Genomic DNA, 101806 nt, shown 5'->3' with positions numbered 1-101806 from the left:
TTCAAAAAAAAAAAAAAAAATTAAAAAAAAAAAAAAAAAAAAAAAAAGAATGTGTAGGAAAGGGTGAAACACATTCACCATAAATTCTATCCCCAGCAGGGTGTCATACAATTGGGAGGGAACTGCCAACTCCCAGCTTCTCCATGAGGAGCAAAGGATTTGGACTTCACATTTAGTACCCCAACTTTTAAGATTCCTACCTAAGGAATGGGTTCCCAAAACACCTAGCTCTGAGAGCCAATGAGGCTTGCATCCGCAAGACCCACAAGAGTACAGCAAACAAAGAAGCAGTTGTTAACAGGCATTCTCACCAAATGGCTATCCCCCAGGCTCAGAGCAGAGAGAGTAGGCAGAAATGTTTATATATCAGTCTTTCCCTGAACAGGGTCCATTTGTGTACTTTGAAAGCTGCTTCCTGAGGGTCAGGCTTCTAATTTGGCACACATTTAGGGGCTGGCTGCGACCTCCCTAGAGACCAAGGAAACTGGTGGACACCTCCCCCACTATCTCCCTCGAGACTACTCCAGTATCTCCCTTGAGTGACTGTGTACACACTGTGCTCCAGCTTTTGCAGCTGTTGCCCAAAGGACAGGTTTCTGGATCACCTGTCTCTCTTAGCCAATGGGACTTCCATTCATGAGTCCCATGAGACTACAACAAACAAGAAGTAGTTCTTAATGGGTATAAGAGCACCTCCTTGTAACTTTAGACCTGGGCCCAGTGCAGAAGAAGCAAACAAGAATGTCTGTCTCCTAGTTTCTCCCTGGAAGGGGATTAACTGCATACTTTTCTAACTGTTGCCTGAGGGTCTGGCTTCCAATAAGCCCTTATTTAGGTGCTGAATGAGATCCTCCCTTTGGGACACTGATGGGTCTTGGCACACTCTCAACTACTGGGAGCCACTTATTTTTTTTTATAATAATTTTTTATTATGTTATGTTAGTCACCATACAGTATATCCTTAGTTTTTGATGTAATGTTCCATGATTCATTATTTGGGTATAACACCCAGTGCACCATGCAATATGTTGGAAGCCACTTAGAACAAAGAAGGTTGTTTGGATAATCACAAAGGTTTGAGAGACAACCAGATGCGCAGGCTGGGCTGATTGACAAGTTTGATGTCTTACATGGGACCATTCTGTCAAAACTGGAAGAGGTGGCTGCTTTATCTAATATGCAGAAACCAACACAGAGAGTCAAGGAAAATGAAGAAACAGAGAAATATGTTTTAAAAAAGAGACAAATTTCCAGAAACATATATAAATGACACAGAGATAAGTGATTTATCTGGTTGAGAGTTCAAAATAATGGCCATAAAGATGCTCACCAAGGTCAGGAGAAAATGCATGATCAAAGTGAGAATTTTAACAGAGTTTGAAAATATTAAAAAGTACCAAACAGGGACGCCTGGCTGGCTTAGTCGGAAAAGCACGTGATTCTTGATCTTGCGGTCATGAGTTCAAGCCCCATGATGGGTGTAAAGATTACTAAATAAACTTAAAAAAAAGTACCAAACAAAAAATATAGAGCTGAAGATTACAATAACTGAACTGAAAATTTCAATAGAGGGGTTTGACAGAAGACTACATCAAACAGAAGAAAAGGATCAGCAAACTAGAAAGCAGGGCAGTGGAATTCATCCAATAAGAGAAGCAAAAAGAAAAAGGAATGAAAGAAAGTAAAGATTCTTTAAAGAACCTATGAGATAGAATCAAGCAGACCAATATATACATTATAGGGGTCCCAGGAGAAGAGACACAGAAAAAGGCAGAAAGCTTATTCAAAGAAATAATGGCTAAAAACTTCTTTAATCTGGAGAAAGACACAGATATCCAGATACAGGAAGCCTAGAGCATCCCAAAAAGATAAACCAAAGAGACCCATACCAACTGACATTATAATGAAACTGTCTAAAATTCAAGACAAGGAGAGAATCTTAAAATCAGCAAGAGAAAAGCAAGTTTTTAGGAACAATGGAGCCACCACTCATGGTGGCTCAGATTTTTCAGCAGAAACTTTGCAAGTCAGAAGGCAGTGGCATGATATATTCAAAGTGCTGAAAGAAAAAAAACTGCCAACCCAAAATACTTTACCTAGCAGTTGTCCTTCAGAATCAAAGTAGTTATAAAGTTTTCCAGACAAACAAAAGCTGAAGGAGTTCATCACTACTAGGCCAGCCTTATAAGAAATGTTAAAAGGAGCTCTATAAGGTGAATTAAAGGATCCTAATTAGTAACAGGAAAACATATGGAAGTATAACACTCACTGGTAAAAGTAAATATACAGTTGACCCTTGAATGACATGGGTTTGAATTGCACAAATCCACTTATAAGTGGATTTTTTCAATAAATACAGTACAGTATCATAAATGTATTTTCTGTTCCTCATGATTTTCTTAATAACATTTCCTTTCTCCAGCTTACTTATTGTAAGTATAGAGTATATAATACATATAACACACAAATCCATGTGTTAATTAACTGTTTATGTTATTGGAAAGGCTTCCAGTTAGTAGTTCATTTGTTGGAGAGTCAAAAATTATACATGGATATTTGCCTGCATGAGGACTTGGTGTCTCTAACTCCTATGTTGTTCAAAGGTCAATGATATAGTTAAATTCAGAATACTCTAATGTTATAATTGTTGTGGATAAATCTCTTATACTCTAGTAGGATTATTAAAAGACAAAGTATTAAAAATAACTATTCTACAATAATTTGTAAATGGATACACAATGTAAAAAGATGTAAATTGTGAAACAGCAAGGGTTTCATAAAATAGGGGAAGTGTAATAATGTAGAGCTTTTGCATGTGTTTGAAGTTAAATTGTTATCAGCTCTAAACAGACTTTTATAAGGGTAAGAGTTTTATGTAAGCCACATGATAACCACAAAGCAAAAACCCATAGTAAATACACAAAAGATAGAGAAATGACTCAAAGAATACCACCATAGAAAATAATTATACCACATGTACACCTGAAAACTCATGTAACATTGTGTGTCAACTATACTTCAATAAAAAAAGAAAAAAGAAAAATCATTAAAACATGAAGGAAGGGACAAACAAAATAAAATAATTACAAAACAACCAGAAAACAATGAACAAAATGGCAATAGTGAGTTCATATCTTTCAATAGTTACTTTAAATGTAAATGGACTGGATTCTCTAACCAAAAGACGGAGTGGCTGAATGGATAAAAACAAGACCCAGCTATGTGCTGCTTACAAGAGACTCATTTCAACCTTTTCCCCCTAGAGTTTATCTATCTATCATCTACCATCTATCTATCTATCTATCTATCTATCTATCTATCTATCTATCATCTATCTATCTATTTGAAAGAGAGAGAGAGCATGAGCAGGAGGAGGAGCAGAGGGAGAAGGAGAGAGAGAATCTCAAGCAGACACCCTGATGAGAGCAGAGCCAAACTCAGGGCTCCATCTCAGGACCTTGAGATCATGACCTGAGCAGAAATCAAGAGTTGGATGCTCAATCAACTGAGCCACCCAAATGCCCCTCATTTCAGCTTTAAAGACACAAGTGAAGAGATGGAAAAAGATTGTCCATGCAAATGAAAACCTAAAGAAAGCAGAGTTAACTATACTTATAACAGAAAACAGACTTTAAGCCAAAGACAGTAACAAGAGACAAAAGCCATTATATAATAGGGTTAATTCATCAAGATGATATAACATAAGTAAATATTTATGCTCTCAACATAGGATAACTTAAATACATAAAGCAAATGTTAACAGATTGATAGGGAAAAATAGACAGCGATACAATAATAGTAGGGAACTTCAATACCCTATTTTTAACAATGGATAGAGCATCCAGACAGAATATCAACATGGAAACATTGGATTTAAACTACATATTTGATCAGATGAATCTAACAGGGATTTTACAGAACATTCCATTGAACAGTGCAGAATACACAGTCTTCCCTAGCACACATGGAACATTCTCCAGGATAGATTTTATTTTAGGCCACAAAACAAATCTTAATAACTTCAAGAAGATTTAAATCATGTCAAGCATCTTTTCTGACAATAATAGTATAAAACTACAAATCAATTACAAGAAGAAAATTGAATAATTAACCCAATACGTGGAGATTAAACAACACCCTACTGAAAAATCCATGGTCAAATAAATCAAAAGAGAAATGAAAAAATATCTTGAGACAAATGAAAATGGAAATAAATATACTAAAACTTATGGGATGCAGCAAAAGCAGTTCTTTTTTTTTTTTTTAAGATTTTATTTATTTATTTGACAGAGAGAGGGACAGCCAGCGAGAGAGGGAACACAAGCAGGGGGAGGGGGAGAGGAAGAAGCAGGTTCCCAGTGGAGGAGCCCAATGCAAGGCTCGATCCCAGGACCCTGGGATCACACCCTGAGCAGAAGGCAGAGGCTTAACGACTGGGCCACCCAGGCACCCCTCTATCAAAAAATTTTTTAAGATTTTATTTATTTATTTGAGAGAGAGAGAGGGCGGGGGGAGAGGCAGAGGGAGAAGCAGAGGGACAAACAGGCTCCCCAATGAGCAGGGAGCCCGACATGGGGCTCAAATTCAGGACGCTGGGATCATGACCTGAGCTGAAGGCAGATGCTTAATCGACTGAGCCACCTGGGTGCCGCTCTATCAAATTTTCAATGGCATTTTTCACAGAAATAGAAAAACAATCCCAAAGTTTGTATGGAATTACAAAAGACACTGAATAGCCAAACAATCTTGAGAAAGAAGAACAAAGCTGGAGGGATCATGCTTCCTGATTCCAAACTATGTTATAAAGCTATATAGTATTGTATAGTTTTGGCATAAAAAGAGACACAATAATCAATAGAACAGAATAGAAAACAGAGAAAAAAAACCTCATGTGTACATGGTAAATTAATTTTTGACAAAGAAACCAAGAATATACAATGAGAAAAGGATAGTCTCTTTAATAAATGGTGTTGGAAAAACTGGATATCAATATGCCAAAGAATGAAATTGGACCATTATCTCACATGATGTACAAAAATCAACTCCAAATGTATTAAAGACTTGACCATAAGACCTAAAGTCATAGAACTCCAAGAAGAAAACATAGAGAATAAGCTCCTTGACTTTGGTCTTGGCAACGAATGTTTGGGTTTGACACCAAAAGCAAAGGCAATGAAAGCAAAAATAAGTAAGCAGGACTACCTTAAATTAAAAAGCTTCTGCTCAGCAAATGAAACCATCAACAACAAAATGAAAAGGCAACTTATGAAATGGTATAAAATATTGGAAACCACATATCTGATAAGTGGCTAATATCCAAAATATAGAAGGAACTCCTACAAACCAATAGCAAAAAAATAAAAAAATTAAAAAAAACCCAATTTCAAAACGGCCAAAGGACCTGAATATACATTTTTCCAAAGAAAATATACAAATTGCCAACAAATACATAAAAATCTCAACATCACTAATTTTCAGGGAAATGTAAATAAAAACTATAAGATATAACCTCACACCTGTTAAAATGGTTATTATAAAAAATACCGGAGCTAACAAATCCTATCAAGAATGTGGAGAAAAGGGGGGCACCTGGGTGGCTCAGTTGGTTAAGAGTCAGACTTGATCCCAGCTTGGGTCTTGATCTCAAGGTCGTGAGTTCAAGCCCTGTGTTGGGCTCCACAATGGGCATTGGGCTCCATGCTAAAAAAAAAAAGAGCGAGAATGTGGAGAAAAGGGAACCCTTATATGCTGCTGGTTGTATGCTGCTGGTAGCAATATAAATCAGTGTAGAGGTTTATCAAGGAATTAAAAGTAGAACCACTGGGGCACCTGGCTGGCCTAGTTGGTAGAGCACACAACTCTTAATCTCAGGATCATGAGTTTTAGCCCCACATTGGATGTAGAGTTTACTTAAAAAAAAAAAAAAGTAGGACTACCATATGATCCAGCTATCCCACTTCTAGATATCTATCCACAGGAAATAAAACCATTGTCTTGAAGAGATATTTACACTCCTGTGTTCATTGCAGAATTATTCACAATAGCCAAGGTATAGAAACAACTTAAGTGTCCATCAATGCCTGAATGGATCAAGGAAATGTGTTATATATATATAATGGAATATTATTGCTTTAAAAAGAAGAAAATCTTGGGATGCCTGGGTGGCTCAGTCAGTTAAGCATCTGCCTTCGACTCGGGTCATGATCCTGGGTCCTGGGACCAAGTCCCACATCTGGCTTCCTGCTCAGTGAGGAGCTTGCTTCTCCCTCTGCTTGCTGCTCCCCATGCTTATACTCTCGCTCTCTGACAAATGAATAAAAATATCTTTAAGAAAAGAAGAAAACCCTGTCATTTACTACAACATGGATGAAGCTGGAGTTCATTATGCTAAATGAAATAAGGTAGACAGACAAACACAAATACTACTGCATGAAAAAAAAGTTGAACTTGTAGAATCATAGAGTGGAAAAGAGTTGCCAGGGACTGCAGGATAGGGGAAATAGGGAGAGGTTGGTAAAAGCATACAAACTTTCAGTTATATGATGAGTAAGTTCTGAGGATCTAAGTTATAAAATGGTGACCGTGTTTGATAACATCGTATTTTATCACTGAAACTTGCTAAGAGCGTAGAACTTAAATGTTTTCACCAACACACAGAAAAGTAAATATGTAAGTAAGTAACTATGAGGTTATGCATATGTTAATTAACTCGTTGGTGGGGGGATCCTTTCACAATGTACATGTATATCAAATCATCATGTAAACTTTAAATGTCTTACAATTTTATTTGTTCGTTATACCTCAATAAAGCTGAGAAAAACGTATTATTTGAACTGTGCACAAAAAATCGTGCGTTTTATTGTATGTAAAGTGTACTTCAATGAAGTTGATTTTTACAAACTGCAAAAAAATGTTTAGAGAAGGGGCACCTCAGTGGCTCAGTCGGTTAAGCACCTGATTCTTGATTTTGACTCAGGTCAGGATCCTGAGATGGAGCCCTGCATCAGGCTCTGTGCTGGGCTGGAGCCTGATTAAGATTCTTTCTCTCCGGGGCACCTGGGTGGTGTAGTCGTTAAGCGTCTGCCTTTGGCTCAGGGCGTGATCCCAGCATTCTGGGATCAAGCCCCACATCAGGCTCCTCTGCTAGGAGCCTGCTTCTTCCTCTCCCACTCCCCCTGCTTGTGTTCCCTCTCTCGGTGGCTGTCTCTGTCAAATAAATAAAATAAAATCTTAAAAAAAAAAAAGAAAAAAAAAGATTCTTTCTCTCCCTCTGCCCTTCCCTGCCCCATCCCCTGTCTAAAGAAATAATAAAATAAAATACTTCCTATTCAAAAGTGTGTTGAAAAAAATGTTTGAAGAAGACTCTAACACACATCCATGTACACATCACTCAGGATTAATAAATGTTAAACATTTGTCCTTTGCTTTATCTGTTTTCATATAGTGGAAATGAACTATTACCAATGAAGGCGAATTCTTAGTTCCCAGACCTATTTTCCACCCCTTCCCACCACCGAGCACATTTATTATGTTATGTGTTTCTTTTCTCTGTCCTTTAAAAAAAATGTATTAATAGACATCTTCATTTCATTGATGAAGATACCAAAGCTTAACAGGCACTGCACATATGTCACAGGTAAACAGTGAGTACTTAGCAGCACAGCCAGGAGTAATGTTCTCCATCTTCTGCTCATCCCCCAGGGCTATGTTACTTAACCTGGGTTTGTGGGGTTGGTATTATAATTTATGTAATTATGAGAATGTTTATACTGTTCTTTATCCTCAGTTTTATTTATTTATTTATTTATTTTTCAAAGATTCCATCCATTTATTTGAGAGAGAGAGAGACGGAGATAGCAAGAGAGAGCTGGAGCAGGGAGGAGAGGGAGAAGCAGGCTCCCCTCTGAGCAGGGAGCCCACCTGGATCATGACCCGTGCCGGAGGCAGATGCTTAACCGACTGAGCCACCCAGGTGCCCCATCCTCAGTTTTAAACATTGCTAAAATGTGACCTAAATGGAAATTTAGTGTGTCATGATGTTGCTCTAAGTGTTTAAAATGGCCTCCTTGAAAACTTTCAAATCTAAGACTAATGTTATATTTATCAATATATATTTGATATCATGGTAATTGCAATTAAGCCAGAATACAGGTATTTATGTTTTTCACTCTAATTTTGCTGTATAGATTACTAGATTATTTTTAAAGCAACTAATACCTTTGAATCCCAATGCTTCAAAGTCCAATTAGCTGGTTGCATTTGACTGTTTTACACTGAAGGGGTTTGGAACGTGCCACCCCCAAACACCACACTTCAGCATATTGATCATTTTGAGCTGACAACATTTGAGAAACAGCAGATGAATGGAGGGCTCTCTACCCTTCCCCTTTATACCTAAAAACAGGTCATAAATTTTCCCATGAGAAAGGTACACTTTCTGTACCAGGAAGAGAACATTCTTTTTTTTTCCCTCCCAGTTTTATTGCAATATAATTGACATTTAACATTGTATGAGTTTAAGGTATGCAACGTATGATGAGATACATGCATACATTGCAAAATGATCACCACAACAAGTTTAGTTGACATCCATCCCTTGAGAGGAACATTCATATCATCAGAGATTGGGATTTGATGCTAAAATGGACATGTACAAACAAACCTACTAGAGTAACCCTTAGTTTCCCCAGGATAGGTCCTAGTCATTGTCCCACAATTAACTATTCTTAGCGGAAGTCCCTTTGTCTTGTCACATCCCTATAGTTTCTCATTTTTTGTGTAAAAAGTCTATAAGCTTTTGTGTCTGAAGTCTACCTCAGGGACACCTGGGTGGCTCAGTTGGTTAAGCATCTGACTTCGGCTCAGGTCATGATCCCAGGATCCTCCGATTGAGTCCACGTTGGGCTCCTTGCTCAGCGGGGAGTCTGCTTCTCCCTCTGCCTGCTGCTCCCCCTGTTTGTGCTCTCTCACAGATAAATAAATAAATAAATAAATAAATAAATAAATATAAATAAAATCTTTAAAAAACAATTAAGTCTTCCTCAGGTCTTCATTTTCTTTCTGAAGATACCTGTGTACACGTAAAAATATTAAATACATTTGCATGCTTTTCTCCTCTTAATCTGTCTTATATCAGTTTAATTCATAGGCCAGCCATGGAACATAAGAGGATAGAAGAGTTTCTCCTCTCCTACAGCATATATATGAGATAGTCACAGGGACTGATTTGACATTCTTTCCTCTTTCTTTTGGTTTATCTTTTTTTACGGTCCGACCTCTATATTGTCCAGACTTTTCCTTCAGTTTTAATGTTTATATGTCAAAGCTTATAGATACTAGCAGAGAAAAGAAGAGTTTAGAGGACTTTAAGTATTTTGTAATAATGAAGCTGATTTCCCTTTGTAATCTTTTGGGGGAAAGTCATAGAAACAATTCACTCAAAGAAGACTACTAATTTTGGTTTTCTCTAGCAGATAATTTGGCTTTTTTCTTCTTCTTGAAAATAGCAATTGTTCTGATTAGAAACAATGAATGGAATAATTTCTCTTCTCTTTATAAAAGTAACAAAAACCAGTTGTGAGCTCAAGTTTAAGTTCACAATGGAGTCCAAGAGTGCCTTTTCTTTTCCCTTTAGAATTTGAAAGCTGAACCTTCATTTGCTTGTCGTTTTAGATACATCTTCAACTCCCATTGGCTATTAACTTGCATATCACAATGGAAGCAAGTCTGTTCTTAGAGCAAGTCCAATATCACCATTTTAGCAACATATTGTAATGTCACTGGAGCCTCATTCTGGGATGGCCACAGCTAGATTATGAATGTTACTCACCCAGTGATGCGTTCTCCTTGTCAACAACATCGGATAATGGTAGAGATGACTACATCAGACTAGTTGTGCCACCGGGCACTGTTGTGTCACTGGTGACTAGTATGGGGCGTGGGGGTGGAAGGGACTCTTTCCTTGGTGCTGCAGGAGATGAAGAACTACACTCCCCTGTGGGGAAGTGTGACACAAGAAGAATGGAGAGAGCAGAGATTCTAGAGGTCCACAGCTGACACTGGAGGATACAGAATTTTAGTGAATTCTCCTTGGTTTTTGGACAGCTAATCATAAGATAATATATATAAGGATTGGTAACTGAAGTACAGCCTGTGAGAGAGGCCTGCGAAATCTGCTTTGGAACATTTAATGGTGACATTTAGGTAAGGGACATGGGTGTAGCCCCCACAGACTTAGGACATGTATGGGAAGTATGGTGGCAACATCCTCATCAGCGGAGAAGGTGTGAGCATTTTGAGAAAATAATGTGGTGTTTTTTTTTATTATCAAAAGCATCAGGAATTGGCAATAGTGATCTGGGAATGGGATCAAGGTGACAGAATGAGAGGTAAAATCTTGGCGGGAAAATGAGAACAATCTTTCTCACATATTTTAGCACACAATGGACTGTTCCAGAGGAAGTTTCTTAGAGTAAAGCACTTTATCAAAGCAAATCATTAAGAGAGAAGGATGATTTGAGAAAAGATTTGAGATCTTGGAACAATCTCTTTTTAAATTATCTTTCTTATTTAGCTCTGTCCCCTTTAGCAGACCTTTTATAAGCCTGGGGCTCTTGTTCTTCTCATCCTTTCCTTAAGTGAGTGGGTATACTGGGTCGAATTTGCTATCCAAAGGAGCCTGTGTTTTGTTTCTGATGTGCTACTTGAAGTGTATGAATGCCTTCCTTGATTTCAATCTCAAAGCTTTATGTCTTTATGTCTGGAAAAACAGAAGTCATTACTGCTATATCTTTACAAATTATGCAAACTTAAAAAGAGGTAATTTATATTTTCAATGTAAATTACTCCCTGAAGGGAATTTTGTCCTTTAAATTTAATTTCTATAATTTGTATTCATTTTATCTCTTGCAAGCTTAACTGGGTGGCTTAAAATACTAGTATTAAGATCATCTTATTCATGCTTTTTGTGATTTTAGTGACTTTAATCACTTCTAGAATTTACATTTCCAGGGTTGAAGAGTTCCCTATTTTCTAGGGGTGGGGGGTTCCCTCATACATTAGACTCTAGGCCTTTTTTAAAAAAATATTTTACTTATTCATTTGAGAGAGAGGGAGAGCACAAGCAGGGGGAGAGGCAGAGAAAGAGGGAGAAGCAGACTCCCCGTTGAGCAGGGAGACCCGACGTGGGGCTCGATTCCAGGACCTGAAGATCGTGACCTAAGGCCAAGGCAGACGCTTAACTGTCTCAGCCACCCAGGGGTCCTGACTCTAGGCCTTTTGATAGGAGATCTGTGCAGCTTTTTCCAGAATTCTCTGTTTTCTCTTGCTGTAGATCAAGGGAAGGACAAATGGTATGCGCATAAGCGTTCTTGAAAGCTTATGGATTTTATCTAATCATTAACAAGAGTTTTACAGTTAAGGCAATAACCTGTTCAGAGTGTGATAAATTCATCTTAGAGCTGAACGTGAGGAAAACATATTTATATGCCAACCAATTTCTATCCAGGTTTCACGTGGCTTTCCGAAAATACAGCACGTTCTTATGAAGCCTTTTCCAAGATCGGGCGAAAGGCAAAGAAACAATTACCATCTTGGAAAGGCGAACCCTCTTTGTAATTCTTTCGGTTAGTGAAAAACGGAACTTTCGGATGGGGGGTGGAGGGCTTGTACTTCCTTTTCTTATAGAAAAAGTATGTAACCAATCCATTCTTTGATTTCTAACAAGTTAGAGCTCAGTTGGAAACGCACATGTAGAAAATCACTCACTCTGGGAAATGGACACAGTATTTAATGCTGAATTAGTTTCTGATCTGCTATTACATTAAAAACATTTTTACAAATCATTCTGAATTATATGTATTCTAGGAGTGAGTGGGTTCACATTTGTTTTTGAGGAGTAGAGCATAAATCATAATACCTTAACAAGGTAATAAAAGGCAAACGGTATTGTTTTGCACAAGACTTGGCTAATGCTTTTGGATTTATTTCAGAAGCTTTCACAGACGACGCCTAGCAATATATTGGCGGTTGGGAGAAACACGATCCAGCCTAAATCCCTAAATTTTGGCTTCCGCCCAAGGTGTGTAGCCCGTATCCATAGAGACCGGAAAAAGCGTCCCCGAGCTGGGGCGGGCCCCTGCCTCTTCTGATCAGAACTGCTTCCGCTTTTGGTGGGAAGAAAAAAAAACGAAGGGGATTTGTGTGCGCGCCCGTGGAGCGCTCTTTCTCTCGGTCCCCTGATGCTCAGTACTGTTTTCCTTGAGTTCCTGACCGAACCACAACTCCCAGGATGCATCCACACTCTAGATCGTTCAGAAGAGCAGTTTCCGGTTTGGGCCAGTGCGGCTGCGCACAAGCTGTGGCCTTATTGGTTCGAACCGCCTCGTGCGATGAGCGTCACGGCGACGTGCAGTCGTGGGGGCGGGAAGACGCGGCGGCGGCTGTCGCGGCGGCGCGAGCAAGATCTTAGACGCGGTATCGCGGCGGCGGCAGCGGCGCGGCTCCACCGGGTCCCCTCCCTCCTCCGCTCCCCCTTCCTCCCCCTCCCCTCAACCGTGGTTCCCGAGGAGTCCGAGACTCGCGGCGAGGCAGCGACAAGCTCTGGGTGAGGGTCTCTGGAGTGTGAGCGCCGTTTCTCGGGCGAAGGGAGAGAGCCCGGGGTCGAGGAGGAGGTGAGGGGTCTGAGGCGGAAAGTGTTCCCGGCGCGGGCCGGGGAGCGAGCTCTCGTCCCAGCCTTCAACTTGGCCTCCTTACCTGACCCGCCGTGGGGCACAGCGTGCAGTGCAGTGGCCGCAGGGGCCGACCGTGAGGGGCCTGGATCCGCCCTCCTTTCAACCGCTGTCTGTAGCGCCTGGTGTCCCCCACCCGTCTCGCCCCTCCCGGCACGGGGTCCGGAGCCCTCTCTCAGCTCTTCTCCCTTCGCGTGCAGTGCCCCTTCCTTACAGCCCACCGAGAGACTCTGCCCTCCCTTTCTTCATTTTTGTCTCTTTTATTAGTTCTAGGAATTTCTTTGGTGACAGGCTTCGAATGGGTTCTGCTTGGTATTACTTTTATAGTCCCTGGGGTAGGAAGATTTTCCTTACCTTTTCTTTGGTGGCGCTCCAGGCAGCCTACTTGGGATAGTACCTTGGGCGCTTGTTTCCCAAGCCCCGTTTGGCTTTCGTCTGTCACTGTTTGCTGCTTTTAGAACTGATGGTAACAGGGTTTAAATCAATTCTGTGGGGTCTGTGAGAGAGTTCGGATTGGAAACTAATAGGTAACTTCTTTTCTCCCATTGGCTTTTGACAGTAAATACAAATAGGTTTGCCTCCGGAATTTGACAACTTCATGAGACGGCCCAACTGTGACTTTTGGTAGAAAGATTTAAATGTCCGACCGGAATTTTACTGGGTATGGTGACTTCAGTGCAGGTTTTTGGCATTTTTTTTTTTTAATAGGACGGCCTTTTAATATTTTATTTTTAGATTCTGGATTTCTCAGCCTTCTGTTAATCCCATTAGATCTCTTCCAAAAACAGTTCCCTCACCCCCAAGAAACTGTTTAAAACCAGAAGAAATCTGTTGTAACATTTAAAATCATTTGATCACAAAACTTCTCAGTGAAGTGTTACAAACAATCCTTCAACCAAAGGTTTAATTTTGGAGGGGAGATCTTAAAACTATCATTTCTGAAGTTTGAAGTGTTCTTTTAACAAAGGCCACGCATTGTCTCCTTTTATCACCCTCTCACTCTCATTCTTTTAGAATTTGATTTTTCACTCCTAGTTTTTCATTTCCTAAAAATGAAGATTTTTATTTGCTGACTGACAGTTTGTAACTAAAATAATTTCATCAGTAGTTGGGACTTCCACACATGTGGTAGCAGCTGCTTGGTGGTGAATTATTATGAACTTTGAAAAAATGTCAGATTTAAATATGAAAGACATTTCTTTTAGCTTCTATTTGTAACTGCATATCCACCAGTATATGTTCATATCTGTACTTTATAGGCTACTTAGTAGCAAATTTTCTCATATCTGAACGCTAAGGATGAGAAGAGGATTTCCAGAGCCTAAAAAAAGAGTTTGTGTTTTTCTGTCCCTAGACTAGTGCGAATAAATAAATGGATGAATCTTTTTCTACTGGTAGTATCAATTTAGCCGATGTACTTTCTATAATATAAATCACATCTTGTGTTCCAAAATGAAAATAATTTTATTCTTCATCTCAGGGGGTGGCAAACTTTATAGTTTGTGGGGCAAGTTTTGCTAGCTGTCTGCTTTTATAAGTTAAGTTTTTATTGGGATATAGCCATCTATATTCATTTTGATGTTGTTTGTGGTTGCTTTTGCAGTGCAGGGGTAGAATTGAGTAGTCAGGCAGAGACTCATGGGCTGCAAAGCCTAAAACATTTATTGTCTGGCCCAAATAGAAAAAGCTTGCTGACTCCTACTTTATTACAATCATGCACATGCAATGTAGAAAATTAAAATGAGTCAGAAAAGTATAAGAAGAAAGTAAAAATTGTCCAGAATCACACCACTCAGAGGTGTTTGTTTTTGTGATTATTACAGNATTTTTTTTTTTTTTTTTTTTTTTAAAAACCCTCATATTATTGTGATTTGGCTATTGAATACATTTGTATTTCCTGCATCGACTAGCTTACTAGAAAGGAACTTGATGAGCCAAGTTTTCCTGATTTGTCTTACCAGTTAAGATTAAAAAAAAAAAATCAGGAATAATGGATGCTTGATGGTGGTGGTGATGGTGAACATTTATTGAACATTTCCTCTGTGCAAGGTAGTTTTTCAATACTTTACATGTATTAAGTTATTTAATACTTGCAGCAGCTCTGTGGATACATTTACTAGTATCCATATTTAAAGATGAGGAAACTGAGGCACAGCGGAATTAACTACACAAGTTCATCAGCTGGTTAATAATGGTGCAGTTGGGATTTGAATCCATGCAGTCTGGCTTCAGGACCCAGGCTCCCAATACGCCACAGAGCCTCTCATTAAAGCACTGCTCAGCGTACGAGAGTTGAGACAGGCCAGAGGTATATGATGTAAAAATTCGTCCTTATGCCCTTCTTTCCAGTTTCACCCTCTGTAGAAATCCACTGCAGTTTGGTATAGAGATTTCCAGCTCTTTGTCTGCTTATACAAATGTTTATTCACAAATCTGTCTACATGCAGGTTTTAAAAAAGTTAATAGACTTTTTTAGAGCAGTTTTAGGTTTACAGAAATTTGTGCAGATAGTATAGAAAGTTCCTGTATTACCTATTCTTTATTTTCTGTTATTAATAACGTGCATTAATGTGGTATATTTGTTACAGTTGATGAACCAGTGTTGTTACATAGTCATTAATTAAAATCTGTGTTTTATTATAGGGCTCCTTTTTATGTTGCAGAGTTGTTTTTAAAAAGGGATCCAAACAATCATTGTTCTGTGGTGGGCTTTTTTGGGTGGTTTTTAAAAACATAGTGCTTCTGGACTTTTTAATGAAAAAAAATCATTAATTCACTAATTTTCAGATTAATAACAAATTCAACAGTCTTTGGAGTAGAAAAGTTACGAGGACGTTATTTGATTCTTTTTTATGTTTTAGTGCCAGTTTCTTTTTTTGGAAAGAATGCTTATTTTTTTTACTGGACATTCTGGCTCCTTGAAGTTACTTAGCTTCTTGGAGATTTTCTTGCTTTTCTTAATTGGAACAGTGATGCACATCAACCTGCTTACCATTAACATCCTCATTGAGACAGATACTTCCCTACCCATCTTTTTTGTTCTTAGCATTCTCTTCGTCTTTCTCAATTTCCAGCACTTCTGTTCCTAGAATGTAAACTTCATCTAATTCTCCATATTTTTGTACTCTTGATTTTATCTCTTCTTAACCCTGGAATTTCTTCATCTGAGAGATTTCGTGTTTGGAAGAACTGAGTCAAAGTTCTAGCAGTCATCGTCACTTTCTTAATGTTGTGTGTTTTATACTGGGCCAGGCCTTGAGGAAGTTAAGTCATTGAGCTGTTATCTCTTTCATAGAATCTCTTTCATTGATTCCTACTGTCATGATTTCCCCAGAGTTCTTGTCCGTAACGAAATGGGTGGCCACAATCATGAGTGACTGAATGATTACTGGAACTACACCAGGCGATGAGATGCTTGTGTGTTTTTGCACCAAACAGAAAAATCTTACTAATTCTCTTTGGTGCTGCTGTAGAAACTTTTGCACAAAGGGATAGAAGTTAGAAAAAGCTCATAAATTCCCAGCAATCTGGAGATAAGTTTCTAGAGCATCATATTCACTTCAGACAGCTCTTTAGAGCTCTTCAGCTGCAGTAGTAGTTTTTCTGCACAATCTTGGAGAATCATGAATCAGATGGATAACTGAGAAGTTAAAGACTTCTGGGTTTTTTGTTGTTGTTGTTGTTGTTTGTTTGTAAGCACTTTCATAACCTTTTCAACCTTTACTTGTGTTTGGAGCCTGTTTTTCCCGTGGCATTCTGCACTAGCATTATTAGTTGCCGTCCTGTTTCTCTTGTTCATTTTTTCCTAGGAAGAAGGTCAGGGCAGCAGCTAATACTTTGGTGACCTCAGAGAGGCATGAATTGTGATAACATTGATAGTCTTGGCATCGTTTCAGATGTTTCTTCTGAAGAGTTCAGTCATCACTTTCAAAGATATCTTGGCTGCAGTTGCATTGTTCTCTCTTCATGTGCACATGAAATTCTGTAATACTTTATTCATTTTATTATTGTATTCTGCACTTTTATTCTAATCCGTCACAAAATGAGTGTATTAAATCTTAAAAACTTATATGGCGATGTTCAAAGAAGAGCAATAGCAAACTTGATGGATTGATGAGATTCTTCTCCAGAGATCAAAGCGTTGCAAAATGTTATTGGAAGATCTACATTCAAGACAGTGTAATTGTAGGAGAGTGGATCTTTCAGCTCTTGAGGAAAGTCATCTAGATGTTTTGGGTAGCAGTGACCAACCAGTGCCATAAACATCACCAGCTTTGCCAGTTCTTTGCTAGGTTTATTTGGTTGCAATTTGAAAATCTCCACTTGGATTTGTAGTGAATATTCTAATGCTGTAGAAACTCTCAGCATAGGCAGAGGGTCCACTTTATTAATTCTGTAACTGCTGCAGGTTGCTGGGCAGCCAGTGTTTGTTTCTGCTGGACATGATGGGTGCACATTGGCTGGCAATAAGCAGCTCTCAGAAAACCTACATACACCTGACATCAGCCAACCCTTCTCAGCTGTGGCTTGGAATCACGCTTCTGGGTGTGACTAGAAATAGCCTTGGAACTTGGCCGGTGGCGCCATCTTGGCTCATAGTAGTGTGCTTTAAAAATTAATATTCACACTGGCTTCCCACATCAGTACATCTGCATCTACTCTGTTCTTTTAAGTAGTTCTTTAGTATTTTATTAAATGGGTGAGTCATAATTTAATAGTGTTCCTATTACTGGATATTTAGACTGTTTAAATTTATTGTATTATGTACATATGCATTATATGTATAATTGTTCATGCTAATGACTGTAGGATAACTTTCCAAGAGTCTAGTTACTGAGTTGAAGGAAGTCCATGGTTTTTGTTATTTTTTTTACATTTTTATTTAAATTTTAGTTAGTTAACATACAGTGCAACATGGGTTTCATTTTGATACGTGTTACCAGAATGCCATCCAGAAAGGTCACAGCAATGTAAACGCTCACCACAAATGTGGGTGAAGTCTAGTTTCTCTATGCCATTGCCAGCATTAAAAAGAAAAAATCTATATCTAATTGTCACTTAAATGTTCCTTGCAGCATATTATGTCTCTCTCACTGGGAGATGTGTTTTGTTGTGATGGCATTCTTTTGAAGTTGATTTAGAATTATTTTAGATGGAGCTTACATTCTGTAGTTGTTCTTCCTAGTACTTTTAAGATCTGCTCACCTATTTAGATTCCATATCCAGCTCTTGAAAGCAGTATGATTTTGCCACCCCTGTTAAAAGAGTTTGAGGGATGGCCCAGTAGACTATATATTTCTAGAGGGTAAGGAGAGAGTAGTTTTCTTTATATCAAACAGCAGTCCTGGTGTATAGCAAGTGGGGAGTAAATGGTCTTTTTAAAACCTAAATTGGATTGTGCTCTTGTGCTGAGTGAAGTGCTTTAATTTTGTTAAAAATAACCTTTTCAAAGTCTTTGTGAAATATAAACTTGAAAAATTATAGCATAAAATTGTCATCTTGGGATATGTTCTCTGTTTCATCCTTTAATTCTAAAAAGAGATAAATAAGGCTGATGAATATCCGAGGACCTATGTGTTAGGAATAATTAATCTATTTAATACGTAACATTTGGTATTCAGTTTTGGAAGTTAAGGAATGGATTAAATAGGGGATTTGTTTCGTGTAACCCATGGTTTTGATTTTTCTGTATTGGAATATACCATGTGTTAAAGGGGATGTATGCTGGCTAAATGATTTTATAGCCTGGCTTAGTTAGACATCATAAGTGTCCAGAGAGAAGGAAAAGTGAAGCTAAATTCTGGAAACTGCCAGAATATCTTCAGGCATGGGGGAAATACCTGTTGGAAAGGACGCTTGAAGTTTTTTAATGGAAGAGCGCAGAAAAATAGAATTTTTTTATAGCTGATTTATAGTATTACATATTCTTATTGGTTTCTGCAGTATCCATGTGCTAGAAAACAAAACATAGGGTCTTAAAGAGATAAACTTACCTTATTAAATTTGGCCATTTGTATGCATTCCTTTTGTTAGTATATTAGCTAATTATTTTTCACTGGCAGCATATTCACTTTAATCCTGTATGCCCTGAAATGTTAGTTTAGTGAGCATATTATGCATAATTGTATTTATACACTTATTCCTTTGGTCATGGGAGAAAGTGGTGTGGTGAAAACTCTTTAGCATGGTGGAACAGGCAGGTTACTTTTAATTTGCTTGGAATTTATTTATATCCTATGTCATCCAGAAGTGTAATAAAATATAAGGAGGAAAGGAGGAAAAGAAAGCAGCATAATTCAATGACTAAGAATAAAATTTGGATTTGAGTTTTCTTGGCAACAAAGGTAAAGATGGAAATATGGTAAAATACATAGCACTAAACTGGGAGAAGAAACAAGACCCAGTTTTCCAGGGGTAAATCTTTCTTGACAGATTTTAAAGAACTATTTAAGTTGGGAAGTACATAAAAGCTGTTTGTTTGCTTGCTTGTTTTTGTAGAGCCTCTAGTTAAAGGGTGAGGACTAAGCATTAACATTTCAAGCCAATGAAAGAAATTTTGCATGGGGTTTGGTTTGAATTTAGGTTGCAGATGTGTTTTATTTGGGTAATAGATTTTTTCCCTTAAAATATTTCAGACATTCAGGAGACTACAGAGACCGATATAATTAACATTCATATATCCACCATACAGCTGTATCAGATCTTAACATTTTCTCATACTTTCCTTTATTTTTAAGGAAAAAATTGCACATACACTTCAGGCACCTTCTTGGATTGCATTTCACTTTGTTTCCAGAACCGACTATCGTGAATTTGGTGTTGATCATTCCTAATGCCTGCTTTATGTAATTACTACATAGAAATACATTCATAAGCAAATCATAATATTTTGTGTAATTTCAAACTTGGTGTAAACTATATTTTACCTATTCCTTAACTTGTTTTTCTTGAAACACGTATTTTCGATTCATATGAAATTCCTGATACATTACCATTTTTGACCTACAGAAATGACAGTTTTATATGTTTCAACCTAATTATAGTCATCACTTTTATCTGGGGTACAGTTACATTATTTTATTAAATGAATACAGCCATTTTTAATTTATCATCATCTTGATAGGTATTTAGGTTGTTTCCAATTTTTTCTCTTTTAAAAACAAGCTACATTGAACATTCCTTATTAGGAATCCTTGTGCACATATTTAAGATCTTTGGCAAGTTTTTAAAACTGCATGTTGGAAGCTGTTAATGGGTTGTGAAATCAGTTCAGGAATTAAAATAGGATAGAAAGTATCAGTTTGTGTTGTAGGCAGTATGGATAAAATGTTTTGTGAAATTTTTGTTTCTTTTTGTGTATGTGTACATATGTGGTTTACTAAGTTTGTTTTTTGTAAATTTATTTATTTTTAAGTAATCTCTGCACCCAGTTTGGGGCTTGAACTCATGATCCCAAGATCTGGAGTCACATGCTGTTCTGACTGAGTCAGCTAGAGGCCTCCTATGATTGATTACTAAGTTTGAATTGAAATTCTATAGTGAAAATTACCCAGAAGTGAAGTTGTTGGGTTGGAGGTTATAGATATTATGGGAACTTTAAACTCTGTCAGATATTGCCAGATTACTCTCCAAAATTGTGTCACTTTGTTTTAGCATGAGAATATGAGAATTTGCTGTTTCCAACTCCTGTGATCCATGGCATTGTCAGATTTTTTTACATGTTTGCAAATCAGATGAGATTTTTATAGACAAGATGATATCACATCATCTTAATTTTTAATTAAGATTTTTCTCGAGTAATTATGAAATTGAGCATTTTTCAAATATTGACTCTTCAGGTTTCCATTTCTTGAATTTGACTATCTGCTACAGTGCCCCCCCCCCATGCCTATTGCTTTGTGGTTTTATTTTTTGAGAGAGAGGTGTAGAGTGTGCAGACAGAGTGTGCACGTTTGCGCCACCAGCAGGGCAGGGGTGAGGGTGTGGGAGTTTGTGGGGAGAGGGGAGAGAGGGAGAATCCCGAGCAGGCTCCACACCCAGTGCAGAGCCCCACATGGGGCTGATCTCATAACCCTGAGATCATGACCTGAACCCAAATCAAGAGTTGGATACCTAACCAACTGAGCCACCTAGGCACCCTTGCTTTGCCTTTTTAAATTGATTTTAGGAGTTTATTACCTATTTTGGTAATGTCTGTTAAGTGAATTGCAGATATTTTCTTCTAGTGTATGTGGTTTATTGGTTAACTTTTTATATGGTTTTGTTGAATAGAAGTGATTATTAAATCTATCACTATTTCCCTTAATCATTTGTGTCTTTTGTGTCTTAAGAAATCTACTCCATACCCCAAGGTCATTAAGAGTCTCCCATATTTTTTTCTAAAAGTTTTTGAAGGGGCACCTGGGTGGCTCATTTGGTTAAGCATTTGACTATTGGTTTCTGCTCAGGTCATGATCTTGAGGCTGTGGGATAGAGCCCTGTCTTGGGCTCTGTGCTCAGTGCAGGGTCTGCCTCAGATTCTCTCTTTCATAAGTAAATAAAATCTTTAAGAAAAAAAAAATTTTTTTTTTAAAATTTAACATTTAGGTCTTGATTCTGCCTGGAAGAAAAGTTTTTATTGTGTATGATGTGAGGCAGGGATCTAATTTAATTTTTTATATGCATAGCCAGTTAGTACAGCACTGTTTAACAGAGTGTGTTTTTAAAATTTGAATTGTTAATCTTTTAAGCAGTTTTTGGCTCAACACAGTAACAGCCTTTTTGTCTTTCCTCAGGCTGCTTCACATGTTCTAGTTTGTGACTTCTGGGCAAGAGTAATGTGATTGGGTGATTACTTGATTCAGAAGTATAACTTAGAAGAGTAGATGGATACAGAGCACATTTTGTAGATCTCACCCAGATGTCATTTCTCTCAACCACTTTTGTAATAGAAGCTGGGTTACAGATAGTTTGAGGCTACACTTTGGTGAGGAAACAGATTGCTGGTTTTTTTGCATTGCTGGTTGGCATCCGACGACCTTGGAAACTAGATAAGCAGGTGTTCGATAGATACCTTTTTTTAAAAGATTTTATTTATTTATTTGCAAGAGAGCAGAGAGAGCGACAGAGAGCATGAGCAGGGAGGAGAAGGAGAAGCAGGCTGCCTCCTGAGCAGGGAGCCCAACATGGGGCTTGATCTCGGGATCATGACCTGAGTCGAAGGCAGACGCTTAACCAGCTGAGCCACCCAGGTGCCTTTCGATTGACATCTTGATGCTTGAACCTTCAGAATACAGTTGACCCTTAAACAACACGGATTCGAACTGTGTAGGTCTACTTACACGTGGATTTTTTTATGGTACAGTACTTTAAGTGTATTTTCTCTTACGATTTTCTTAAAAAGCTTTTCTCTAGCTTAATTTTGTATGATAATACAGTATATATAGGGTGCCTGGGTGGCTCAGTCAGTTAAGCACCGGCCTTTGGCTCAGGTCATGATCTCTGGGTCCTGGGATAGAGTCCCACATTGGACTCCCTGCCCAGCAAGGGGTTCTCCTTCTCCTTCTCTCTGCCCCTCCTCCCTGCTTGTGTCCCCCCACACCTCAAATAAATAAATAAATCTTTAAAAAAAATTCAGTATGTATAATACATATAGGTTCAGTGTCTTCCCTCCAGCTCTTTGTTTTTTAAATCCTGAGAACTTGACTTTATATTTCAGGGATTTGACAAAATAAATTCAGATAATTTTTACTGAGGAGTAAAAACATTTTTTTGGTCATGTTTATGGTATTTATCAGCTTTTTACAAAGTCAAATTTATTGAGTATAGTTTATACTCAGTAAAATTCACCCTCTTTTAGATGTCCAGTTCTGTGAATTTTACAAACATTACTGAACCATCTTTAAATGGCCAAAGTGGACTTGATAACTATTGGAAAGGCCTAACGTAGCAGCTCAGTGCACAACAGTTGGCATCTGTTTATCACTTTGGAAATCTTTATAGGATTTGCATTATGCATAACAAGAGACCAGTTGTGTAGTCAGCTCCACTGGCTTTTCCTCCAACTCTGCTTCATGTGATTATATTTGTCTGTTTTTTTCGTCAGGAAAGTTGGTCAGTGGGATGTGGCAGTTAGACCAGGTTCCATGTGATTTTACTGAAAGTTGGCCTACATGCTAGGGGGAAAAAGTAGTGTAAATTGTACAAAGTGTTGCCTGTGTTTGTATATCCAAAATAATTTTTTTAAAAACAAACTGATTTGACGTGTTTTTTGTGTTTATAGCAGTTAAGACGCTATGAACATGAAGGCTTGAGAATGCCTGTCTTAAAAATTGAGGTGTTGCCTCTTCTCAGTTATCAGCTGTATCATTTTCTTAAGGGCTGTATCAGTAACATATGTTGGGAAGTTTTCCCATTTTATCACTTTTTTTTTTTTCACTTACCAGTTTTGTTTTATTGACATTTTTCTACTCAGAAATGTTCTGAGTGTTTGGGGAAGAATTCCAATTTTAATCAATTTGCTTTATTGCTTCCAGTATGTAGCAAGGCTCTATGTTCTTGCCCATTTTTTGACTCTTTCATAATATTTTCAACATTGTTGTTAAGTACAATGTGTTATCAGTTTTGAAACTCCTGGTTTTGGCATTTGAGTACAGCTTATGGTTCATGGAAACAGGGTTGTGGATAAGAGCACTGACTTGGGTGTCAGGCAGAGTAGGTTGATTAGGTAGATTAGTTTGCCACTTTTAAATATAGTTAACTCCGGCACGTTATTTATAACTTCCCTGGGTGTTTTGCCATTTCCAAAATGTAGGAAATAATTTAACTGTCTCCCAGGATTATTGTAAAGATTAAAGAGATAATTCACAGGAAATGTTCTTTGCATGTAGTAGGTACTCAGTGCATGTTAGCTGTTCTCCTCCTCCACATCCAGCAAAGGTTTTTGAGCTCCTACTTTGCATCCAAACCGTGCTTGGTGTTGTGATCCAAAAATGGATTCTAAAGGCTTCCTGACCCTAAGAAGTCTCACTGTTCAAGAGGGGAAGGCAGACATGTAAACAGATAAATGCAATAAATTGTGACAGGTACTGTAATAAAAACATTAATAAGTGAGAAGAATGAAGGAGTTAGTGTCAGGAGTCTGGGGAGGTCAGGGAAGTTAATTTCTGCCTCTGAACTTCTTATGAAGTGTGAGTAGTAATTCCCCATTCATTTTTTTGGCTAATACTTTATTGAATACAGCTACTGTGTGCCAGTTGCTATTTTAGGTGCTAGGAATATAGGAGTAAAGAAGGCAATGTCTCTGCTCTCAGAAGCTTTCATTCTAGTGGGAAAAGACCAGTAGTAAACAAAGAAAAAAAATCATGGACAAGTGCTGTAAAATGTGATAAGGAGTGAGTTGAGTTAGGAGATGCTTTAGATTGTGTGGGCAGAGAAGGATTCTTTGAGTAGGTGACCTTGAAGTTGAGGATCAGCCTGTGAAGAGGGAGCCTGTAGTGGGTGATTATCAGAGGGATGAGCATTCCAGGCTTTGGGAAACCAGGTGACATAAAGCCATTTGAGCTTTTGGAGCGTTAGGAGGAGCAGATAGGTGGAATGTAGTGTGCGAGGGGGGAGCGTGGTATAAGATGAGGCCAGAGGTAGGGGCTAAGTCATTTAAGGTTTTGTAAGCCAGAGTAAGGGTTTCCTAGTTAGAAAGTTATTGGAGGGCTCAAAGCAGGGGAGTACCTTTCGATAAAGATCACTGTGGCTGCTGTGTGGGGAATGGATTCTGGATTCTGAGGATAAGGAGTGGGGTAGTTGGGTAACAGACAGAATCAAGGAGACCTTTGTAGGCTATTGTATTTAGGACAGGTGAGAGAGATTTTATTTTCTGGCTTGAACCAGGAAGTAATATAGGAGAGAAATGGGTAGATTTGGACCGTGTTTTGAAGACTGAATGAGTAGGACTTGCTGACTGAATTATGACCAGTGAGAGAAATCCTAGGACGTAAGCAATTAGAAGATTGATAGTGCAGTTTACTGAAATGGGTAAGTCTGGAGGGGAGAAGAGGTTTTGTGGGAAATCATGAGTTCTGTTTTGTTAAGTTTGAAGTGCCAATTAGACATCTGTGTAGAGACTTTATATTTGGTGATAGGTTATAGTAATTATAGGTTATGGAGTTAAGTGAGAGAGAAATATTTGGCAATTACTAACTTGTATCTGCTAGATTTGGTGAGAAAGATTTCAGTGATGGCCTTGTTGAGTGTGGCCTCAGTGGGAATAGAAGATAGGTTGTAGAGATGTATCAGTTGAGGGATGGAGTGAGAATGTGAGGTTGGCGAATGGAGACGGCAACCATAGACTCCTCTTTGAGAAATTTTCCAGTGGAAGGGAAGCAGTAGAATAGTTGTATCTACAAGTAAGACCTAGATTTTAGTCTTGTTTTTGTATTTGCCTGGATGCGTTATTATGAGTGTAATATTTATGTACTTTACCCATTCATCTCTACAGTATTGAGGTAAATATTTTTTCTCTTGTGACATGAGAGATTTTAGTCTAGGAAAGTTAAATGACAGTTGAGGAATTTACAAGATGGTGGAACCTGTATTTGTACTCACTAACTTTGATATCCCATACAGGGTACTTTTCGATATACCAAAATGCCCTTTAAACTTTAAGTCTCATCTACCTTAGAGTTTTTGAAAAGATTACAAGATGAGAGTTGTGAAAATTCTTTTAAAGCTGTAAATTGCCACGGAATCCTTGGGAGAATCTTTACTTTTCCTGATTTCCTTTTTTGTAAAATGAGAAACTTCAGAAGGTAACAGAATACAAATCATGTAGCTAATTGTTATTTAAAACAAAAAACTGATTTATTATGGTTGTTAATAAAATTATACAAACAATTCAGAAATGTAGCAGAAACCTTATTATAGGAATGCTCTTTGATGCTTAAACAATAATGTTTTATAGGCATATGTTACATATCACCTGGTAGTAATTGTAAGTATTATGTAAATACTTTATTAGTATTGTATCTAATTTTGAGCTTCTTATGCTAGATAGGATATGAAAAAATTGTGTGGACTCTAGTAAAGTCTCCACAAAATGATCAGAAATTAGAAAATGTGTCCTTTATGGAAAAGTTTAATGAATAAGAATTATTTTTTTTAAAGATCTTATTTTTAAGCAACCTGTAAAGCCAGTGTGGGGCTCAAACTTAAAACCCCAAGATCAACCAACTGAGCCAGCCAGGCACCCCTGAATAAGAATTATTTAACCTGGATTAGTCAGAGTTGAATTAATAAGGATTTGCAGCAAAGTGTTGGATATTACCATTGTGGAGAACAAAAATAGATGATGTCTTTTGACATTCCGTAAATAAAATTGATTTCTAGACCTTAAGGACTGTTAAACATTTAAAGAAACCCTTGTAGGAGATCTTCATCTTTGGAGACCTTTAAGAATGTATTAAATTATTTTTATTTGGTAATATAAAGAATTGAACCCATCATATATTTTGAAATCTTGTATTTGGTTTGATTCTTTATATTGCTTAGTGAAAGAAGATTAGGTATTGGTTATTTATTGTATTTGCATACTTTTCCAGTTCATCATATGATTGTGAGCCAGGGCTTCTGCCATTTATTTTAAAAGTTAAATTTATACTTAGCTAATTCTTTTTTATACTGAGGGTACCCCGTCTTCCAAATAAAAAAATGGCAAAGGGAAATGCAGAAATTTGAGGATGAAATAATATTAAAGTGGCTTTTTAATGCTTCTTGTTAGTGTTTGTTGTGATCAGAAACTTCAGAATCTTCAAGTATGACTACCACTACTGGGTGTGTGGTATCTGGCTAAGCTTTCTAACTAGTGATCCTAGTCTATCACCAGCCTTACAGGGCATGATTTAAATAAATTCTTGGTGGTTTGTCTCTCTTACTTAGCCTATTCAGCTCTCACAACCACATATGAAGTGTAGAGATTGTTAACCCTTTTCAGATTAACTTCGTATCTGCTATGGACCTTTGAGGTGGTTAAAAATTAGAATATAAGTTTTCACATTCTGAGGGCCACGGGGAGTAGGGTGTAATAGTTGAAATCTAGGGGCATCACTTTCTAGTTCTTTTTGGGGGGGTGCAAGAGGGTGGTTTTATTAAAGCATAGGGACAGGACCCGTGAGGAGAAAAAGCTGCTGCCCATCACTTTCTAGTTCTGTGATTAGATTATTCAGTGATAGAGGACGGGCTGCAAAATATGTTCCAGGGTTTTGTTGGCTTTCTCTAAGGTGAAAGTAGCCAATTTCACAGTAACTTGGAACTTGTATATGGAAACTATTCTAGTATGGTCTATCATTCTGTACTGAGGTATGCCTTTGAAGTTGCTGCATGGTTAATGAGATTTTTGATATCAGGTTCATGCTTTTCCTTCATTGGAAACCTGAGTGGTACAAAATGTTCTACATGGAAGTAGTGGTATGGTGTATCCCTCATTACCTCTTTCTGACTTCAGTGTGAAGTGAAATATAGTGGATACAAATCTGAACAACTAGTGGAATGGGATTATTTTTTTAGAATGGAATAGTTTATTTCATCAGTGGGACCCCATTGGGACCCCATCCTCCCAGCGAGGATAGTAAAGGTACCAGATTTTCTTTTGAATATTAGCTTTTTTTTTTCTTTTTTAATCACTATCAAAATACTAGATGTATGTTCCATGACTGGCTTAAGTCCTTACAGAATTCGGATGGGAGGTTTCTCTCATATTAACTGGCAAGGAAAGTGGTTTATCTCTTAATATTAATATTTAAAAAATGCAGTAATGGGGGAAAGGGGTCATCTGGATACTAGAATGTTGTTTCTTGCTGGTTACACGGCATTTATACTTTGTGTTCTTTGTGAACTTCGCTTGCTTGAGTATATTTTTTACATCAAGGTTTAGACAAAGAGGTAGTGTGGTATTGTAGTATAATTTTCCTGAATTGTTGCCTTGATTATCATACTTCACAGTTCTTAGAACTTTAATTTGGTACCTTTTTATTTTGTAAGCTGTGAACTTTATGGGCTCTAAACTGAGCATATTTTTCGAAATATATTTCTATTTTCTTTATTCATCCAATTTTAAATGGTAATTTGACTTTAAAAAATTTTTTACTTCTTTTCATTTATTCCCCAAATAAGGATCAATGAATTGAGCTTTTCTTTGCTGATATTAATCATTTATTAAGTTGTAGAAGTAGTATAGGTTAAGAATACCAGGAGTGAGACTGACTAAATTCAAATTCTAGCTCACCAGTTACTAGTTGTATATAGTTATGTAGACTGTCTTGCTTTATTTTGTCACCTATGAAGTGGGAATAGTACCCATCTAACAGGGTTTTAACTGAGTTAATTCTTATAATTTAAAAGACACAGTGCCTGGCATACAGTAAAGCACTAAATAAGTTATAGCTGATATTAACATTTTTCTTATGACAAAATATACATATGAAGCTTACCATTTTGATCATTTTAAGTTTACACTGCAGTAGCGTTAAATACAGTGTTTTGTAACCATCACCAGTATCCCAAAACTTCTGTATCACTGAAAACAAAATTAACCATTAGCAATATCCTTTACTCCCTCCCACTAGCCCTGATAACCTGTGTTTTACCTGTGATTATTCTGTAGCATGAATCTGAACTTCATTCTCTTTTGTTATTATTAATAGCTTAATATGTCATTGTATGTTCATACCACATTTTGTTTATCAATTCATCTATCTGTGGTTGCTAGTAGAGTTTCCATGTTTTGGTTATTGGGAGTGTTGGTGTACAAGTATCTGTTTGAATCCCTGCATTCAATTATTTTGGCTATATATTTAGGAGTGGAATTGCTGAATCACTGTAACTCTGTGTTTGACTTTCTGAGGAACTTGTTACTGTAGTTTTTATTATCATTATCATCATTTGGTGTAGGGATGAGCTTTTTTTTTTTTTTTAGAAATTATGTTTATTACTGAGGTGCTATTAGTGCTGTGGTATGCATGTTTATTGGAAGCTATGTTTATAATTTTCCACTCCTTGGATTGAAATTTCTGGTGTGGAGTATTACATTTAAAACTGTGGAGCTGGGCTTGCCTGCTCTGTCTCTCTCTTTTTTTTAAGTAGGCTTCACGCCTAGCGTGGAGTCCAATGAGGGGTTCGAACTCATGACCCCGAGACCAAAACCTGAGCTAAGATCAAGAGTCAGATGCTGAACCAGCTGAGCCACCCAGGTACACTTCCCTCTCATTTTCTTAATTAAACTTTTCATTTGGAGATAATTGTAGTTTCATGTGCAGTTGTAAGAAATGATACCAAGAGATTCCCCATACACTTCCCTAGTTTCTCCCAGTGGTAAAATCTTGCAAAATTATATATAGTGCAATATTTATAATCACGGTACTGGCATTGTCAAGATACAGAACAATTCTTTTACGCCAAGTATCTTCTTTTATGGTACTCTTTTATGGCCACACCCGCTTTCTTGTTTTTCTTTCTCTTCCCTTCTCTTCTTTTTTTTTCTTTAATGGAGCCCAGTGCGGGGTTTGAACTCATGACCGTGAGATCAAGCCCTGAGCTGAGATCAAGAATCAGATGCTTGACTGAGCCATCCAGGCGCCCCATACCCACTTCATTCTCACGCCTTCCTTAACTTCTGACAACCACTAGTCTGTTCTCCATTTCTTTATTTTTGTTGTTTCAAGGATTTTTTTTTTTTTTTTTTTTTTACAGAGAGACAGCCAGCGAGAGAGGGAACACAAGCAGGGGGAGTGGGAGAGGAAGAAGCAGGCTCCTAGCGGAGGAGCCTGATGTGGGGCTCGATCCCAGGACTCCGGGATCACGCCCTGAGCCAAAGGCAGATGCCCAACGACTGAGCCACCCAGGCGCCCCATCAAGGATGTTATAAAAATGGAATCATACAGTGTGTAACTTTTTAGGATTGACTTTTTCCCCCTATTAAAAAAATTGTAAAATACATATAAAATTTACTCTTTTTTATTATACATTTTTAAAGTGTGCAGTCATGTACATTCATGTTATGCAACCATCACCACCATTCATCTTTTCATCTTGTAAAATGAAAACTCTATACCCATTAAACAATAACTCCCTGTTCTCTCCCACCCCCAAACCCTGGCAGCCATCATTCTCCTTTCTGTCTCTATGATTTTGACTACTTAAGTTATTTCATACAAGGAGAATCATACAGTATTTGTTTTGTTGTGATTGGCTTATTTCACTTAGCGTAATATCAAGGTTCATCCAGGTTGTAACTTGTGTCAGAATTTCCTTCCTTCCTTTTCTATTTTAGAAAGAGAGTTGCGTGTGCACGAGTGAGGGGAGGGGCAGAGAGAGAGAGAAGGAGAGGGGGAGAATCCCAAGCCGACTCTGTGTGTTGAGTGTGCAGCCCGACGCAAGGCTTGATCCCACGACTCTGAGATCACAAACTGAGCTGAAAGCAAGAGTTAGTCACTGAACCAACTGAGCCGCCCAGGCGCCCTAGACATTCCTTCTTTTTTTGAGGCTAAGTAGTATTTTATTTTATGTGTGGATTACATTATTGACTCATCCACTGATAGAAGCTTGGGTTGTTTCCATATATTAGCTGTTGTAAATAATGCTGTTATGCACATGAGTGTATAAATGTCTCTTCCAGGCCCTGTTTTCAGTTCTTTTGCATTTATACCCAGAAAGAGAATTGCTAGATCATATAGTCATTCTATTTTTAATTTTTTTGTGGAACTACCATACTGTTTTCCACATCTTGTCTGCTCTTTAAAATCAAAATTAGAAAATAGGTGAAATAATACGTTGCACTAATATGATCTATCTTGACAAGCCCAGTTGTATGATTACATATAAATAATTTTAATTCCTTTTCTTCTTTCCTTTTGTCCCCTTAGAGAATGGGACATGCATGCATTCAATTATTCATTCATTCATTCATTCATTCATTCATTCATTCATTCAAGCAACCTATATTGAAGGTTGGCTGTATATCTGTTGCAATTTGGGTTTCAACAGTGAACGAAACAAATCCTTGCCCTCATGGAACATAAGAACTATTGGTTTCTTAAAAGTACTTCTTAGAATAGAGTTATATTATTAGAGCTGAAGTGTCTTAACAATTAAGTTAGCAATTTCTTCAGGTAAAAAAATTGCTTTTGAGGTACATTTAAGTAACTGTGGTGCTTTTAAGCAATGTAATAACTTTATGGAGTATTTTTTGAAGGGAAAGTGATGTCTAAGAGGTGGGAATTTAAAATTTTCCATTGCTTTCCCATTAGGAAGGCAACGTGGTATTAGTACATTTGACGGGGAGTCAGGAGATCTAGGTTCTAGTTCTGACTTTATCATATAATATTTGGTGTTTTCCTGGAGTCTTCACTTTCATTTTTGTTCCTCCTCACTTCTTTACATAACTTTTTTTTTTTTTTTAAAGTTCTGCGCCCAGCATGGAGCCCAGGGTGGGGCTTGAACTTAACAATCATGAGATCAAGACCTGAACTGAGATTAAGAGTCGGATGCTTAACAGACTGAGCCACCTAGGTGCTCCATAACTTTCTCCTTTTTAAAGGATTTTGACTAGTTAGGCTAGTAACTATTTCAGTATCACTTTTTATACTGGTAATATCCAGTACTATTTTCAAGCTTTTTCTCTTAATTTGTGTTTCCTGATGTCAACTGAATATTTGTTTCTTCAAACTTCATTTCCAAAAACAAATTCATTCTTTTTGTTTTTTTGAGAATTTTATTTATTCGGGGTGGGGGAAGCATGAACAAGCAGGGGGAGTTGTAGAGGGAGAGGGAGATGTAGGCTCCCCGCTGAGCAGGGAGCCAGATGCGGGGCTGGATCCCAAGACCCTGGGATCATGACCTGAGCCTAAGGCAGACACTTAATGGACTGAGCCACCCAGGCACCCAAGAATGTATTTCCTAAAGAGAAAAGTAGTAGGATGTATGCTTGAACGATTTTATGCAGAAAATAAGTCTCTTTTCCAACAGACATTGTGGGCATAATAATTCACTCAGAGGATATTTAATCTAGATATTGGGAAAGAGGGGCCTTGCAGTTTTAGGAGGATGTAGGTGTAGGATTTGAAAAATTTAGCGGTATTTTTTTTCTCTCCTCATCATCACTTCCTGGCCACCCAGAAGTTTTAAAAGACCCTATATCTGCTCTACTTGCTGAAAATTTGTATAGGATTTCTGCACCTATTCATAGACTCAGAGTACCTCTTAGTTACTTGTTTCTTCCTACCAGCTGTATTCTGTCGTTTTTTTTTTTTTTTTTAAGCTTTTTGTAATACAGCACGGTATTCACAGAATCTTGATCAGTGAANTTGTAATACAGCACGGTATTCACAGAATCTTGATCAGTGAAAATTTTCGGTGTAAGTAGAATAAAGATTGACTCTTCTGATTGACAGATACTCAGAAGTCTTACTTTCCATCTCCCGTATTACTCCCTTTTACTGTTAAGACTCTTAGAGCAAATTAAAGCCTAGTTTCAAATACTTTTCCTATTTTTTACTTTTCCTCACTAGACAATCATTTGTTTAAAGCGGGACAGTTCATTGTTTTAATACTTTTGTTCTCTGTGCCTTACCTAAATCTTTTTTCTCCTCCACCCATAATTTCTTTTTGAAACTTGCAGTAGATCATTGTAATAGATAATAATATTACACCTCAGGACTATTTGTCTTTCCCATTATCCCTAGAATGTGCTGGAGGTTATGGGGCTGAGGTTAGTTTTTTGAATCCTAATACTATAATAAATATTTGAACACTGGGTTTTGTATATTGTTTGAGTATTATTTAGTTTTTGGAGAAAGTATAAAAGTTCCAGATTTTTTTGATTTGGAATATTTTTCCTTTATTAATAGCTTAAAAATCATTAGGCAATCTTTTTTTTTTCTTTAGAATGACAAGCATAGGAAAGGGATATATATTACCATATGCTTTTTTGTTTTTTTGAGTAATGTTTGCTTTTAATAGCTTCTAATTTTTTTCTTATCCTACCCTGAATAGTTGGCCTCTAAATTTAGTATCCATTCCCCCCCCAAAACCTGCGTTTATTTTCTGTTATTTTCTTATGTATTCTTTCTACTTTTTTCTTAGGAGAAAGAAATGTCATTTATATAACTAGTTCTTGCCTTGTAGTAAAACTGTAGTAAGAAAGCAGGGAAAAGCGCAAAACTTGGCATATAGTAAATTTTGTTTGACAAAATGGGCGAGTGAATGAATGAATAGGAAATAAAGCTGAACTCATACGATAGGAATGCAGCCTTGTTTAGTGGTACTGTTTATCCTAGGATCCTTAGCTAAGAACTAAGGCACATTGGAAAGGAACAAACAAAAAAATATGGAGGAAAAAGTATTATATATCGCTTAAGCAACTGCCTTATGCCACTATACAGTACGTCCCCATTTCTGAAAGTGCATTGTGATTCTCATTTACATTTTAAGCTAATTTCGTTAGTTGTTTGGGTGAATTCTGAGGCATCTCTAGAGACAACTGGATATACCTCTGGGACCTTACATAATCATAATTACTGTAGGTATGGGTATTAAAGTTTTCTTACCAGAGCTTAGGAAGAAAAAGTTATGCTTAGGTCTTTACCCTTAGTAGTGAATTTTACTCAAAATCCTAGGAGACAAATGTTTTGTCTAATCAATACTGTTTTAGCAGAAACACTTGAAGAGCCCATTATATTGTTTATAGCTAACATTTGATTACCTGGGTTTTAGATTATCTAAATTCTTAGCATTTTGTTTCATTACAAAATTTCCTGGTCAATTTGCTGATCATTAGCACCTCTACAAGGAGACAAGCACAGAGTGGAAGAGTGTAAATTATAACTTTTTAAAGAATTTTATTTTATTTTAATTTATTTTTATTTTTTTAAAGATTTTATTTTTTTTGACAGAGAGAGACAGCCAGTGAGAGAGGGAACACAAGCAGGGGGAGTGGGAGAGGAAGAAGCAGGCTCCTAGGGGAGGAGCCTGATGTGGGGCTCCATCCCAGAACGCTGGGATCACGCCCTGAGCCAGAGGCAGACGCTTAACGACTGCACCACCCAGGTGCCCCTAAAGAATTTTATTTGACCTTAATTAAAGGTTTGGGGGAGAAGCAAGTTAAAAGTGTGGCTAATTATTTAGAAATTTCAATGATCTGTCCCTCTTATTACTATATATGATACAATAGATTTTAAGTTTTTTTTGGCTACTGTGACAAGTAAATTATGCTTACCTTATTAAAAATTGGTTTATACCACATATATTTGAAAGAATTGTACCTTTTGATACATAAAGATACATACATACAGATTTGATAAAAAATTTGTACTTTTTGATATATACAGAATTGGTAAAGCTAGCAGTAAAGCATTACACATTTTAATATTCTAGATTTCTTTTTAAAAATTGTGGAAAAATTAACTTTTTTTCCTTTAAAGCAGTCTCAGCACCTAGCTGGTCATGGAGTGGGGTTTCAACTCACAACTCTGAGATAGAGACCTGAGCTAAGAGTCGACAAATAACCGACTGAACCACCCAGTGCCCCAAAATTCACCATTTTAAAGCATACAATTCATTGACATTAAGTACATTCACAGTGTTGTACACCCATCACCACAGCCCAGTTGCAGAACTTTTTTTAATCACCCCAAAGGAAACCCCTATACCTATCAAGCAGTTACTCCCATTTTCCTCTCTATCCAGCTCCTAGCAGCCAGTAATCTTGCTTTCTGTTCGTATGGATTTACCTATTCTGGATATTTCATATAGATGGAATCATAAGATAATGCTGCCTTTTGTATTTGATGTCTTTCACTTAGCAGATGTTTTTAAGATTCATCCATGTTGTAGGATGTATCAGTACTTCATTCCTTTTTTTTTATTGTGAAATATGTATCATAAAATTTACATCTTATCCATTTTTAAGTGTACAATTCATTGGTATTAAGTACATTTGCAGTGTTGTGTAACCATCACTGCTACTTCCTGAACTTTTTCATCATTCCAAAAAGGAAATACGTACCATTAAGCAATAACTTCCCCCACTCCCTCCTTCCCCCTCCTGGTTACCTCTGTTTTACTTTCAGTCTATGAATTTGCCTATTTCTAGTAACCTCATGTAAGTGGAATCATACAGTTTTTCTCTTTTTGTGTCTGGTTTAATATATAACATATGACATAATGTTTATGGCATTCTTTCATGTTGTAGCATGAATTAGAATTTCTTTCTATGGCTGAAGAATATTATGATTATAACACATTTTGTTTATCCATTCATCTGTTCTTTAAGCTTTTGGCCATTGTGAATAGTGCTGCTATGTAGATTCCTTCCCTGCTCCTTCTAGCTTTACTGAGGTTTAAATGACAAATAAAAAATTATATATAATTTAGGAGAATAGGATGATTTGGTTGATATACATATATATACACACGTATGTATATGCACATGTATATATATATAGTGAAGTGGGTACCACAGTCAAATAATTAACATATCCATTACCTCACATGACATATCCTCAACTCCCTTTTTATTTGGTCCTGAAAACAAACACTTAAGATTTTTCCTCTTAGTAGTAGCAAGTATACAATACGGCATTATTAACTGTAGTCACCGTGCTGTATATTAGATCTCCAGAACTTATCCTGTATAAACGTTGCATGCTTTTATTAATGTCTCTCCGTGTCCTGCATTACCCAGCCCTACTTTCCGTTTTTATGAGTTTGACTTTTTTAGATTCCGCATATAAGTGAGTTCATGCGATATTTGTCAGTCTGTGTCTGGCTCATTATACTTCGCATAATATCCTCCAGTTTCATCCACGTTGTTGCAAATGGCAGGATTTCCTTCGTTTTCAGTTTCTTTCATCAATATCATAAGAGTTTTCAGTGTATAGATCTTTCACCTCCTCAGTTAAATTTATTCCTAAGTATTTCATCCTTTTTAAAGCTATTCTAATGAGGTTGTTTTCTAATATATTTTTTGATTGTTTAGTGTAATAAATTGATTTTTGTATATTGGTTTTGTATCCTGCAAATTTACTGAATTTGTTTATTCTAACACTTTTTGGTGGAGTCTTCATTTTTTCTTTTTTTTTTTTTTAAGATTTTATTTATTTATGTGGGCTAGAGAGAGAGCACCATCAGAGGGAGGGGCAGAGGGAGAGGGAGAAGCAGACTCCCAGCTAGCAGGGAGCCTGACATGGGGCTCAATCCCAGGACCCCAGGATCACGACCTGAGCCAAAGTCTTAACTGACTGAGCCACCCAGGCACCCGTTTGGTGTTTTCTGTATATAAGGTAATGTCATCTACAGATAGAGATTTTACTTCTTTTCCAACTTGGCTGCCTTTTATATCTTTTTCTTGCCTAAGTGCTCTGGCTACAACTTCCAATGCCGTATTGAATAGAAGGGGTGAGAATGGGCATCTTGATCTTGTTCCTGATCTTAGATGTAAAGCTTTTCAGCTTTTTACCATTGAATATGATGTCAGCTTGTCATTGGCTATTGAGATGTTAGCTATTGAGATAATCATATGAACTGTGATCATATTGATCCTGTTAATGTGGTATAATACATTTGTTGATTTGCGTATGTTGAAGCATCCCTTGAATCCCAGGGATAAATTTGACTTGATCATGGTACATGAGTGTTTAAATGTGCTGTTGAATTAGGTTTCCTAGTATTTTGCTGAGGATTTTTGCATCTGTGTTCATCAGGGATATTAGCCTGTGATTCTTTTATCTTGTAGTATCCTTGTGTGGCTTTGGTATTGGGGTAATGCTGGCTTTGTAAAGTGAATTTGGAAGTGCTCCTTTCTCTTCAGCTTTTTGGAAGAGTTTGATAGGAATTGGCATTAATTATTCTTTAAATTATTGATAGAATTTACCAGTGAAGGTCATGGGCTTTTCTTTGTTCAAAGATGTTTGATTACTGTTTCAGTCTTCTTACTTTTTTGTTACTGGTTTGTTCAGATTTTTTAGTTCTTCATGATTAAGTCTGTGTTGTATGATTGTAGGAGTTTATCCATTTCTTCCAGATTATTCAATTTGTCGGAGTGTAATTGTTCATAGTAGTATTTTATGATCTTTTCCATTTCTTCAGTATCAGTTGCAGTATCTCTTACATCATTATTTTATTTATTTGAATCTTTTTGCTTGATTAGCCTAGTCAAAGTTTTGTCAGTTTTGTTTATTGTAAAAACAAAACAGAACAAAACCCCACATCCTAGTGTCATTGGTTTTTAAAATTGTTTTTCTAGTCTGTATTTTCTTTCTGTTCTAATCTTATTATTTCCTTCCTTCTGCTAACTTTGGGCTTAGTTCTTTTTCTGGCTCCTTGAAGTATTAAGTGAGATTGTTTATTTGAGATTTTTCTTTTTCCTCAGTGTAGGTATTTATTGGTTTAAACTTTCCTCTTAGAAACCCTTTTGCTGCATCCCAGAAGTTTTGACATTTCCCCCCCATCTTTGTCTCAATGTATTTTTTTTTTTATCTTTTCACTTTTGCTTTGACCCATTGGTTGTTCAAGAGCATGTCATTTAATTTCCACATTTTTGTGAGTGTTCCCGTTTTCCTCCTGATACTGATTTCTAATTTCATACCATTGTGGTTGGAAAAGATACTGGGTATACTTTTGTCTTCTTAAATTAGTTAAGGCTTATTTTGAGGCCTAACATGTGATTCAGCCTAGAGAATGTTTTGTATGTGCTTGAGAAGAATGTTTATTTTCCTGCTGTTGGATGGCATGTTCTATATATCTCTTAGGTCTATTTGGTCTAAAGTGTTATTCAAGATCAGTGTTTCCTTACTGCTTTTGTGTTGGGATGATTTATCCATTTTTGAAAGTGGGTATTGCTGTCTCTCTTTTCAGTTTAGTTAGTAATTATTTTATATAGATTCCGTGGTGTTGGTTGCATGTATATTTACAATTATTATATGCTTTTGATGAGTTAACCCCTTTATTATTAAATAATGTCTACCTTTTGTCATAGTTTTTAACTGAAAGTCTATTTTTGTCTGGTATAATAAGTATAGCTACTTCTGCTCTTTCTTTTCTTTTTAAAATTTTTTTTTAAATTTCAGGTTTTTATTTAAATTCTAGTTAGTTGGGGCGTCAGGGTGGCTCAGTGGTTTAAGTGTCTGACTTCCACTCAGGTCATGATCTCGGGGTTGTGAGATTGAACCCTGAATTGGGCTTTGCACTCAGCATGAAGTCTGATTGAGATTCTCTCTCTCACTCTGCCCCTCCCCCTGCTTGTGTGCGCAGTCTCTCAAAATAAATTCTAGTTCGTTAACATATATGGTAAAATTGGTTTCAGGTGTAGAATTTAATGATTCATCACTTATTATCACCCAGTGCTCATCACAGGTGCCCTCCTTAATACCCATCACCCATCTAGCCCATCCCCCACTTACCTCCCTCCGTCAGCCCTCAGTTTGTTCTCTGTAGTTAAGAGTCTCCTAAGGTTTCCTTTCCTCTCTCTCTTCCCCCCCATGTTTATCCGTTTTGTTTCTTAAATTCCATAGAAGAATGAAATGATGTGTATTTATCTTTCTCTGGCTGACTTATTTTGCTTAGCATAACAACACTCTAGCTCCATCCACATCATTGCAAATGGCAAGATTTCATTCTTTTTGATGGCTGAATAATATCCTGCTCTCTTTCATTTACTATTTGCATGGAATACCTTTTTCCATCTCTTGTTTTTGGCTTATGTGCGTCCTTGTAGCTAAAGTGAATCTCTTGTAGTGAGCATACTGTTGGATCTTGTTTTTTTTTTTTTTTTTTTAAAGATTTTATTTATTCGACAGAGATAGAGACAGCCAGCGAGAGAGGGAACACAAGCAGGGGGAGTGGGAGAGGAAGAAGCAGGCTCTCAGCGGAGGAGCCTGATGTGGGGCTCGATCCCACAACGCCGGGATCACGCCCTGAGCCGAAGGCAGACGCTTAACCGCTGTGCCACCCAGGCGCCCCTGGATCTTGTTTTTTAATCCACTCACATACTCTTATGTCTTTCATTGGAGAATCAGATCCACTAACATTTAAATGATTATTGCTGTGTAAGGACTTATGTTGCCATTTTACTGTTTTCTGACTTTTTTATTTCCCTTGTTCCATTCTTTCTCTCTTGCTGTCTTCATGATTTAATGATTTTTTAAATATTGGTATGCATTGAATCTTTATCTTTTATGTGTCTACTGGAGCTATCTTCTTTTTGGTTGCCATCAGGCTTACATAAAAACATAACAGCTTATTTTAAGCTGATAACAACATATTCAGCACTTTCACCCAATCCCATGTTTTATATTATTGATGTTACAATTTACATATTTTTATATTGTGTATTCATTAGCAAAATATTGTAGCTATAGGTATTTTTTTATTTTTTAAAGATTTTATTTATTCATTTGAGAGAGAACGTGTATGCAAGAGTGGGGAGAGTGGTAGAGGGAGAGTGAGAAGCAGACCCCCCACTGAGCAGGGAGCCCGATGTGAGGCTCGATCCCAGGACCCTGAGATCATGACCTGAGCCGAAGGCAGATTAGTTTGACTGAGTCACCTAGGCACCCCAATACTTTGTTGTTGTTGTTTTTTTTTTTTTAAGATTTTATTTATTTATTCGACAGAGATAGAGACAGCCAGTGAGAGAGGGAACACAAGCAGGGGGAGTGGGAGAGGAAGAAGCAGGCTTATAGCGGAGCAGCCCGCTGTGGGGCCTCGATCCCGTAACGCCGGGATCACGCCCTGAGCCGAAGGCAGACACTTAACCGCTGTGCCACCCAGGTGCCCCAATACTTTGTTTTTTTGAGCAATTTTAAGTTGTTAGAAAAATCGAGTGGAAAGTGCAGAGTTCCCGTATATCCTCTCTCATTCCCTCCAGTTTTCTCTAGTATTGATATCTTTCATTAGGGTGGTATACTTGTTACGGTTGCTATGCCGATATTGATATATTATTATTAACTAAATTCCATAGTTTACAATAGGGTTTATTCTTTGTGTGGGTTGTGAGAAACATATAATTATACATATCCACCATTACAGTATCATACAGAATAGTTTTCACTGCTCTAAAAATATCCTGTGCTCCACCTATTCATCTCTCTCTCCCCCCTGAACTCCTGTTAATCACTCATCTTTTTACTGTCTCCCTAATTTTGCCTTTTCCAGAATGTCATATAGTTGAAATCATAACAGTATGTAGCCTTTCAGATTGGCATCTTTCCATTAGCAATACTCATGTAAGTTTCCTCTGTGTAAGTTTCTTTGCATGGTTTGATGGCTTGTTTCTGTTTATTACTGAACAGTATTTTGTTGTGTCGATGTATCACAGTTTATCCATTTATCTATCGAAGAATATCTTGCTTGCTTCCAACTTTTGGCAGTCATAAATAAAGCAACTTTTTGTGTGGACCTAAGTTTTCAACTCATTTAGGTCAGTTGCCTTTTTAACTTTTGTATTTAGGCACACGCATTTTTATATAGCTGTAAATCTTTTTTTTTTTTTATCTAATTGTAATAAGCATTTTGTCTTGCTCTTTAATTTTAAGATACCATAAACAAGCCATTTGTATATTTTGTAAATGTTCTTAATATTCTAATGAAAAAAATGAACATAGTTTACCATTTTTTTGTTACTGCTTCCCCCCTCCCTAAAATAAAATGCTTTTGTGCATATAGATTTTCCCTTTTATATTGCTGTAGTATAAATTTCAAGGAGAAATTCCAAAGAGTTGGGTTATTAGGTCAAGGAGTCCAGGCCATTTTTTTAGGTAGTTCTTTATGTACTGGTCTGCATATCCTGTTCTGTGTACGCTGGAGATTTACTACAGTTTATATTGCTATCCAGAAAAGAGTAATACCAGTTATATGTGTAATTGTAAGGTCTAATTTTTTTGTTTTTAAGCTTCTCAGTGGTTTCACTTAAGAAAGTGGTGGTATTGTGTTTTTTTGTTCAGAAATTAATGTTTGTTGTCTGAATCTTCTGTTCTTGATTACTTCAGAACTTTTATGTAATAGTTTATTGAAAGTCTTAGATATAGTTTTAATACATGCTTAACTTTCTCTTGTTATGGTATAGTTTGTGCATTTAGTGTAGTTAAATAAAATTCTTTCACAAATACTTCTTTTTATAGGCAGGGAAACAGGCTTTCCTTGAAACATCATGGTCTTGGATATAGCCCTAAGAGTCATAATTGAACTCTTGAGACCTGCAGTAACTTCTTTTTTTGCAAGTTAAATATCAATAGAATTACTTGATCAAGTTTTTTTTTCTTTTTTTATAGATCATTAAATTGGATTTTTTGAAGGTACATTTCAAATATAGAAATTTAAGAAAGTATATTTCTAGCTAAACCATGTACCCTTATTTTTGGAACAAAAAATTTGGTCATAATTATTGTGCATATTTTTGGCCTATTTTCATTTCTACTTAGGGCATCATGGCTGAGTGGAGAAAGTGTAAAGGACCTGAGTTTGAATTCTGTTCTTCTGCTTGCCAGCTGCGAGACTTTGAGTTACCTGCTCAGCCTCAGGTTCCTCAGCTGTAGAAGGGAAGTATTGAATCCTTACAGTTATTGTGAAGAATAAATGAAATAATGGGTACTTGACAGCGTGTGTTTATATTAAATAACATGTATTTATTTCTGTTTGAAATTGTAGTCTCCTTTTGTTAGATATTCAGTGTCTGAATATTTGCTCTTTAGACAAATTGTTTAGATATATTTCAGTGTACTTTTTTTTTTTTAAGATTTTATTTACTTATTTGACAGAGAGCGACAGCGAGAGAGGGAACACAAGCAGGGGGAGTGGGAGAGGAAGAAGCAGGCTCCCAGCAGAGGAGCCTGATGTGGGGCTCGATCCCAGAACGCTGGGATCATGCCCTGAGCCGAAGGCAGACACTTAATGACTGAGCCATCCAGGTGCCCCCTCAGTGTACTTTTCATAGTTGAAGTTGTTTTTTTCCTCCCAAAAGAGTGTTATTAATCCGTCATGTAGAAAATACATGTTTGCTACAGGCTTTAGGTTTTCTACTGAATTGTTTCAAAATCAGTCAGTTCCTTCTAGAGTTGGTATCTAGTTGCCTTCATTGTGTTATTTATAATTTCCAAGTTTACCAAATAGAAAGATGGGTTCTTAAAGTTGGAAAGGAGTACACCAGTGAGTTATTTGTCTTCCAGTAATGCAGGTTTGTTATACAAACTGACTTCCCTTCCCTTCTTTTCTCCCTTCCTTTCCCTCCCTCCCTCTCTCCCTCCAGTTCCTTTTTATTATTTATTTATTTGCCAGAGAGAGAGAGAGAGAGAGAGAGAGCGCGCGCGCGCACGCGCACAAACGGGGAGAGGCAGGCAGAGTGAGAAGCAGGCTCCCTGCTGAGCAAGGAGCACGGTGCAGGACTTGATCCCAGGACCCTGGGATCATGACCTGAGCTAAAGGCAGATGCTTAACGACTGAGCCACCCAGGAGTCCCAGACTTTTATTTGTTTCATTTTATTTTATTTTTTTTAGAGAGAAAGAGAGCACATGGGGGGAGGGAGGGGTAGAGGGGAGAGGGAGAGAGAACTTTAAGCAGACCCCAGGAGATCATGACCTGAGCCAAAATCAAGAGTCAAGATGCTTTAATTGACTGACACAGGTGCCCCTACAGACTGACTTTTAAAGATTTTTTATTTTTATTTTATTTTTTTATTTATTGGACAGAGATAGAGACAGCCAGCGAGAGAGGGAACACAAGCAGGGGGAGTGGGAGAGGAAGAAGCAGGCTCATAGCGGAGGAGCCTGACGTGGAGCTCGATCCGGCAACGCCGGGATCACGCCCTGAGCCGAAGGCAGACGCTTAACCGCTGTGCCACCCAGGCGCCCCCAGACTGACTTTTAAAGACAGCTTACCCCCACCCTTTCCATATTCTTACATGGAATTTAGGATTTGGTCAGTGTCTTCTTAGATTTGCTATATGTCGGATTCACTTTTTTAGATAATTTATTTTTTCTATTCAGGGGTAGAAGTAAATGTTGGAATATTATCAATACTTGATTTTAATGTGTTATTCCCTTATGGTCACACCTTAATAAGTTTTATTATTTTCTTTATAAATTGAATTTAATTTTTCATGTTGAGCCAAAAAAAGCTCTTAATTCTGTCATTTCTTGTTTTAGAGAAAACTAAAACAACTCCTCCTTTTTCCCTCACCAGGGAGTTCGTATTTTTGTTCCCTCTTTTTTCTTTAAAGAGTGTCTGGGAGAATTCCAGAGCCTAAGGGAATAAAATACTGAATAAGTAATTAAGTGAATTCTCCAGCCTGCAGAAATCATCTTATCTCAAATTGGTAGTTATGCTGGTCTCTCCTTTCTCCCCAGGTGATGACCTTTTAAAGGGGGTGAATGAACTCTGCTACTCAAAACTATCTGGCAGCTTCATAAGCATGTTTATTAATGAAGTGGGACAGTTAAGAGAGAGATTCTCTTCTGTGTTGAATGATGAAGCCATTTTCATGGGTATTTTTCTCTATTTTGATCTGGGACTAAATTTTTATATTCATATTCTTTTGAAGAGCAATGGAATACTTTTCTTAAAAATGGAAATTAATAGTTGTATTAATATCAAAAAGTCCTTTGTTAAGTATATTTGGGGACAGGTCACTTTAAAAAAAGAATAACAGTTTTTGAGCGAGGTAATTCTTTTCAACGCAAGATTTTTTTAATTCTGTACTGCCATAAAAATTCTTTTTTTTTTTTTTCTTGGTGAGGGGAAATAACTTACATATAGGCTTTTGGGGGGGACAGTAATAGAGTTGAAAGGAAAAAAAAATTTTTTTTTAAGATTTTATTTATTAGAGAGAGAGAGACAGTACAAGTTGGGGGAGGGGCAGAGGGTGAGGCCCACTCCCTGCTGAGCAGGGAGCCCAGACATAGGGCTCCATCCCAGGAGCCTGGGATCATGACCTGAGCCAAAGGGAGACACTTAACTGACTGAGTCACCCAGGCGCCCTGGTGTTGAAAGGAAAATCTTTTTTTTTTTTTTTTAAGATTTTATTATTTATTTGACAGAGATAGAGACAGCTAGCGAGAGAGGAAACACAAGCAGGGGGAGTGGGAGGAAGAAGCAGGCTCACAGCAGAGGAGCCTGATGTGGGGCTCGATCCCATAACGCTGGGATCACGCCCTGAGCCTAAGGCAGACGCTTAACCGCTGTGCCACCCAGGAGCCCCTGAAAGGAAAATCTTAAGTTAGAGAACATGAATTCCTTCAGAAGGCGTTTGAAAATTTACTGTGTGCCAGGAGGTGTACTTGGCTGTGGATTTTAAAGATTATTGAAGTACTGCTCTCTGTTCTTTTTTTTTTTTTTTTTTTTTTTTTTTTTTTTTTTTTTTTTTTTTTATTTATTTATTTGACAGAGACAGAGACAGCCAGTGAGAGAGGGAACACATGCAGGGGGAACGGGAGAGGAAGAAGCAGGCTCATTGCAAAGGAGCCTGAATGTGGGGCTCGATCCCAGAACGCCGGGATCACGCCCTGAGCTGAAGGCAGACGCGCTTAACCGCTGTGCCACCCAGGCGCCCCAAAGTACTGCTCTCTGTTCTTATACTTTTGCTTGTACTCTAGTGGGAGCAATAGGTAAGTAAGGAAAACAGTTGGTGCAGACGAAACCATGATAACACACAGAGGTAATTACCCTACCTTAGAATGCTTCCTGGAGGAGATGGGAATACCTGATGGGAGTTCTGAAAAAGGAGAAAGTTGGGTAAAGGAGAGTAGAGGTGGTTCCAGACCTAGCGCAACATGGAGGACACGTGGAGAGAAGAGGGAGCTGAGTACATTGGGTAGTCTAGAATTTAGTGTATCTGAAGTGGTTTTCTGGTAAGGAGAAGATTGGATGCCTTCTGTGCTGCACTGAGGAGATTTTACTTTATTCTGCAAGCTGTGAACAGTCATTTAAAGATTTTAAGTTGGGGTGAGACATTACCTTGTTTTAATTTGAGCTAAATTAAATGGTTTTAAAAATTACAAATATAAAAATATAGATTTGTCTTGACGTGGTGAAAGACTAGATGAAAATTTAAAGAACCAAAATCACACTCCACTATCTCAGTTCATTTCTTGTCTGCTGTTGGCTTTTAGCGTAGGGGTTAGCAAACTTTTTTGGTCTCAGGGCTCCTTTTTTTTTTTTTTTTTTTTGGTTAAAGATTTTATTTATTTATTTGACAGAGATAGACAGCCAGCGAGAGAGGGAGCACAAGCAGGGGGAGTGGGAGAGGGAGAAGCAGGCTCCTAGTGGAGGAGCCTGATGTGGGGCTCGATCCCATAACGCTGGGATTACGCCCTGAGCCGAAGGCAGACGCTTAACGAATGCGCCACCCGGGCTCCTTTATACTCTTAAACTTGAGGACTTAATTCCATGTACAACCTTAATTCTCTTTTGACATGTTTCATAATATATTCACAGGTTCCAGGGATTAAGATGTAGACATCTTTGGTGGTGGAGGACATTATTCTCCTTTACTGAAATTTATTTACCTCTTTTTAAAAGAAAATCTTTTTCATTCATTCATTCATTTATGTATTTATAGAACGAGGCAGAGGGAGACAGAATCCCAAGCAGACTCCACACTGAGCATGGAGCCTCATGAGGGAGGGGCTCGATCCCACACTCTGAGATCATGACCTGAGCTGAAGTCAAGAGTTGGACACTTAACCCGACTGAGCCACCCAGGCACCCCTGCTTACCTTATCTTTTAAAAAGGAAGGAATTTTTAGGCATAAGTTTCAGGTCTGACTTAGTTGCCAGATTTAATTCTTACCTCTAGGTTGAAAATTTTGTTTTGAGAAAATACCATTCTGTTTAATTTTTTAAAAAGAAGATAATTTAAGCCACCCTTTTTTGGTATCCCAATGGCCATTTTCTTACTGGCGAGGATTCTTCTCGGTGCCTTTTGTGTTTTCCATTTACCTAAGCTTGAAAAGAGGCAAAAAAAATAATTTTTTTTAAAGAGTTAAAAAATAAAGCTTACTATGTTGTGGTCATTGTTTAATGCAAAGAAAGAAGGCACCTGGAAACAGTTACAGAATTGTGACCTTGGGTGGTTTTACAAATTTTGTTATGGGTCACTCGTTCCATTTTAGAAAATCTTTATTAAACCCGAATCTAATGGTCTTATGTTTTTCTATATCTTGTTTCTGGTATTTACTAGCCACTGTCAGGTTAATAGGGGGACATGTCATTTGATCTGTCAATTTACATAATTTTTTCCCCCAATTCCTTCATGGTGTGAGAAGAAATGTGACTTAAGGAAGAATAATGATTTTTTTAGGTTTAGTAAAGACAGAGTTCTTCAGGATAGAATAAACCTGAATTGTGAGACCTTCTTCTGTTATTTGCATAGTTTTGTAGACAGAAATAGATGAACATACTTGTAGCCTAGGCATTGAGATGCTATGTTAATCATTGCTCTGTAGGGAAACCTGGAGATTTCCTAATCTGTAAAACAGAGGTGATAAAGTAAACTACTGTTTAAGGGTAGGGTTGGTGAAATGTAGCCTCCAGGCTTTTGCCTTTTTTGTATGGCTTATGAGCTAAGAATGATTTTTACATTTTTTAAAAAAGATTTTATTTATTTATTTGACAGAGAGAGACAGCCAGCAAGAGAGGGAACACAAGCAGGGGGAGTGGGAGAGAAAGAAGCGGGTTCCCAGCAGAGCAGGGAGCCCGATGTGGGGCTCCCTGAGATCACGCCCTGAGCCGAAGGCAGACGCTTAACGACTGAGCCACAGTTTTGAAAGTTGTTTTGTGACATACAAATGTAAATGATAATGACATGTAAATTTCGGTGTCCAAAAATAAAACTTCATTGGTATACAGCCACAGCCATTCACTATGTATTGTCTAAGGCCAATTTTACACTACAGTGTCAGAGTTAAGTAGCTGGACCAGATGCCTTTTATGGCCTGCAAAGTCTAAAATGTTTATTATCAGGACTTTTACAGAAAAAGTTTGTTGATCCTGCCTGGGTGTCGTGAAAACTGACTAGTTATTGTGTGCTCTTGAAGCTGTTTCCTCAAAATGCTTATTAAGTGGTTAAAAATTAAATGGTAAATGACTGTCTAAAGAGCCATGATGATGTCTGCTACTAGAAATAAACATTGAGATGTAATTAATTTTCATTTATTTCTGAAGAAACACGCTACTCTTGAAAGGCAGATGTATTTGTTTGCTAGGGCTTCCATAAAATACCACAGACTGGGTGGCTTAAACAACAGAAATTTATTTTCCCACAATTGTGGAGGCTAAAGGCTCAACATCAAGATGTTGGCAATTTTGGTTTCTCCTGAGGTCTCTCTTCTTGGCTTGCAGACAGTTGCCTTCTTGCTGTGTCCTCACGTGGCCTTTTTTCTATGCATGTGCATCTCTGGTGTCTTCCTCTTTTTATAAGAATACCAGTCATATTTGATAAGGCCCCTACCATTATGAATTTGATTACCTCATTAATAGCCCTATCATCAAATATAGTCACATTCTAAAGTACTTGGAGTTGGGGCTTTAACATGAATTTTGGGGGACAGAGTTGAATCCATAACACCAAGGGATTTCTTTTTTTTTTTTTAAGATTTTTTTTTTTTTTAATTTGGGGCACCTGGGTGTGGCTCAGTCGTTAAGCAGCTGCCTTAGGCTCATCATGATCCCAGGGTCCTGGGATTGAGCCCCGCATCTCCCTCTGACTGCTTCTCCCGCTGCTTGTGTTCTCTCTCTCACCTTCTCTCTCTCTGTCTAATAAATAAAATCTTTTAAAAAAAAACGTTTTTTTAAAAATTTATTTGGGAAGGTGTGCGTGCATGATTGGGGGTGGTGGTGGTGGTGGGGTTGGGAGTGGAGGGAGAGGGAGAAGCAGGCTTCCCGCTGAGCAGGGAGCCCAATGCGGGGCTTGATCCCAGGACTCTGGGATCATGACCTGAGCCGAAGGCAGCCACTTAATGACTGAGCCACCCAGGCGCCCCAATACCAAGGACTTTCTAATGGAAGCTTCATTTAATCATTAGGTAAAATTTGAGGGTGTACTATGTGAGAGACACTGTTAGAGATATGTGTGGTGAACAGGACAGACAAGGTTTGCACTTTTGGAACTGATGGTTTAGTTGGGGAAGATAGATGATAAAAAAGGAAACAACTAAAAATACGATTTTAGAGAGTGGGAAGTGCTATGAAGGAAATTAAACAGTGTAAAGTGCTATCAGTGACTGGTATGGAGGGTGGGGTAATGCTGTGTTAGGTAAGGATGGTCATGTAAGTGTTTTTGGAAAAGGTGATCTTAGGGACCAGGTCTTTTCCCAGGTCTTGGTGACGATCACGATTGGTATAGACGGGGATCAGAAGAATAACTGAACAGGTTAGGGAGCTTTATGAGTTAAATTGGAGAGGCTGACAAAGACCAAATCATGAAGGGCCTTGTGGAGATTATGGAAAGGTTTTGGTTTTCTTTTGCGCAAGGAATAAAATGTACTGGAGGTATTTAGCAGGGTAATTGGTATGATTTTTCTGTTTGGAAGAACACTGTGGGCGTTGTATGGACTGCAGGTTTGAGAATAGAGACAAGGAGACCCATTAGGGGATTATCAAAAGTATTCTTGGTCAGAGATATTGATAACCTGGTCTAAGAAGTGATAGAGGAAAGGAAAAGAAATGGAAAGAATTTGAGAGGTATTTTGGAGGTAAAAACTGTAGCATTTGCTAATGGATTGGATATAGGAATTTGGGATAAGAGAGGAATATCTTTAGCAATAACGTTCTGTAATACTGTCCACTAAGGCAAGTAAATCTGTATTATTACCAAATTGATTGCTATATCAGTAAGTTGGAGAATATAACTTGGAAAGGTAAAGCCTTAAATCATCAAGTAGGAAAACATAAGGCAAATAAACAGTGGTTTGGTTTAATTCAGTGTCCAACTGACAGGCTTATAACTATTAGAAAACATGTAGGGAATTCATAGTTTGCCAGAAAGTGTGGCTTTGGGACAAATAACCTGTCTGGAACTAAAAAGCCTTGGAGACTCTTATAAAATAATAAATGTCAGGTTTGATGGAATGACTGTGAATGCCATTAAGTGATTTTCTTTAGAACTAAAGCTCTTTATTCCAAGGTAAATGTTTTTAAAGTGGAGCAGCCCTTAGGTGAAAGTAGATATGATATATAACTTAATGATAGGTAAAGATGAACTTTAATAGGTTAAGACTGTCTTTTTGGGAATTTAAACATTCTGTACCAAGAATTTGAACTCAGTGGGGAGTCAGAGTTGTGAGATTCAGATCTGATTTTTGCTACATATTTTTGTAGTTAGATCTCCACCTCTGAGGCTCACGTCCTCTGTCCATAAGACAGGCACCTAATAGAAGAAAGCATTCAGGGACACAGTAATTCAGGGTTTTGAAAAATGGAATGTACAAAAGTAAGGCTGATATAATAGCAACCTTCTTTATTTGAAGATCACCAAATTTTGTTTTTCCTGTGAAGAGTTGGAAATTAAAGGGTCTAGTAGTGTTACTTTCTTTGGGCGATTATAGCAATTCTAAAGGCATTTGCAAAGTACAGCTCTTTGAGAAGTACTTAAAAAATTGCTTTTGGAAAGAAATTTTATTACATTTTATTTTATTTTTAGAAGATTTTATTTGAGAGAGAGATAGCAAGAGAGAGTACAAGCAAAAGGGGGGGCGACTGGGAAGAGGGAGAAGCAGGCTCCCTGCTGATCTGGGAGCCTGACACAGGACTCGATCCCAGGATGCTGGGATCATGACCCAAGCCGAAGGCAGACACTTAACCGACTGAGCCACCCAGGTGTCTTGGAAAGAGATTTTATGACAGTCCAAAATTTATCAAGTGACATTGGCAAACAATAGCTCATATTCTATGAGACATGTAACTCCAATATCCACATACTGTTGCTTTGAGTTACTTTGAATTGTTAAAACTAAAAATCATTTTTGGTGATTTCTGTCTGTATAAAGGTCTGGCTTAAGAGAGCTGTATGTGATAAACAGGCTATACTGTATACAAAAATTATGTATATAAAATAATTTAACTCCTTTATTACATTAAAAATGTGACATTTTGGAGTTGTCATTTCATAATCAGTCTTTTAATTTTTTTCAGGCTGTCATTGTGTATATATGAGGGATGAGACCACTACTCATGTTACTTAAATTAATGTTAGGAGGTTATAGGACACTACATTAAAATGCAAAAAGGAATGCATAATTTCCTGTTGTATTCCAAATTCTTGGAAAATTTTAGTTATTAATTTTTTTATTAAGATTTTATTTATTTGCCCGAGAGAGAGCGAGCGAGCACAAGCATGGGGAACAGCAGAGGGAGAGGGAGAAGCAGGCTTTCTGCTGAACAGGGAGCCTGATGCGGGACTCAATCCCAGGACCCTGGGATCATGACCCAAGCCGAAGGTAGCTGCTTAACCAACTGAGCCACCCAGGTGCCCTGGAAATTTTTAAAAGGTGGTTATACTTAATGATTTTGGTAATAAAACACTATATTCAGTGCTTGAGATTAATTTCATTATTTGTTAATCTTTAGATTTATTAAATTTATCTTGGAATAAATATATGAAGTACAAAATTCTGATATTAGAGGAAAAGTTTTCAGTCTTTACTGTTGAGTATGATGTTTGCCGTGGTTTTTTCACATATGACTTCTGTGAAGGTTTCCTTCTATTCCTATTTTACTGAGTTTCTTTTTTTTTTTTTAAAGATTTTATTTATTTATTTATTTGACAGAGATAGAGACAGCCAGTGAGAGAGGGAACACAAGCAGAGGGAGTGGGAGAGGAAGAAGCAGGCTCATAGCGGAGGAGCCTGACGTGGGGCTCGATCCCACAATGCTGGGATCATGCCCTGAGCCAACGGCAGACGCTTAACGACTGCGACACCCAGGCGCCCCTTTACTGAGTTTTTATCATGAGAGGGTGTTGAATTTTGTCAGATGCTTTTTCTGCATCATTTGTGATGTGCATGTTTTTTTTCTTCATTTTGTTGATGTATATTACATTGATCGATTTTTCTGTGTTGAACTATCCTTGCATGCCAGGGATAAATCAAATTGTCATGGTGTATGTTCTTCTTAATATGCCGCTGAATTTTTGGTAGTATTTTGTTGTGGATTTTTGGGTCAGTGTTCACAGGGAGATTGGTCTGTAGTTTTCTTGTAGTGTTTTTGTCTGGCTTTGTAATCAGGGTTATGCTGGCTTCGTAGAAAGTTAGGAAGTGTTCAGTTTTTTGGAAAAGTTTGAGAATTGGTATTAGTTCTTTAAATGTTTGGTAGAATTCAAGAGTGAAGTCATTAGGTCTGGTGCTTTTCTTTGTTGGAAGATTTTTTTTATTACTGATTCAGTTTCCTTGTCAGTTACAGGACTAAAGATCAGATTTTCTATTTTTTCATGATTTTAGCCTTGGTGGGTTTTGTTTTTTAGGAGTTTGTTCATTTCATCTAGGTTATCTCATTTTTTGGTATACAGTTATTCATAGTGTTCTTTTATAATCCTTTTAATTTCTGTAAGATTGGTAGTAATATTCTCAGGTTCATTTCTAATGTTAGTAATTTGAGTCTTCCCTTTTTCTTAGTACATCGAGTGAAAGGTTTGTGTCAATTTTGTTGATCTTTTTGGAGAACCATTTTTTAGTTTCATTGATTTTTCTTTCCTCTTTTCCCTTTGTCCCTGCTCTAATCTTCATTATTTCCCTCCTCCTAGCTTTAGGGTTAGTTCTTTTTTTTCCCCCTAGTTCTTTAAGTTGTAAAGTTAAGTTGTTGATTTGAGATCTGTCTTGCCTTTTTAATGTAAACATTTATTCCCCTCCCCTCCCCCCTTAGCACCATTTGCGTTGTCTTGTAAGTTTTGCTATGTTATTTTCATTCATCTGTGATTTCATCTTTGATCCATCAGTTGCTTCAGAGTATGTTGTTTAATTTATATTAAATTGTCAATTTTCAGTTTTCTTTGAAGTTATTGATTTCTAAGTTTATTCTGTTGTGGTGAGATTTTTAATGTATTGAGATTTAGTTTGTGGCCTAACATATGGTCTGTTCCATATGTGCCTGAGAATATGTGTATTTTGAGTAAAGTGGTTCTGTATATGTCTGTTAGATCTGGTTGGTTTATTGTGTTAAGTCCTGTTTCCTTACTTCTATCTGGTTGTTCTCTCCTTTATTGTGAGCCGGGTGTTGATGCCTTCAGCTGTTGTTGTAGAATTATTATTTTCCCCATTAATTCCATCAGTTTTTGCTTCATATACTTTGATGGTCTGTTATTAGGTGCCTAAATGTTTCTAATTGTTGTATCTTTTTTGAAACTTTTATTAGTATAAAAGCGTCCTTCTTTATCACTCCCCCACCTTTTTTTTTTTTAAAGACTTTATTTATTTATTTATTCATGAGAGAGAGAGACAGAGAGAGAGAGGCAGAGGGAAAAACAAGCTCCCCATGGAGCAAGGAGCCCAATGTGGGACTCGATCCCAGGACCATGGGATCACGACCTGAGCCACAGGCAGATAGATGCTCAACCGACTGAGCCACCTAGGTGCCCCATCCTTCTTTATCTCTTAAAATGTTTTTTTGATGTAAAGTCTGTTCTGTCTAATACCATTACAACCATTTCTGCACTCTTTTGGTTACTATCTGAATAGAATATCTTTTCCCATCCTTTCACTTTCAACCTGTTTGTGCTATTTTCTGTATGCCCAATAGCTTTTTCCCCTCCCTTCCTGCATTCCTGTTTGTGGTTGTTAATTAACAACAAAAAAAAAATACAGTGCTTTGGAGTACGTTGTTTAAATTCCTTAATGTCCTTTTTTGTATATTCTATAGCTATTTTGTGTGTGTGTGTGTGTGTGTGTGTGTGTGTATGTGTGTGTGTGTGTGTATGTATGTATGTGTGTGGTTTTCATGGGGTTGGTTGCCTTTAACATTTTAAAGTTATAGTACTGTAATTTGAATTTATAGCAGGTAAACTTCAAGAATGTGCAAAATCTGCTCTTTTACAGCTCTGTTCCCACTTATTGTTGTCACAAAATTACACCTTTATATGTTGTTTGCCCTCAAACATAAAGTAATAATTCTTTTAAATGCATCAGTCTCATACATTGTGTAGAAAACACAGTGGAGTTACAAAGTTACAGTAGTACTAGCTGTGACACTAATAATTGTTTTTTCCTTTAAATGTATTATTTTCTTGGGGCACCTGGGTAGCTTTCGGTTGGGCATCTGGCTCTTGATTTTTGGCTCAGGTCATAATCCTTGGGGTCCTGGGACGGAGCCCCGCATTAGGCTCCATGCTCAGTGGGGAGTCTGCTTAGGGATTCTTTCCCTCTCCCTTTGTCCCTCCTCCTGCTTGCAAGTGCAGTGTCTCCCTCTCTAAAATAATCTTAAAAAAAATAAATGTATTAGTCTCTTAAATCACTTAGAAAATGAATACAGCTTTAAACCATTGTTACAGTAATACTAGCTTTTATAATTATTTATAATTCTTTATTTCTGTGTGTGGTTTCAGGGTATTGTCTAGTTCCTTTTCATTTCACCTTGTAGAATTCCCTTCAGCATTTCTTGCAGGGCAAGTCTAGTGGTCACAAACCACTTCAGCTTTTATCTGTAAGTGTCTTGATTTCTCCCTCACTTTTGAAGGGTGGTTTCACTGGATGTAGGATTCTTGGTTGACAATTTTTAGGAGGTAATTAAGAGGACATGACCAGTGGTTGACCTGTAAGCTGAACCCGGACATTTGGAGATTTCTCACACCCTCTCCTATCCTTACACTCTTCATGGTTTTTTGGAATACATCTGAGGGTCTTTTCATTTTACTACTCTTTTTTCTTTCTTTTGGTTTGCATAAGATCTTATCTATGTCTAAGTTTGTTTTTTTTTTCTTCTTCAGTTCTGTTGAGCCCATCTGATGACTTTTAAGTTTGTTATTGTACTTTTTAATGCCATAATTTCTGTTGAGTTCTTTTTTGTAATTTGTCTCTATTGATATTTTCTATCTGATGTGACATTGTTGTTGTTTTTTTTTTTTTTTAAAGATTTTATTTATTTATTTGACAGAGATAGAGACAGCCAGTGAGAGAGGGAACACAAGCAGGGGGAATGGGAGAGAAGAAGCAGGCTCATAGTAGAGGAGCCTGATGTGGGGCTCGATCCCGTAACGCCGGGATCACGCCCTGAGCCGAAGGCAGACGCTTAACCGCTGTGCCACCCAGGCGCCCCTGTTGTTGTTAAGTTTTTATTTACTTGTTTAAGTAATCTCTGTACCCGGTGTCAGGCTCAGACTCCTGGCCCCTGAGATCAAGAGTCACATGCTCCTCCAGCTGAGCTCTCTGATGTGATATTGTTATTGTGCCTTCCTTCACTTCTTTAGCCATAGTTTCCTTTAGTTGTGTGAACATATTTATAATGGCTACACATTAGTCTTTATTTGATAAATCTGACATTTGGTGTCTTTCACAGGCTTTTTTTTTTTTTTAAGATTTTATTTATTTGACAGAGAGACAGCGAGAGAGGGAACTTCCGCAAGCAAGCGCAGGGAGTGAGAGAGGGAGAAGCAGGCTTCCTGCTGAGCAGGGAGCCTGATGCAGGCTCCATCCCAGGACTCTGGGATCTCGACCTGAGCCAAAGGCAGCCACTTAATGATTGAGCCATCCAGCTGCCCCTCACAGGTATTTTCTGTTGCCTGTTTTTTTTTTCCCCCCACATAGTGGTGATGAGAACTTTTTCCTTGTGGTGAGAACTTTGAAGATTTATTCTTTTACCTTTTCCTTGTGTTGAGAACTTTGAAGATTTACCCTTTAGCAACTTTTAAATATATAATACAGTATTAACTATAGTCACCATCTGTACATTACATCCCCAGGACTCACTTTGTAAGTGGAAGTCTGTACATTTTGACCCTCTTTATACTTTCTGTTTTTCTTTTTTCTTTCTTCCCAGTGTATGAATATACTTTGCTGTTTCTTTGCATGCCTCCTAACTTTTTATTGGATACTGGACCTTTTAGATAATGTAGCAACACTAGGTACTGGGCCCCCTCTTCCAGTGTTTGTTATTTGCTTGTTAACTTGCATAGTGACTGACTGGGTTGTTTTAGTTGAGTCTTTTTCCCCATTAGTGTTCAGCTTCTGATACTGTTTCTCAGGGAGGTGTTAATTTTGGATATGATCAGTTACCCAGGGTGATGAAAGTTTGGGTTCAGCTCTCTTTTTTTCTGTTTCACTGACCACACTCAGCTTTTAAAAACTTTGTTAATTGCCAGCTGATTGCCCTAATGATTTTAAGAATGCCCTGGACTATAATTGTTCTGCAGACTAATCCCATCAAATTCTAGCTCCTTTGAAGGAATGGTTTCTGAGTTTAGTGTTTAATTTTTGTTGGGCACTAGGAGAACTCCTACCAATTTACCTTATTCCCTGGCACTCTTCTGCAAATTAACCTGCCTAGAGTTTAGCCTGTGTCTTTTTTACTTTTTTTATTTTTGGAGGCAGGGAGGGGCAAAGGGAGAGGAGAGAGAGAATCTTAGGCAGGCTCCATACCCAGTGTGGAGTCTGAGATGGGGCTCAGTCTCACAACCCTGAGATCATTACCTGAGCTGAAACCAAGAATCCGATGCTTAGGGATGTGTGGGTGGCTCAGTCAGTTAAGCATCTGCCTTCAGCTCAGGTCATGATTCCAGGGTCCTGAGATCGTGTCCCACATTGGGCTCCTTGCTCAGCAGGGATCCTGCTTCTCCCACTGCCTGCCATTGCCCCTGCTTGTGCGCCCCCCCCCAACAAATAAATAAATAAAATCTTCAGTCAATGCTTAACTGGCTGAGCCACCCAGATACCCCTAGTTTAGTCTGCATCTTGATTCTGCTCCCATTACTTCCACTGTTCTTTAGAATGCCTTTAGACTTCTTCACCCTGTGTTGCAAATAAAGTTAAGCCTTTTGGGAAGAGATTAGGCCTCCTTGCCCACCCCCTACCTGCTTCTTCCCCCCAGGCAAAATCTCTTAACTGGGGCTCTAGAGATACAGGGATGGGGACAATGACAAGTTTCTCTTTGAGTAATAGCCACATTCTAAGAGATGAGTACGTGGTGGGCATTGGTCTCGGGTCCTCTCAGCTTGCTTCTCCTGGTGTAGAACCCCCACCTCATGAGCTGGGTCAAGAGTGATCAGTGCCCTGGTATTCTCAGCATACCATGGTCAAGTAGCAGTTGCCTTAATTCCACAAGTAGGGCTGGTAGGAGGAAGAGAGCCCCTACTTGTAAACTGTTTATCTGGGATTAGCCTTGGCAATAGTACCTGAGGCAGAATGAGAAATACTGATGTCCTCCTGTTCCTCCCGACTCCATCTAGGTTCTGGAGGCCGAGGGACCCTGTGTTTTTGACTGCAGGAGTCTGGAGTAGATTCTCTGCCCCTCTGAGTTGGGAGGGGAAGGAAGAGAGACATCATAGTTCAGATATCACAGACTTTTTGCTTTTCTTACTGATTTTTCTTAGGTAATCTTGAATGTTTCTTTATTTGCTGTTTACCTTTAGGACTATTTCCAGAGGCTTTTAATATTTTTAGTTTTTGTCATTTTCATTGGGGAGCAGGTCAGTAGAGCTCCTCACACTGTCATGCCAGAAGTCATTCTCCTGTTCTTACGGTTTTTTATTTTAACCATCTGATTAGGTTTGTGGTGATAGCTCATTTTGGTTTTAATTTGCATTTCCCTGATGGCTAATGACATTGAACATCTTTTCTGTGATTATTTGCCTTTTGTATATCCTCTTTGGTGAAATGCCTGTTCCTGTCATTTGTCCATTTTCTAGTTGGAGAGTTTTTTTGTACTGTTGAATTTTTGAGTTCTTTATATAGTTTAGATAATAGTTGTTGGATATAGGATTTACAAATATTTTCTCTCAGTCTACAACTTTTCAACTTCTTAGTAGAGTGCTTCACAGAAAAGTTAATTTTGATGAAGTCCAGTTTATCGTTTTTTCCCCTATTATGGATCTTTTGGTGTCAGGTCTCAATACTCTGTGCATAGCTCTAGATTATGAAGCTTTCTCCTGTATTTTTTATAAAAGTTTTATACTTCTGTATTTTACATTTAAGTCCATGATCCATTTTGAGTTAACTTTGTATAATATGTGAGGTTTAGGTTGAAGTTCTCTCTCTTTTTTTTTCTTTTTTGGCTATCACCATTTGTTGAAAAGCCTATTCCTCCATTAAATTGCTTTTGAGGGATACCTGGGTGGCTTAGTTGATTAAGCATCTGCCTTCAGCTCAGGTCATGATTCCAGGGTCCTGGGATTGAGTCCCACATTGGGCTCCCTGCTCAGTGGGGATCCTGCTTCTCCCTCTGCCTGCCTGCTTGTGTGTGCTTATGCTCTCTCTCTCTCTGACAAGTAAATAAGTAAAAACAATTATAAAAAAAATAAATTGCTTTTGCATATCTTTAAAATATGGGCATATTTGTGTGTCTACATTTTGGATCTCTGTTTTGTTCCATCAGTTTGTGTGTCTTTTCCTCTACTGTTATCACACTCTTGATAGCTGTAGCTGTATAATGGGGCTTCATATTAGATAGAGGGCTTTTTCCCATTTATTTTTTTTCAAGATTGTTTTTGGTAGGCGCCGTGTCTTCCATATAAGTTTTAGAGTAAGCTTGCCATTATCTTGTTTTTATGCTAAGATCTTGATAGGAGTTGCATTTAAACCTATAGAAAATTTGGGGAAAATTGACATCTTTACTTTATTGAGTCTTCCAATCCATGAATATGGTAGGTTGCTATTTTTGTTCATCAGCATTTTATAATTTTTGGCAAACAGATCCTGTACATACTTTATTAAGTGTGTACTTAAGTATTTAATTTTCTTGGGAGTAATTTTAAATGGTATTTTTCTCAGTTTACAGTTTCCACATGTCTGTTTTTAGTATATAAAAAAGTGATAGATATTTGAGTGTTGATATTCTGTCAGCGTTGCTGAACTCATTTATTAGTCCCGGTTTTTGTAGCTCTTCATTAGCATTTTAAGGTTTGCTTTGAAGCATTTTATCCATTTTTCCCTATTGTGATGTTTTAGTTTCTTTCATAGTAACCAATATTATGGGCTTTTAGGATGCAGACTGTTGATATCCATATGTTAATTTTACATCCAGTCATTTGATAAAATTTTTTATTATGATTTTTTTCTAGTTGATTCTTTTGGGTTTTTAGCTAAAGCATCATATAATCTGTAAATAATTATAGTTTTTTAACCTTCCTTTTCACCTCTTATTTAATTGTCTAAAATCTCCAGGACAGAGTTAAATAATGGTGGTGATAAAGGACACCTTTACCTTAACTATAATTTTACCTTAGACTCGTAGTGCTTTTGATTTCAAAGCATTGCATCCAGGAGCAATTCATTTTATCATTAGGTAGAATGCAAATAAACTAAAATGTATAGTACATTACAGTTGTTAAGTGTTTTAGGATTGGGATGTTTTGTTAAATCTTTAGGAACCTGAGGGGTGACATAAATGCTTTTTCCTTCAATAATTTTATTGTTGAAACTAAAATATTGTGGTAGGCCTTCTGCTTTGTATATATAAAGTAGTGAATAGAATTAAAAATTTTTGATTGAAGTTTTTACAGTGCCTTATTTTCCTCATTCTTTTATTTTTACTTGTAAATTTAGAAAACCTTGTTGATAGGAACGTATATTTTTTTCTTTTTATTTTAGATGAATCCTTTACAAATTCTTTGGGAAAACTTATTTCTTGTTATTTGCTTTCTTTTTCTGAGTTGTGGATTACAAAACAATTCTAACTAATTGAATATTCCATTAATATTCTCATTAATGAGCAGGACTCCTCCATATATATAGCTCCTACTTATGAGAAGTTTGCGGTGGTCATGTTTCAAGACTGCTTTGCAGAAAGCTTTATTTTACTTGCTATAACTTGTAAATAAGGATTCTGATTCTGTAGATTACTTGCCACGTAAGCCAAATGACTTTAGGGTTCAAATTTTTATCTTTTTTTTCCCCACTCTTAATCTTTTGGGTAGTAGAAGGAACATGACATCATGAGGGCCAGAAAGACCTGAGTGTAAATCCCAGCTGCTCCTCTTTATTTATATTGAGTAATGGCCTTGAATAAATTAATCTCCCAAGTTTCAGTTTCCACATCTATAAAATGGGGGATAAACCACCTCAGGGGGGTGCTATATTAGGATTATGTGAGATACCACATGTAAATTCTCTGGTACAGAATTTAACTTTGTGGAGTTATTGATCCACAATAAATGTTAGCTTCCTTTTCTCTTCAGAATGAAATATAATAAAAATGAAATAGTGAGTGTGAAATAGTTTTGTGAGCTGTACATAAATAAGTGTAAGTCATTAGCATTGCTTTCTCTTTTAGAATTGGGCATTAATAGCATAGTTTATAATCTCAGTATTATTAATTTGCTTGCTGAGGCCCTTATGTGAGAGGCACATGCTAAGGTTTGGTGATCCTTAAATATTGGTGTTTGTTCTTGCTCCAGAAACTTTGAAAGCCCTTAGAGAAATCCTGTAGCAAACTCACATGATTGTATGAAACAAACAGTTGGCTAATTTTTAGTCTAATTAGAATTCTAGGGCTGATTCTTAGTCCTAGTACCCAAATGTATATGAAAACCAAATACCCATTTTACCTTCTTTTTATGCTATCCAGGCCCTCTCACTTTATCCTACTCCTCCTTTCCCCCAGGAAGAACTTAGAATCTCATGGGATTTTATGAGCATGACACATACCCTGGCCTCTTCTGTTCTGATGTTTCTAGTTGGATTGGCTGTGATAATGACCTTATTAGTATATGTAACTACATGTCTAAATTAAGCTTTTATACTGAGTTTAAGAGGTAGAGGGCCAAGGACATGAAATAATTGAACTCCAAGGATTTACTATAGTCTAATTTAGAGAGATAGTGATGATTTCTGAAAGATTTTACCACTCAAGAACATTTAAATGTTATCTGTCAAATATTCATTAAACATTTGTGTGCATAGCACTTCCTGGGAAATCAAGGGATGTAAAAGAAGTATGTTCCAGTCCTGAGTTTCTTGCCTTCCAGGTTAGTCTAGTTAGAATTCAGAACAACTCAAATATTGAAATGTCAGACATTTAAGGAACTTAAATGCAAAATATTAGCAATAAAATATGCTATGAAAGTCAGAGACTTTGTCCTATTTATTTTATGCGAAGTATAGTGAATTTTGGTTTCCTCACCTGAAAAGTAGATACACAAATATACCCTATGAGGTCATTGTGATGTTTAAATGAGACTGGATAAAATCCACATATTTCTGCAGTTTGGTCTGGTTTTAATTGAAAAAGCGATACATTATAAAATGGTATATTTGAAATAGTAATGGCATATTGTAAAATGATATAGTGTAAAAAATTGCAGGCAGAACAAAATGAAAAGACCTTAGATTCTTCCCTGTGTACTTCAGTACCAAGAGCACAGTTTTGAATATTTTCTAGTAATCATTATGTGTATGTATACAATTATACTTTTATAACTTCTAGGAACATTATACATGTTTTCTTGTATCCTGATTTTTTAAAAAATTGATTTTGATGATCTTTCCTGTTAGCAAATATAGATATTTTATACATTATTTTATTGTTATTTTTTTTCTTTTAAGAATTTTATTTATTTGAGAGAGAGAGAAAGAGCCTGTGCACGCACATGAGCTGGGGGAAGGGCATTATGAGAGGGAGAAGCAGGCTCCTCTGCTGAGCAGGGAGTCCCAGGACTCTGGGATCGTGTCTTGAGCTGAAGGCAGACGCTTAACCTACTGAGCCACCCAGACTCCCTGTTTTATTATTTTTAATGATTGCTGGGTATTCTGTTGTTTGAGTGTATAACAACATAGCCTATGTCTTCCCCCAGCAGTCATTTAATGTACTTATTTAAAATATGTTAATTCACAACTTTCCTCTCCTTAGGGTCAACTCACTATCCAGAAAGTCCATCCTCCCCAGAAGGGATAGAAAGAAAGACGTCTTTGTAAGAAAGGCTTGGGTATCCCATGAACCAGACAGCAGAAAACCGATTGGGGTGCAGCAGGACTCCAGAGCCAGATATAAGGCTCAGAAAAGGGCACCAACTGGATGGTACAAGGAGAGGTGATAATGACAGCCACCAAGGAAATTTGGAACCTGTTTTAGAGGCATCTGTTCTTTCTTCCCATCATAAAAAAGTAAGTTAAAGGGAAAGGATGGTAAGTAAAATAATGTTTATGGGAATGTGGTTGGAGGGAAGATATTTAGGGAAAAAAAAATTATGGGGACATTGCTGAAGAGGATGGGGTTTTGAGAAGGAATATTGAGCACATTTGTAAGTTTTTGTTCGGGATAAACTAAAATCTCATTTTTAAATTAGCTAGGTAGGTATTATTTGATTTTATAGTTAATCCTTTTCTGCTACCCCTAAAATCATACTTAATCTGCTTTATCTTGTTTGAGAAAGGAAATGGGTTTTTGTAGTTACTATTTAATCTTTATAATTCGGTCATTTTTTAGTTTTGACGTTATCATTGATATTTTTGGAGAAATTCTAACTGTGCTGGAACTACTTCTCCAAATATGGTTTATCTCCAGTGTATACCTTGGGAGTCACTAGAATTCTGGGAACAGAAGGCAGATTTTAATCTTTCCACTGTAGAATTTAAAAAGCACCTATTTGCCTACAGTAAGTATAATATTATTTTGTCTTTAAGCCAGCATTATTACTGTTTAAAAAGAAGTTTAACAGATATCTGGGACAACAACTTCCATCCACACTTAAGATCTTGCTTTCTTGCTGCCATTTTGCAGTAATGTGTGCTAGTAGCTAAGACTTCCCCATATAAGCTGAGCAGGCTGTTTCCCTCATTTGCTACTAAGGCCTAAACAGTTGTTATTTGACTAATGAGAACTATCACTAAGCTTGGGTGAGTGACTGGGGGTGTTTTTTTTTTTTTTTCCTTTTTATTGCATAAGCACATTATTGCTAACTATATGCCCATTAGATCTCTAGAACTTTTACAGCTTACATGACTGAAAATTCTGTAGCCGTTGGGTAGCACCTCCCGTTTTCTCTGCTCCTGCTAGCCCTTGGCAGCTACCGTTGTGCTTTCCGCTTTTGTGAGTCTGACTGCTTTAGATGTCTCATGTAAGTGGAATCATGCAGTATCTCTCCTTCTATTACTGGCTTATTTCACTTAGTATAATATTCTCAAGGTTTGTATGTGTTGTGGCATATGATAAGACTTCTTTTTAAGGCTTAATACTACTCCATTGTGGGTATATACTGCATTGTCTTTATCCATTCATCCACTGATGGACATTTAGGTTGTTTGTACCTCTTGGCCGTTGTGAATAATTCTACCAATACTGTTTTCAGTTCTTTTTGTATACCCAGACATAGGATTACTGGATCATATGACAGTTCTATTTTTAGTTTTTTTTGGGGGAACCTCCATACTGTTTTCTGTAGGAGCTGTATCATTTTACATTCCCATCAGTAGTGCACAATGGTTCTCATTTCTCCACATCCTCGCCAACACTTACAATTTTCTTTTTTGATAATGGCTATCCTAATAGATATGATGTGCTACCTCATTGTAGTTTTGCTTTGCATTTCTTTGATGATTAGTGATGTTGAGTATCCTTTTCACATACTTGTATACTTGGAGAAATGTCTGTTCACATCTTTTGCCCATTTTTTAATCCATTTATAAACCAATTGAGTTTTTTTTTCTGTTGAGTTTTAGGAGTTCCTTATATATTTTGGATATTAACTCCTTATCAGATATATAGTTTGCAAGTATTTTCTCCTGTTCCATAGGTTACCTTTTCATTCGGTTGATTGTTTTCTTTGCTGTGCAGGAGCTTTTTAGGTGACATAGTCCCACTTGTCTAATTTTGCTTTTATGGTTTGTGCTTTTGGTGTCATATCCAAGAAATCATTGCCAAAACCAATGTTATAAAACTTAACTTTTCCTCTGTATTTTCTTCTAGGAGATTTATAGTTTCAGGTTTTATATTTAGGTTTTTTTGAGTTAAGTCATTTTGAGTTGATTTTTGTGTATTGTGTAAGGGTCCAGTTTTACCCTTCTGCATGTGGGTATCCAGTTTTCTAGTACTGTTTATTGAAGAGACTCTTGTTTCTTTCCCATTATATAGTCTTGCCGTTCTTGCCAAAGATCATTTGACTATATATGCATGAGTTTATTTCTGGGCTCTTGATTCTGTTCCATTGGTCTATATGTCTTTTGCCAGTACCATACTATTTTGATTACTGTACTTTTGTAACACGTTTTGAAGGAAGTGGGATATTTCCAGCTTTGTTCTTTCTCCAGATGATTTTGATTAGGGGCGCCTGGGTGACTCACTCGGTTAAATGTCTGCCTTCATTTGCCCTACTTAGGTCATGATCTCAGGGTCCTGGGATCGAGCTTCATGTCGGGCTCCCTACTCAGTGGGGAGTCTGCTTCTCCCTCTCCCTCTGCCCTTCCCACCCCCCACTTGTGCTCTCTCTCAAATAAATAAATCTTAAAAAAATACTATTTTGACTATTCGAGGCTCTTTGTCATTCTGTATGAATTTAGGGATTTTTTTTCCTAATGATTTTAAGGAAAATGGAGATGTAGTAAATGGAATTGGAAGAGGGTTGACCAAGTTATTGAACAACAGGATCAGGAGACCTATCATCTACCCTTGTAAAATAGAAAAAGTTACTTAATTATCCTTGATTTATATTTGTCATAGATGATATCTGTGTTCCTTTCCAGTTATAATAGGATTTTACATTTTTTTTTTAAAGATTTTATTTATTTGACAGAGAGAGACACAGAGAGGGAACACAAGCAGGGAGAGTGGGAGAGGGAGAAGCAGGCCTTCCGCTGAGCAGGGAGTCCGACGCAGGGCTCAATCCCAGCACCCTGGGATCATGACCCGAGCCAAAGGCAGACGCCTAATGACTGAGCCACCCAGGCACCCCTCAACATTTTTTTAAAAGATTTTATTTATTTATTTGAGAGAGAGAGCACAAGTCGGGGGTGGGGGGTGCAGAGGGAGAGGGAGAAGCAGACTCTCCACTGAGCAGAGAGCCCAATGCAAGGCTTAATCCCAGGACCCTGAGATCACGACCTGAGCCTAAGGCAGATGCTTAACTGACTGAGCAACCCAGGTACCCCAGGATTCAACATTTTTATCAATTTTTTGATACTAAGATATGTTCTCAAGGGTTTCCAGAATGTACACATTGAACTACTTTTTTTTTCTTTTTTAAGATTTTGTTTTTAATCTCTTCACCCAGTGTGGGGCTCGAACTCACAACCCCAAGATCAAGAGTTGCATGCTCTATGGACTGAGCCAGCCAGGTGCCTCACATTGAACTATTCTGAAATATACCAGTGTCCAATTTAAAGAACTGATCATGATTATTAGTACCTCTGGCAGTTTCTAGAAGTGATTTTGTAACTGAATGCTTAGTAAAGACTGATGGAAAGTGGGGGAAGAGGAAAGGAGGAAGTGTGTGCAGGGCATTTCAGTTAATAGTAGTGCATGCAAGGTCCTGAATCTGAAAATAACTTGGCATATTTAAGAAGCGTGGTCAGTAGATAGGGGAAGATAGTAAGAAATGAGGAAAAAAAATTTAGGTAAGGACCTTTGTAGACCATGATATGGAAAAAGTATATTGGAGGTTATTAGAAAGTTTTAAGCGAGGGAGTGGCAAGATTTTATTTACATTCTAGAAAGATCATTTTGGGCTCTTACGTGAAGACAGCATGTTTTGGGGGCTGTTCGTCAGGAGGGAAACTTGGAGATGAGTCAGAAGGCTGCTACAGAAATTCATGAGAGTAGCTTATTCTGGGTTGTTGGTGATAGTTGAGTTGGCAAGAAGTGGATACATTTGAGCTGTGCTTTGGAGGTAGAGTTCACAGAATTTGCTGGTAGATTGGATATGATGGGTTAAAGGAGAAGGGAAGGAAATGACAAGAATGAATCTGAGGTATGATGTGAATGCTTGGGTTGCTGGGTATGATTCTGTGTTCTGAGATGGGGAAAAGCTAGAGGATAAGTTTGGAGGTGAAGTAGGTTTAGGTGAGAGGATCAGGAGCTTGCTTTTGGCTGTGTTTAATATAAAATGCACATGAGACATCTTAGTGGATGCATCTAGAAGATAGTTGGGTAAGAGTGTGGCATTCCTAAGAGTTGCCTGGGCTGGAAGTAACTGTTTAGGAACTAGCTGCAATGTAGATGATGCTGAAAACCATTGAAATGGTTAAGGTTATTTAAGAGGGGAAGAAACAAGAGAGGGAAAGGAGAAGGGCCCTGGGATCCAGCCTGAAGGACACCAGCATTCACAGGGTGTTTCAAGGAGAGAGAGCAAGTAGAAGAAGCTAAGAAAGAGACTCTTGTAAGGTAGGAGGAAAACCCAGGAAAATCTTTCAAGGAGGAAGGGAGGGAGCAGTGACTGGTTTGTTTCTAGAGCTGCTAAAGAGATCATGGACAAAAAGGGTAGACTAGTTACCATTGGTTCTGGAAATGTGGTGTTCAGAGGTGAACTTAACAAGAGCTACTTTGGTGGAGGAGTGGGAACAGAAGCCAGACCTTGGATCAAATCATGAATAGCAGGTGATAAATATTCATGGCATGTGTAATAAGCAGTCCTTTCTCTGTCATATAAAAAGATGTTTCGAACAAACAAGTGAACTTTTTTCTAAGTGCGTTTCCTATGCGCTGAAATTATTTTAAACTTTCTGGTTTCCCACAAAGAATAAATAATAAAATTAGAATTACATAAAGCCTTTAATTTTTTGCTTATTCCTTTTATAAATGAGTACATTTTGCATTCTGTGGACAGTAAACGTGTGATATAAGTACTTATTTTTTAGGTGTTTTTGGACTATAAAAGAAAACTAAGACTAAATTGGAAGACATCAAGGCCTACTATATTCTTTTTTTTTTTTTTTAAGATTTTATTTATTTGTCAGAGAGCACCTGTGTGCATAAGTGGGGAGCCGCAGGCAGAGGGAGAAGCAGGCTCCCTGCTGAGCAAGGAGCCCAATGCAGGACTTGGTCCCAGGACTCTGAGATCATGGCCTGAGCCAAAGGCTTTACTGACTGAGCCATCCAGGCACCCCAGGCTTACTGTATTCTAACTCTAGATTTGTGGAGAATCTTTCCTGGATTCTTTGAACCTATACTTGGAATCTGTACTTTGCTTATTTTTGTGGTATTTGAATATCAAAACGTGAATTGAGAATTGTAACACAGCTATCTTCAGTGCAGAGAGATGTTCTGGTAATTTTTTAATCTCTAACAATGCTCATAATATGCGTATTGAATATTAAAGAAAAGCAGAAGATTGTGTGTGTGTGAAGAGAAAGAGAGCAAGAGAGAAAGAACAACTTAGAAAGTCATACACACTGAAATTTAGAGTTATGTAAGTATTTTAATATTAGTTCACCAAAAAATACATCCCTGTGTTAGCTTTTATTGCAGGAACTAAATACTCCAAAAGTTCAATGACGTAGAATGATAGAAACATACATAAGGGCTGTAGGTCAAGTGTGACTGCTCTAGGTTGCCATTCTGTTGTGGGTCAGCTCCATGAGTATTCTTATTCTGGGACCCAGGCTGAAGGAGGCTGTCTGGAACATGTTCTTGTGGCAGATTGCAAAAGTCCCAGAGAAAAATCAAATCACACATTTACATTCAAATTTCTGCTTATATGTGATATATGTTACATTTGCTTATGTTCCATTGGCCAAAGCAGTTATGTGGCCAGGTCCAAAGATAATGGGATGGGGATTCTATTTCTCTGTGGGAAAGGAGTGAGTGAATAATTGAGAACTTTATTTATTTTAAAGATTTTATTTATTTTTTTGACAGAGTCAGCCAGTGAGAGAGGGAACACAAGCAGGGGGAGTGGGAGAGGAAGAAGCAGGCTCCTAGCGGAGGAGCCTGATGTGGGGTTCGATCCCAGAACGCTGGGATCACGCCCTGAGCCAAAGGCAGATGCTTAACGACTGCGCCACCCAGGCACCCCAATTGAGAACTCTAATATGTAATCTGCCACAATTTGTAAGGAAAAAGCCATTCCCTATCCCAGTATCTTTATATGGGTTATTTTACTTCATAAAATAAATTTTCAGAGCCAGGGGCACTTGGGTGCCTCAGTTGGTTAAGCGTCCAACTCTTGATTTGGGCTCAGGTCATGATCTTAGGGTCATGGGATCAAGCCCCACATCGGGCTCTGTGCTTAGCATGGAGTCTGCTTGTCCTCCATCTGCTCTCCCAATAAATAAATAAAATCTTTAAAAAAACACAGATTTTCAGTGCTGCATCAGATGCTGGAAAGAATTTTCTTATACCACAGAATACTGGATGACAGTTGGAAGATGTAGGTTCTTCTGTTTCTCTAACTCCTGTTTATAACTTTGTAGAACTTTTCAGTGCATCAGTTTCTCTGAAAGAGAGCAACAATAACATTGTGTGTATCTTTTATATGCATATTATATGAATAATATGAGAATATGTGAAAATTCTTTTAGTTTTTAGATTTGATGTTGCTTTTCTGTTCTGGACTGTTGCCCTGAATTCTAATAATGAGTAATAATTTTTTTTTATTAAAAAAACAAAAGCAAACTTAGTGTAAATATCCAGAGGTTTCCTAAGATGATGTAAACTCGTGTGTGCAGTTGAACTGAGTATTCTGTGATATGTTGAGTCCTATGTGTTATAGATAGAAAACTTAGACAGTAAAAGCCTAAGTGACTGTTAGAGTGGTTTACCGTTTGGGGCAATTCTGACTCCCACGAAATACTTTCCAGTGTCTGGAGACATTTTTGGTTGTCAAAACTAGGGAAGTTGTGCCACTAGCATCTTGTGGGTAGAGGCCAAGGATGCTGCTAAACATCCTATAATGGACAGACAGCCCCCACAACAAAGAAGTACCTAGCCAAGTATGTCAGCCCAGGTCGAGAAAGCTAGTATATGTTCTGCTTACATCAGAAGCGCATTGTCACAACAATGTATCTAGAACTATTATGCTTTCTATTAATGGAAGTATTGTAGGAATGTATTATTTCAGATCCAGGTCTGTCATTTTGCAGATCTCCAAGAGATTTCATCAAATCATAATCTGTGTAAATGATCCATCTGAAATTGTGCTGTGCACAGCCTACAGGGTGGAACATAGCGACCCCGTTTGCCTGCTGTGGGCTGGGTGCTTTTCTAAGTGCTAGCAATATGGTGATGGGTAAGAGCCACGAGTTTTGCCTGCATTGTGTAAGTGCAGAGGTGAAGACACAGGCGATAAACCCCTGAAACACATAAATGATAAGCGAATTACAAATGGTGATAATTGCTATGAGAAGAAAAGTATACTAAGGTAATGAGGTGAGAGAATTTTGAAAACATTTTGTTTCTTACTGTTTTTTTTTTTTAAGAGCAGTTCTTAGGTTCAAAGAGAAATGGAGGGGAAAATACAGAGATTCCTGCCTAGTTCATGTCCTCACACATGCATAGCCTCCCCCACTGTCAGCATCCCCCACCAGAATGCTATCTTTGTTACAGTTGATGAGCCTATATTGACACAGTGTAATTACCCAAAGTTCGTAGTTTACATTACAGTTTACTCTTGATGTTGTGTAGACTGGGTTTGGACAAATGCATGACATATATCCATCATTATAGTATTATGCAGAGTACTTTCAGTGCCCTAAAAACCCTCTGTGCTCCATCACCACCACCGCCACCCCCCCCCCCAAGTTNCAAGTTCTTCAGCTATAGTTAAGGAAAGCATGTTTGAGGTGAGGCCTGAGTGATAAGGAACCAGCAAAGAGCTAGGGAAAGAGTATTTTCAGGTAGAGGAAACAAGCTAGTATAGGGGGCTAGAGGTGGAATAAGCCTTTTCCCCTCTGCCGCTTCTGTCTCCTCCTGTCTCTTTCTCCCGGCCCCTTTTCTTCCCCCCTGAGGACTGAAAGAAGGCCAGTGCAATTAGAGCATGAGGAGCAAGAAGAAAGAGTGAAACGAGATGAGGTCAGTAGGCCAGGGAGGGACCAGATCATATAGGTGTATAGAAGGAGTTTAGATTTTATTTTAATAAAATCCGCTAGAAAGTGGATAGCCTTTGGGGTGTTTAAACAGGAGGGAGGGATTGTGATTTTTAAAAGATCACTTTGGATGTGGATAACGAACTGTGAGAAGACAGAATGGAAGGACAGGAGTCTGTAGAATATTGTAGGTGAGAGAAGATGTTGGCTTGAAACAGGGTGGCGGTAGCAGCACAAATGGAGGGAATTGGAGGTATTCCCAGTATATCTTGGAAGTAAAGCCAGCAGTACTTCCTGATGGATTTGATGTGGAGAGTAAGGAAAAGAAGGTAATCAAGGATGATTATTTGATATTTTAACTGCATAAAAACTGGGATTGGTAAGGTGGGGTGGAGGAAGGCTTAAGAAGGGGAAATCAAGAGTTTTGTTTTAAAATGTGAATTTTGAGATTCTCTTTAATCATCTTAAAAGAGATAATTGAATAGGTAGTAACTATATCACTAAATGATTTTTTTTTTGAAAGATTTTATTTATTTATTTGACAGAGACAGAGACAGCCAGCGAGAGAGGGAACACAAGCAGGGGGAGTGGGAGAGGAAGAAGCAGGCTCATAGCGGAGGAGCCTGATGTGGAGCTCGATCCCATAACGCCGGGATCATGCCCTGAGATGAAGGCAGACGCTTAACCGCTGTGCCACCCAGGCGCCCCACTAAATGATTTTTTATGTACCACTTTTTTTAAACTATATTCAAAACTGACACATGTGTTTATTGAAGCTAAAGACTTTTATTAAAGCTAGTAGGAATTTCAGACTAGTCGGTTTGAGATTAAAAATGACAACGAAGTTATGTTTATAATATTAGTTACGAGACAGTAAAAGGTTTTTAGAATTTAGAATTTATCCATCCAGTCCCTTTTGTGTCAGATTCACAGTGGTTATCTGTTTCTTTTTATACTATGTATTTTTATTTATCATTTTCACTTGAGAGAGTAGTATTTTCTAAATACGATGTTTGTGCTCTGTTTCACTGACAAATAATCGAGCGAATGTGATTTTTTTCATCCTTATGAATGAACTCATTTATATTGCCTTGAAAACCTGTATTTGATTTTCCTTTAATCTTAGAATTAACCCAGAAGCCAAAAGCCTGAACAAAAGAACCATTTCTCTCTTCACATCTGTTTTAACATTTTCTATGAGGAATCATGGAGTGAGAGAATCAGATCCTTAGGTTGTGGAATGTTAGAAGATTGAAAAGACTCTCTGAAACCATCTTGTTTACTTTTCTCAATTTACTAAAGAGGAAATTATGTGTTTTTGTTCCTAATGAAGATTTGTCCTTTCTGTATTGTTTCTCTTTGGAGTGGAAGTTCTTTGCTAAAAATGAGAAGGTGGTTTATGGTGAGACCACTGCATCTGTATGTACTACCTACCTGGGAGGTAGTTTCAGTAGAAAACTTATTGGATCATTTAAGCAGTGAAAACTTTTCTACTGCTCTAGTTTTCCTTTGCCCCTCCTCTTCATTCATCGCAACTTCTGTCCTATATTTAATCTGTATACAGTACTGTCCCTTGCTGTTAATTTCAGAGCTGTTAGTATAGAATAATCATGGGAGCTAGAAAAGAAGGAAGGTAGAGTTACAGAAAACTGTGATTTTGAGACTGAAATTAAAGACAAAATATTAATATCTTCCAGGGGCTTAATGAGTTCCATACACTGATTTTTTTGTTTGTTTTTGGAGGAAGGAATAATTTCTTGAAATTTCCAGTTTTAAAGTGAAAATATGTGAACTTTTAGCAAATAGAGTGTATCCATTTAAATAATTCTAATAGTGGCCTTAAATTTATATGTAGCACTCTCACAGACATGATCTCATTTGCTTCTCAAAATTGCACTCTGAAATAGGAAGACCAGATATGATCGGTTTTTAAAAGTGGATGAAAGTGAGATTTAGAAAGCTTAGAGTAATTTGCCCAAGGTCACATGGCTAAATGAGAGCGTGTGCTAGGTCTTCTGACTGTGCTTTCTGCGGAACAACGCTGCCTTTATGAAAATTGGCAACAGGCTGACTTCATGTTTCTCAATTCCAAACTCTGCCTCTGAGTGTTTATGTTGAGCCCAGAGGTTAGATTCAACCATTGGTACTTGTTTTTTGACAGAATTGTTGTGAGCACCTCATTTTCTCTTAGGCCAGGATAATTTTGCTTCTCAGATGCATTCTAACCTTTCAATGGATTTTTTGTTTATTTTGAAAGTAAGTAAACCAAATGTTATCATGGTGCGTTCTTTCACATTTCTAATGATTTTGCATCATTTTCTTTGAGTGTTTGTTTATTTTATTTATTTATTTAAGGTTTTCTTTATTTGAGAGAGAACAAGCGAGCTTGCACAAGTCAGGGAGGGGCAGAGGGAGAAGCAGACTCTCCACTGAGCAGGGACCCCAACGTGGGACTCGGTCCCAGGACCCCAGGATCATGACCTGAGCCGAAGGCAGATGCTTAACCTACTGAACCACCCAGGCACCCGTGTTCCCCTCTTTTTAAAATATAGAACTTAAGTAGATTGCATAGGCTTTAAGAAAATGTGGTCGTTTCCTTTAGATTATTTAGGTACGTTAAATGCCAGTCATGCATAAGGATAAAAATGTAATAGGAAAGGTAAGAGGGGTGTCATTTTTTTAAAATAAAAAACAAGTTAAGTGAAATTTTGAATTTATAAAAATATGGTTTAAAGGTAGTTATACCCATTACAGAGTGATATGTCTTTTTGTGCAGGTGTTTATCACCAGATTCCTTTAAATCAGTGAATCTATTTTAGAATGCTTATCTGATCACCTATTGCCCTTTAAGGAAAATAAACACAGATGCCAGGATTTAATCCCAATGTATTAAATCAGAATCTTTTGGTCCTGGATGAATGTATTTTTTAAAATCTTCACAAGTGACTAAGATGCTCACTAGTGTTTAAAAATTAGTGCCTGAGGGGCGCCTGGGTGGCACAGCGGTTAAGCGTCTGCCTTCGGCTCAGGGCGTGATCCCGGCGTTACGGGATCGAGCCCCGCGTCAGGCTCCTCTGCTGGGATCCTGCTTCTTCCTCTCCCACTCCCCCTGCTTGTGTTCCCTCTCTCACTGACTGTCTCTATCTCTGTCAAATAAATAAATAAAATCTTAAAAAAAAAAAAAAAAATTAGTGCCTGAAGTTATAGCGCCTTTTTTTTTTTAAGATTTATTTATTTATTTTTAGGGGGAGAGAGCACACAAGAGAGAGGGTTAGAGGGAGAAAAGAGAGAGAATCTCAAGCAGACTTCGTGCCTAGCAAGGAGCCCAACATGGGGCTTAATCTCACGACCCTGAGATCATGACCTGAGCTGAAACCCAAGAGTTGGGTGCTTAACCAACTGTGCCACCCAGGTGCCCCTATAGTTCTTTTATTTAAAATAATGTATTAAAAACTTCTCAGGAGCATGGTTTGCAAAAAGGCAAATCTCTATGTGTCCTCTCTGGAATATTTGAGAAATCAAGTTAGATTTTTTGCTGTTTGTTAAAGGAAAAAGTCACCTTGCTCACAGTTCACTACTTTAAAAAATATTGAGATAGTTCATACATAAAATTCACCCATTTAAAGTGTACATTTCAAAAGTTTATATTCACAGAATTGTGCAACCCTCACAACACTTTAATTTAGAACATTTTTATTTATTTCTAAAAGAAACCTTTTACCCATTAGCTATCATTCCTGTCCCCATGCCCTAACTCTAGGCAGCTGTTTCAAAACTTATACGTGGATTTTTTGACTGTGTGGGGGTCAGTGCCCCATCCCTTGGTTGTTCAAGGGTTAACTGTACTTTAAAATCTCTGAAATAGGAGTTTGTTTTTCATAAGCTCCCTCATATGATTCTGGGGCACACTTAAAATTTGAGAACTAGTGATTATAGCCTTCTCCTTTCCATGATACGTATGTATAGGGTCTAGACTGATGGAACTTCAGCGGGATAAACCTAGGTCCACGGTAGCTGCCTGTTTTCTTACCTGTAAAGGAGTATCTGATAGTATGTACTTTGTGTCATAGTGTGGTAGTGAGAACTTTACCTGTAAAGCAGTGAGAACAGTGCCTGGTACATGGAAAGTACTTTCAGCTGTTGGATATGGCGCATCATTGGAGGCCTGTATTTTTGTCAGAAAGAAAAGATTTGCTTAAATTTCACCTTAGAAAGGCAGACTGTTCTTTCCAAAGGACAGGACTTAATCTGTTGGATATTGTTAATAGACTCTGTCATCATCTTTAAAAAAAAAAAAAAAGATTGACTTTGTTATTTTCTGTTTTTGTTGACCTAAACATAATGCCTATCCCCAACACTTAAAATAGTTTGAGGTGTTGTATTTGCTCAATAAATAAGGAAAGGAATGAGTGAATGATTGAATCTGAGTTTTAGCCCTGGTCCACTGCTAGTCAGTTGTGTGATTTTGGCCAATTTTCTTTATTTCTTTGGGCCTCATTTTCTTAATATTGAAATGAAGTTGTTGGAACTAGGTGATAGCTAAGGTTTGCTCAACCTCCACTTCTGTGGTCCCCCCACTATAGTTTTAACTCTTGTTTGTTAGAGGTAAAAGGTGAATGAGGGTCATAATTAGTTTTTCATGGATTGGTGTAATTAGGTGTCTTTGCTTAAATAACTTCATTTAATAGCTACTTTTATCACTTTTACCAAGTTTGTTTTTATTTAGTGAAGCCATTTCTGTGCTTCAGTAGATAATCTCAAAAGAAGCAGTTTGGTGAAAGGGGGGAAAAGAAAAGGCAGTTTTGGCTTCAGAGAGACCTGGATTTGAATCTCTGATCTCATCATTATTTCCCAACATTTTTGAGAAAAAACAACAAAAAACCTTATTGAAGTATAATGCATGCAGAAAAGTGCGTATATCATAAATGGATAGTGTGATAAATTTGTATAAACTGGACACCACCTGTATAACCAGTGCCTCTAGAGGTCCCCTTAATGCCTTCCCTCCTCCACAGTGACGCCTGTCCCTTTCCCAGAGGTAACCATTGTCCAGACTTCTAATGGTATAGGTTAGTTTTCCTGTTTTTGTGCTTTATGTCATTGGAACCATTCAATATGTACTCTTGTGTCTGGCTTCTTTGACTCAGTATCATGTTTGTGAAATTCGTTTGTACTTTATGTAGCTGTAGTTTGTTCATTTTAACTTTCTTTGTGTGACTATAACATATTTATTCTATTAATGAAGGCTAGTAGGTTGTTTCAAGTTTTGGGTTATTATAAAAAGTATTTCTATGAATATTCTAGTACTTGTCTTCTGGTGAATGTATAGAAGCATTTCTATTAGCTCTATACCTAGGAGTGGAATTGCTGGGTCAGGGATGACCCCTTTCCTTCTTTAAACATCAAAGACATTTATCAGACCCTCACATGGTGGTCATATTTTTAATATTAGTTTGAAAAAAATGCATGTTAGAAATTGACCAGGAATTTAGTTCATCTGTGTAAGATACTGTCCTTAGGTTGGGAATCAAGGTACGACTCAGAGCTGTGTAACTTCCCTTAGATTGCATTTCTTTATTTACCATGCTTGATCTGGATTACCACATCATAAAATAGGGATAAAAATACTCATCTCGGAAGGTTGTTGAGGATTTGACTATTTAATTTGTAAAAGCACTTAGTACAGTGTGTGGCATGTAGTTAGTGCACAGTAAATAAGAATTCTGTTACCCCATCCTTCCTTTGTAATTGTACTCAAGTAATTGCAATAAATCCTGGTAATCACATCCTGAACTTATTCTTACATCTCAGCCACCCTTGACTTCAACAGTTTTTTCATGAAAGTGATTTCTAAATCTGTCATCTTAGTACTGACCTCTTTATTGGACCTTTAACTGCTTTAAATTGAGCTAATTTAGCCTGCTCCCTTCAGCATAAGCCTTTCCTTCTGATGTCCTGATTTCTATTAAATAATGCCAGCTTTCTTCCAAGTATCCAAACCTGGTTCCTAGAATGTCATTTAGTTTAGTAAAAATGCATGCATACATTTATTACTGCAGATGTTTTAGTTGTTTTTTAAAAAAAGGTTTTATTTATTTACTTTTAGAGAGCGAGAGAGAGAAAGAGTACAAGTGTGGGGGGGTGGACAGGGACAAAGCAGACTCCACACTCTCCGAAGAGCCTAACTTGGGGCTCGATTTCTTGACCCCGAGTTCATGACCTGAGCCGAAAGCAAGAATTGGATGGCTTAACCAACTGAGCCACCCAAGACCTGGTGTTTTTTTAAGTATCCTTTGGCACTCTGGGAATACAAAGATGGAACATAGTTTCTGCCCTTACACAGCTGATACTCCAGTTGGAGGGACAGACAAAGAAATCAGTACATTTGTGGTAAGGGCCGTGCAGTTGTGCAGGGTACTATAGGAGCAACTGTATTTTCAGCCGGGGGTCTAGGGAGGCAAAACTTGAGTTTCAGAGTTAATGAAGAGAAAAGACTAAGGGCATTCTAGGCAGAGGAAGCAGCAGATGTGAAGACACAGAAGTAAGGAATAGTATGATGCTTTTAGGGAATAGTACCAATAATAGCCAGCATGTATTGAGTATACATTAGTATGTACTGGTGTCTAAGCCTGGAAAGCATAGCTAGAATGAAAGATCAAGAGTGCAAGGCAGCTGAGGGTTTGGTAGCAAGTAAGCCTAGACAATTGAGGCCTAAAATCCAGATTTCTAGACTCCTGCTGCAGTATTTTTTATGATCCAGAATCCTTTTTGAAATGTAAAATGTGGTGTAATGGTTGAAATAAACAGGCCATTTCTCCCAGGCCTTTAACTCCAAAGCTTCCTTAGACACAACCACAAAAGAGGCATTTTAAACCAGGTTGCCCTGATCTTTAGTTTTATGGGTTTTCTTCACATCTCTGAGTTTTCAAGGTATTCAGTCAAAGAGAGCAGCCTTTATGGTTGTCCTACTTTTCTTCTGCTCCAGATTCTTCTTCATAAATGGGGGGATTAGGAGCCAACTTTTACTTACTTAACCTTGGAATTATTTATTGAGTAGTTTACTTTAACTGAACTCATGAGAATTTATCCTAAGAAAGCTAACTTGGAAATAGGCTTTCATCTGCTGATCTCTACATTTTCTTTTCTGGAGGAAGTGTATTTAGGACATTCAGTTAAGATTAGAGAGAGTTGCTATGTGACAATAAAAAAAAAATTGGAGGATTTTAAAGATCTTTTCTGTTAAGTTTTGATAGAGATAAACTAGTCTGTATTGGCTAAGAGTATATATATTTTTAGGCAGCCCCAAACGAATGTTTTATACATTAGATATTGTACTTATTTTACTGGACAATTCAAGAGACACATTTATCAGTGCTTTCTCTTTCAGCTTTCATTTTTTGTATACATTTTAATTTCCATTAACCCCTGCGTTTGTATTTGTTAGCTATATCAGCTTACTACCTTATTACACGTTTCAGATTTCTCAGTTTAAGCTGGATTCAGCCTGTAAGCTTTCTAAAAAGACCATTAAATAACCCGTTGCTCAAACTAAGCCAGGTTTATTACTTGCTGCAGTAAGAGTGCGTACCACATAAAGCATCCTAGTAGTGTTTTACAAAGGAGAGGTCATGGATGGATATTTATAGGGTTTGGGGGTCTGGGTTCTAGTGGTTTAAGTCAGGTCTTTGAATACAGCTGTTATGGGGCGCCTGGGTGACTGTCAGTTGAGCGCCCAACTCTTGATTTTGGCTCAGGTCATGATCTCAAGGTCGTGAGATCAAGCCCTTCATGGGGCTCTTCACTCAGCACAGAGTCTGTTTGAGATCCCCCTCCCTCCCATGCTTTCTCTATAAAATAAATAAATTAATTAAAAAATGAATTCAGGGGCGGCTGGGTGGCATAGTCGGTTAAGTGTCAGACTCTTGGTTTCGGCTTAGGTCATGATCTCAGGGTGATGAGATCAAACCCCACATTGGGCTCTGTGCTTAGTGCAGAGTCTGCTTAGAGTTTCTCTCTCCTTGACCCTCTGCCCAAGGCTGTGTGTGTGTGTGTGTGTGTGTGCGGGCACGTATGTGTGTGCACTCTTTCTCGCAAATATATCTTAAAAAAAAAAAAAGAATACATCATATTGGCATTGTGCAGAGGGTGATTTGCGCAATTGTGATTTGATAGTTTTAGGATTGGTGGAGCAAGTCTCGATGAGCAAGTATTTGATAAGTGAGCAGATTTGCCCAGATGAACAATTGATTGTACTATTGTACAATTGATTGGTTGAGCAGTCTATTGTTTACTTAAAAGAATTTTTGAGAAGTTTCTAAAGCTAATAATAAAGTTATTTGCTTGTTTGTATTCTTAACCTTCTTGGGCAGGAATTCCCTGGAACAGATGATAAAATAGGGGCCTTAGATCTTAGTCCTCATAATTAAGCTATTTGTGAACACAGAAGATCTCAGTTCTCAATGACATCTCTAAAGGCAGACAGATTTTAATCAGAGATTTACTGTCCTCTGCCCTGGGTATTTTACCATTTCCTTGGCCTTTATTTTCTAACTGTGGAAGGTATTATGATTGTGGATCTGTGTGACATTTTATCTACTGGTCTACTGACTTCAACTAACATTTACATTTATAATTTATGTCTTGCTACTCACCTGAATGCATCCTTAGTTTCAGTTGAACTCAACCGGTCTCTTGTCCTCAAAGTGGTACTTTAGCTTTTTCCCCTCTTGACTATTCCCTTTTATCTTTTCAAAATTCTGTTTTTTGTGTAACCTTTTTGGAGCTCCACATCTCCCTATCTTTAAACTAGTTATCCTTATTTCTGTTTTTTTTCATTTATATGGCTAAGTCAGCCCCTCATTAGGTTGGAAGCACATGGAAGACAGAGAGTATACCTTGCTCATGTATTTAAGAATCTTCTTAGTAGGGGGGCACCTGGGTGGCGCAGCTGTTAAGCGCCTGCCTTCGGCTCAGGGCGTGATCCCGGTGTTGTGGGATTGAGCCCCACATCAGGCTCTTCTGCTGGGAGCCTGCTTCTTCCTCTCACTCCCCCTGCTTGTGTTCCCTCTCTCACTGGCTGTCTCTCTCTCTGTCAAATAAATAAATAAAATCTAAAAAAAAAAAAAAAAAAAAAGAATCTTCTTAGTAGAGATGCCTGAGTGGCTCAGTGGTTTAACCATCTGCCTTCAGCTCTGGTCATGATCCCAGGGTCCTGGGATCGAGTCCCGCATTGGGCTCCTTGCTCAGCAGAGAGCCTGCTTCTCCCTCTGCCTGCTGCTCCCCCTGCCTTTGTGTGCTCTCTTTTGCTCTCCTTCTGACAAATAAATATCCTTTTTTTTTTAAAAAAGAATCTTTTTAGTAAACATTTGTTAACTGAATTACTGTATTGAACTGAGTTGGGCTAAAACAGGTAAATGCCCAAATGAATTCTTTTCATATTAGCCTGATCTTAAAGGTCTTTCATCTTTATTGCTATGGTTCTCTGTCTTTCCAAAGGTAAAATATATTCTAGAGAATTGTCATTTTAGTTTGCACTGTGGATAGATCATCAGAGTTGGATATCGTTGTATTTTGAAATATAAGCAGTTTAACTTAGTCTTTTCACAGATGGACTTTACTGAATGTAGGAGAAAAATATTTAAAAGTGTCTTTATACTTCAGAGCATTGACCTTTAAGTTTAAATATAGTAATTTATTTGTAGAAAGCCTTAGAGAATTAAATTTTATGCCTTAAAAAAAAAGGATTATTTATTTATTTATTTATTTGTCAGAGTGAGAGAGAAAGAGAGCACAAAGCAGGGGGAAGCGGCAGGCAGAAGGAGAAGCAGGCCCCCAGCTGAGCAGGGGGCCTGATGCAGGACTCAATCTCAGGACCCTGGGATCACGACCCAAGCCAAAGGCAGACGTTTAACTGACTGAGCCACCCAGGCGTCCCAATTTTACGCCTTTTTTAAAGCAGCGTTGGTTTTAATCGTTTCATCTTTCACAGTGTTCTGTTTCTCTTCAAAATTTATTTTGATGAAGGTTAAAATATGACAGCAGAAACAGAACATAGCATGTATTTAACACTTGTATGTGATCATCTTAATGTAGATGCTATTTAGTGTTGAAAGATCTTTGGGTACTGTGGTTTAGTGCCTGCTAATGGGAAATTGAAAATCATTTCTGTTCACGACAAGGTAGTTCTTTAGAGTTAATATTGGAAGACAAAGACTGTTTTATATACTGTGCCCAGGATGGGCTTTCTAAACCATTGTCGTGTGGCATGGCCATGAACTTGCACGCATACCCTAGAGAAGCCATTTTTTATCCTGTGTTCTAGCCAACGTTTGACTCTACCATTTTATTCCTATTTGTTATCCTCTTTCTAACCCAGGGAGCTATATTTACTTCCACCCACTCTATGCAGATCTCTTAATTAGCAACTCCATAATGCTTGAATACAATAAATAGCTAATTATGGGCTAGTATTTTAGATGTTTATTTTTTGAGGACATATTTGTGAGTCTTCTGTTTTAGGAGGGTAAGAATTGGAGGCAGTACTTGATAAATTAACAGACCAAGAATACGTTGCACTTCTGAATGAAACATTCTTTTATAAATATTCAGAAGTTTTGCTGATGTACTGGGATGGATAGAAGTATTTGTTTTTACCAGGATATGTATTTCTGACCACTGACCACATTCTGCCTCAAAGCATACACTGGACTACCAGAGATGGAATTACAGTTGACCCTTGAACAGTGCAGGGGTTAAGGGTGTGTCGATTTTTTAAAAATATGTGTATAACTTTTGACTTCCCCCAGAATTTAACTGCTGGTAGCGCACTGTTGATTGGAAGCCTTACAGATAACATAAAAAATTGATTAACACATATTTTATATGTTCTGTGTATTATGTGCAGTATTATATACTGTATACTGTATAAGCTAGAGAAAAGAAATTTACTAAGAAAAGCATAAGGAAGAGAAAATACATTTATGGTACTATACTATAAAAAATTCATGTATAAGTGAATCTGTGCTGTTCAAACCCGTGTTCAGTGTCAGCTGTATTACTGTTGGTGGTATTTATTAACAAAAAACTGACTTAAAAAACCGGATGTAGTTACATGTCTTAGAAATGTAATCCACAGTAAAATCCTTGCCTCACATATAGGTTTGCATTCTGTTAAATTGAGATTAATTTTTTTAGAAGCACTATTTTGGGTAGAAAGGGCAGTTGTAAAAGATGAGAAGAGAAAATACGGACAAGCAGCATTAATGCTTTGCAAGGTTCCAGTATGCGTGTGTTTCAGTTATCATAGGTTAGTTAAATAATACCAGGCTCTTAACAATATGGTTCAAATTTCACTTACTGTGGTGTATTTACTGCTTGTAATTGCATAAAGCACAAACTTTTGTGCTAGCTCTTCAGTCTACAGTCTGCATTTCTACTGTGCAAATAGTAGATATGCTTCATGATCAGCGACCAGTCATGTCACTTCTTTGAAAGTCCATCATGACTGATTATACATCTGTCATTTATTTAATGCATAAGACAGCAAAGAATGTGGTTGTGTGGTTTCCCAGTGATAAACCCATGTGACTTTTTACAAAAATGGATAATCAGAAGGGGGAATTGGCTAACAAAGATAAAAATAAAAGCAAAGAAGTGAAACTGATAATGCTGCATTTGCAAATCAGGTCAAACATAAATGGCTGTAGAAGAAATACCTGATTGGGACTGGGACTGGAAATGTTGACCCTGCTATCACTTAAGAGATTCTAGTTGTGCAGCCAGAGGAACATAGTGAAGGCAAACTTGTCAACATAAAGAAGTAAAGCGTTTGTGGCAAAAAGGATGAAGATGTCTAGAGAAGTGATGCAGGCAAAAAGTCAAATTAAAGGAAGTGTTACAGATATTTCATGACGTGACAGCACAAAGAATAAAATGTTGAAAGCTGATCCAGACTTAGAGTATGGACAATTTCCCAAGGCTGAGAAAAGATGCTCATTTTGTGTCATAAGTTATACAACAAGAAGGCAAGCAGGCACCTGGCTGGCTCAGTTGGTAAAGCAGGCGACTCTTGATCTCAGGATCATGAGTTCAAGGCCCACATTGGGCGTGGAGCCTACTTAAAAACAAACAAACAAAAAACTGCAAATATTGTTTAAATTTCTCTTGTTAAGTTTCTTATAAATACTGAATTCTCAATGTGTCTGTTTTAAAATATAGCATACTAAATACTAGTTTCACTAGTATTTAAATTTTAAAAATTTCCTTATACATTTATAACTGATAGAGTTTTTAATATTTTAACAATTTTTAAAGGTCACAAAATAGCCATTTTCCTCATTGGTTATTAAGATTGCTTTACATGATTTTGTCTCGCACAGTCATTTTTACTATCCTGTACTACTAGAAAGCAAGGTCTGTCTGTACGTGTTGTGGCCTTTTGATCAAATGTCTGTTACACACAAAATCAGGCACTTTTATAATTAGGAAACAATGTGAGTGGAAGAATATAGCATGAACTTTGGAACTTGTATGGACTGACTGGTATTTTCTAGGTGTGTGACCCTGAGCAAATCATTTAGCCTCAGGTTCCTCATCTGTGAAATGGTAGCTGCTCAATGAGTACTTCTAAATTTTTTGAATGAGTGGTTACCATTTAGCCATGGCAGTAGTAACCACTTGTTAGTAAGAAGTGTGAAGTATCTGATAAAATACATATTTTTTCTAATGTGAACACATAATACTGTAGTAGGTGTATAGATCCTCTCTCATCATTTCTTCAGGTCAGAGTTTCTCAATGACTGTTGACATTTTAACCAGATAGTTCCTCGTTTTGGAGAACTGTCTTTTGCATTGTAGGATGTGTAACAGTATCCTGCCCCCTACCTACTAGTTGTGGCAAGTAAAGATGATTATAGATATTGCCAGATGTCCCCTAGGTGGGGGAGCAAGTTACCCCTAGTTGAGAACAACTGCTTTAGACTTTGTGTTTTCTTAATTTATTTCTTTTCTTTCCTGTCTCCCTTCTCCATTGCCACTTCTCTCTGTTGCCAAAGTAAGTTTGTAAACACAAATGTAATCTTGTTCAGCTTGGCCCAGTCTAGCCTCATCATTTAAATGCTCAGCTTTGCCTACATGGTAAAACCTAAAACCCCTTAGTATGAAAAGCCTGTAGCATCTCTATTCCTCTCTCCTGTTTTTGTTTTTGAAATTATTGAGGGATGATTTACACAAACAACGTTTTATTGAGGGATAATTTAAACACAGCAAAATACCCAAATCTTAAATATGTAGCATCATTTCACTACCTATATATGATCACACAGATCAAGATTCAGATTATTTTCATCATTTCAGAAACTTCTCTCATGCCTTTTTCAAGTCCGTAACCTTTCCCCATCTTGCCTTTATTCCCAGAGAGAACCATTATTATGACTTCTACCACAGTAGATTGTTTGGGTTTATTTCCGAACTTAGTACGTGGAATCATACAATATATACTTTTTATGATTGGCATGTTTTTGCTACTTACCCATACTCTTTTGTATGTTAGTAGTTTTTTTTAATTACTGAGTAGTAATCTCTTGTATTCTGTTACATAAGTATATCACACTTGTTTATCCATTTTCGTATTGATAGACAATTGGATTGTTTCTGGTTTTTGACTATTATGAAGAATGCTGCTGTGGACCCCTGTGTCTTTTAATTTTTTTTTATTGTGGTAAAATATATAGTCTAAAATTTGCCATTCTAGCCATTTTTCAGTGTACAACTTTTAGTGGCACTAATTGCGTTCACAGTGTTGTACAACCATCACCACTATTTCCAAAATTTGTGATCATCCCATATAGAAATTCTGTACCTATTGAAATACAACTTACTGTTCCCTCCTTCCAGTCTAGCCCCTTTTACCCACTCTCTACTTTTAGTCTCTGAATTTGCCTATTCCAGATTTTTTATATATATGGAATTGTACAATATTTGCCCTTTTGTGTGTGGCATAACGTTTTCAACGTTTATCCATGTGGTAGTACATATCAGAACTACATTCCTTTTTATGACTGAGTGTAATATTCTGTGTATGTGTATGCCACGTTTTATGTATTTATTTGTTGATGGGCATTTGGATTGTTTCCGTACCTAACCTTTTTTTTTTTAATACTTTATTTTTTAAAGATTTTATTTACTTATTGGACAGAGAGCAAGCGAGCACAAGCAGGGGGAGTGGCAGGCAGAGGGAGAGGGAGAGGAAGGCTCCCTGAGGAGCAGGGAGCCCGATGCGGGGCTTGATGTGGGGCTCCATCACAGGACCCTGGGATCATGACCTGAGCCAAAGGCAGATGCTTAACTGACTGAGCCATGCAGGTGCCCTTGTACTTAACCTTTTTAAGTCTCAAATCACATTTAGTTGTTGCTGCAGCAGCCATGCTCAACTATGTATTCTTTGTGTCATGCTTTTTCTTTCCTCTATGTTTTTGGATACATGCTGTTGCCTTCACCTGTTATGTCTTTCCCCTGTCATGCCTGGCTCATGAATCTCTTACTCATTTTTCAGGTCTTGGTTCAGATATTACCTTTCTAGGAAACTTCCCAACAGTGCCAAAGTTAACTGTTTTCTCTTTCTGTTTGCATCAGACCTTTTTCATACAGTCACTAGGTCCTTGCTGTATTTTACTTACATGCGTATCTTCCCTCCTAGGTTGTGATACTAACTTTAATGTTCTTAGTACTTAGCCCAACATTCATAATAATAAAGGCCATCATTATTTATTGCCTTCTGAGTCCTGGGCCCTATGATACTTTCTTTTTACTTATTATCTTTTATCCTTAAAACAGATCTGCATTGTAGTATGGTATTGTTAAAAGCATTTCACAGATAAGGAAATTGATGATTAGGTTAAATGTAATCTTGTCAAATATGACAGAATTTGTCAGTAGTCACAGTTTATTTGACTTCAGACTCTCTCTTAATACATTATGGCAAGCCACCCTTCCCTAAAAAATGTTTGAGTAAATGAATAAATAATGTTTTTGGCACCTAGTTGGTGTTTGACTCAGACCATACATCCTACATTCTGAATGTACTTGTTTTCTTTCGATAAACACGTATTAGCTCCCAACGGCGGTGTCATTGTTCCTCTTACCTCCTTATGATTGGGAAGTTGAACCATTCTTCTGTCTTTTCTGTAGAAAGTGTGAGTACCTATGGAGAGAGGCACCCTCTCCTCCTTTTTTCTTATCTAAGTCTCTAATTTAAGATTAAGTGTGTGAAATGCCCTTTCTTTTGCCAGGAAGTCTGGCTTACCTTTTCCTATCAGTAGTCTTCTATGGATCCAAATGTATTATTAGCCTGGTATTCAGAACTACTGACTGTAAGTAATCCCATTGACATTTCAGACCAGTTTTGCAACTTAATTGGGTTTTACTTATATTGGTATAGGAAATATTTAATGAGTCCTGCTTTATATGCTCATTTATTTGTAGCTTTATTAGAAACTGCTGGCATAATTTATTTGTAAGAAAATCAAGACTGAATCCTTGTTTCTGTTACTCTTTGTGAAGATCAAATACATGTTGAATATGCATAAATATTTAAGCTATTTTACATTATATAAATTTATATTTTATACTTTAAACTCAGTCTGCTAACCTTTTAAGCTGTTGTCTATTTTATGTTTAATTAGGCACCTTTTAAATTTTTTGTTGAAAAAATGTTAAAGCATTAATTAATTGAGCTGTGGTGAAGTATGTAACATTACACAGAGCTGTTGTGGGGCTATGAGGAAGACAGCCACATAGAGGCTTAAAATTTTATTTACACTAAAAAAGTAAAATTATGTCAAACATGAAATAAAACAGTGTAAGTCAATAAAACAAGAGCTGTAAGTCAAATATTTGTCGTCAAATGAGGGCTACAGACTTCAGTTGCTAGAAAAGTTCAGAAGAGGAGGCAGGTGCTGTCGGTTAGGTAGGGCATATACATTCTCTGGTGAAAATTGCTTCTTGATTGAGAGAGGATTGAAAAACTCTAAAATATTACAGTAGTTTGTAGCCCTCCATACGTCCATAGTACATAAACAGATGCACAGTATATTGTGTTAATAAAATTTCCTGGGGATGGAAGAAGCAATCTAAAAATGCTTGGTGGGCGAGGGGAAGGTGGCAATCATGAAAGAAAGGTTGAGAAACTGGGCACTAAAGGGCAGACAGGTAAGGTTTAGGGAAGTAAGGAACGGAGGGTGGTTTCTTTTTTGGACATTTTAAAATTTAAATTCAATTAATTAACATATAATGTATTATTGGTTTCAGAGGTACAGGCCTGTGATAAATCAGTCTTATATAATACCCAGTGCTCATTACATCACATGCCCTCCTTAATGTCCATCACCCAACTACCCCATCCTTCTTTCCCCTTCCCCTCCCTCAACTCTCAGTTTTTTTCCTATGATTAAGAGTCTCTTATGGTTTGTCTCCCTCTCTGGTTTCATCTTGTTTTATTTTTACAGAGGGTGTTTTATAAGTAAGAATAGTAGAGAAGCAGAGTCAAGATAGATTTTTTGCAGAACATGATTTTTTAACAGTTGAGATTGGGTATGTAACATGTTTCAAGTGCTGCTTAATACTAAGCCCCTAGTTATCTTGAAAAGTAAAGAGTAGGAGAATGAAATCTTAGGATTTCTTTTCAAACATGTTCAAATTCAAGTGTTGTGGTAGATTACTTATTGTGCCTACATGTTCATCCTTACCAGTTTTCTTTTCTTTTCTTTTTTTTTTTTTAAAGATTTTATTTATTTATTCAACAGAGATAGAGACAGCCAGTGAGAGAGGGAACACAAGCAGGGGAGTGGGAGAGGAAGAAGCAGGCTCATAGCGGAGGAGCCTGATGTGGGGCTCGATCCCATAACGCTGGGATCACGCCCTGAGCCGAAGGCAGACGCTTAACCGCTCTGCCACCCAGGCGCCCTGTTCTTTACCAGTTTTCTGACTGGAGGTAGAAGGTCATTCATTTCTTCATGCAGTCATGTTAGCCAGTACTGTTTATCTAGAAGACTCTTAGTAGATATGGAATTCTAGTTCCCTTGTGCTGTCATTTTCACTCAGTGGCAGAATCTCAGAATTTTAGAGAATAGGGAAGACTGTAGAGATTGTTTAGTTTTAAACTCCTTCTTTTAGATAGAAATGAGAAAATTGAGGTTCGGGTTGAGAGACTTATATACGGTTCCATCGATATTAGTGGCAAAATACACTTAACTACTTAGGTCTCCTGACTTCTTGTCCATTGCCCTTCTCACAGTATCATTCTGTCTAAACTAGTGTGAAGCTTCATCTGGAAACAAATCTTAATTTTAGTGATTCATTCCTTAAAGTCTAACTGGATTGTCATTTCTTCATTTCATCAAGAATGTGGAAAGAGAGTGTCTGTGGGAGTTTTTACTTTTTTTCTTTACTGTTTTTAATTTTGGGCAACTTATTTAACCCCTTTTGCCTGATGTTCTTTATATGTTACATGGGGATAAGAATATTCATCTAATAATAGGTGACTGTCAGGATTAAGTTAGATGGCCTATATAAAGAAAAGCCCTTTTCTTTTATGCTTGGCGTATCTTAAGAATTGAGTAAATGTTTTTTTTCTTTTTTTTACCCTAGAACAGTTACCATATTGTATTACAATTATTTATTTTATATATGCCAGGTGGGATTCTTGGAGATTTTCCCCTCAGCAATTTCTCAACTCTATATATACAATAATAATTTGTGATCTGTGAATATAATCTTAAAACAAAAACGAACCATTCAAGTTACCCCAGGAATTTGCTACTGAAACAAACATGGGAATGCTCTTGTATTTTATTTGTCTGCCAGAGAGAAGACTTGAGTATTGTTCATTTTTAATACTTATAATTCTATAGTAAACTGATGGTACTTCCTATATTGTTACTTATTTGAAGTCGTGTTTTGACCTCAAGAGAGAATTATTTCATTATAATTTTTTAAGGTTAGTGTATGATTGTTTCATTTGGCCCCTGGTCTCTGTCCCTGACTGTTTCTGTGATTGCCTTATAGATCTCTGAGGAACATGAATGCAATGATGAAGCTTCTCAGGAAGATGAGGGGTTTATGGGCATGTCCCCTCTTTTACAAGCCCATCATGCTATGGAAAGAATGGAAGAATTTGTTTGTAAGGTAAGATAGCAGTTTCTTATCATTACTATGCTATATATTTAACCCTTCCCAAACAGGAACCTCTGAGGAGGTTTGTAGTACCTTACTTGGTTTACTTTGGACGTAATCTGTGGCAAAATGGAGACAGAACCAATCTCATGACTTTAACCCTGTTTGAGACAAAATAATTTGTTTGCCTGAAGCAGCCATGATAAAGTTGTGATAAAACTGGAATATCCCTCTGGGAAACAAGTGTTTCCTGATTAAGTTAACAGGGTAGATGTCTTGTTGATAGTTCAACTAAGACAGAATGAAAGTTGGGAGTGGTTTATGCCTAGAGATACTAAAATGCCATCTCCAAGTCCCTTGAATCTCTTCTGCTACTTGACTGTGATGGCAAATATGCTAATCTTTCTAAGGATTCTGTGGGTGATCAAAATACTCTTTAGGTCTGAATTTCCCAGTTTTCATGCACGTCTAGGATTTCTAGTTCAGCTGGCATGGTTTCTATCTCTAAGGTTTTTCTTCTAATGCATTATCTGATTCTTTAGGACCTATTGTGGGGATTTTTTTTTTTTTTTTCTTCTTCTTCTAAAATGGTAACTGGAATTGTGGTTGCTTCCTTAGAGAAAAGAGTCAGGGACACTGGTAAATTTATAACTACTTGATAATATCAATAGGGACCCTGGCAGGAATTATGCAAAATCATGAGTCTGTGTTAGTATGTGTAAATAAATTTATTTGTTAAACATTTCTGGAGAGCTCTTGATTATTTAGAGAGAAATTTTTTGTGACTCTTAGCTTTTTTTAAAATAGGTTTCATGGAACCAAGACTTTTTTGTGCCTGTGGTCTTAATCCTGAAAACTAACTTAGGTTTTCCTACATTCACAGTTGTGGTAGAAATTATTGGGGGCCTGTTGACTATAGAATACCGTACTTTGGACCAGAGGATGAGTAAACATTATAATCTGAGTATAGACATCCCTCCTAAGATAAAGGGGATGGGTGGAGAGTGGTGGGGGAGGGGTATAAACAATTTTGGGTCTACTTAGAGCCCAGGAAATTTTTAGTGTTTGAAAACTGGTGAAGAAAAAGCCAAGCAAAACAATAGATTATTTTCTAGTGATTGCTGTCTCAGGAGAATTAACACACAGGGATATAAAGGATATATTTTGTTTTTCATAAAGCAAGTTTGGTGTTAAATTTCTCAAAGTTGACTATTTAGTGTCTGGGCCATTAGGGATTTTTAATATTTATAGATCAGTGGGGTACTGTAGCTAACTTGACTGCCTTTTTATTCTCCTTTTCTGAACTAAGAGTAAAGAATAAAGCAAATAAAACTTCCAATGTAACAGCTAATGGGAGAATAAATAGGGCATTTGTTTGCTCCAAACTGTGATTTACTGAAGAAAAATGAGTGGAGCACAAAAATTATTACCATTGCCGTATCATCCTCTAGCAGTTTGTCTGTGAGAGTGGACTGGAGAGGCTTCCTGTGACACAGCGTTCTCCAAGCTTGTTCCGCCTGCTGCGGTCTTGCAACTGAGTGTACATGACAACTAACTGGGTTTAGTGACACAATTTTTTTTTTCTTGGATTGCAGGCAGATAAACAGAATTTAAAATGAAGTGTCCTGTGGCCTTGCTGGTATACACTCCCTTTTGGAAAAGCTTTTCTTATGGGAATAGGGGAAATAAGATCATTTAGTCTTTATAGAGTGTCCAGGTTTGATCATGCTCTCTTTTTTTCCAGCCTTCAATTAAAAAGAAATGTTTTGTGCATTAATGGTCTAATACAAATCCAGTGGACCATTGCTCAGATGTTTGATTTATGCAGTGCCTTTGTCAAGCTTATAAATAAATATGTATTTGGCCAAGCTGTGATCCTGTTCTTTTTTTCCCTGGGGGGTAAAAGAGGATGCCTGTTTGGGTTGCCATTTCGATTGACTCCAAGTTGAGGTTTGAGGGTGCAGTGTCTGTTGAATATGACACTGACTTCAGTATAATTATGAAAGTATAGCTCCTTGGCTCAGTTTAGACTGCTAGAATGTTAAGAAACAATGGAGAAAAATCATTCTGACATATGCAAATATAACTAGTAAGAAACTCAATATATTCTTTCTGACTGCATAAAGGGAACATCTCGGCTGTGTGGGGTAACACAATAGCACTTTTCATATGGTCACAGCAGAGCTGTTTGCAGATTGTGAATTGCTTTGAGGATGTAAGGATTGATTTCTCTTTTCCTCTCCCTCTTAGAAAATAGAATTCTCCCAAAGTAAAACAGAGTAAGCATCTTGTAAAGTTAATGTTAACAGTAGCTATCTTTTTCAAGTCCAAATTAGAGAAAAGAAATTCAGTATCTTGGAGTATTCTCTTTCTCTCCAAAAAGTCCTTTGGAAGATCTCAAACAGCTGCTTTTACAAGTGGTAATACTATTATTACCTGTAGATATTAAATATCTAGATTAGTCTTTTGGTGTTATTGTATTTTATTGTGTGTTACGAAGGAGCATGGAATGGCCAGTTTACCACCAGTAACTACAGGCCTCAGGTTTTGAGTCAGAAGGCGAGAGAGGAATTGGGGAGGCTAGAGAGAGAGTTTTAGTAGCGTTAAGAGGGCCACTTCTGCTCTTAAATTGTTAGTTCTCACTTCCTTTGGAGTTACACAGAGGATCAGTTCTTTTACAAGTGTATTTCAGTAAGAAGGATTAAGGAGAGGAGAGAACAGGAAGATGTGAAGCAAAAGGAATGGGCTCAGTAGCTGGCAGTCATTTTGCATTGCATGGAGGGCGAAGTTTGTATAGCCTAGCCATGTTGTTTATCACAAGAACCCTGAGAGGTAAGAGTGGGGTCATTGTCTCAACCTGAAGCCTATGCATAGACCATGTACCCGGCATTTTTCCTTATATCTTTATGATTTGCAGAACGAACTTAGTTTAGGATTAAGTGATCCTTGTGATGTGAACTCTGTGCTGAGAGACATTAAAAGAAGCAGAGTGCAGAGGTTGACAGGTTTTTAAGGATGGGTACCTGATTCCTGATCCCTTTTCTGTTAGGGTCTGTGGGGGAGGGACAGTGAAAAGGGAGAAGAAGGGGGTGGTGGTGACAGGACTTTTGAAGGGTCCTTAACCTTTGAGTTTCTTTCCCATCTCTCCAGCATGAGGAGGGTGGATCAGTCATTAACACTTAGGTAGGTAATGGCCTCTGGGGATGGTCAGGGTTGCATACCACCTGTGGGGTAGATGCTGGGGCTTGGTTATTCATTTATGAAGTGCTCTGGATTATTTCATTTGATCCCTTATGAAGTAATCGAAGTATTGTTATCCTGTTTTATAAATGAGGAAACTGAGGCTTGGTGATTTTCTGATTAAAGCTCCTTGAACTAGTTAATGGTAGAGATCCAAGATTTTTACTTCTATGCACTGTCTTTTTTTACTTCATCGTGTTTGTTGTTGGTACGAAGAGAAGGGAAAGGGAGAGAATTTAGCAGAAGGCACACAAGTGATTCTATATACAGGGTTTGGCCTTTGATGCAGGGGTTAAACCCCTTCAAAGTTGAAAATTCATGCATAACTTTTGGCTCCTCTGAAACTTAACTATTAATAGCCTACCAATAGCATTAAAAGTCAACACATATTTTGTATATGTATTATAAACTAAAACCTTAAAATAAGCTAGAGAAAAAAATGTTAGTAACATCATAAGGAAGAGAATATTCATTTACAGGACTGTATTGTAAAAAAAATCTGCATATAAGTCAACCCACACATTTCAAACCCATGTTAGGGTCAGCTGTAGTTCTTTTTCCACCAACAGAAATATTAAGTATAACAAGTCATATTTAATATCACAGGGACTTTTCAGAGGTAAAGTCTGTTGTGATGAAGGTAGACAAGTCTGTATAGGTGGACCCTACCTTTAGCTAGACTGAAACAAAGCTGAAAACCATTCTTTTAGGATAACCAGTGTTGCTCCATTGACAAAACTACAAAGATATTTGATAATCTTCTTCCAGGTATGGGAAGGTCGGTGGCGAGTAATCCCTCATGATGTACTACCAGACTGGCTCAAGGATAACGATTTCCTTTTACATGGACATCGGCCCCCAATGCCTTCTTTCCGGGCCTGTTTTAAGAGCATTTTCAGAATACACACAGAGACAGGCAACATCTGGACACATCTTTTAGGTATGTAATGTCAGTGGTATAAGGAATTAATGATTCACTTTATTCCTTTTTTTTTTCCCCATGTATTTGAGGATAAGGATAAAACAAAAAATGTATTTAGGATTTGCTGTTTTGATTTCTGGATTTCTAATGATGCAGTTTCTTACTCGTTTATTCTGTGGTTATCCTAGCTTGCACTCTGATTTTATTACAGCTAAGTCATAATTTTCTCTACTAGATTTTCAGACTGTCCTTGAACCAGGCCAAGGGAAAGGTGCTGTACAAAATGTGGTATGATGTCTCAATGACTACTGTGAGGAAGGTGCTTATTTAATAGAAATAAGCTGATTTTTCAAAATCATTACTTAGAATATTCACAATTAAATCTCAGTTTTGCTTGAAGTAGAATGTGATCTCTAATATTTTTTTCCATCATGATTGCATATTAAAGAAGGAATATGATGCGGGAAGCATAGTCTCAGCAAATAGTATGGGGGAAAACTGAGTTTACATGTAAAAGAATCAAGTTGGATCCCTCCCTCATTTCATATACAAAATTAACTCAAAATGGATCAAAGACCTATAACATAACTAAAACCATAAAATTATTAGGTGAAAACATAGATGTAAATCTTTTCGACCTTGGATTAGGTGATAATTTCTTAGAATTGACAACTAAGTTTAGTACAAACCACCAAATAAAAAATAGATAAATTGGAGTTTCTCAAAATTAAAAACTTTTGTATGTCAAAGGACATTATCAAGAAAGTGCAAAGATAACCCACAGAATGGGAGAAAATGTTCGCAAATCATCTGTCTGATGAGGATCTTGTAAAGAACTTCTACAACTAAACAATAAAAGGATGACCCAGTTTAAAAAATGGGTAAAGCATCTGAATAGACATTTCTCCAAAGATCTACAAATGGCCAATAAACACACGAAAAGATGCTCAAGTGTCAACTCTTATTTCAGTTTTAAAAAAGGGATGCTCAACATCATTAGTCATTTTGGGAAATGCAAATCAAATACTTTGAAAAATGTAGTGAGATACCACTTTACACTTGCTAGAATGGCTATAATCAAGAAAATGGAAAATAAAAGTTTTGGCAAGGATGTAGAAAAATTACAACTTTCAAGCTTTGCTGGTAGGAATGTAAAATGGTACAGCCTTTATGGAAACAGTTTTGACAGTTCCTCAAAAAGTTAAACAGAGGTATCAGTAGTTCTGCTTAGTTATGTACTCAAGAGAATGAAAAACAGTTCACACAAAAACACGTAAACAAATGTTTTTAGCAATGTTATTTATAATAGTTACAAAGTAGAAAAAACCCAAGCATCTTGCAGCTGATGAATGGGTAAATAAAATGTGGTATATCCATATAAATGAAATATTAATTTGGCTGTAAAAAGAGATGAAGTACTGATGTGTGTTACAACATGGGTGAGCCTCGAAACACTATGCTAAGTGGAGCAAGCCAGACACAAAAGGCCACTTATTATGTAATCCATATACACGAAATGCCCAGAATGTGAAAATCCATAGAGACGAAGTATGGTTAGTGGTTGTCTAGGGCTGGGGGGGATAGTAGGGAGTGGGAGATGAATGCGATAAGTATGGGCTTCTTTTTGGGGTGATGAAAATATTCTGAAATTAAATAATAGTGGTGGTTGCACAACCATGTGAATATACGAAATCTCTGGTTTACCCCCATTTGACTTAACGTTTTGTATCACACATTTGATTTCTGTTGTGTCCCCAAATTCCTTCCTACCTGCTAGTATAGTGAGAGTGGAATAGAGCAGCAAATCCAGTTCATTGCTGACTTCTAACTCAAGGGTAAAAGTTTTATTAAATAGAACAGTTACTTAGTACATGTTTAACTTCTTAATTTCTGTGCCTTCCTTGTGTTAAGTGACCTTTTCCTAAACAGTAAGAACATGTATTTTACTGTGAAGAAGAGCAGTTTAAAAACTGATTATGAAGTAGCATGAATAGGCATTTTATTGTCCTTAACTCTTGAATCTATTGGGCCAATTGGTGAGGACTAGAGAAACATAATGTTCCTTGACAGCTCTTGGCGGAGGAAAGCTGTATTTCTTGACAGGGTTTGGAGGTATTAGAATTTGTTGCAAAAGCAAACACAAAATGGATCTTTGAAAGCTGGGCTCCAACATGTGTGCCAAAAACTTTCTAAATGAAATTTTATACTAGATCTAGAGGTAGAAGTGGACTAACTTAGCCTTCTAAGAAGTAGCAGCCTTGTCTGGTTTCTTTTTGGGTTATGCTCTTAGATAAAGTACTGTTTCCTGTACACTTGGTTTTTGAAGCTGATGAGTGTATGGTACCAGCAGTGTTTGAAGTAGACCAAAATTTTGGATGAGCTTTAATTATTTGGAAAATCTTTCTCATGGAGCTTTTGATATATCATTGTGATTGTGAAGGACTGAGAACCTCATCAACACACAACACTGCTTCTTGACAAGGATTGTCTTTTCTCTCACTGTACGCTTTTTGTAGGTTGTGTATTCTTCCTGTGCCTGGGGATCTTTTACATGTTTCGCCCAAACATCTCCTTTGTGGCCCCTCTGCAAGAGAAGGTGGTCTTTGGATTATTCTTCTTGGGGGCCATTCTCTGCCTTTCTTTTTCATGGCTCTTCCACACGGTCTACTGCCACTCAGAAGGGGTCTCCCGGCTCTTCTCTAAGTAAGTATCGGAAAGTCTACACTGTAATCAAATATTAGAGTAAGTGGTTAGGGAAAACATCCAGCAGAATTGGCAGAATTCTTGATACTATCTGATGGGAACTTAATTTTTTTTTTTTTAATTAAAGCAAGCATCCCCGTTTGCCTCTTGTCTATTACCGTTAGCTCATGTCATAGGGGAGTAATTAGAACCTGTAGTGGGCCATACTTTTTAACATCACATGAATTTTTTTTTCCTGTTTTAGACTGGATTACTCTGGTATTGCTCTTCTGATTATGGGAAGTTTTGTTCCATGGCTTTATTATTCTTTCTACTGTAATCCACAACCTTGCTTCATCTACTTGATTGTCATCTGCGTACTGGGCATTGCAGCCATTATAGTTTCCCAGTGGGACATGTTTGCTACCCCTCAGTATCGAGGAGTAAGAGCAGGTAAGAGATGTGGGGGTTTTACATTGGACATTCATTTATTTACCAGTCATTTGTTAAAGGTCCACTTGCCAAGTCCTATGCTATTACTTATGATGCAAGGATAAATAAGTCATAGTTCCTGTTCTTCAGGGGCTTTGAACGTAGTAGTGTTCATTAGTTGTCTTAAGTACACAGAGTTGAGGGGCATGGTGAGCTTCACGAGGCAGTGTATATATTTTGTAATTCACTTGAGTTTATGACCAGAAGGCAGTGGCTCTGTAACCTTTGTAAAAAAAAAAAAAAACAATGATTACCCTTTCTCAGCTTGGAGTGTACTTTTTTTAGTGAATGGTTCTTTTGTTGTTGTCATTTTTTGGTTTGGTTTTGTATTTTTATTCGAAAATGTGTACTGCTTAAATAAATAAAACTTCATACTGATTGTATTCTACTAAAGTAAGTACCATACATCTCTTCTAATATAGGAATATTGAGGCTTTTTATATTTAGAATAATGCTTGTCTCACTGGAGATGATATAGAAAGGCAAAAGCCTCTGGTTGAGCCTTCCTCTTGGAGTGGGGAGTTCACAGAGACATGTTTTTGTTTCCCATTGGATTGGGACTCCTTGTAGCCAGGGCCACGTCCTTCAGTGTTCTATCCTCAGTGTCAAACCTGGTGCCTACTGAGAATGAGGAGTAGTAGAAGGAGTATTTTTCCTTTTGACTTGAAAAAACAACAACATCATCAACAACAACCAAAACCCCAAAACCATTTCATATTAAAATCCAAGCCATGGTTCATCTGCAGTTTCTTAGAAGGTTAGAAGTTAGAATTTAACTTCTTGTGGAATGACCACTGTTAGCAACAGTCTACCCACTTCTCTTTTTAAGTGATTATATGAGCAGGGAAGCTGTGGTCAGGGGTGACTTCCAGCAGTACTTAACTGTGGGGCTAAGCCTGCTTCAGCACAGGGGATAAGAGTACAGCTGCACATTTTGCTGTGAAACACATCAGAAGAACCAAGCTCCTGAGCTTTTGACTTCCAGAATGGTCGGCAAGACCACCAGAGCCTCTGTTTAGCATGTAGAGGAAAATAACAAGTGAAACAGGATCATGACAGTTTTTCTTTAGTGAGGAGTAGAATTTGGAAAAGGTTTTTATTTAGGCCTGCTTGAGTCCCTTCTTCTGTGAGGTGAGCGTTGCCACTTTCCTCTTCTCTTGTAGATGCCCATGATTTATTATGTGTATGTGCATGTGTGTATTGTTGCATACCAGTAACTTATTTGGTAATGTCCAAAGCAAGTAATAGGCTCCTTGTCTTGTATTTTGAGAGTTAAAGGTCATTTTTAACTCTGTGTCAACATGTAGGAGCAGTTACTGGCTGCTGGGTATGAGGTGTTCCTGTGGTGTTTCGATTGACACAGATTTGTGTATATACTCATAAATTCACACATATATATTACTCAACTTTTGCATACTACTGCTTAACACTCCATTTGTGACAGTCTGATTTTTATTTCATTGTAGTTCACTAAAAAAGAAAAAATGCTAATCCAGATTCACTTAGTGGGTCTTATAACCTAGGCCATATCCAGAAGTTTGAAAAACACTGGTGTAGATGATTTTGAAGGCAGTAGGGCTGCGGTGGAGTGATTCTGGTAGATTTCTGTACCAGATTGGTACTTTTGGGCCTGGGAGCTTTTAGGAGCAGCTCTGATCTCCCTCCCCATCCCCTCAACTGCCGCCTCCATCCTTCCTCTCCCCTCCAACCCCAGGAATCTGTTGCTTCAAAGAGGAGATAAAATATGTGAGATTGCTCTGTATTGCAATCTGTGTCTGTGAAGTGGCAGTATTTAGGAAAGTTTAAAAAAACTCCTAGAGCTGTCTATTCCTGAAACACTTAGCAACACATTTCTAAACCCTTTGAGGACTGCTGACTTGTTAAGCTGAGCCTCTCCTCAGCAGGAGGCTCCTTGCATTTGTAAATGGATCTTCCAGAGCGTAGCTTTGCTCTCTGTTGTGGCAGTATCCCAGAGTTTGAAGAACCTTCTTTTTCCTTTCAAACAAGAAGCATCATACTTGAAATATTCAGTTTACAGAATTACTAGTGCTGTTGTAATATTGACTTCTTCCTTATTTCTCTTCTGCGTCTTTACTTTATTCTCCTTGTGATTGCCAGGAGTATTTTTGGGCCTTGGCCTGAGTGGAATCATTCCTACCTTGCACTATGTCATCTCGGAGGGATTCCTGAAGGCCGCCACCATAGGGCAGATCGGCTGGCTGATGCTGATGGCCAGTCTGTATATCACAGGCGCTGCCCTGTATGCTGCCCGTATCCCTGAACGCTTTTTTCCTGGCAAGTGTGATATCTGGGTAAGTATGACCAGGGGCAGTTAGGTTGTATACATACATATCTCTTAGTATGTTACTGGCAGACCGGGAAGTGTGAAATAATTGAAAAAGTTTAGACTCAAAATTGAGAGACCCGTATTTTAGTTGTAACTCTTTCTCATTAGTTGTGTTTCTCTGGATGATAAGTACAGTGATGACTGACATTCACTGAGCACTTACTTGGTGGCTGGCATGGTACTGAGTGAGCACTTTACACAGATTACCTCATTAAATACATTGGCCCTATAAGGTATGACAACTATTGTTTTCCATTTTACAGATTAGGAAATGAGGCTTAGGGAGATTAGGTAACTTGTCCAAAGTTAGGACAAATTACTACTAGGTGGTAGGAGTGGAATTTGAATCAGGCTAGTCTAATATTAGAGTCTGTGCTCCTTTATATTACACTGAACTGACAAGGCATTTAGTTTGTTTTGGTTTCCTCATTTAGAAAATGAGGGTGATGGACTAGATTATTTACCAAAGTCCTTTTTGATACTAAAATTCGGTGATTTGTAATGAGAGAGTGAGTGTGTATACGTGTTTAGTAGCAGGAGAGGAGGGAAAGCTAACTAGATTGTGGTTAAGAGGGAAAGAGAAGGGGAAAGAAATGTAAGGGACCAATAGATGGAAACTTTGTAATTGAGGATGGCCTGAAATATTTTCAATAAGTACAGAATTGAAGAGTTGCTTGATACGAAGTCTGACCTTTGGAATTCTGTTCCTCATGATTGTAAACTAAGCAGATCACCTAGTCTTCAAAGTTTAATTTAGCCCACCATAAAATTGAAGATAATGCTAATTTAGGCAATCTTTTCAGATTCAAATTAGTTAATTTATCTTTTGGAGATTGCCTCATCATCATTTTGACGTTGATTATGGAGATTCCCCCCCCCCCTTCTTTGGGAGAATGAATCCCCTTTGATATCTTAGGAAGCATTTCCTGGGATGTGACTTGTGACTCCTTCTAGTTTACACCTCTAAAATCAATATCTTTCTCTTGATGAATACTGTTTGCAACAGTACTTTTTCATTTTGAGATGATAATGAGAGAATAGTGTAATTTTTGAAGTGATATTTGGTGCACTGAGCAATTGATAGATCCCTTTTAAGAAATGAACTAGCATTCAACAAAACAGATTAAATCAGAAAAAAATGTCATGTGCTTGTAGACCAGCTTCTGATTTGAGAAGGAAGGAAAAGGCCTGGCCTTGCTAGTCTTTTGATAAGGTATGTTCATGTAATTCTAGAGTCTTAGAGCTGAAGGAGACATATGTTTTAACCTTCTACCTAATCCTGGAAATCCCTTTAGTTTTTCTGAGAGAGAGCAACATTTAAATTGGCCATAGCTCTGGTACTTTATTTAGGCCATGATAAAAACCTCCTTCAGCAAAGGGGAAAACCTCCCCATGTCTAACTGTAGCCCATTGCTAGGCATGGAGGGATCTTTGGTCTTTTGTAGTCTGTTGGCAAGAGTGTGTGTATGCCATTTGCCCGAGTTCACCAGATACTCCTGTGATACGTGTACACATCTTCATGGTTAGAATTTAGCAGCAGCACCTTGATTTCTTTGGGGACAGCTGGCCTTCAGTTCAGCAGAATGTGATAGGCCTAATGGATGTTCCAAGATCTGTGGACACCTCGAATTTGAGCTTTGTCACTCCATTCCCTGCCCTGCTCAGCACAAACAACCTGAGGACTCTTTAGCAGACTTTAATAATGAACGGGTTTCTCCCTCCCCCCCACCGCCCCCGCCTCCAGTTTCACTCTCATCAGCTGTTTCACATCTTTGTGGTTGCTGGCGCTTTCGTTCACTTCCATGGCGTCTCAAACCTCCAGGAGTTCCGTTTCATGATTGGTGGAGGCTGCAGTGAAGAGGATGCACTGTGACACCTTCCAGAAGCTGGGGACTGTGACCCTGAACACGGCCTGCAGTGTTTGCAGGCCTCCCTTACTGGCCATTGACGCCAGTGCCAGAGGAGCCCCAAAACTTTGACAGCCTCGTGGGCTTTGTGATGCCCCTGGGGCTCCACCTGGTACATGACTGAGAAGAGAAAAACAAAAATAAATCATACCTCAAAGGATGGAGTGCATCAATTTGGAGAAAAGGAGAAATGGCCCAAACCATGACTTATAATTGGGATCTACTGATTGAGGGCTCTGCGCGACCTTGGCAAACTGGCTTCTGATCTGTGTCACATTTCTTTGTAGAAGATGGGAACACAGTTTAGCTGGTGGTTCGTTCTTCTCCCTTTCTCTCTCCTTTAATCAATAATACAGACCAATTTAGGTGAACATTTATATCCTATTAAAGGGTGGGAATGTGATTTTAGATGCTCTTTTGGGAGAACAAAGAAATTAATGTAAATAAGATTTCTAACTTACTGTTTAAATAAGAATTTATATAAATGTTTAAAACATAGGGGTAGGGAGGGAGGGGAATTTTTGTATAGAATGAAACATGCAGATACCACACACTGTTTCAATTTTGCACAAAGTGACTGTAGGAAGATCAGGTGATGGCCCCAGAATGTATAATGCCTTGGTACACCAAGGTGCCTTCTAAAGGCTGGCGTACCTTGGACCCTGTGGGGCAGGAAGTACAGCCCCAGCCCAGTGATCACATGACCACTCTCATGTCTGAGAGCCTTTGGTAGTCCCAAGGTAGAGGGAAGCTGTATGTGTTTTCTCAGTGGAAGCAGCACGTGAATGGCTGACAGGATGTGTTAGATAAAGGCTCTAGTTAAGGTATCATTTGAAAGACTGACTTGTTTTCTGTGCTGAGAGTGACCCCTTCTAAAGAGTAGAGCCATTTATTTGGGAAAGTCAATTATGCCAGCAAAGGGGTAGTGGAGACAGTGGAAGGAGCTCTGGAAATATTAGCCCAGAGGCTGATCTGATTACTTCCTGGCATCCTATTCAGTTTTGTGGTGATTTTTATCTTCAGGGATGTGACAGTTTTCCATATCTTTGCTGTGGAGCTCTGGAACGCCCCCAGAAATTTCCTTCTGTTAAAGTCACTGCCCTGACTACCCTTCCTCCTCTTGGGAATACAGATGGACTTTTCCCTGGCATCATAGTTCCTGGCATGGAGCCAGCCACAAAAGAGATTCCGACTTGTCCAGGTACCTCCTGAGCTCACTTACATAGGTTGGGAGAATGTTTCCTTTGGATCAGGAAAGGTGAATTTCACCTCTGGCACCGTCTTAGTAAGCCTGGTAATAACACATGTATCAGCTGTTCTTGAACAAGAAAGCCAGTAGAACTCTTGTAAAGCAAGGTCCGGTACCCACCCTGGAGTCATCAGTATTCCCTGAACCCCAGTTTTTGGGGATAGCATGCTGGGAAGTTATAAAAGAAAATGGTATGTTATTGCTAGGGAGTCTGGTACAGCTGTATCTTTAAAGAGCTGCTAGAAGTAGAAAAAAGGTTGCTCGTTCCCCAGAGGTACCCTGTTACAGTGTCAGGGAGAGTGGTAGGGGAAGGATCTGGTTCATAGAATTCTAATCTTGGCTCATAGGCAAACCACCAAAATAGCACTTGAGTCTTGGGTTACTTGCTGTCACCCAAGACTTCAGGTGATTGAGTTACATCTTGGGGATTGTGGGTTTTAGAACTAAACATTGAAGCCCTAAGCATGGGGGCTGACACCCTCAAATGGGTGTTTGGTGTATGGGAAGGGTCTCCTATCCAGCAGAGCATTTTCTTGGTGGTTAATCTCCTTTCTCTCCCCTTCCAATCTCTAGCAAAAGCTGGCAACCAGGAAGAAGGAATCCTTAGTAGAACTGGGGAAGAACTGAAAGAGTACTTTGGTTCTGGATAAGGTCACTGCCTTGGGTGCCAGGGGACCCAGCAAAAGACTTGAGTGGGAGAACTGGTGCAGTGTCTGACAGAACAAAGAACAGTATTACTCCCTTTGAGGGGATAGTCCAACAGGTCAGTGGCCATCTGGAAGGAAGGACACTTAGTCTCATGGAAGCAACAGCACATATCAGAAGCCAGACTTGCTCTTCGGTCACACACTTTGGGATACAGGGTATAAGATACAGCCCTGTAACACCACCAACAGAAGTAGTAGTCTCTGGGCCCAGTCACCCCACACCCCAAAGGAGGAGCTGAACCTGGTTCAACATAGCACAAACTGTTAGGAAAAGTGAAATTAACATCAATGATGTGTGATCCAGTAAAAATCTCCCTCTTTAGGGTGTGTGCGCGAGTGCGTGTGTGTATGCCTGTTTATATGTGTCAGTGTGCAACTCACTACCAACAGCCTCACTGTGCACTTGGTCTTCACAGTGCTCGCTGAGAACTCTCACCAGGTTGGCGCCTGAATGCCTTACTCTCAGCATCAGAGGCTTGCTTGCTCTGTGCAGATTTTTTAATTTTCTTTGTTGGCCCTAGGCTGGTTAGGACCTCTACAGCTTCATTCTTTCACCATTAAATAGTGGCCTTTTTCAGTATTGTCCCCCTTCCCCTTTATAACTTGCTGAAGCCACAAAGCACATTTTTGGGGATCATAGAGGGTTGGGGTTCCAGAAGGGCCTCTGTGTGATGGTTTCATTCACCATGGGATTTCCCTTACTTGCTGTATTCTCAACTTCTAATAAAAAGAACCAAATGGAATATGAACTTCTGTTGTGTACTGTTTTATTGCCTCCGCTTACCTCCCCTGAAGCCTTAACTTAGACCTGAAGCTTAAGAAATTGTCAGAGACTTTCCATTCTGAATGCGCAAATCAAAGTTATTTATGCCCAACTCACTTTTCCTGACCTTTCTTAAGCTTTCATTACAACGGGGACCAGGTTTAGACTGGAGGGGAGACCTAACTCCAAGGGGTAGTTCTTAATTTATGATTAAAGTTTATAAGAATAATACCTAACATAATGGTTACTTTATGTGAAGGTTTCTGTCGAAGGACTCTTGGTATCAGATACTCGTAACCACCTCCCTGTGAACTGATCAGTACTACTCATTTCCTGGATGAGGAGACTGAAGCTCAGAAAGGCCCAAGTTTGACTCTTGTGCCACAATCTACAGTAAGAAGACAGTTCGGATTAAATCTCATGTTGACCGAAAGGTTTGGGGGTTTGTTAACCCTTTGTGTAATTTAAGAAAGAGGAATCCTTTGCAGGGGAATTCCCAGTATTTGA

The 101806-nt window shown here is 37.9% G+C and overlaps 1 protein-coding gene and 1 pseudogene across 4 annotated transcripts; one reads left to right on the top strand and one right to left on the bottom strand.

The window, feature by feature from the left end:
• Positions 1-12412: 12412 nt before the first annotated feature.
• On the top strand, positions 12413-101285 carry ADIPOR2 (adiponectin receptor 2). Of its 4 annotated transcripts, XM_034644765.1 has the most exons (9): positions 12413-12604; positions 41168-41284; positions 60721-60974; positions 86883-87002; positions 90999-91170; positions 93669-93855; positions 94100-94287; positions 96445-96638; positions 98418-101285. In XM_034644765.1, exons 3-9 carry the CDS (start codon positions 60804-60806, stop codon positions 98544-98546), a joined length of 1161 nt encoding a protein of 386 aa, XP_034500656.1. In that variant the 5' UTR covers positions 12413-12604; positions 41168-41284; positions 60721-60803; the 3' UTR covers positions 98547-101285. The 4 variants fall into 4 exon arrangements, with proteins under 4 accessions (XP_034500656.1, XP_011215380.1, XP_002914143.1 ...); XM_011217078.3 differs by lacking the exon at positions 41168-41284 and having other exon boundaries at positions 12413-12671; XM_002914097.4 differs by lacking the exon at positions 41168-41284 and having other exon boundaries at positions 12414-12604.
• Positions 15653-17172, bottom strand: LOC100480472 (annotated as a pseudogene).
• Positions 101286-101806: the final 521 nt, after the last annotated feature.

The sequence above is a fragment of the Ailuropoda melanoleuca genome, chromosome 16 (assembly GCF_002007445.2).
Source record: "Ailuropoda melanoleuca isolate Jingjing chromosome 16, ASM200744v2, whole genome shotgun sequence".
NCBI classification, from domain to species: domain Eukaryota; kingdom Metazoa; phylum Chordata; class Mammalia; order Carnivora; family Ursidae; genus Ailuropoda; species Ailuropoda melanoleuca.
This window is presented reverse-complemented; position numbering and strand designations above follow the sequence as displayed.

Coding starts and splice junctions, on each gene's coding strand:
- ADIPOR2 (XM_034644765.1), top strand. CDS start 60,804: ATGAACCAGACAGCAGAAAACCGATTGGGGTGCAGCAGGACTCCAGAG. Junction 93,856..94,099: donor GTCTCCCGGCTCTTCTCTAA/GTAAGTATCGGA, acceptor TTCCTGTTTTAG/ACTGGATTACTCTGGTATTG. Junction 94,288..96,444: donor GTATCGAGGAGTAAGAGCAG/GTAAGAGATGTG, acceptor TGTGATTGCCAG/GAGTATTTTTGGGCCTTGGC.